The sequence below is a fragment of the Mesocricetus auratus genome, unplaced genomic scaffold (genome assembly GCF_017639785.1).
Source record: "Mesocricetus auratus isolate SY011 unplaced genomic scaffold, BCM_Maur_2.0 Super-Scaffold_15014, whole genome shotgun sequence".
Lineage (NCBI taxonomy): Eukaryota > Metazoa > Chordata > Mammalia > Rodentia > Cricetidae > Mesocricetus > Mesocricetus auratus.
This window is the reverse complement of record NW_024429186.1, coordinates 51484524-51628702: the sequence shown is the minus strand read 5'-3', so window position 1 is coordinate 51628702 and position 144179 is coordinate 51484524. Positions and strand designations below refer to the sequence as shown.

General features: G+C 39.7%; 4 protein-coding genes across 8 annotated transcripts; 3 read left to right on the top strand and 1 right to left on the bottom strand.

Moving 5' to 3' along the window:
• The first annotated feature begins 18431 nt into the window (after positions 1-18431).
• On the top strand, positions 18432-26964 carry CUNH14orf28 (chromosome unknown C14orf28 homolog). Of its 2 annotated transcripts, none has more exons than XM_040743020.1 (5): positions 18432-18706; positions 20649-21173; positions 22930-23019; positions 24116-24250; positions 25113-26964. In XM_040743020.1, the coding sequence occupies exons 2-5, from the start codon at positions 20650-20652 to the stop codon at positions 25294-25296; spliced, it is 933 nt and encodes a 310-aa protein (XP_040598954.1). In that variant the 5' UTR covers positions 18432-18706; position 20649; the 3' UTR covers positions 25297-26964. The 2 variants fall into 2 exon arrangements, with proteins under 2 accessions (XP_040598954.1, XP_040598955.1); XM_040743021.1 differs by lacking the exon at positions 18432-18706 and adding an exon at positions 18811-18993.
• Positions 26965-45456: 18492 nt separating this feature from the next.
• Positions 45457-71320, bottom strand: Klhl28 (kelch like family member 28). The gene is made up of 5 exons (XM_040743019.1): positions 71181-71320; positions 57466-58364; positions 53027-53470; positions 50728-50936; positions 45457-47804 (listed from the first exon to the last, which is right to left on the bottom strand). Exons 2-5 carry the CDS (start codon positions 58362-58364, stop codon positions 47641-47643), a joined length of 1716 nt encoding a protein of 571 aa, XP_040598953.1. The 5' UTR covers positions 71181-71320; the 3' UTR covers positions 45457-47640.
• Positions 71321-71529: 209 nt separating this feature from the next.
• Positions 71530-135800, top strand: Togaram1 (TOG array regulator of axonemal microtubules 1). Of its 4 annotated transcripts, XM_021229211.2 has the most exons (22): positions 71530-73806; positions 87760-87916; positions 89352-89486; positions 90337-90633; positions 92467-92729; positions 93368-93606; positions 95102-95196; positions 98010-98159; positions 99657-99752; positions 102893-103068; positions 104839-104983; positions 113047-113200; positions 114853-114958; positions 115322-115557; positions 119736-119894; positions 121634-121760; positions 124118-124236; positions 126520-126709; positions 128336-128555; positions 131050-131094; positions 133502-133588; positions 134666-135800. In XM_021229211.2, exons 1-22 carry the CDS (start codon positions 71764-71766, stop codon positions 134929-134931), a joined length of 5505 nt encoding a protein of 1834 aa, XP_021084870.1. In that variant the 5' UTR covers positions 71530-71763; the 3' UTR covers positions 134932-135800. The 4 variants fall into 4 exon arrangements, with proteins under 4 accessions (XP_021084870.1, XP_021084871.1, XP_005073555.1 ...); XM_021229212.2 differs by lacking the exon at positions 98010-98159; XM_005073498.4 differs by lacking the exon at positions 131050-131094 and having other exon boundaries at positions 71531-73806.
• On the top strand, positions 105626-107392 carry LOC106021421 (ubiquitin-conjugating enzyme E2 Q2-like). Its single transcript, XM_013115943.2, has one exon. It carries the CDS (start codon positions 105742-105744, stop codon positions 106867-106869), a length of 1128 nt encoding a protein of 375 aa, XP_012971397.2. The 5' UTR covers positions 105626-105741; the 3' UTR covers positions 106870-107392.
• Positions 135801-144179: the final 8379 nt, after the last annotated feature.

The window sequence follows — 144179 nt, the reverse complement described above, 5'->3', positions numbered from 1 at the left end:
ACTAAGAATAAGCCTATGTGTGTGATTTATTTGGGAGCTGGGTCCACCAAAAAGCCAAAACATGTCACAACTGCAACACATCAATCGAAGATGAGAGAGACAGGTAATGTTAGCTGCCCAGTTAGTTCTAGGTGTGCTTATCCATAAAGGTAGCAAGAACAAAAGCAAGACTTAAGCAGCAAGACTATAAAACAGCCTAATCTGGTTTAGGCTGCAACAGCAAAGTATCACAAATGGTGCTTAGAGCCAAAAATCTATCTGTTTCTCATAGTTGTAGATGCAGGAAGGTCAAGATTAAGGCACCAGTATGACCAAGGTCTGGAAAGGTCAGAATCAGAAGCAAGTCTGCTGACCTCTTCCTCATGACTAAGCCATCTGCCCAAGACCAAGTTTCCTAATTCAACCCAATGGTGGTTATTATTTCAGTCTAAGAATTTTGAGGAAAATACAAACAATTCAAAGTACCTACCTGCCAACAAGACACGGTCATAACCCAGTAGAGAATCAATTTTTCATTAATGATTAGGAAACAATAAGAAAGGGACAAATGGTGGGTAAAATACTTACATAGATGCATACTTAAATAAACACACACCAAGACATACACATAGTAGGCAAGTAACAAGTACTAAAAATAACCCAAAATAAATCATTATACCACCAAGGTATTTATGTAGCCATCAGATAGGTGAAACGTAGGTATCTGTTTTAATCACCTCAGGAAACTTTGTTTTCACTGGAAAACTGTCCTCCATCCTATAAAACTGATGGAACTTGTTAGCCACCAAGACTGTTTGATGCCTGAGTAATCCCATGACCATCCTATTCACAACTTCTCAAGGGGTATATACAGAAGGTATGCAGTGCCAGAGTCCATCCATGTTCTCTGATGAAAGAGGCTGAAAAGGCAGAGGTCTGATCTCTTTTCATTTTAAAACATGAACAATAAAATGAGAGTTTACTGCTATCAGGAGCCACCTTACCCCCATAGAAAAGGTTCCATAGAAGTGTTGAGGGAGGAAGAGAGGAGGAAGGAGGGAGGTGGAGGGAGAGGGGGGGCAAGTCCATGCATGATGTCATTCTGGAGAGCTCTTTTGGGCTTCACCCTAATCCTGCCAGTTTTATAAACCAGTAAATCTTGTTTTCCTCATGTTTGGTTGGGTTCTAACTTTTTCTTAGCATCCAGAGTCCTAACACAAGCCTGTTTCTAGGCAACTCTCCCATCAGTGAAATTTAATAGCTACTAAAAAGGGTTTTATGAAAATACAGATTTCTAGGCTCTATGCAACCACAATGCTTCAGAAAGCTCTAGCAGAACTTTCATGTCACAATCCCCTACCTCACCTCCCAAGTTCTGGGATTGCTGGCATGTGCCACCACCTTATCTAGCTTCTGTATCATTTTTGATTACCCCAAGTTATTCTGAAGCCCTGTGAATGTGGTCAACTATGAATTTGACTCATCCCAAATTTCTAATACTGAAATTGAAGGCATGGATCTTTCCATCTAGGATACTGCAAAGGCAACAAATATCCCTCTGTTCATTAACATTAAGCTCTATTTCCTCCAACAGAACAATCAATGAACTGTTTGTAAGTATTTATATAGCATCTGTGTTTTTTGTAATTGATGGCTAGATATCATTGGTTGGAGGAACATTACAATTACAAATATGGCCATAAATATTTGCTTAATGTGCCCTCAATTATCTATCTTAAAATTAAAGAAATGGCATTGAGGCTGGGTTTTGGGTTGGTGAGACCTCTGGCTGAGAGGCTCCCCCAGACACACTGATGAAACAGATTAGTGGTGGGGGTAGAGCACTTCTTATCATCTGCAATGTCACAGTGGACATTCTTTACACTTAGAGACCGTCACTTGACTACTGGCACTTGTCAGCATGGTACATAAAGCTCAGGTTAGGCCCCTTTACTTTCACATCAATAATTTATATGCTGTGCAAGAGAAGAGAATGAAAACAAAATATCTACAGCCTTTAAGACTTGGATTCTTGTTGAATCGTCATATACTTGCTGCTCCATAAATCACTTCCTAAAGGAGACCGTTTTCGGGAATCTATCATGAAGGGAAAGCAAGTGATCAAATGCCATTGCTGGCAATCACTTGGGGTGTAAAATCAGAAGTCAGATTGTCACAGAAGGGCCATGAATTAGGAAAATAACTTCCAGAGCTTGACTAAGATCATTATCTTTCCATTCACCTTTCCTAGAATGAAAAGTTTCAAAATCTGCTCATGCCCTTGAAAAATTATGTCAAGGGCTCTCATCATTAAGGGAGGAATTGATGAGAAATCAGTGGTGTGGTGAATTTTAACATCCTCTTGAGTACAAAGTAAGGAGGATTCATTTCAAGATGAAAAACATGATTGACAACAATTAATTGAATCAGCATCAGCAACTGAGAGGATTTGAATTATTCTCAGCACAAAGAAATGAAGTATGTCTGAGAAGATAGACCAGTCACCCTCGTCTGGCCATTACACATCATCTTCATGTATTGAAATGACACATCATACCCATAAATATGTATAACTGCCATGTGCCAATTAAAAAATAAACGTTATTGAAAGACTAGTAGATCATGAGATCTCTGCCCTCGAGAAGAGATTCAATGCAGCTCCCACAAGAGCAAATGGCCACTTCAAAAGTGAGATGTTACAGTGTGAGCTTAGGTCCACCCCGCATACCCTTGCATTGGCTGCTCTCTCTTTCTCTGTCCTCTGTGTCTCTGTCTTTCCATCTTTCTGTCTCTCTCTGCCTCTCTCTGCCTCTCTCTCTCCCTCTATCCCTCCCTCCCTCCCTCTCTCTCTCTTTCTCTCTCTCTCTCTCTCCCTGTCTCTCTCTGTCTCTCTCTCTCTCTCTCTCTCTCTCTCTCTCTCACACACACACACACAAGCACACAGGCACACAGGCACACAGGCACACAGGCATGCCAGCTTGTCCTTTCATTTTTTGTAACATGAAGGGTGTTTTCCCTCCTTGTATGACTGAAGCTCAGAGAGTCCAGAAGAGGCCCGCAAATCTCCTGGCATTGGGTGTTGCAGATGGTTGTGAAGCACTGTGTGAGTTCTGAGACTTGAACCTGAGTCCTCTGGAAGAGAAACCAGTGCTGTTAATCATTGATCCATCTTTCCAGCCCTGTCCTTTCTTTTTTTTACACTATGTTCTAATAAAGCATGAAGACCTCGCTCTGTTAACCAGGCTGGCCTCGAACACACAGAGATCTGCCTGCCTCTGTCTCTGCCTCTGCCTTCCCAGTGGTTAAAGGCATGGGCCACCAACTCCCAGATAAGTATATATTTTTATATACAAATTTTAAATGATTTTAAAACGTTTATTTAATGTGTGTGTGTGTGTGTGTGTGTGTGTGTGTGTTTTGCTGGCATGTATGTCTCCATGCTGTATGCATGCTTGGTGCCCACAGAGGTCAGAAAAGGGCATCAGGGCCCATGGAATTGGAATTAGTTACAAGTTACCATGCAGGTACTGGGAATCAAATTTGGACCCTCTGAAAGAGCAATCAGTGCTCCTAACCCCTGGGCCATTTCTCTAGACCCTCAATATACATTTTTAAAAAATAGATTCCTGACTGACACATATTTCCTGGAATACTGAACCATCCATTCATTTATTTGCTTTAAAAACAAATAATTAATGATAGACCTGGCAAGAAGAGAATCTTTCCTGATGTTTAGCCATTTTTCTCCTCAAAAAAAGCAAAACAACTCAGAAAGCAATTGTGCACATCATTCAATTATTGTCCATTAAAATATGTGTGAGGCCAAGTAAAATTGTTTGGTCGTCACTGTGTACACAGATGAATGCCCCAGTCAAGAGGTTAATTTGACTAGTTATCTGAAAATCTATTCACAAACAGCATCTTAGTGGGTTCAAAGGGCAATAAATTACTAAAAAAATCAACAACAAATGAACAACAGAAACACTGTCTTTAAATCAAAGCTGTATTTTAGAATTTCACCCAAACTGAATCACCTTGCTATACATGAAGAATATGGCACATTCCTCAGCATCAAGCATAAGACATCAGCCATCAGCCACTCAGTATAAGAACTACTTTTGCCTTCCAGAACCTTCATGCATGGCAAGTTGTTGCTTCAAGCTGGTTGATAGCCTGTCCCTTTAATATAATATTCATGATCTTTCAACTTCCCTTCTTTCCATATCTGCTAGCAGATGCTCAAAAAACAGAGGGGAACAGCTAAACACTGAACTGAACTCGTGGAACCTAGTGACAGAGATAGAGGAGTGATGAGCAAAGGGTTCAAGACCATGATGATGAAACCCACAAAGACAGCTGACCGGATAAGGGGGAGCTCTTGAATCCCAGACTGATGGCTGAGAGGCCAACAGGGGACTGATCCAGACTCCATGAATGTAGTGTCAGTGAGGAGGCCACAGAAATCACTGGAGCCTTGGGTAGTAGATCAGTGTTTACCATGGTTTATGAATGATCTTTGGGAGCCTATTCCAAATAGAGGGATGCTCTCTCAGCCTGAACACATGGGGAAGGGCCTAGGTCCTGCCCTGGATGAAATGACAAACTTTAGAGATCCCCCCAAGGAGGGCCTCACCCTCCCTGGGGAATGATGTGGGATTGGGTGGGGGACTGGGGGCTGGTGGAGGGACAAGGAAGGAGGGGTGGGAGAGGGAGCTGGGATTGACATGTGAAGCATTCATGTTTCTAATTTAAATAAAAACATCACAAAAAATAGAGGGGAATTGTCAACTGCTTCAGCTCCTTAGAAGGAACATTTTTCTTGGAGGTATAAGCAACTTCCCCATCCTGCAGTGAGTAGGTCTAGGGCTCTTCTGTTTCAGATGACCACTCCTGAGAGGGAATCTATTTGATTTCTAGTTTGGGCTAGACTCTGAGCTCATTGTCTTTCATGGTCCTGCCAGGTTTGGGAGTTGGTTAAATAAAGATATAGATGATTCCACCATTGCAAAGCACCTGCTTCTACCAAGCCATCTGGAGCCTTTTCCATTGGGATCAAATACACTGGGAAGAGCAAGGAGGCATAATCTCAGGCCATAGAAATATCTGATCTTACATACCCCAGAGAGCAAAGTACCTCCCCCAAAAGGGATCTTATTAAAAAGACCTGTTATGGAGCATCATCTTGACTCAGGCTGCTGCTGAGGGCCATGTCTGGGTCTGTGGCCCTGTAGCAGCCAGGGTCCAGACTGACATATGTGGCTCAGATTACCACCGAGCACCATGGAGACACCTGGGGTCAAAGTAGCCAACTGAGTCCAGGTTGGTATCCTAAGACCAGGATGCAGCCATGTCTGAGTGACCTGTGCTGCTACTCAATGACATGGCGGCATCTGGACTCAAGTTGTAGCTGAGGGCCATATCTGACGCTCCCGTTGCCTTCGAAGTCCATGCAAACATACTAGATCAAGTGTCAAGTTAGTGTCTCAGGGCCATGACGTCTCTGGAGGCAGTGGTGATATCCAGACCCAGCTGCTCCTAAAGACTATGTTGGGGTCCATGGTCCTATCACGGTTGGGGTCTGACCAGAAGTTTGGGTCCTGCATTGCCGCTACCAGTCATGTAGAGGTTCAGGAGAGGTCTAGGTGGTGTCCAGCCACCATATGACTGCCGCAACCGTTCCCACTTGGGTGGTTTTTCCATCCACCCAGAGTCAGGATGTTATCCCAGCCTATTCTGCTGCCTAGTGTCATGTCTGGGTCCATGGTCCAGGTACAGCTGGGGTCTGTGTTGATGTCTGTGGCCAGTGTTACCTCAGGAGACCTTAGGAAACATTTGAGATGAAATCAGAGGGCTATGCTGAGCCAGTTCCGCCCTTCACTGGCCTGGGAAAGATAGCCTTGACTCTCACAGGCCATTTCAGCAAGAGAGCTGGCCCCTGCACTCAGAAGAGAGGACCCCTACCCCTCACCACAGGCAAGGATGAACCTACCCTGAGTGCATGCATGTAGGGTAGCTGACTCTCCCACTGCACCGGAGTCATGAGCGCCCCCCCGCGGCTCCATCTCACCAGCCTGGCTAACACCCAGGCCCACAACTGGCCTTAGATTGACCATTCCTAATATCTACACCCTCGGGTCCTGCTGGAGCTCATGAAAGAACTGGTACTGCAAAACCATACCCACAAGATCTCCAAGACACAGGATACTCAAGAGCTTCAGTGAAGATCCGGTGAGGATGGTGTACCAAAAACCAGAGGCCTTGAACCAGACCAATGTCTCACTGAAATGAACAGTTGCCAGTCAAGCTGATGGGACAAAGGGGTACACTATATGACACACCGAAGCCTCCAGTACCATCAGGATGGATGGAGAGGTGGTGGAGAGTCAGGAGAGGAGAAGAAGAGATTTTTCTTTTTCTGATGTGGTTTTGCTCTGTTTTGGCTTATTGGGTTTTGTTTCTGTTTTGCTTGTTTGCTTACTTTGTTTTGTTTTCTTTAGAAGGAGGGATAAAGGGGGCATATGGGGAAACAGGAGTTGAACAGAATTGGGGTTCCTGATGTGAAACCCTTAAATATTCAATAAAGAAGTCAAAAACAGACTTGTTACCCACAAATCCAACAGTGGATCCAAACTGTGACTCAGACAGTTTGAAAAGTGTAAAATGTAGTGTGGTTATCTGGGGGGTCCATGTGTGGCCAGTATTTTCAAGGAAAATAAGAGATCCCAGAAGCAGCTTTGGGTATGAATTTCCAGGATACATAGAATCTACCAGAAGGGACTTCTTACGGTTGTTTTGAATGGGTTTGGTGAGCCTTTGAAAGTACAAAGTACCTCTTAGGATCCACTAGGAGCAGAGAGAACTTGTTATGGCCTGGTAGGGAGAAAACAATTATCCTGAGTAGATATGTGTAAGAAGGGACCTTGTCTCTGTCTAGACATGGCCACTCAGCAGAAGTCTGAACTGAGGAGAGTGAAAGTTGAAAAGAATAGCAGGATCAGGGGATGAGGAAAGGATAAAACTCATGAGAATATTGTTGAAGGTCTTTAAGTATAATTCCTACTGGATGATTAACCGGCTTAGGGTTTCCTGCAAGGAAGACGGATCTGCAAGAACTGTTAGTCAAGCTTCTTACCCAATGAACCAAAGCCTCTCATGACATAGGCAAATGGGCAACTTGGCAGTTGAGTTCCAGGCTAGATGTGTGGCTAAGAGACAGGTGAGAGGCCTATTTTAACATTTTGAATTAAAGCAGCAATGGTCCATGTGTATCTAAGTATGTTTCCCATTCCCTCTCTTGGGCTGAATGTCAATAGCTAATGGCGAGCCTGTGTGCCCTTGCAAATAAGCCCACGCTAGCACCCAGACCTGTGCTAGTTGCTTGCTGCACAAAGTCCCTTCCCAGGGCAAAAGGACATAACCAGCAGAATTAGTGAGACATTAAAGTGATGCAGTTCAATTAATCATACCACAAACACTTAGGCCACTAAGTAGGAAGTTTAGAAAAGCTACAGGGTCAAGGGCTAGCTTGAAGTAAGCAAGGCCAGGTTGTTTCACTGATCTATAGATTGTTTTCTGAAAAGCAATTGTAGATTTTCAGTGGGCACACAAGAGTATTCTGTTGTCTCTCAGTTGTGGAGTCCATGGGTCAGATTTAACCTGATTAAGATAAATCCAGCTATCTGTCCCAATGATCTTTACTATCATCAGAATGTCCAAGATGGCAACATAGGGTCCCTTCCATTTAAGAGTAAGTTGCTCTGACATGGAGCCTTCTTTCCAAGTTTTTATTAGTACCCATTCTCTGATCTGGAGCCAGGAAATCCTGGATAGCATCTTCTCTAACTGCCCTCAGAAACTGTTCCAAATTAGTAAAATGCTGCGCCCACTGCACAGCCTGTATCCGAGAATGTGCGGAGGGTGTCGGGATTGATGACACAGAGACTAGTCGGCGATGCAAAGAAAACTTTAAGCAGGCCCCAAGAAGGCTCAAGAAAACTTCCCAAGAAAGGCTTCCTTTAAGAAAAGCTTCTGCTCCCTTCCTTACCCCTGGCTGGTTCTGCTCTGACCCCAGAGGTGGCAGTGGGTGGGTCAGGAAGAGACAGTTAGTCTTTGGAAAAGGTCGAGGTCAGGTCATTCTGGTGGGCGAGCCCTTTTCAGGAACTTATTGCTCCAGTAAACATTTCTTATGGACACCAGATTGTTTTCAGTAAACATGCTTTTAGTAAACTTTTTTTTTTATTTTTTAAGACAGGGTTTCTCTGTATTGTTTTGGAGGCTGTCCTGGAACTCACTCTATAGACCTGGCTGGCCTTGAACTCACAGAGATCCGCCTGCCTCTGCCTCCCGGGTGCTGGGATTAAAGCCATGTGCCACCAACGCCCGGCTAGTAAACATGTTTTTAGTAAACATTGTCTTACAGCTGCCTGCTCCCAGGCTGATGGGGAAGTGGGTCTCTGGCCAAGGTCTGTTGTTCCCATAGTAAAATGTTTTTAGCATCTCTCCAGTCTTCAGTCTGCTATTAAGTCTTTATATAAGCATGGTTGTCCATAAATCATTTTGTGTTCTTGATGTGTCCTGTGCGGACACCAGACCTTGAGCAGAGACCCACTTCCCTATCAGCCTGGGAGTAGGCAGCTGTAAGACAATGTTTACTAAAAACATGTTTACTAAAAACAATACAATGCCTGGGGCAATAAGTTCCTGAAAAGGGCTGGCCCATGGAACCGCCCTGACCTTGACCTTGTCCAAAGACTAACCGCCTCTTCAGACCCACCCACCTCCACCTCTAGTGTCAGGGTATATAATAACCAGCCAGAATAGGAATAAAAGAGAGCCTTCTTGAGGAGCCTTCTGGTCTGTGTTGTCAATCCCCGACACCCTCCGCACATTCTCGGACACAGGCTGCGCAGCGGGCGTGGCAATTGAAGGTCCCACCGAGATGTGAAAGCGAGGTAAGTGGACGGGGTCATCCCTTTTGCCAGCCAGGGACAGATGGAGGAAAATAGGAAAAGAAACGATGGGAAATAGTCCCTGGAAGTTTAAATTACAGTATCCCGTAAAAAAAAGTTACTTAAAGAACAGGGGACTGCAACCATGGAAGGCTTTCTAAAATGGATTGAATGTGCGAGTCCATGGTTCATTACTGGGGGAGGCTTAAATGTCCCAGATTGGGAGGATGTTCGCCATGATTTTCAGAGATCCGGGTGTTGGTGGCACACGCCTTTAATCCCAGCACTCTGTAGGCAGAGATAGGTAGGATGGGGGCCATCCTGGTCTATAGAGCCAGTTCCAGGACAGCCTCCAAAAGGATAGAGAGAAACCCAGTCTCAAAAAAAAAAAGAAAAAAAGGGGGTAAAATAAGAAATAAAATAAAAAATCTCCAGTCTTTCACCTGATCCACTGAGGTCAGGAAAGTAAAGGGGAACTGAGAGATCTAAAAAGTCTGGCCAGTAAGTAAGGCTATGAGGATGTATTAAAAAGGGGTACCAAGATAGGGGTACCAGATTAAATCTCCAGGCCTTCACCTGACAAAGGTCAGGAAAGTAATGGGACCCTGAGAAATTGCCCTCAGTTGGAGGGTGGATTGGATTAAATCTCCAGTAAGAAAGAAAAATTGAGAGGTTGCCCTCACTCAGTTGGAGGGTGGATTACATTAAATCTCCAGGCCTTCACCTGACAAAGGTCAGGAAAGTAAAGGGACACTGAGAGATCGCCCTCAGTTGGAGGGGGGATTGGATTAAATCTCTAGGCCTTAGCCTGACACTAAGGAAGGGAAAGAGGGGAACCCAGAGATTGCCCTCAGTTGGAGGGTGGATTGTGTAAATCTTAAGGCTTTTTGCCTGAGGGAACATCCTGGGTTGAAGGGTGGATTGAAAATGGGTGAATAGCTGGGCGTTGGTGGCACACACACACACACACACACACACACACACACACACACACACACACACACACACACGCCTTTAATCCCAGCACGCCTTTAATCCCAGTACTCAGGAGACACAGGCAGGCAGATCTCTTGAGTTCAAGGCGAGCCTGGTCTGGAGAGCAAGTTCCAGGACAGCCTCCAAACAATACAGAGAAACCCTGTCTCGAAAAAAAAAATGGGTGAATCAAAAAAATTGGTAACAGTAAATGAGGTACTGGTATTAAGTAAAGAAAAAGAAAAAGACAAAGGTATATGGAATGGAAAATTTCCTTTGCATTTAAGTTCTATTCTGTGAGTCATCTCTAAAACTTTTGGCCAAAAGCCGGGCCTCTCCACCTTGCATCTACAGAGTTACAAGGAGTAGATACGGCTGCACCCCAAATGAAGGAATGATGAGGGGCATATAGGACTTTTTAACCTTTTTAGTTCAAGGATTGGCTGGAGTTGTTCTTTTACATAGATTTTAATTAGGGAAGTTTCATTTCAACAGACTAATCATGACCTAGGGAAAAAGGATGACCAAAAGGTGCATTATGTTCTGAATGTATGGTGTGGCCACACCGGTATATATGAAATGTGATTGTGAATGCGTGAGTGATCAAAAGGATACTTAAATCCCTTCAAAAATAGTTAAAAAGCTACCTAAATTGCTTCAGATATAGCCAAAATGAACATCCAGCCAGTCTGCTAATGTTTTAACAGAAAAGTTAAGATGCAAATGAGGCCTTGTCAGCTAGTGAGAGCTCTGCCGGTTAGATTGGGAAAGACTGCTCACAGACTTCAAATAATTTTCAAAAGTTATTTGGGACACAGTATAGTTTATAATCTTTGAGTGATTTTCAGAAGTTTTTGGCAAATACTTAATGGATATGTCCTTTTTAAATGGCATCTACAAATAATCTAGGTAGTGATCCCAATTCACCTAGATAGTTAACCAACGAGGGTAGACAAATCCTTCTAAACTGAACCTGAGACCATGGGAGCCTACCTAAGCCAGTTTGAGTGAGATCTCCTAAATCAGTGTACCTGACCTTTGATGTCATCGAATCTACAGCCCAAGAAAGAAGGAAAACAGTCGGTTCGAGATTTCCAGTTTCTCAACAGGCCTGCTGCATCAACCTCCCGGACCCGTGAGTTTTCATCCCAACGCCAACAGAGAACTGGAAAGACTAACTGTCTGCCCTTGACACACCTTGAAACAACAGAATTCATTTTGCCAGTTTTTCCCTTTGGGGCAAAAAAGGACCCATTTAAAACATTTGGACATTGGTATGGACTGTGATGAGTGGCAAAAGCCTCTTTTCAGTATTTGAACAGGACATGGTCACTTGAAATATCAGACTTGGTGGTTCCTGTTTCTGGAATCGCACTTATGCCAGTGTATTTATCTGGAGAAATGCAACTTGTCCTAATGTGACAAAAAGGAGACCTTTGGCTCAAGTCGCATATTCAGCTGAGGCTAGTGACGTTAAATCAACAAACTGCATCACCACAGGAACAAATTGGTGCTCTGTGGATAGTGCAACAAGCCTCTTGTTCATATTTTTTATAATGCTACTTGTGTAACATCAATGATTGTGCCTAATGTATCTGTGCAAGTGCACTTTCTAAATGCTTTCCTGAGCAGATCTTAGAACGATTGTAAACTTTATCACTGTTTTGACCATCAAATTGTAAATGTAAATCACATGCGGGTTACCCTTGTAACAGAGGAAGGCTGGTAGAATGTTATGTCCCAGATCTGGTGATGGGTACAGTGATGGAGAGGTGCTATGTCAATGGGGGTCCTGGAAATTGTGGCAGTGGCAGTAGGCATTCTGGCTTTATGCCGAGCTCAAACATGCCTTGTTCCAGAGGCAAGAGATCCGTAACCCATTATTGCTTAGCTTAGCCCACGGCAAACCTGATAGCCATGAAGTTTGGTTACAGATGATTTAAGGATGAGGTTCTTCCGTTGATGGGCAACCTGTGGGGAAGACCCCTCCCACCTAAGACAGGGGTTACAAGGTCCCCCAAAGACGGGCAAGGGATGGTGACCCTAATTGACCTAAGCCAGGAGTGCCTCATTAGAAAATAAAAAAGAGGGAATTGTAGGGACACCAGACCTTGAGCAGAGACCCACTTCACAATGTTTACTAAAAACATGTTTACCAAAAACAATACAATGCCCGGGGCAATAAGTTCCTGAAAAGGGCTGGCCCACGGGAACCACCCTGATCTCGACCTTGTCCAAAGACTAACCGCCTCTTCAGACCTCCACCTCTGGTGTCAGGGTATATAATAACCAGCCAGGATAGGAATAAAAGAGAGCCTTCTTGAGGAGCCTTCTGGTCTCTGTATCATCAATCCCGACACCCTCACCACATTCTCGGACACAGGCTGCGCAGCGGGTGCGGCAGTGTCCCACATCCTTAAGGTGATGACACATTTGGTTAGCAATTTTCCAAAGTCTCTTGGCAAAGCTTGGTTGAGCATGCTTTAAGGTTTGGTTAGCTCTTCCTACTTTTCTAGAGGACTGAGACCTCCAGGAAGAATATAAACAATATCTAATGCCTAATGCCTTTGTCCCTCTTTGGGTCATTTGTCAAGTAAAGTAGGAGTCTATTGTCACTTTGAGGCAACTGAGGCAATCCAAAGCCTGGGACAATTTACCTTGGAAAATAGTCTTTGTTAATTCTGTAGCTCTTTCTGTTATGGTGAGGTTGGAAACCTCTATCCACCCGGTGAACACTTTAGACTATGAGATAAACATGAGATCTTGGGGACAAGTGGTGGAAGGTTATGACAAGCCAAGTATTTGTGTGTCAGGTTGAAAGGGTGGTGGGTTGTAACAATTAGTTTTAATTATCAACTTGATCCAACCCAGAGTGGTGGGGGAAGAGATAATCAATAAGGGATTATATAAATCAGATTGGCTTGTTTGCCTTAATTAATATGGCGAAATGGGGCCCCAGGATGGACAGCACCATTCCCTATTTGGGACCCTGCACTGTCTAAAAGTAGATAAAACTTAGTACTAAGCAAGCATGCCTTCACTCCATCACTGCTGACTGTGGATGTGCTGTGACTGCCTGCCACTGGGATTTCCCCACAATGTTGGACTGTAACCAGGAGCTGTGAACTACAACAAACCCTTCCTTCCCTCACTGGCTTTTTGTCAGGATACTTTATCACAGCTACAGAATCAAAACGAGGACAGGGACCAATCACTGTGAGCAGCAATGGCCTCTCAGAACTACACTTGTCAGTAGTTATTCGACATGTTATGGGGGTGGAGTCCACACATCTCTACATAGCAGATGCTGAATAATTCAGAAAGACAAATGGACCCTGACCCAAAATCATCTGCTTGACAAACAGGAATAGCCAAGAGGAAGAATGAAGCTACTTGCTATAACTATATCTTGTTCTGATAGCACTAATTAATCTTCTCCAGTTTAGCAGCAAAAAAAGTATGCACAGTTACATTCATTTCTGGGAGTCATAAATAGACTATGAGAAATCTCAGAATTATATTATGATTACCAAACCTTGGGGAAAAAAACAGGGAAAATATGTTTAAACCTATGTAGGCAACCATACTATGCTGATATTGTTGTTCATAGAAACACAGCCAGAGGAGAGCATTAAGATAGTATTCTTTGGCTCAAAAACAAAATACGAATTTAATCAGTCAGACAAAAAGATGTTGTGATACAGTAAATTCATCTCCATAATAAAGATAAAAAGTGATGAAGCAGTAGTAGCTAGATAGCTCATCTTCCATCTGGATCGTTAGGAGACTTAAAGAGAGATTAAGCATGGGGACAGATGTACATATTCATTGAGAGATGAGAGACACCAAGAGAATGTTTTATGGTGTTACAACATTGAGGGAAGGGATCTAATTATTCTGGTGGTGGGCTGACACTCTGCAAAGTTATTTCCTTGGGATTGGAACATTATCTTGAGTAAGAATTAGCTGAGATTCAGACAGTTTATAAAACTCACTAAGCTCAGGGAACTCTAAAAGCCCCAAGGTTCACAAAGACTTTCCTCAACGTTATAGAAAGCAGTGAACAATCGCTGGGGAGAGGAGACACTGGCCAGCAGAGCTGCCTGCAAAGCTGTGCAGGGAGCTCCAACAGCATAGCTTTTGTGAGTCATCTTCCACAGTGCAGTGAACTTCTCAGCCATGCAGCTGCCTCTATCATCCAGGAGCCTGTAACCTGTCACCCACGCTTCTGAAAGCAATCCCAATAAACTAAGTTACTGAGTTAGGCTTCGGTGGGACTGTGCCTTTGGTCTATGTAGACACCGTATCTTAGGTGGGTAGACATTTGGCTTCCCAGGAAATTATGAAACAAAACATTAAAAGACTAGACACATTTGTGATGTTGTATTCCACCAGTTGGATGGAACCTTCAGACCAACCCAAGGCTCTCAAGTGTTCTGAGATCTGAAATATGTAAAAGCTTTCATCTGGTGGGAGAGTCATAGACCCTGTATTAGCTGCACCATTCAGACTGATATACCACCAGACTAATGAATGCTCTAGTTTGACGCTTGAGGCTGGGGCATTGAAGCTGAATGGCTAATGCTATTTAGTAAAATGATCCTCATGTCAAAAGGGGGTGGCAGGAGTCATGATAATGTAGGCTTTAATTTAATGCAGGCACACTAAGAAGAATTGATGTAGACCATAAATGACTGGTCATTCCACTTTAAAAAGAACTCCAATATGAATTTCTATAGCAAACAAATAATAGCCCCCTGATGTGTTGGCTGTAATCATTACTAATATGCACTATTGTATAACTACTGATGTTTTCTGTTTTGTTTTCATTTCTTTTTTGTTTTGTTTTGTATTATGGGGCTTTTCATGGCCTAGTTGTGCAAGCCCCAAGGATTTAGGAGACTGGGCATGAACACTCACTGTCACTGAAGATCAAATTAGGACAAGGCTTCCAAGTTCATTGTCTCATGCCAACGAAGATGAAAGACACAGACACTCCTGGGAGTAGACAAAGTAGAAGGAATCTTTATTAAGGAGAACTACAGAGAAATGGGAAATGGAGGGAAAGTAAGAAACTAAGAAAAAACTGATAGAGGCTCCCAGAGTAGGATGGTTTTCCACACAGGAAATGCCACCCAACTTCCTTTTCTATGGTTCTTATAATGGGTAAGGTAGAGACTAGATAAAGGCGAAAGTAATTGGTATGAGGCTGGTTAGTTCTCTGGGCTATCATGGGGTTAGCCAGTGGAGGACCCACATGCTCTATATGTGTTCTCCTGGCCCAACAGGAAGGTAGTCGTGTGCTGTTTATGTGCTGCCTATCCAGCTAGGGGAGGCTGAAGCCCCCTCAGCCCACTTCTGACTTGTGCTTTGTTAGCTGCTGTTCTTGTCTGCTAGCTGAAAGTGGCTGGTATTGCCACTGTCAACCTTGTTAGTGTCTCGCTGTTAATTAGACCATGTCCCCCTTGTTTTCATATTTATCTGACCAGTTCACAACTTTAATGTGGCACAGAGTCAACCCTATCACAACCACCAAGATGTCTCTGCAGTTTGGGTTCCTTCGTCTTTAGCTTCTTGTCTGTGAAGTGCTCTGGGGTGACCTCCTCGGTGGAAGCTGCCTGCTAGAAGGTATCCTTATTTACAGTATAGCCTGATGCAATCACCTACACAGAAGCAAGAGTAGATGAGAGGACAATCAATAATATCTTCTGTCTGGTCTTCCTGGGCTTTGGGAGGTGGTGAGGAAACAGACGGGTAAGCAGCCTGCTGACACTAGCCCAGAGCCCTGGTCTCTCTCCTCTTGTCTATCTATCCTAGTTTTCTCATACCCGACTACAAGCCCTCTTATTCACCTGCTTCAGTGCTCCAGATTTTGTTATCTTAACCTTTAATCTCCCTTTGACCCTAAAGTCTATCTTTAGCATTACATTTGTGAGTTGCTTGGAGTTTTAACCAAAGGTCCTTTTCCCTCCATTTATTGACTACTGAGAGCTAGCTCCTGTGCCATTACTATCCCCCAGATTCTGACCTACCTGTAACATGTCACAATTCATATAATTGTCAGGGCCACCCTTGGAAAAAGTCTAAAAGTACCAAATATTGGTGAGCATGTATAGGAAGCAGAACCTTCATGGTGGGAATGTAAAACTACACATCAACTTTGGAAGATAATGTAGCAATTTCTTAAAAAGTTAAACATGCATCTACCGTATGATCCAGCCCTTGCACTTTACATATTTACACAATAGCAAAGGAAATGTGCGTTCATACGCATTTTCTTGCACAGAAATGTTCACAGTAGTTCTCTATAAGGTAGGTTGAAACTAGACAAGGCTCTAACTGTCCATGAACAGAAAAGAAACTGCCTCTCATCAATGCAAAGGGGTACATTTAGCAATAAAATAGGAACTACTGTGCAGACCATAGATGAACACCCAATTACACTGCATGAAAGAAAGAAAACAGAGTACCTATTGTGACTTTATTTATGCAACACTTAAGAAGATGAATGTACACTAACAAAAACAGGACAGCGGTTGCTTGTGTACAGGACAGGAGAGAAGAAACTATAAAGGGGCACAAGGATACCCAAGGGTGATGCACTTGTTCATTTGTGGCTCCACGTGGGTATACATACGTCACAACTTGTCAAACTGTGCACATTAGATATGTTCCATATGTCAGTTATGCCTCAATAATGCCACTCTTGGAAATCCTGAACTTGGTCATCAGATTTTGAGAATGGAAAGGATGAACAGGAATCTGTTTAATGGCCTCAAAGACATTTGGGAACGATGTTAAGCATGTAAGGAGTGCACGCTTGCCTCCCCTCGGCTGGCATTCACATACTGTGATAGCACATCTTGCTGGCTGCTCTCCTCACCTCACCACCCTCTCTGTCGTTCTTTTAAGAAACTACTCATTATATCTTGGGGAGACTGTGAATTCAATATATAGCCCACATTTACAAATATTTTAAAGGAGTGTGCTTCTAGCAAGGTAAGAGCACATGAACTTTTTCAACACAATAATTGAATCTCTCGAAGTATCAGTAATTCTCATCTGCATTAAGAAACTACAAAAGTCAGAAATTAAGAACTGGCTCTGTAGGGATTTACTAGTTATTACTCTTCGGACAGAGCTATCTTTTTCTCCCTCTGCTTAGAGAGACATCTGTTTCTTCTCTTCTCTCATCTGCACTCAAGCTTTTTCCTTAGTCTGCATGCTGCCATTTAGAGGGATTTGCGCCGAAGGTCCTTGAATGGCCTTGCATAAGCATTAATTATATCGTTATGCTCAGTCTGTGAAAACTCTCATCTAATGGACTGGCACTCAGCTCTTCAAATCTGCCACCCTGTATTCCAGATTATTTCAAGATTAAAAAGATACTAATGAAAATTCATAGTTGGTAAATCCACGGACTCTAGAATTAAACATCTCTAACTCGAGCTTCCGTCCCTGTCACTGCTGTGTAGAAACTTATCTCTAATTTTTGAACACTAAAATGGGGCTTAAGCTATTTTAATAGTATTCCCTTCTGTTGTAAAACACAACATTGTGGTCAGGTGGAGGCGCTGCTGGCATTTAAACCCAGCACTCGGGAGGCAAAAGTAGGTGAATCTCTATGAGTTCAAGGCCAGCCTGGTCTACAAAGTTCCAGGACCACCAGGGCTACACAAAGAAACCCTGGGGAGTGGAGGAGCCAAGGGGCTCACAGAGTCTGGACCAACAGCCAGGGAGCCTTCATGAGACTCACATATGCCCTCTACATACGTGTGACCCTTGTGTAGTTTGGTCTATTTGTGGGGCTCCTAGCAGTGGGCGCAGGGGCTGTCCCTAACTCTTTGGCTGGCTCTGGAGAACCTATTCCTCACACTGGGTTGCCTTGCCCTACAATGGGAGGAGCAGAGGAGTGGATGGGGGAGGGGGGAAGGAGGGCAAACTGCGGGTGTGATGTAAAATAAATGAATAAATTTAATTAATAAAAGAAGAAACCCTGTCTTTTAAAAAAAAACAGAAACAGCTAATTGTGGCTAATCTTAAACAGTATTTAAGATTTTTTCATATACATATATTTAAATCAATATCTCGCATAGTTATAATATAGTGAGGGGGGAAAAGGGCCTTCGCTTTGTGGGTTAGGGATCCCAAAGATCTAAAATCAAGACTCGTCCAAAAAAACAAACGGTACCTAAGTCAAAAAAGGTCAAGGTTGCTACAGTCCAGACATCAGTTCCCCAGGGAAAACCCAGCCCATTTCCGGCTGCCCCACCCACCTTGTCACGCTGGACCCCGCCCCTCTCCAAGAGGACCCGCCCTCCTACTCCCAATCCTGGCTCGGATCGGGCGAGTCTGAAGGCTGTATACACACACACATACACACACACGCTCACGAGCACACACGCGCGCACACACGCACACACACACCCGACACGCGCACGCCGGGCGGGGCCTTCGCGCCTGCGCAGCAGCGCGGCCGGCGGCTGGCCTGGCGGGGCCGCGGGGGGAGGGGACGGCCCGCGGAATCCTGCTCCGTAACAAGCGACGCGCCGCGCCCGGCGGTCCCGGCTGCGTGGGCCGCTCGGGTGGGGCTGAGCGCTGCGGCTGCTGCGGTGGCTGCCGCCGCGGCGGGCGCGATGGAGGCCGTGCCGGAGCCCCGCACGCTCGCCGGGGGCGGCCGAGGCAGCCGGAGGGGCTGGTAGATGCGGCGGCGGCCGCGGCGGCGGCGGCGGCCCGGGCTCTCCATGAGCGAGCGGCGGCGGCGACGGGTGCGGCGGCACCGGCGGTCTTCGGTCCCGCGGGAGGTAGGCGCGGAGGAGCCGCCCGCGGCCCCGAGGCTGGGCCGCGGCGGCGGAGGGAGGGTGGGCGTGGCCGCGCGGGCGTGGACCCTCCCCACCCCCGGAGGACTGCAGGTCCTGCCCGCCCCTCCGTAATGCGGTGCTCGGTTCCCGCGACAGGTGATCGAGTCCTCCGGGGAACTCCCTGTGACCCTTGGGCATGACATCGCGAGAAAGGGGTCATGGTGGTGGTGAAATTGAGGTTGGGGAGTTTCCCTGGCTCCGTCCTACTGAAGGAGCTGGGATGGAGGCAGGTAAGAGCCAGAGAGTTCGTCCTCCAGTGACTACGTGCCAGAAAGTCACGGCTATCTCAGTAAAGCTCTTTGCAGCCATCGCTCCTTCTTCTTTTTCTTCTTCTTCTTCTTCTTCTTCTTCTTCTTCTTCTTCTTCTTCTTCTTCTTCTTCTTCTTCTTCTTCTTCTTCTTCTCCTTCTCCTTCTCCTTCTCCTTCTCCTTCTCCTCCTCCTCCTCCTCCTCCTCTTCCTCCTCCTCCTCCTCTTCCTCCTCCTCCTCCTCCTCCTCTTCCTCCTCCTCCTCCTCCTTCTCCTTCTTTTTTCCAATTTTTCCAAGTTTTACTGCAACTTACATTTGGACAACTGACCAGCTTATTGCTGGAATTTTTAGTGTGCTCAAGGTCTTCCAGTGTCCGCCTTTGAAGAGTTAGGTTCATGCCCTATATGTGAGCGTTGCAGATTATAATCATTGCTTTTCAGAGCTGTGATTATTCTTCATTTGATCACATCCAAGACATAATTTGAACAGAAACACTAAGGATTTATTCTTCCCTTTCCAGTATAATATTTAGGAGTCTGAACTCAAGCTCCTAAGCCTTGCTACAAAATTATTTAAAATTCAAGAGAAAAATGAAGATCCTGAAAAGTTTTTCTCGTCTTAAAAATGTTTGAATGACTTGTTGTTGTTGTTGTTGTTGTTTTCATTCTAAATGAAACTGGCCTATTTTTATTAAGAAATGTGTTTCCTTGGCTTCAGATTTGCCACACTCTATTTCAGAGTAATTGATGAGAGCCAGTGTGTTAACAGACTATATATAAACACTCGTATTTCAAACTAAATATAGTACCAAGTAATTTAGAATGCAATATCTTGTCTCAAGTGGAAAAGAGTTTAATGCACAACAGAATTTGCTAGTACCACAGAATGGTTTTGAACTTAATTTTGGACGTAAAATACAGGTTTACAGTTGTGTTTGTGCTGTGTTTAGGATTGTGATATTTGAAAAGAAATTGGTGGCGCTCACCTTTAATCCCAGCATTTGGGAGGCAGAGGGAGGTGGATCTCTGAGTTCAAGACCACCCTGGTCTACACAGCAAGTTCCACGACAGCCAGGGCTACCAGAGAAACACTGTCTCTGAAGAAAAAAAAGAGAGAGTAAGAGACTGACTTTAGCCATTTCTCTCTCTCTCTCTCTCTCTCTCTCTCTCTCTCTCTCTCTCTCTCTCTCTCTCTGTCTTTTATTGCTCAAATATACCCCCTTTTCTTACAAATAAACCTTACTGGCGGGCAGTGGTGGCGCAAGCCTATTAACCCCAGCACTCGGGAGGCAGAGGCAGGCGGATCTCTGTGAGTTCGAGGCCAGGCTGGACCGACAGCCTCAAAAACAATACAGAGAAACCCTGTCTCGTAAAACCAAAAAAAAAAAAAAAAAAAAAAACTTTCCTGTAAAAGTAACGTTAAAAAGCAACATTGTAATTTATAGTTAATTTTTCCAAGTAAAGTGAAGCAACTGTTACAAAACAATTTCAGTAAGAACTGTTTTTTTGGTTTTTCTTCTTTCTTTTCTTTTTTTTTTCTTTTGCATATGTAACACATGTAGGACACAAACACATTTATTTTCATTTATATGTATCATCTTCCATTACATGTTTCATTTTGCACTTTTAAAAATGCAGGATGAAGACACTGTTTGAAGAGATCAAAGCATCAATTAAAAATAACTATAACCAAGATCGATCATTTTGGAGGCCTGTTCTTCCTTGGGGAGGAGTTTTCACTATCAAAGCTGGCCGCAAAGCAGTATCCTGTACACCCCTCTATGTTGAAATCAGACTGAAAAACACCTGCACCATAGATGGATTCTTGATGTTACTATATGTCATTCTTAATGAAAATGAGAATTTCCCCAGGGAACTCTCTCTCCATTTTGGCAGGGAGTTTGTAGACTGTTTTCTTTATTTAATGGACACCTACAGTTTTACAACTGTGAAGCTGCTTTGGATTTGGGACAAGATGGAAAAACAGCAATACAAATCTGAAGTTCATAAAGCTTCACTAATAATTGATTTGTTTGGGAATGAGCATGATAATTTTACAAAAAACCTTGAAAATCTCATGTCTACCATTCAAGAGAGTTACTGTTCTAACTGGCGCTGTCCGACCCGAGTGCAGGAAGATCAGCAGCGCACAATTAGTATAAAGTAAGTTGCTCTCAATTCTATTATGTTCACATTGCTTTTTTAATGATCTTTGCTTAATTGCATGCATCTCTGTACGAAACCACCTGATAACTTCTTAGTAGGAAAGAAAGAAATTATCCAATATGCAAAGTGAATCATTCTTGGTCCTAGTTTACAAAGTTCTTTATGTCAAAGATTGAGCCTCTTAAATGTTTAAACTTTAATGTTTTAGAGTGTTTTATCTTTTGAATGGTCCTCTGTCAAGAAGACATAAACAAGAAAACTAAAAATACTCTTTCGTGGCAAGGCCAGAGAATATTTATAGACAGAAATTCCAAATTTGGCTTCTTGTATCTGGAGAGGATGTGACTGGGAGTCTTTAGCATTTAGTGCAGACGGTGCTGGGGTAGCTGAGTGTTTTTGGCTCTCAGCGAGAACATGGACCTCCATGATGCTGAACGATGGTGGGAAAGCCACACTGAGAAGACCTGGTGGAGGGACGGTAAACATTAGCTGTCTGGGGACTGGTAGGGAAAAGGACTGATAGCACAAGTGAATCCAGACATTTCCAGACGTGAATTTGGCTGTAGTCTGGGAAAACAGCTTCCTAGTTTGGAAATGTACATTGTACATAAGCATATGCTACCTATTTTCCTGTATTACTAATAAGATGGAGTTGATTTGAGACCCATCAGGGGGAGTTTTTTCTGTCATAATGGACTAAAGTGCCTAATAATTTAGGGTTTTTTTTTTGTTGTTGTTGTTGTTTTTTTTTTTTTTTTTTTTTTGCTTTTTACGAGACAGGGTTTCTCTGTATTGTTTTGGAGGCTGTCAGTCCAGCCCGGCCTCGAACTCACAGAGATCCGCCTGCCTCTGCCTCCCGAGTGCTGGGATTAAAGGCGTGCTCCACCACTGCCCGGCAATAATTTAGTTTTTTAAATTAGCATCTTGTCAATCTGTAAATGTTTCACAACTATAATTCTGTGTTGATACTGTTTTGTATTTCTCTGACTTATAATGCCTTTCATCATACTGTAGAACTTTTTAAGCTTATTTTTTGCAATCTTCTATTTAAAGCAGGCTCTGAAGTTTGCAGAGCAAGCGTCTCTAGGAGATGAGGCAATGAAAGCAGGGCACAATTGTTAGTGGGTTTACTCTACTAATCAGCTGTTGTCTGGAGTCTGCATACAACTTTCTGCTCACCAGAACTCAACTGCTGAGGCACATTGTTTTTTAAGTTAAAGAAGCAATAACTGTGTACATCAGGATCAGTTTACAGAAAACTTTATCCATGCAATATTTATTGAGTTCAACTGCTTCTAGAGTGTTTGCCTAACACACAGGCCTGGTCAGGTATACTCTTTTTTTTTTTTTTTTTTTTTTTTTTTTTTTTGGTTTTACGAGACAGGGTTTCTCTGTTTTGTTTTGGAGGCTGTCGATATCCACCTGCCTCTGCCTCCCGAGTGCTGGGATTAAAGGCATGCGCCACCACCGCCTGGCGGGGTATACTCTTACATGACTGTAATGCCAACATGCAGGGAGTTGAAACCAAAAAAAGGACCATTGTGAGTTTGAGGCTAGCTTGGGTTACAGAGTGAATTTCAGCCAGCCTGGGCTAAAAATGAGATCCTGTCTTAAAACAGCCCAAAACACACAGATATCACAGGTTCCATATCATTTGTGCTGTTCATAATAACACTAGCCTCTAAAATTTAGCATTCCAAAAATGTACTGAACTGTTGAAGTCATTCTTACTTGCATTTTGCTGTTATTGTAGTCCTCCCCAAGAAATTCCCCATGGAAACTTGATACGACTGGCTGTGGATGAGTTATTCTGTTCCAAGATTGAACTTTGTGAAGAGCGTGGGTGAGTATAGGATAGATATTTCAAAATATATCTATTGTGTCATAAAGAAATCCAGACTGGTAAGCTCTTGGAAAACAGCAGTTCATAAACATATATGTAGCCTAACAGTTTTTCAATGTTCCTAGTCTAGTTTAGTATGTTACATTTTTGTTATCAGATGTAAATATACAACATGATACTATTGCCCATTGATGAACACAGAGCAAACACCTTTTTTCTTTTTCCTCATTGCTGAGTAGGTACAATAAAACCTTGGTTAACCGGAACCTGACTAATCAGGACTCTCAATTAAATGGACTTTTTTCTGCATTCCTCATTTAGGAGAAAGGTAAATGAAAACTAAAAATATTTAATACAATAAAAAAAGTCAAAAGGGGTATAAATGTTCCAATCATTTAGCAATTTCTATGTCTACATTATTTTGTGCATTAGAAGTTAATATTTGGAAGAATTGTCCTTTAAAACCATAAAAGATCATAAAATAATGAAATAAAAGATACAATGATTATTTTTAAGACCAAAAAAAAAAAGAGAGAGAAAACCTACATACTTTAGTTTAGCAACATGTACTGAAGCATATGATTTTCTGGTTAACTTAGTGTAGTCAGTAGTGTTTGTCAACCAGAAGTCTGCCCTGAGCATTCCGGTTAATCAAGATTTTACTGTAAAGTTGTATTTTGATCCGTATGCTTAATATTTATTAATACGAGAGAGAGAAAGAGAGAGCATTTGCTTCATGTTAATAGAAGATCCTAAACCTAAAAAGGTGGCATTTTCTCCCTCAGTTATTAAAACCATCTTGAAGAGGAAACTGTATGTATAAATAACAGCTATTACAGTGGTTCAACAGATTCATGCTTTTATAACTCTTAATGTAAACAGTCAACTTCTGTAGGAGTTTTTGAAGCATCGCTTCTAGTATAAAGAACAGACTATATAAACCTCCAGGACTAGGAAAATAAGGTAATAAAACAGTCATACCATTACCCATTATAATAGAGTAACTATGCTTACTCAGAAATTAAATACAGTTCAGAAGTGTTAAAGAGCCATTTGTCACATGTATGATAATGTTCCTGACTCATTTTCATTTTAGGTGTGGTGGCTTAAGAGAATTTTCCCAACGAATTTTCTGCCATGGGGCACCCCCTTTTGTTGTGTTAAATATGCAGCATTGGAAACCTGAAGATCTGGCATATGTACCCTATTACTTGGATTTATCTGATCACAAGTAGGTAGTGTTTGTTTTATTTGCTCATTTTATGAAACTAGAAAAAAACTGCCATGATTTTTACTAGCCATTAAGAATATATTGTTTTTGGGGTTTTTTTTTGGTTTTTTTTTTTTTTTTTTTTTTTTTTTGGTTTTTCGAGACAGGGTTTCTCTGTGTAGTTTTGGAGGCTGTCCTGGCACTCGCTCTGTAGACCAGGCTGGCCTCGAACTCACAGAGATCCGACTGCCTCTGCCTCCCGAGTGCTGGGAAAGAATATATTGTTACCTGAACATGGTGTCACACACCTTTAATCCCAGTGCTCTGGACTCAAAGACCTGAGTTTGAGGCTAACCTGTTGTACCTAGGGAGTTCTGGACCAGTCAGAGCTACACAGTGAGACCCTGGTTAAAAAAATAATATGTTGAGAGAAAAATCAAGGCTTTTCTGGATTCTGAGATTTTGAATTCTGGGATCAAAGTCCACTATGAGGAAGCCTGTTACTAGCATCATGCATAATAATTAGACTGCTTTCAAACCTAGTCCTGCCTTTTACAAGCTCTGTGACATCTATCAATTGTCTTATTGATAAAAGCAGAAATGGGGATGGAGAGATGGCTCAGCGGTTAAGAGCACTGACTGTTTCCAAAGGTCCTGAGTTCAATTCCCGGCAACCACATGGTGGCTCACAACCACCTTGAATGAGCTCTGATGCCCTCTGCTGGCATGCAGGTAGAAGATTGTATACCTAATAAATAATTAAAATATTTTTTTTAAAAAGCAGAAATGATAGTGTATATCTAAAAGTCGATGCATTTTTTAGAAGAATGACTTAAGGACTGTTTATCCTAACAATTTTCACACATTGTGCTATAATGTGCAGGTATTTGCTGGAAGGTGCCACTCTGTTTAACAAAGAGGAGCATCATTATTCTGCAGCCTTCCAGATCGATGGACATTGGATGCACTATGATGGCCTCAGAAATGTGAATTTAATTTTGTTAAATAAACCCCCAGAGTTTCTCCTCTTGTCATCATTGGTTTATATTCGAGCAACAGAGAAATAAATATAGACTGATGCTGAATAAAATTGTTCTCCCGCTTGCCCATGCTCCCTAGATGAAGGGCTCTTGTTCTGTATATACTTGGTATCCAAGGAAACAGTTCAACTATACTAGTTTCAGAAATGTATTTTTCATTGTTTTGCCCCAGGTAAATGTTTTATATGGAAGATCTATGCAAAAAAATGTATTTTTAAGTATTTTCTGGGTTATTTTTATATAAGCATATGTTATGTTCAAATAAAATGTATCTCGTGGCCTTTGTAATTTTTATTTATATATACCTCAACAGTTTTTGCAGTTCTATCTTTAAATCTAAGAAAATACTTGTCATTTCAATTCCAAATTTTCCTTTTTAGATACCTGAGTAAATCCTAGGGTAAAAGTCAGTGTTTTGGTTATCTGACTGTATTTCTTTGCCTTACCTCCAAAGTGCACTATTGGATTTAGTAGGATTTGAATGTACGGCTTATGGATGGTTTATTTTACCCATTGCTTAGTTTGTTTTACCCTTTGCCAGTTTCCTTGTAGCAATTTAAAAACTTATATGACAATTTTCTATAGATTAAATCATTTCTTTGTAATAGCAAGTTACTTAATGCATTCCAAACATTAAGTAAACCCTGATTTCAGTCACTGTAAGCATTACAACACATTACATAGCAATCCTAAATATCTTATCATTAAATGTAGCAAAAATTCCCCAGTAAGTTGTTTTGCAGACATGGCAACTATCAGAAATATTAGGCAACTGGATATTTATTAGTGTTGGACTAATAATAGAAATGTGTTTATAATACTTAAGAGGAAAATTGGGTACCTAGTAATATTTTTTTCTAGTTTTTTTATTGTTGCAGAGGAAAAAAATTTTTAAAAACCAGTAACATCTGGCTCTCTGGAAATTGCTCATTGACATCAGGAGGCTTGGGTTTGTAATGCCATGGACACAAAGTCACAGCATTTTACAGTTAGCAGAGCTCCCTGTTTTGTTATAAATAACCCAAAGCTGCTCATCGTTTTGCAGTTTGAAGGGAAAATATTTTCAATGAAGACTACTTGATGAACTATTACTAATTTTAGTATTTACATTACAATAATAGAACATTGTTTATAATTGGGGTTGTGACTGGGTGCCGTATATCTGAAGACTTCACATGACAGAAGAGTTCACTGCCAAATACCAAACTGCTAAGGTTTCATTATAAATCTTACATTGCTGTGGCGCAGTGTTGAGATACCATGCTGTAAGGATGGGACAATGTGGCTGAAATCTTGCTTAACACTGTCTCATTTAAGTAAATATTATTAAAATTATTTTTAATACAAGAATAGGAATGGCATTTTTTAAAACATTACCCAGGGCTTATCTAAATAAATCCCCTAATATGGTAAATGGAATTTGATTTACAGCAAGCTTTTCTAGTAACAGTGTATTGCATGAGTCAAACTATACAAAACATAGATACTAGTGTATACATACATACATGGTATGGTTACGTTATTAGTGACTTTTAAGTGGTTGATGCAGATTCTTCAGGGAATTGCACTTTATTTGGAACATTAGTTTATTGTACAATGACTTACCTACCTCACAGGGTTGTTGTGAGGGTTAAGATGTTACAATTTTTACTACCTTGAACATGCTAATAAAAATATTTCTACCTCTTTTGTGTATAGGCAGTCTTCCAGATTGTCTCTTACAAACTTTTTACAATTAAAAAAAATTATATATGTATTACTATATCACTAAAAAATTAGGAGTAGCTCATATTACTAATGTGTGGTGGGATTTAAATATGGCTTCTAGGCCCTGAGTGGTTGAAGAGCAGGTCACTGGCTTTTAGAAAAGAAATTACCCACAACTGGCAATCAGTGGATAAAATCAAATGAGATCAGCTAGAGTATCTATAGAATGTGACGGTGGGCCGGGCGTTGGTGGCATGTCTTTAATTCCAGCACTCGGGAGGCAGAGACAGGCAGATCTCTGTGAGTTCAAGGCCAGCCTGGTCTACAAAGCAAGTTTCAGGACAGGCTCCAAAGCCACAGAGAAACCCTGTCTCAAAAAACAAAAAACAACAACAACAAAAAAAAAAGAATGTGATGGTAGAGAAGAAGGATATTCTTTTTAAATCAAACACCTTTGAGAAACAACCAGAAGAAAGGGGGTCAGAAGAAAGGGGATATTTTCTTTAATCAAAATGCCACAAACTACCACCTAAAAGGAAAGAAGTAATTTCATATATTTGTCTACATGTGGGTGAGTTACGGTGAGCGGTGTCACCTCCCAACTTCTGCCAATCTTAGATTTTCTTCCTAAAAATGATTTTTATGCATGTGTATTTCTATGTAGTGTGTATACATGTATGTATTAGCTTGACAGAAAAGGTGTGTATGCATACATTCGTGTGTGCATGTGTTTGCATATGTGCACGAATGTTAACTTTGTCCACAACAGAAAAGCTTGTGTATGTGTGTGTGTGCGTGTTTGCATATGTGTGTTAGCTTGTATGCACTGCAGAAAAGGTATTATCCTGGTTAAATAAACAAGTCATTGTGCAGTAGTCGCCCGAGTTCTTGGATTAGACTGAGTGCTTGTTTGTATTATTCAACATGTCTTGCTCAAATTTTCTGTAAATTGAAATTTGGGTGTCAAGTTTTGGTTCTATTTAGGTTTTGTTTTGCTTTGTTGTTTTTGCCAATTCATCCATTTGAGGACGTCTATTGAGAAAGACATGGCGTCAGCTCAAGAAGCACGTACACCTGGCTATCCCACTCCTAGAGATGCCAAGCCTAACTGAGATTGGCCATGCTCTCTTTCAGATCTGTGTAGCTTTAGCAGCTCTTGGTGGTTGCTGCTGGGGTTGAGGATGATTCACCAATCCTGTTGTCCCTTCAGTATTTACTTTCTGGGATTCTGCAAAGGAAGTATTTCAAAGTATTACAGAGCAATCATTTGATTATCCTGATACATTATGTAAAAGAAAGGCAGTGGAAAAGGTTACTCTTTGCTTATTTCTTTTCACCTTAATGGACACATAAAACTTTTTCCATATAACTGTTTATTCATTGGGAATTTCACATCATGTACCCCAATTTCACTAATTTTCCAGTCCCCTGATATCCGCCCTTACAGCATCCCCTCCAAAACAAAATTTTAAAAAAAATCAAACCAAACCAGCCAAACAAACAAAACAACCTCTTTACTCCTAAATCTTTCCCTAATACCTCTTCATTCATCATAGTGGCCCTGGGAGTCACAGTGTGTCACACAGTATACCCTTCTGTTCAATGAGCTTTACTGGCAGATGCTCATTGCAATGAGTCATTGATCTGGTTCAAGGCCCCTGGCTTATGGTACATTATCATCACTAGACTCACCAAAACTCCTCTTGGATATCTGCATGGAGATCCTGTGGGTATTGTTCCATAAGATCAGTCCCCTCACTCACGCCAGCAGGTCCTAGATGGGGTAGATGTTGGGATTGGCCAACCCCAGGTCCAGTTGTGAGCCTGGGTGTAGCTGAGCTACTCAGTCCCAGTTACTGGGGCCACCTATATCAGGTGAGGGGCAGAGACAGCTCTCCTATGCCCATGCCAAGAGGGCCAGTTCTCCCACACCCGTGGTGAGAGGTGGGGTCATCTCTCCTGAGTGGGAAGGGGAAAGTTCGCCCATAAGGCTTAGAGCTAGCTCTCTTGCTGCCATATCCAGTGAGGGGCAGGGCCAGCTATCCCAAGGGTCAGGGAAGGGTGGTACCAGGGGAGCACGGCCCTAAGACACATGTTTCCTCTGGTCTCCTGTGGTAACATGGGCAGCAGACATCAACCCAGACCCCAACTGCAGCAGAACCACAGACCTAGACATGGCCCCCTCGGCAGAAGCTCAAACCTAGATGAGACTATGGCTCTGTGTGGCAGCACGGGCCACTCCTATCAGCATGGCTCCAGCAGCAGCATGGCTCTCAGACACTAACAAGGCCACAGGCTATGGTCCAGAAACGAGCATTCACATAGACTTTGGTGGTAACAGGAGACATGGACATCAACAAAGACCCTGACTGCATCAGGGCCACAGACCTAGCAATGGCCCTCAGCTGCAGCTCTGGCCCAGTTGTCACAATGGCACTGAGTAGAAGCACAGGCCACTCCGATCAGTATGTCTCTGGCAGCAGCATGGCCTTTGGACACCAACAAGGCCCAGCCCCTCGGCTTCCATATGGTCTTTGGTGGCAACATGGACCATGGACGCCAACACAGACCTGGCTTGCAATAGGACCACAAACCCAGACAAGGCTTTCAGCATCAGCCTAGACCTAGGGATCACCATGGCCCCAAGTGGCAGAGCAGGCCACTCAGATCAGTATGGCACAGCTGCAGCATGATTCTTAGATCACAACATGATCTCAGGTGGCAGGCCAGAGCCCAGATATCCACACAGCCTTTGGTGGTAACAGGAGCCTAGGACATCAACTCAGACCTTGGATGAAGTATGCCATGGACCCAGACATGAGACTTAGCTGTAGCTCTGTCCCAGACATCACCATAGCACTGAGTGGCAACTCAGGTCAGTATGACCCCTGTGGAGGTAAGGTGTAAAGGGAGGCTTTTTCCTTGAGAGAAGCCTTCTTGCCAGCCTGGTTCTAGAGCCGCATCAGTCCCAAATAAACACACAGGAGGCTATATTAATTATGAAGATGTTGGCCTTGCTTGTTTCTTACTGGCTAGCTCTGTCTTAAGTAATTACCCCATAATTGTTAATCTAAGTATGTCTCTTACCAGAGAAGTTTCCGGGCTTCCTACCCCATAGCGTTACATCTCGACTCTCTCGTGTTTCTCCTTCCCAGAGTCCTCCTGGACTCCTAGTCCTACCTATCTAGATTCCTATTGGCTCAACAGTGCTTTATTGACATAAGACTTCCCCAACAGTACGGCCCTTAAACATCTACATGACCACAGATGGCAGGCCAGACACTGCGCATCCTTGTGGTTTGGGCAACATGGGCCATGGATGTAAACACAGACCCTGGCCATTGTAGGATAAGGGACCCAGACATGGCCATCTGAAGCAACTCAGAGTCAGACATCATCACAGCCCCAGTGGCAAACAGGCCTGCCACATCAGCCCATTCCTCACCACCGTTACTGTTTTCCCTTTCTCCACAGCACATGAACCACCCTGCTTCTCTTTCTCATTTCTCCACCACATGTTTGCTCATCATAATGGCACCAACCCACTGGGCACCACAAGGTACCTGGTGGGACCATGGATGCCATCCCATCAGTTCAGGTCTTGAAGATCTAGACTGGTGTGTAGTTGGCTGGCACCACATTAAACTTTTTATGCATTTGTTTGCTCATTTGGAGACAGAATCTCATTATGTAGCCCAGGATAGCCCAAAACTTGGCAGCCATCCTGTCTATGCCACTCCAAGTACAGGGGATCTCTTGGTTTTTCTGAATTGTGTAGTATATTACCCATAGTCACCACACTGCACAATAGAGTACCAGAATTCATTTCAACCAGCTAATTATAACTTACTACCCATCAATTGATATTGCCTCATCATATCTTCCCCTTTACCAAAACACTATTATATTATCAACTTCTGTGAGGTCAGTTCTTTTCAAATTCCACATATGAAATCTTACTCGTGTTTGTGTGTCTGGCTTATTCCAGTTGACATACTGACAACCAAACCAATTCATCCTGTTTTAAATTACAAGATTTCATACTTTTTAATAAATGAATGGTATCTTGGTTAGGGTTTCTATTTCTTTGAAGAGACATACACTGACCACAGCACCTTTTTCTTTTTCTTTTTTTTTTTAGAAAATTACATTGTTTAACCTGGTGGTGGTGATGTTCGTCTTTAATTCCGGCACTCGGGAGGCAGAGGCAGGTGAATCTCTGAGTTCAAGACCAGCCTAGTCTACAAGAGCTAATTCCAGGACAGCCTACAAAGCCACAGAGAAACCTTGTCTTGAAAAACCAAAAAATAAAATTACATTTTTATTAATTTTTAATTTATTTTACATACCAACCACAGTTTCCCCTCCCTCCTCTCCTCCCATCCCCTCCCCCATCTCCCTTCTATTCCCCCATCCACTCCTCCTCCATCTCCATTCAGGAAGGGGCAGGCCTCCCATGGGAGTCAACACAGCCTGACCCATCAAATTCAGGCAGGACCAAGCTCCTCCTCACTGCATCGAGGTTGGGTAAGGCAACCCAGCATGGGGATTGGGTTCCCAAAAGCCAGCTCAAGCACAGGGAAAGGTCCACAAATAGACCAAGCTACACAACTGTCACCCACATGCAGAGGACCTAGGTGGGTCCCACGCAGGCTCCCTAATAGTTGGCCCAGAGTCAGGGAGCTCCCACAAGCTCAGGACAACTGTTACCCACAGCAACTCTTTTTTTTTAAAGATTTATTATGTATACAGTATTCTGCCTACACATATGTCAGCTCACCAGAAGAGTGCACCAGGTCTCACTCTAGATGGTTGTGAGCTACCATGCAGTTTCTGGGAATTGAACTCAGGACCTCTGGAAGAGTAAGCAGTGCTCTTAACCTTTGAGCCATCTCTCCAGCCCCAACAAAGCAACTCTTAAAAAGGAAAACATTTAATTGGTGCTGGCTTACAGTTTCAGAGGTTAAGTCAATTATCATCATGGCAGGAAACATAGCAGCATGCAGGGAGACATGGTGCTGGAGAAGGAGCTGAGAGTTCTTATATCTTGATCCACAGGCAATAGAAGGAAAAACTGTATTGGGTATAGCTTGGGCATGTATGAGACCTCATGTGAAAGGAAATGAGTCACACCAAGGATGCCAGGGAAAAGGTAGTTGGATATTTATTCAGATAGAGAGAAGTAACCGGGTCAGTGTTCCATGGTCTCCGAACCTCAGCCAGAATTCAAGAGAAGAGAGCCCACTCCTGTATCCTCTTTTATCCTTGATATCTCCCACATACCTGTGACCATGCCCCAAGGTTGCATGGCCAGTGCTGCAGGTATGTGATCCCTCCTTACAACTTCAAAGCCCACCCCCACAATGACACACTTCCTCCAATGAGGCCACACCTACTCAACAAGGTTATACCTTTTAAAAAGGGGGAAATGTGATGATATTTTGTTTATGATCTAACAAATAAAGCTTGCCTGAATATCACAGTGCAAAGCTAGCCACACTAGTTAGCCATAGAGGCTAGGCAGTGGTGATATACAACTTTAATCCCAGAACTCAGGAGAAAGAGACAGATGGATCTCTGTTAGTTCAAGACCACCCTAGGCTACAGGAAACTGATCCAGTCTAAAACAGAAACAGAGTTCACACCAAGGTGATCCCAGCACTTGGAGTGACACACCTTTAATCCCAACACTCAGGGGACCGAGGCAGACAATCTCTGTTAGCACAAGGCCACCGTGGACTACACGAAACTGATTCAGTCTAAAAGTGAAACAGAGATCACACATAGGTGATCCCAGCACTTGGAGTGGAATGCCTTTAATCGCAGCACTGAGGAAGTGGAGACAGGAGTGATAAGTTGGGCAGAGAGAGAAATATAAGGTGGGAGGAGACGAGAGATACAGTCTAGGCAGAAGGCAATCTGAGGAATAGTGTAGTCTAATCACTAGTAGGTTGTTACCTTACTGGGGAGATCTGAATTTTAAATTTTGTTTGTTGTTTGAATATTTCTATGGACTGTAGTTCTTTGTAAGTACTATTAGTGTCTCTTATTCTTTAAGTATGCATTTTAGCTATTCATGTTTCTAGAGTATGAAAACTATTACAAGTATGTTTAGAATACTATAATTTTGGAAACTCGGAATTCCTGGGAATGTGAGGATAGGATGGGGGAATGCATGTGTGTGTGTATTAGATCATTATCCATGATTCTTCTGATAGACAACTAGGTTGGTTCTACTTCCTTGCTATCATAAATAGAATAACAAATATGGATGTACATATATCTCTATGGTAGAATATGTAGTTCTATGGTTATATAACCAAAAGTGGAGTAGCTAGTTCACAAAATAGTCCTTCTTTTAACTTTTTGAGGAACATCCACATTGGTTAATCACACTGGTTGTATTAATTTGCAATCCCACCGAAGTGAACAAGGGTAATCCTTTCTCAACATCCTCTCCAACATTTGGTGTCAGAGTTCTTGACAGTGGCCTTTCTGACTGGGGTGAGGTGGTATCTCATTATCTCATAGATTTTGCATTTCCTTAATGACTAGGAATATTGAACACCTTTAAAAGTAGTAATTGGCCATTTGTGGTGTTTTCTTTTTTCGAGTTGTCTATATTCAATTTATTATTGACTGGTGGGTTTTCTTTTTGCCCTTGGTGTTTAACTTTTTATTTATTTATTCATTTATTTATTTTTTATTTATTTGGTTTTTCAAGACAGGGTTTCTCTGTATTGCTTTAGAGGCTGTCCCGGAACTCACTCTGTAGACCAGGCTGACCTGGAACTTACAGAGGTCTGCCTGCCTCTGTCTCCTGAGTGCTGGGATTAAAGGTGTGCAGCACCGACACCCGGCATGGCGTTTAACTTTTGCAGTTCTCTATAAATTCTGATATGAATATTTGTCTGAAGTATTATAGCTGATGAAGATTTTTTTTCTTCCTTCTATTGGCTGTGTGTTCTGCTGAGTTTTCTTTGCTGTGTGGCTTCAATCACTTGTGTCTCAGGAATGTGAATGCTCCATTACCTCATTAAATGCTTTTTTCCCCACTTTATATTTAGCCAGATTTGTTGAACTTCTTTGCTCTTAGAAAAAAAATTACATATAAAAATTTGAAAAAATTTAAAATATTGTCAAAGTTACCAAAATGAAAGAACTTTACAAGAGCTTTTCTGAATTAATCTATCCATTTGAATGATTGTTCCATCTTTTCTTTTCTTTTTTTCCTTTTCTTTCCTTTTTCTGAGACAGGATCTCCCCATGAAGCCTATGCAGGGCATGGTGCTTAGTCCTTCCTGGTCTTGAGGTCTGGTTTGGCATGAGAAGGGTTTCCGCATTCCATTGAGTTTATTTCAGATTCTTGCAATTCATCCTATTATTGTTCATCACTCCTCTTTGACATAACTGTCCCAAATGAAAGAACCATCTAGCAAGTTGAAAAAAGAATCCAAGAAGTTCAGAGGAAGTTCTTGGAGCAGGAAATTTTCTGCTCTGTGTGTGAGCACTGGGGGGTGGTCTTGAATACTCTGTTATTTCTGGTAGTGTCGGTGGCCATGTCAGAGGAGCAGCAGGTGGCAATTGAAGTTCAAGGTGTCAGCCCACCAGGAGACAAATTCCTGATGAATGAATCTTGAATAGACAACTCCCCTACCCCACCACCACAGACTCCAGAATTTCTTTTGCTTCTGCTGTGTGTTTACATGTTTGCTACTGCCATCTTACTCTGGTTTCTGGCATGGTGTGAATGGGTGTGGGGAGATCCCCACTGCCTATAATGCAGTGTCTTTATCTCATGGAAACATCCTGCCCTACTGGGCATTTTTACGTGTGATTATGAAGATGATTTTTTCTTAAGCTGAACTGTTTAGTTGATAATAATAATGTTAGTTTAAATAGAGTTTTGATGATAAAAAATACAAACAAGGAAGTGTCACACAGCTAAAACACATGAGTTTCTGTTGGGAGCCATAGAGACTATGGCTTAGGTAAATGATTAACAAAAACAATTGAGTCCTAGTAGTGAGTCAGAAGCCAGCTTGGTTCACATAATGAGCTCCACAACAGCCAGAGCTATGTAGAAAGACCCTGTCTCATAAAACAAAATAGTACCCCCCAAAAAGGAATCTTAATTTCAATATTTTAAGATGTCCTCCTTTCTAAGATGTCCTAATATACTTGGCTTCATGTACAATACACTTTAAATACTTTAGGCTATATCTGTTAAGTTCCAAAATTAAGTCTGAATTTCCCCAACATATGAAGTCACAGAAAACTGACTCAACACACAGAGGGTCTCACAGGTTCAATGCAGATAGAGTCACAGCACTAACAGGGGGAAGTGGACATAAGCTTCCATCCCTAACCAAGAAGCAACCTTCCATCAATATCCACTACAAAGGAAATTCTAATTTTCTCCAGTGGACCCACTGGGTATATTAACCACACTTAAGAGTAAGACCCGATCTCCAGGATCTCCTGGACTGGGAACTGCAGCAAGCTCAACTTCCCCCGGAGGGGAGGACCTGAGGACCAAGCGACCAGAAGCCTGCTGAGAGAGCCTGCCTATTCCTGCGCCCCACTCAGGCAGAGGGCAGAGGGCAGAGGGCAGAGCTCCCACCCACCAGGAGTGCCGGAGACCCATCTGCACTGACCACAAAACCCGTCAATGAATTGGACCTGCTTGCACCCACAGGAAGAGAACCTTGGACTCATACTCACCAGGAAAGGAAGAGACCCCACTGTACCCACTGAAAGAAGAGATGGGAAGATGACAATACAAGAACAAATCCAGCAACAGAAAAAAAAACAATATGACACCATCAGAGTCTAGGGACTCTACACCGTCAAGATCTGAACATCACAACACAAATGAAACAGAAGAGAATGACCTTAAAAGCAACTTCATGAAGAAGAAATGAGAAAGTCTTTTAAAGAAATGGAAGAAAAGGCAAACCAAAAAATTACAAGAAACAATTCAAACAGTGCAAGGTTTGAAAGTTGAAATAGAGACAATAAAAAAAAAGTCTGAAGGAATGCTGGAATTAGAAAAGGTGAGTAAACCATCTGAAACTACAGATGCAAGCATAACCAACAGAATACAGGAGTTAGAAGAGAGAATCTGAGGCATTGAAGATTCACTAGGAGAAATAGATTCATCGACCAAAGAAAATCTCAAGTCCAACAAATCCCTAACACAAAATATCCAGGAAATATGGGACATTGTGAAAAGACCAAATCTAAGAATAATAGGTATAGAAGAAGGTGAAGGAAACCACCTCAAAGGTGCAGAAAACATATTCAACAAAATCATAGAAGAAAACTTTCCCAACCTAAAGACATGCCAATGAAAGTACAAGAAACCTACAGAACACCAAATAGAGTAGACCACAAAAGAAAGTCCCCTTGCCACATAATAGTAAAAACCCCAAACATACAGAATAAAAAAAAAACCTGGATATTGGCATGTAGAAGACTACAGATAGATCCATGTCTATAGCCATGCACAAAACTTAAGTCCAAATGGATCAAAGACCTCAGAATAAATCCAGCAACACTGAACCTCTTAGAAGAGAACTTGGGAGGCACCCTTGAACAAATTAGTATAGGAGACCCATTCCTGAACATAACACCATTAGCACAGACACTGAGATCGGCAATTAATAAATGAGACCTCCTGAAACTGAGAAGCTTCTGTAAGGCAAAGGACACAGTCAGCAAGACAAAAAGGCAGCCCACAGAATGGGAAAAGATATTCACTAACCCCACATCTGACAGAGGGCTTTTCCACTATGCTCATAGCAGCATTATTTGTAACAGCCCAAACCTGGATGCAACCTAGATGTCCCTCAACTGAAGAGTGGATAGAGAACATGTGGTACATTTACACAATGCAGTACTACTCAGCGGAAAAAACAATGGAATCTTGAAATTTGCCGGCAAATGGATGGCACTAGAAGAAACCATCCTGAGTGAGGTAACCCAGTCACAAAAAGACAAGCATGGTATGTACTCACTCATATATGGATTTTAGGCATGAAACAGGGGAGTGTCAGCCTACAATCCCACTGCCAGTGAGTCTGGGAAACAGGGAGGACCCTAAGAGAGATATGCATGGTAACCCAGAGAAGGGGAACAGGACAGAATCTTCTGAGGGGACTGGGAGTAAGGGGGGGAGTGTAGGAGGAAGCCTGTATGCCGCCATTAACCATGTGACTTACTAGAGTCGCATACAGATGAGGTAATAAAAGAGCGGTTTACCACACCGCTAACCACACCCACTTTAGGCATGACTAAAGATGTGTATGTACGTAGGCGGTGAACTACATCACTAGCCAGGCCCACTTTTGGGCATGGCTAGGGTAGGAACTGTAGACAACGCATTCCTAGAAATGATGCTTTTACCAGGAATGCATCAAACAGAAGGTCTCAGCCTCCTGGTCTCTGCAGGAGGTGTGGAAAGGGCAAACATTGGACTGACAAATGCTGGTCCACAAGAGATAGACAAGCAGGCGGATCTCTGTGAGTTCGAGGCCGGGCTGGACTGATAGCCTCCAAAACAATACAGAGAAACCCTGTCTCGTAAAAACCAAAACAAAAAAAAAAAAAAAAGGAAGTCCAATGACTTCCCCTTCTCCGTTTGGGCCGGGCGTTGGTGGCGCACGCCTTTAATCACAGCACTCGGGAGGCAGAGGCAGGTGGATCTCTGTGAGTTCGAGGCTAGCCTGGTCTACAAAGCAAGTTCCAGGACAGCTTCCAAGACAATACAGAGAAACCCTGTCTCGAAAAACCAAAAAAAAAAAAAAAAAAAAAAAAAAAAAGAGAGAGATAGACAAGGTAGACCTTTAAAGCCAGGAAACGGGGATCGGGGCCTCAAGCAGGCCCCAGAAAGAAAAATTATCCTGTCATTCCCAGTGACAGTGGAGGACAGCCTCTCCCAGGACAATTAGAAGATCCACTACCCATTGTAAATAATGTCTCCAGTAAATATAATATAAAACATGTAACTGGTATACCTTACAATCCCATAGGACAAGCAGTGATTGAAAGATCTAACCAAACCTTAAAAGCGATGCTTCATAAACAGCCAGGGAGAACAAAGACACATAAACACAGGTTACATAATGCTTTACTAACATTGAATTTTCTTAATGCTGATGAAAAAGGACAAACTGCAGCAGAAAGACACTGGACTACAGAGAAGACTTCTGAACTGAACGAACCGGTGTATTTTAAGGATGTTATGACCTCAGTCTGGAAACCAGGATATGTGTTACGTTGGGGAAGGGGTTTGGGTTCCATCAAAATTAATTAAGATTCGATCAAAACAGAAGACATCTCAGGAGGAGGAAGATAACAGCTCATCTACAAATTCATATTCTACCATGAGTAAAGTGACCCCCTAAAAGGAAAGAGAAGTGTTTTGGTTTTTTGTCTTCACAGGTAAACTCAGCAAAGAATACTGGACATATAGATTCCTGAAGAAGAATGAATAGCTACCCTGAGGACCATCAAACAAACAGTAACTCACTGTGTGGTATCAAAGTCTAAATCTCTCTATATTGTTTTTCATAGTACCCTTTTATCTTTGTTTCTTCATATACTTCAGTTCCCATTCATTTAACTGAAGCTGGCTTTGGAGTTGGATTGGCTCTCCTACTCTAAATTCAAACATATTATTTAAATAAAATTCAGAATTTCTATATTATATCAAAGAGCCATTGATATAAGACAGAAGAAAATAAAATTAGAGACTGTTATCTGTGGATTTCTTTTTCTGAAAAGTCTAATTTCCTTCATGTTTACCATCTTCCCTATTGTCACCTATTCCAGTATGCATACATATAAAAGTTAAAATATTTCTTTGTTAACATTAATGTTTTAGTTTTCCACAGAAGGGATTTCATGACAGCAATCTTCAACTGCTTCAGAAAGAGAATGAGGATCCACTTCCTTGACTTCACCTGATTCGACTGGAGGCATCTGAACTGCCCCAAATCATCGACTCCACCTGACAAGCACTATCCTGAAACTGGCTTGAAACTATATCACTATACACAACCCTGGACCAAGGAACTGAAACAGCACATCGTCTACAATCTGGACAGAGAGCTTCAATCAACACCAGAACCCCAGTCAGGAACTTCAATCAAGCATCTCCTGCCATAGAGACTGTCTGATCTACTGAGATTTTGTTACACTAACATTTTTCTTCTCACAGGTCCCCATGAGATTATCATTGTTCCATCTCAGCAGGAAGTAGTTTTGAGAATTCCACACCCCCTCTCCCTACTATTGATACTATAGGATAGTTTACACCTGTTAGTGTTACTTTTCAATTATTTTAGAGTTGGGATTGGAAGGAGGTGTTCAGATTTGAGTGTTTCTTTCAGATAAGTTTAGGTTTAGATGGGATAGATGTTTGATACATTTTGTTCATTGACACTAGTTGTCCTTTTTAGACTAAAAGGGGAATTGTAGGAGGAAGCCTGTATGCCACCATTAACCATGTGACTTACCAGAGGCACATACAGATGAGGTAATAAAAGAGCGGTTTACCACACTGCTAACCACACCCATTTTAGGCATGACTAAAGACGTACATGGACGGACGTAAAGACGTATAAGTACGTAGGTGGTGAACTACGTCACTAGCCAGGCCCACTTTTGGGCATGGCTAGGGGCCGTTACGGGGGAAGGCATAAAAGACCAAAGAACGGGCTGGGCGTTGGTGGCGCACGCCTTTAATCCCAGCACTCGGGAGGCAGAGGCAGGCGGATCTCTGTGAGTTTGAGGCCAGGCTGGACCGACAGCCTCAAAAACAGAGAAACCCTGTCTCGTAAAACAAAACAAAACAAAACAAAAAAAACCCTGAAGAACGGAAGTCTTGGTCTCTTTTCAGGATTTCGGCTTCCAGTTCGGCAGCGGAAAACTACTGGGCTCATCTGGGTTACTTGTTTGGTATCTTGTGAGTAATTTCTACAATACTTAGTCTTACTTTCAGTAAGTGTGCCGTTTATCGTTACAGCGTCATTTGGAGCATCAGGGGAGGGATAAGGAAGCTGGGTAAAAGGGGGTGAAGAGGAGAGGAGAGGAGGACATTGGGCAGCAGGCAACTTGAGTCGGGGAAAGAATAGAGGAGAGAGGAATGAGAGAAACCATAATAGAAGGAGCCATTATATAGGTTTGAAGAGAGATCTGGCATTAGTAAGATGTCCAGAGGCCTACAAGGATGGCACTAGCTGCCAATCTAACCAATTAATGGAGAGGCTACCTTAAATGATCTTCCCTGATAATGTGATTGACGACTTCTTTGTGTGCCATCCTAGAGCTTCTTCCACTAGCTGAAGAAAGCAGAGGCAGACACCCACAGCTAAATACTGAACTGAACTGCTGGAACCCAGTTGCAGAGAGGGAGGAGTGATGGGCAAAGGGGTTATGACTTGATGGGTGAAACCCACAGAAACAGCTGACCCGAACAAGGGGGAGCTCATAGATCCCAGATTGATGACTGAGAGGCCAGCATGGGACTGATCCAGACCCCTGAATGTGGGTGTCAGTGAGAAGGCCTCAGCATTTGGGGCCTTGGGCAATAGATCAGCATTTAGCCCTCTCATTCAGATTGACTTTGGGAGCCCATTTCACATGGAGGGATGCTGTCTCCACCAGAACACATGGGGGAGGGCCTAGGCCCTGCCCCGCATCATATGACAGACTTTGGATATCCCCCATGAAGGGCCTCACCCTCCTTGGAGAGTGGTGTGGAGTGGGGGTTGGGGGAGGGTTGAAGGGGAGGCAGGAGAGGAAGAGAGGACAGAGAGCTGGGATTGACATGTGAAGCAAACTTGTTTCTAATTTAAATAAAAATTGAGGAAAAAAGATTAAAAAAAAGAGTAAGACCCATGCCCAGTAGTAGATGGCCAACACAAGACTGAACTCAATGGTACTTTTGTAGTCCTTTTTATCTCAAATTGTTTTGGACTTTGTTCTTTTATTGGTGTTTTGCTTTTACATTCTAGTTTCTATTTTTGTGATTTTTTTGTTTTGTTTGCTTTTTATTTTTCAAAGAAAGAACATGGCTTAGTAGATAGGATCTGTGAGGAGTTGGGGGAAAAAAAAGCATCATTAGAAAAAAAATTAATAAATTTTTTTCAGACAAAAAAATCAGGCATAAGAAGTGTCTTTTGCAAGGAAACATGACACTAGAGATCACAATGTTAAGCAAACTAAGTCAGACTCAGAAAGGAAACTATCACGTTTTCTCTCATATGTAGAATTTGGATTTTTTTTAAAGGCATAAAATAACTGTATTTGTGAAAGGGAACCAGCTGGAGGCGGGGGGGGCACAAAAATGTTAACATGCATATGATCAGGGTCCATGGTGCCTATGTATGAAATGCCAGTGCCATTATGAAAAACATTATGGTTTATAATCAATATGTGCAACAAAAAATGGCACCTGTCTCAATTGCTTATGTATAGCTTCTACTATAGGTTTGCTGGTTCCTTGATGCTGATTATAAAGCATGGGTTCCTTTGGGATACTGCCATGTCTGCTTAAAGTAGATCGCTCTCATAGGAGAGACATTGAGGTTAGTAACTCAACTCTGTGCTGCCTGTTTGTTTAGTAAATGTCTGAATAGTTGGCAGAATTTGTCCTATGTCATGCCTTTATCATAACCTGGTAATGAGACTGTAAAACAGTGGTTGCCATGCAACCACCTCAGCTAACTCCTTATAGTAGGCTGGTCTCAAAACTATCTTAGTCTACAGATGCTAAGGTTACCAGGTCTGGGGTTGTGGGGTAGTGATCTAGGGTACCACCAAGTTTGTTTTGTGGGATTGACAAAGAATGGTACACCCTGGAAAAACCAACACAGAGAAAGTTAAAGGTCCAGATTCAAGAGAGAGGACAGCAGTCGATGCTGGGTGGAAAGTGAAAGTGACAGGCAAGAGTGAACACCAGTCACCAAGGAGGCAGCAGCATGAGACAGGGGGAAAGGAAGGAGGGGAAGTGGGTGAGAGTAGGGCAGAGGGAGGGAGGGAGAGAGGCAAAGAGGGGAGGGGAATAAAAACTACAGCCGTTGTTAGAACTGCTCCCAGGGTGCTTGCTGTGGGCTCTGGACCCTGGGCCCTCCCTTTCCTGGTTCATTGCTGGAGTATCCTCCCTTAGGCAGGCTCTTTTCTCCTCCAGTGGATTTTTCTTCTAAATGCCCTTAGGAGTTGACAATAGTCCAACCCTGGAGCAAGCAGCAGGTCCTCTTAAAGGGGCTGCTCCATCTCTGCTTTCCAGATCTGACTAATCAGTTCACCTGACCCTCCTTCACTTGTACTGTGAAACTGCTCCACCTTATCTTTTGTGGTGTCTGTCTGTTTGTCCGTCTGTCCATCCATCCATCCATGCAAAAGAACTGACGTGACTTAAGAGTTGAACACAACAAAGATTAGTTCAGGTCACAATAATTATTACATGATACAAATTTACATTTTTCAGTTTTATTTTAAACACTTCACATTAAATGAAATATAACTATATCCATTACAGAGCATTACCACAATAATATGCACAAAGAACTCTTAAAATAAAAAAGGATACAATCTTCAACAGGTTAAATGCCAATTTACTATGTAAACAAACAAACAAAAAAACCCTGATGCTAAAGAGTATCTATTTAGAGGTAAAATACAGATACAAAAACATTTAAACATGAACCTTACTGACAACCAACCACATTCTTTGCAACAGAGGACACCCACTGGTTCTTCTCATGTACAATGCTTCAGAATCCTGTTAAACTCACAGCCATCTCTGGTTCATGACACGGCACAATTCATAAGGCAAAGATATAGGCATTATCATCCAGTTCTTTAATTTCACATGTATATTAAGGCAAACTTGGAACTTTTTGCTTGGTATTTTAAAATAAGTGGGACTTTACACATGATAACTTGACAAAATTAAAGGTAGAAGACATGTGGATATGTAATCGGAAAGACATGGGTGAAAATTTTTCTCTCTGCAGAGATGTAAACTGGATTTTTATTTGACCATATTCACACTAGTTAGATTTGTAAACTTTTTGTATTTAAAATATATTAAAATTATTTTCCAAATGTGAATATCAACACTGAATTCAATACACTGGAAGTGAAGAGCCAATAAATGCCCAGCTACAGAATCATTATCTAATTAAATTTTGCCTGATTAAAGTGCTGTACACAGTGGGAAAGAAAGGTTAAGTAGCAGAACAGGATGTTAACTTCACATGTCACTTTCTGAATAGAAAGTTTAGAGAGGTTAGCATAAATTTATTGAACTTTAAGCAGTAACTTTATTGTAGAATCTGATTTTCCTAAAAATGAGCACTTTGGTGACAATACCAGGAATCCAACGCTACAACTGAAAACAAAATAAAAAGCAAACAACAGAATCCAGCATGATATATACATGTATTTTCCTCAATGTTAGCCAGAGCTATGATGTTCTAGAAAATGTGTTTGTGTGTGTTCTTTCTTAGTTTTGTTTTTCCTTTAGGAAATATACTATCCAAATCTAAGAAACATGGAATTTTTTAAAAAAGTGATTTTTTTATGTGTGTGGGGGAATGGGGGGCAGGGATACCTAGAGAGGCCAGAAAAAGGCATCAGATTCCCTGGAGCTGGAGCTGTGGAACAGTTGTATGCCTCTCTGAGAGCTGGAAACCAATCTCCAGTCCTCTGTAAGAGCAGCAATTAATCTTAACTGATGAGCCATCTCTCCAGACTCCACATGGATTCTATAAAAACTACAATTTTGACAAATCTTGCTTGTGTCATTAAAACCTAACTAGACACAAGTATTTGTTTATATATAAACTAAGCTTCAAGTCACTTCCTATGACTTTGGGAATAAGGAATTAGGCTATATATTTTCATAATCATTAAAGGAGTAAATGAACTCCATTATTGTTTACTCTTTTGATCGAAGAATATATCCTACTTACATTTCAGTAGATGCCACCACAACATCTAATATGATGTCTCACATATATGTCAAACTATTCAAACCTTTCAAAACCAAATTCCATTTTCCTATCATTTGATACTGCATCCTATAATTTGATATTTATTCATATTTAAAACACTATTAGCAATAACATGAAATTTACAAATATCCTTTGGGTTTACCTCTTAAAAAATCAATTAAATTCTACTACTACATACAATAAATATTAAATAGCCAAACATTGCCTATACATTCTTTCACATAATTATAGAAGGCAAGTGACATTACCAGTACAATTGATTAGATTTCTATTTACCTGTCACTCTTTTCCAAAATATTTCTGGGCAGTCTTAAATTGCTTTCAAGTTCTTGATTGAATACACACACACACACACACACACACACACACACACACACACGTGTGATATATATATATACACATATATATATCCAATATATATAATCCAATATATATTGAATGTATATATGTATGTCTATGTATAAACATAAACCCAGGGATCTTTACTCTAACATTTTACCCTTTTTTGCATAGGAAACATGGAGTTTTACATTCACAACTTACCAGCCCAGTATTAATGTGAAACTGCTCAAATTTGAACAGAAATCTCTTTTGTAAACTTACCAGGTGTCAGGACACATAGTAGCTCTGGTTACTATGAACAATACAACAGGATTCCTAAAATACAGTGCATTTCTAAATTTTGATGGCTAATTTTTTTCTGCTTTGTATGTTTTTGTAACTTTGTTTACAGGATCATGATCCTACTGTTGCCCAAAATGTTTCACATTTAGTTTTTCAACAAAAATTAAAATAAAAAAAATAGTACATATTTTGGATCTAACTTAGCAAATGGCTATGTGTTTTATATGAATTGCATACTGGGGACAATATATGAGTAAATCACTGTTGAAATAGAATGATTAAAAAAAGACATGTTTGGCCGGGTGTTGGTGGCACACGCCTTTAATCCCAGCACTCGGGAGGCAGAGGCAGGCGGATCTCTGTGAGTTCGAGGTCAGCCTTGTCTACAGAGTGAGTTCCAGGACAGCCTCCAAAACAATACAGAGAAACCCTGTCTCGAAAAACCAAAAAAAAAAAAAAAAAGACATGTTTGAGCCAGGAGGTGGTGGCGCACACCTTTAATCCCAGCACTCGGGAGGCAGAGGCAGGCGGATCTCTGTGAGTTTGAGGCCAGGCTGGACCGACAGCCTCCAAAACAATACAGAGAAACCTTGCCTTGAAAAACCAAAAAAAAAAAAAAAAAAAAAAAGACGTGTTTACATGGGGGAGGGTCTAGGCCCTGCCTGGGATGAAATGACAGACTCTGGAGATCCCCCATGGAGGGCTTCACTCTACCTGGGGAGCGAAGTGGGGATTGGGTGGGGGGTTCAGGGAGCTGGAGGGAAGTGGGGAGGAGGAAGAGGGGAGGGAGAGGGATCTGGGATTGACATGTGAAACAAGCTTGTTTCTAATTTAGGTGAAAAAAAAAAAGAAAAGATGTGTTTATATTAAAATAACTTTCTAGTCTTTCAAATCCACTTCACTTCTGTGAGGAAGAGATTAAAAGCAGCATAACAGAATACATTTAACAATTTGATGGATATAAACAAAAACAGCTAAGCTGGGGTCTTAAAAGTGAGTATGTGCAGGAATCTACTTTAAAATGCTTTTCTTTAAATAAGGTTTAGGCCAAACACAATAGTGCACCTTATTACTATTCAACAAATTTATTCAAATCAATGAAAAAGTTATTGCTACATGTCACTATGATATTCAAATAAGCGACACAGAAAATACGTAGTTGCTTTTAATAGCTCCTGTTGAGTTCTAGGTTAAAAGACACTAAAAATTACCTGCAAGGTTTTATAATCTGTGCAAATATTTGTAGAGCATGGTGTTACTTTATGACTAAAGTTGATTTTACACAGTTTCATAGTATATCCTCAAATCTACAATGGGTAGTTTATGGAAGAACAAGGAAAACTACAAATTGCTCAGCTATCGTTTTTGAGCAATAACATATATGCGAACAGGTGAAGCTAGGCTTTAAAATTACAAATGGCTTCTTAATGATAGAGTAGTATGGCACTTAAGAATGCAGGATGAGTTCTTTTCTTAGGGAAAAATATTCACTGGTCTTACAGAAGTTATAAAGAGGAAGAAAGAGTAGGTAGGTAAAAAAATAAAAAAGAAATAAAAGAAATGAAAAAATTACTAAATATGAAAATGCAAGTACCAACATAGTAATAAAATGGAAGTTAATATGTTTAAGACTAACAGATATTTATTAAACCATGTTAAAATAAGTTAACTATTTTTTAAAAATAAGCTGTCAGTGGCTGTAACAAACAGTATTGTTTTGAAAGATAGTTTCTTTAATCAAAGCAGAACCAAATTTAGAACCATTTATTCAAGTAAACATCGAGATCCAGTTTTCTTCCATAAGTTAAAATACTCAGTTACCTAAAAAATGAACAAAGTAACGCACACCTGCCTAGCATGTTGTGTTTGGTGCATGTGTTTCTGTGCTGAAGGACATGTAATTTCTAGAACAAGAAGAAAATAATAACAATAAAAAAAGCATCACTCTTTAAGTCACCATTCAAAAACCATGGGAAGTATAACTCAAGCTTTTTGGATGATTCTGGATGTTAATATTAATGTAATCACTAACATTTTCCATAAGCACAAATGAAATCAAGCCAGTAAAAATGAAAGATTATCATAGTACATCATGCATCTCACATTGAACACCCAAATAACATTGGTTATAGCTTTGTTATACATCCTACAGTTAGCACCATTTTAATATTTGAACACTGAAAACAAAATTAAGACCTTAAAAAAATAAACTTAAGAATATATGAAAACAACAATATGCATCAAGGGTGGTACCAAACACCTTTCAAATATATTTACATTAACCATCAGAAGCCTGCTGTGTAACACTAAAGAAAATCTGAAACTGACACAATTAGTTTTCTATCCATGCTTACCAAAGCACAGATGAGGTCATCCAGCCCATGTAGAAAAAGCATAAACAAATGTCATGTCTTAAAACAGAGCCCCAAATAGGATAATAAAAGCCATTGTTTTGCAACCTCATCACACTAGTAGCCCTAAAATCATTTAGCAGAAAGAGCCCTCAGGTGACTGACATGTTATTTACAATCCTTGAACTACCCAAAGTAAAAGCAGCCCTTTAAAAAAAAAAAAAAAACATGAAGCATATGAATTTGCAACCAGCAATCCCTATCCACATTCTGTCCAGTCATTCGATGCACTCTAGATTGGAAGCTTCTCTCATCCTACTAAACCATGATACAGATCAAGAAAGAAAAGCTTAAATTATTGAAAACAAAATTTAAAAGCAGCAAGGTTTTCTCTACATTTAGGAATATAAAAACTAGTCTATCCCAGTCTTACAGGAGAAAAGTGCACAATTTAATTGGTTAGTTCTTTCCTTTTTTTCCCCTATTATTGATTCACTGTATAATCAAGAGCAATTCTAACTGTTTGTCAGTTTAGAGTACCCAACGAGACTTTGAGTCTTCATGCCACTTCAAGTTAACAAAGCAGTGCAGCTTTCTGGTTCAGGACACTGGGCATTCCTTCCTGTGGCCCACCATGTGTGATTTCCACACGTTCACACTTCTCAAAGTGCAGTCAATCCAAAATTGCAGCGACAGTATATCATGCCAGCTGAGTCCAGCCATGTATCTGTGATAGGGTCATATTTCTGTACTGTGTTCAAATAGGAAGACCCTGAGTGACCACCGACTACATAAAGGTAGTTATCAACTACTGCAGCACCAACTCCTAAGACAGGTGGGGAGAAGAGAACAAACAGGTTAATTGTGAAGTAGACTATGTCTCACTGGGAATAAAATAATTTATATTTTAGTGCATTTTCAAAATTCATTTCAGCGACCTACTATAATTGTATAAGCAATACAGCAATATAGGCTTACAAGAGAAAACAAAATAAAGCAAAAACCTCTTAGCAAAGCAGTCAGTTGCTGTCACCTCTGTTCTTTATTCTACTCTCCCTCCCTCCCTACTACAGGAAAGTACTTTCAAAACATGCTTTTAGTTTTGACACACAGTAATTGGACTTGCTCACAGGGTACAATGTGATGTTTCAATGCATGCATAGAAAGTACAATGACCAGATCAAGGTAACTGGAATACTTTTTGTTTTGTTTTGTTTTGAGACAGGGTTTCTTTGCGTAGTTCTGGCTGTCCTGGAACTCACACTATAGTCCAGGTTGGCCTCAAACTCACAGAGATCTGCCTGCCTCTGTCTCCCAAGTCCTGGCATGCATTCTTAAAGTACTAGGAAGAAAGCAGTATACTTATAAAGTATATTTGCATGTCTTTCTATAAATTTGATCAGGTTTTCAAATACACCGTACTATGTAACTTATGTCTTAAAAATCCTCCTAGATATTACCACCTGTAGTTCAAAAACAGTAAGTCTATCTACATTTAAAACATTTTTATTGTTTTTTATGGGCTTCCCTATTGAGTGTGCCTAGTATGGTTAAATGGTTCATTGCATTTTTGTGTTTTTAATTTTTCTTGAGTTCTTATGATTCTGGAGCTTTTTTAATCATACAAATAAGAAAACTCGCCCGGTGGTGGTGGCACATGGCTTTAATCTCAGCACTTGGTATAAGTACAGGTGAGACCAGATATTCATACCAAAAACAAAAACAAAACCTACCAGTAACGACCAAACTTATATGACTAGGCCCCATAAACTACATGAACAATGAAAACAATATGTCTCTATAAATAAGCACCCCTAATTGTAAAGCTCCTTGAAAAAAGAAACTTGGTGCACAACACAAGGTTTTCAAAGCAGAAATAATTAATATGTTTAAGGAACCTAAAGAGGATACAGAAAGAACAAAATCATAGTGAAGCATAGAAAATACCTCCAGTAAAATAAAATCACAGAAGAAATTTCCCCCAACTTATGAAATGCCTATCCAGGTATAAGAGGTCTGTGGAATTCCAAGAAGACAAGAGCAGAAAATAAGTTCTCCAGGACATATGATAGATGGTCCTAGAAGGAATATTTCAATCTGAGGACAGGGTAAGCACACTCAAGAGAACAAATAGGGAACAAATAACACCAGGACATGAAGTCAAGAGATACCAGAAAGCACTGCAAAACTACCAAAATGACAGGAATTAATACACACCTTTTAATAATAACTCTAAATATTAATGGTTTTGATTTCCAAATAAAACATATGGTTTGGCAAAAACAACAACAAAAAAATACATGTAGGTCAACAGGATAGAAATAAATTCCCACAGCTATAGCCACCATAACAAAGGAGCCAAAAACACACACTAGAAAAAAGATAGTTTCTTTAACAAAAGGTGCTGGGACAATTAGAAATCTGCATTAAGAGGAATAAGGGGCTGGAGAGATGGCTCAGTGGTTAAGAGCACTTGCTCTTCCAGAGGTCCTGAGTTCAATTCCCAGCACCCACATGGCAGCTCACAGCTGTCTATAACTTCTGTTCTAGGGAAGCCTATGTACAAGTCAGTTAAAGATGATTTTTTTTGTTTTATGCTTGAACATATGTCTTATGTGTCTTGTAGTATTTTAGGTTTATTTATTTATGTCTATAACCAGGATTTTCAGGGGATCTTCCTCAATTAAACCTGATCATCTTTAACTGAAAAAAAAAAAGAATACTAGATGCCAGTTTCTCACCCTGTACAAAAAAAAAATCCATCCAAAATAGACCAAAAACCTTAATGTATGATCTGAAATTTTGAAGCTGCAAGAGGAAAATGAACAGAAAATGGCTTAAGACAAAGACAACAACTCTCTAACCAGGACTGCAGCAGCTCAGCAAACAGTAAATGACAATAAGGAACTATTATTCAGAATATATAAATGACTCCACATAACTCAGTTAATAAATGAGTAGACAAACTAGAGAACTCTCGAAAGTACAAATTCTAAGCACATGAAAAATTGTTCAGCAGGCCTCAGTTGTCAAAGTACTGCGATCACAAGTGTCTTGAGACCCCACCTTACCCCAGGGAGAATGGCTGCTGTTCAAGGGAGCAGCATGTGCTGGAGAGGACACGTGGAAAAGGAACTGATAGACCACTGGTAAAAGTGTAAATCATCCCATCCGTGACTGAGATCTGTATGCAATTCCCCACCATACCCCAAACAGAACTACTACAGCATCCAATCAGCATGTAGGAAAGAGACTTGTAAACTCAAGCTTACTGTGGGAGGCAGACCAGTCAGGAGACATGGCAGGAAGAGTACAGGCCCGTATGTGGCACAGCAACATGAAATTAAAAGTGACCCTCCCTCAAGGTAGCAGAGAACCAACTCCTGTAAAACTTTTCTTTGACCTCTACAAACATGCATCACACTGTGTACCTACTGCTCTCTTGCGCTCTCTCTCTCTCTCTCTCTCTCTCTCTCTCTCTCTCTCTCTCTCTCTCACACACACACACACACACACACACACAATTACATAATTTTTTTCTGGTAAAATTATATCCTTATTATAAGGTTCAAGATGATAGTATTATAAGAATATCACTATATAAAACATAGCCCTATATGCTGAGTTTAATTAGTTAACCGCTCAAGATGTAGTTCAATTCTAGAATATTTACATGCACAAGCCTAGTACATTTCAATCCCCAGTACCACAAAACAAACAAACAAACAAAAGGAATAAATAAATATTACCTGTCCTGGGCTCTTTCATTGGTCTACACACTGTCCACTGGTTTTGATGAGGGTCATATCTTTCAATGCTTGACAAATGTGAGACACCATTATGCCCACCTACTACAAAAATAAAACCTAGCATAACTCCGACACCAAAGTGAATCCTTTTATCAGCCATGGATGCAACCATCTCCCAGGAATCCTTACTTGGATCATAACGCTCCACACTGCAAGTATTTACATGAGGAAGAATTAATTCATAGGTTATTTTGTTATTCTTTCTGCCAAAGCAAAACTGAAACTAAGTAAATAGACAGATAAAATCACAATAATTTGTCCCAAATGTTGAAGCATCTGTTTTCAGGTATAAAAGTTTACTTTGTGGACAGGAAGCAACAATAGCTGATGCTATTCTTTTATACAGTGAGATAAGATATCCATGAGGGACTGATGGAAGGATCAATTTCATGGATGCTTCCATCCCTCACACAACGTGATGGTACAGTATATGTAAGCACAAAACTTTTTCATTCGATTGCTCACAATGAGTGAAATGCCACTCCAAGAGATACAATCCTTTAGAACATCAGTTTTTAACAAATGTTTAGAACTATGATTCACAATACATACAATCACTAACCTGTAAACTTTACTTCTTCTTACCTATATTAATTCCTTTATTCTAAGAATAAACTACAGAATACAGAAATGTCTCATTCTCACTCTAGTAGTGTGATAACATGTCTAGTATGACCATAGAATCTAAATGATTTTAATTTTAAAAACTGCTCCTTTAAAATTGCTCATACATAAATATGGGTGTCACTATACCATAAAAAAGAGAGAAGAACTTGAGAAGTGGCTCTTTTCTTTCATCCTGGTGCCCAAAGACTGAACTCAGTTTGCCAGGCTAGTATAGCAAGCACATTTACTCACTGAGCAAACTTAATGATCTAAGACTTTCATTTTATGATGTCTTATAATGTACTGGAGTACATGAGTTGCACTTCTACTTTATTCTATTAAGTAATGTAAGAAAAGATCATACACACACATAGATATGTACATAGCTGCATCTTATAAAATCTAAATTTGTCTCATTTGTCCTAGGTTTCTGAGCCATAAAATATAGTTTACTATATTAGTTGAACATAAAATTTAATAGGAGAGATTTGAATCTCAGTGATAAAAAACAATTATACTTAGGACAATATAAATTCCCAAATGCCTGTAAATATCACTTAAGCATATTAAAAAACCCATTTATACACACAAATTATTTACATTTCAAAACTGACTGTAAATTGTGCTTCTGTAAAAACCTCAAGCATAAGTGATGGGGGAAGTTCTTCTGTTTATATGTTTGTCTGACTGGTTGATAAATAAAGCACTATTGGCCAATAGGGAAGTAAGATCGGTAGGAGTAGGAGTTGAGGAGGATTCTGGGAGATGCAGTCAAGAGTAGAGAGTCGAGAGTCGCCATGGGATCCCGGAAAGAGAGCCGCATGAGGCTGCATCCTTTGTAAGTAAGATAAGACCTTATAAAAATATATATTAGTAAGTATGGGTTAATAATTAAGGGTTAATAATTAAGTCAGAACTAGCCATTAAGAAACCATAGCAAACATCCAACAGCTTCATAATTAATATAGTGTTTTGGTGTTCATTTGGGACTGGCACGGTTCTGGGACCAGGCTGGCGGGAAAAACGCATGTTACATATGGCACCAGGAACATGGGTACTAAGAACTTCCACTGAAAACTTGACAAAAACTTAAAAGAGATTTTAGAAACAAAACAACAGAGACAAAGCAGAGACTTGCATGGCCAGTGCTGGCAGTAAACTTATGCCAAATGATAGCAGTTTAAACAGCGGCCGCTTTGATTTTAGCAATGTTGTTTAGCAGATAACAGACACGAGGCCAGAAAAACATGTAAATTTATAGTAAATTCAGATTCGGATAAAGTAAAACCTCTAAAAGATTTATAGTATGTTAAAAAATATATGTAGGCTTGGAAGAGAAAAAGAAACAGGATGATGGGAAATGTCAGGATTCTGGGAAATGTAGTCGCCATGGGATCCCGGGAAGAGAGCTGCAAGAGCCTGTGTCCTTGTTAAGACCTCATAAAAATATATATTAGTAATTATGGGTTAATAATTAAGTCAGAGCTAGTCATTAAGAAACCATAGCAAATGGCCAACAGCTTCATAATTAATATAGTGTCGCGTGTATGGTGGCAGAGACAGTGGCGGAATGCAGACAACTGGCAAAAAAGAATACATTACACATGAGCAATTCAATTATCACGTTAAGTACCTGTTCATGTGAGCAGGGCCATACCCTCCAATGGCATAAATCATTCCATCCAGAACAGCTGCAGCAAAACAACTTCTTGTGGTGGTCATTGGGGCCACAGGTTGCCACTGTCTGATTTTGGGGATATATTTCTCTACAGATTGCAAGTAAGATTGTCCATCATATCCACCTAAAGCATAAAGTTCTCCCGCAAGCACTACCACTCCAAGAGTACTTCGGCTCTCGTTCATTCTCTCTAGAGAAGTCCATGTATTTGTATCAGGATTCCAGCATTCCACTGAATTTTCATGTTTTCTGACAGTGACACCAGGGCGTACGCTAGTTTCAATACCACCTATAACATAGACTTTTTGGTCTAAAACACAGATTCCAAATTCATAACGAGGAATATTTAGGGGCGCCAGACCAATCCAAGAGTCATTCTGAGGAAAGTACATCTCCACACTAATGAATAAGCAGAAAAATAATAGATTAAAAAACTCAAATGGACCATTAACAAGAATGTTTATTTGCATTAGTAATCAAGGTCATGCAAATCAAAACTACAATAAATCATGATGTACCTTCCAGATTGCCAAAAGTACAGTCAGAAAATAACCACTGGCAAGAGTGCTGTGCAAACATGAACACACTATGGCTAAGAATGTAAACTGGTACAAACTATTCTGGAAAACAATTTTATCTAACAAATTTGAAAATACAGTCCTTCACTTAGAATTTAATGTGTCTTCTCTATTGAGTATCGACTATAGCTAACTTTGTAGTAGGCAACATATCCAGAAATGCTCCATGGAGCACAACACAATAATTCATCAAAAAGAAAATGCTAAATAAGGTGTAGTATACATTTGTCCTGTGACTTAGAAACCATAGCAGGCAGGATTTAGGCCCATAGACCTGAGGAAGCCTTAACTCTATATATGGTTTTGTTGGGTTCAGTTCACCCAATACCTACCTCATAGTACATGGAGTCTTAATTAATGCCTATAGTTCTCACGTCTTCATGTTGCTCAGCACTTAGTAGCAGGCCTATGCCCAAAACTGCTCTGCCCACCTAGACCTGTGGCCCTGGAGTAAGAAGAACATCCACAAAGACTATCAAATGTTGTCAGCCTCTCTCCCTTTCCTAATGGCAGTTTCTGGCTTCCTTATATCTATGCTGGTCTCATTAGTTTGTGGAATTCCCACAGTTGCTTTGGTTTACTCTTAAGCAAACCTTTTCAACCCCTGACATACAAAGGCTGTAAATTTCTCAACTTTTCCACTCTAACTTTCATTAAATTATAAATTCTATCTTGAGGTCATTTCTTTCATATCTTAAGTATATTTACAGAAAAACAGTCACACAGAAAAACTGCTGCTTAGAAATTCTTTTGCCAGGTAACCTAGCTTACTGCTCATGTGCCGTATTATTTGCATTATTTGCAAACTTTTAACAAGTTCTTTGCAATTGTATAACAAGGGTGACATTTCCTGCAAGTTCCAAGTCCATGTCCTTCATATCTGTCTAAGGCTACATCACAACAGCCCTTTACCCCCCATACTTCTTCCAATAAGCCAGCCATGTACTGTCACAGGTAATATCTAAGAAGATTCAGACTGCTTCCTCTTCTTGAATCTAGAACTGTACTTAATGTCTATTCATGAAAACCTGGAAAAATTGAACATGTACCCATTATCCTGCTTCCACATTTCCAAGTATTTGTTACAGCAACAGTTCCGTTTCCTTGTACCAATTTTTCTGTCAGTTAGTTTTCTGCCATAACAGTTTATTTGGCTCATGGTACTTAATGCTGGGAGGTACTCACGGTACCTAATGCAGGTCCAAGATCAAGGGTCTGTCTCTGACAAGGGTATTTTACTACATCGTAATGTAGAAAAAGCTACTGGCAAGACATGAAAGAGGGACCAAAGGAGTTAAACTCCTCTCTTGTAGAACCAATTCACTTCCATGATAATGGTCTTAGATGCCCAGGCTCTAACTACTTCTTGATGGTTCCATCTTTCAGTAAATGTTGCATGGAGGATTTAGTTTCAACATAGACATTTTGGGAACACATTCAAACTGTAACAGAGTACATGTGCTGAAATAAGCTGGCATGAAAGGACTGGGTCAGACATGCTTAGTCTTTGGCCTGCTCTCCTTTATTTCGGCATTTTCTTTCAAATATCCTCAGATGTTTCTATTCAAGGACAAAATATAACAAAATCACAGCTTTCCAACTATCTGCTGCTGTCTTCACTTTTACCTTTTTCATTCATTCTCAATGTGGTATAATTTATCTACAACATTCCTACAATTTGGTGACATGAAAGTCATTAATGGTCTTGGATACTACCACATATAACAGCTACTATCTTTATCTTTCTGGACCTTTCCTTCACACTTTAATTTGCTGAACACATTCCTTCCTCCTCGAAAAGCTTAAATTCTTGGGGTCCAAGACAATATTTAACTCTGGGTTTTCTATCTCTAAAATGTTTCTGGGTTGACATTCATAAATAAATCATTTTTCCTTTCTATATGTCCTTACGGGGCAAAAAAAAAACCAAACAAACGGGGGGGGGGAACATGTATGCTGGTAACAAAGTTCATCAAAGACTTCATAGTTTCATTTTACTTTTAAATTATGCTGTGAGACCACTGATACATGCAATCACATCCAATAAGCAGAAAGACACTTTTTACTTGGATATTTAATAGGTATTTAATCTCCATATGTCTGAAACTTGAACACACTATTTCCTTAATAGTGTGTTCTTGGTAGTAACCCTCCAATCCATTATTAATTACAAAATCTCATCTATATCTGCTTTCTTCCTCTCCTACAGCATCCTTCTTCTCTATCCATCTAAAATCCAAATCCCATCAGTTTACTCTCGCAAAATATTTCTTAAACTCCCCCTATTCTCTTGCCCATTCTTTTTTTTTTTTTTTTGGTTTTTCGAGACAGGGTTTCTCTGTATTGTTTTCGAGGCTGTCGGTCCAGCCTGGCCTCGAACTCACAGAGATCCGCCTGCCTCTGCCTCCCGAGTGCTGGGATTAAAGGCGTGCACCACCACCGCCTGGCTTGCCCATTCTTTTTTTGTTGTTGTTGTTAAGATATTTATTTTTGTATTATGTGTATACTTGCATGCCTGGTGCCTACAGGAGCCAGAAGGTGTCTAGAAGAGGGTATCAGATCTCCTGGAGCTGGAGTTACAGACAGTTGAGTGTCAAAGGGTGACGGGCTCTGCAACAGCAGTCGATGTGTTAAACCACTAGGCTTTATCTCTGGCTCCCCTTGCCTGTACTTCTACAACAGCACCTCATCTACCCACTCAGAGGCTAATCCTGGTTCTTCTGTGTTCCTCTAAAATGCAGCCACAACGATCTGACATGGAAGTCTGATGATTATGCTATCCTTTAAAATACTCTTTTGTAACATATATAAGCATTGTTTCCCTGGCATACAGCAATACCAGATATTGATCACATTGACAACTGTTTCACTAGTCAATCAGAACTTTTTATTTTTTACTATCAAATAGTTTTTATTTTTATTTATGACCTACACTACACATTTCCTCATCTTCCCCTTCTCTGCTTGACTCTTGTTTTCCGTTTAAAACTTAGCTTAGACACTAACTTCCAAACAAAATCTTCACTAAGTTGTTCAAATGGAATCAATACTTCTCCTTAATCACTATACAGAATTATCTTTATCACTGTATTAACATACTATATAAAATATTTTACCCTTTACTAAATTATGAATTTATTGAAGGCCCTTTAATACAGCACTCTTTGACAGTTGTTAATGAAAATAATACTTTCAGTTTTACTATGATAGACTCAATAAGGAAAAGACTACTAGATACGAATATAAGGGCATTTTTCTGATTTTCAATGACAAGTTCATTGTTTTTAATATTTGAGAAGCCAAGAGGCAATTACACAATATTTTTTCAATATATATTCACATTTGGAATTTTGTCATGATGTCAGTTATTCAGTTCATGTCAATATTCCATTCTTTTAAGCCTGAGTCAAACAATCAACATGTATGATTACCGCAGATAATACTCTACTTGTAGCCCAATCTTCATAACAGTATTTCTAGGTTATAAAGGGAATGGATAGTGAAACTTTTCATTAGAATATATGAAATGCCATTGATGATATATCAAGTTTCCTCTAACTAGAGAAAGAAAAAAGTTTACCAGAGTTTTGGAAATGAGCCGGGCGTTGGTGGCATATGCCTTTAAGCCCAGCACTTGGGAGGCAGAGGCAGGCGGATCTTTGTGAGATCGAGGCCAGCCTGGTCTACAAAGTGAATTCCAGGACAGACTCAAGAGCCATACAGAGAAACCCTGTCTTGAAAAACAAAAAAACAAAACAAAAAACCAAAAACACAGTATCTGTTAGCATTACTCCTTTAAAAAACAAAAACATTTACCTATCCAAACAGGCAAAGAGTCCAGATTTTCCTCCTACTGCACACAATACTTTAGGAGCACAGCGAGGTCGCGTCATCAAGACTGTCTGATGAGAGAGTCTATGTTCAGGCATGAAGTGGTACTTTAGCGCTTCATTCAAGAGATGTTTACAAGTACGATCATCACGGATAAGATGATTTGCTTCATACAGCCTAGTAAGGAACTTAACACTCAGCAATGGTAATCGCACACTATTCAGCAGCTGTGCTAAGTATTTCTGGCGTTCTTGTACATCATACTTGATCCAGGACTCTAAGGCATAAAAAACTGTCTCTTCAGTAGCTACATTCAAGCAGTCATTGGAGACAATTTCATCCAAATCAGCGTGCGTAAGCTCAAAAAACTCTTCTGTCTGGCAAACAGATTCAAAATTCTGGCATATGTATTTAGTAGCTGCCAAATAAAGGTCATGACAACCATACGTCTCTGCAAAACGGGAAATTCCAATACAGTTACCAGGGTCAAGCTGGCTTTCAAGAAATGCACAACATTCTTTCAGGACAAGTTTTATCTGGAGTAGGTTTGCTGCTGGCAGGAGAGATTCAACTGTATCCTGAGAAATGAAAACGGTCCCCGTATAGGCATACTCCACAATGGCCTGCAGTGCAGCTTCATCAATGCACTGAAACTCAACCTCACTGTTCTCTTTCTCAGAAAGGTTGCCAGTGAACATAGCTTTAAAGTATGGGCTGATGCTGGCAAGTACCACTTTGTGAGCATGAATTTTAACATCACCTACTCGAAGAACGATGTCACAGAGTTCGTGATGCTGACGAAGGAGATTCAAGCCCTGCAGAAGTTGTTCTGAATGTAAGTGGGTTAAGTTAGCAAGCATGTAGGTTGGGGATGTGTGGTCCATCTACAGAAAATAAAAGACACGGACAGTTATTTCAAAATAGTCATACCAGTGTGAGTTTGTGTCCCAAGAGTCCAAGACAGACTTTTTTCTTCACCACTTTGCTGGGTTTAAACAATGAACACTAAAACAGGAGGCTTATAGAGATAGAAGGAATTTAGCTATCATTTAATGCAACTCCTTAGTTATAGATATTAGGAAGTAGAGAACTAAAAGACATAAGGACTTTCAGATGCAAACTAAGTATTTCATTGATTATTTTCATTAAAGACTCCGCACTACAATAAAATACAAATATATGGAGAAAAAGTTGCTTGCAGCCAAATTAGTTTTGAAACACTAGCTATTTGCTATTTTCTCAATAATAACATCAATAATACCATTTGACAGCAACTTTACAAAGCATAAAGTTCCATATAGGGATTTATAGCACAGATAGCTCCATCTTATTAAATTGCCTCTTCCTACGGCCTCCATGCTCACTAATTCATATTCTTTGCCGCAGTAGTCTTTCACTCCCATAATGCTCATGTGATCATTAGTATTATAGCTCTCCACATCTCCACATAATGTACTATCTCCCAAATATTTTCATAGTCAGTGCTAACTATTGTCTATAATCTTCCTTTTTTCATGCTCCTTTCCTCAATACACATCTTCAAAAGTCTAGGTTAATATTAAATTTCTCTAAAAGTCTATTCCTTTACAAGCAATTGACTTAATTATATATGTGCAGACAAACTTGTAACCACCCCCCACCATTTGTCTGATTTAACAAGGAGAATCGTTTTCAGACTGGACAGTGGACAATGAACAGTGAACAATGCCAATGGAAACAAGAAAGGTAGAAAAGGAAGAGCTATACACATTATAAGAACATATTTCTCCCAGACTAAACAATCACATTCCAAGATAGTTACAAAGACCTACAAATGAGATTCTGAACTAAGAATAGACACAGGGTTGGGCACTAATCTTAGAAGCAAGACTAAATTTTATAAACAGTCTGAGAAGACTCATCTTAACTCCAGATACCTGTCTAAAATTAGCAATGATGTGATTTATGGTTACCTTAAATGGATTAAGTCTATTCTAAATTAGCTACCAATGATAAGGCACATTAAAGACATTGTTTCCTCTCACCATGAGCTTAGAATTTTCCATCAAAAAAGTGTTTGTTTAGAAGCTAATAAAGAATCCTATAATACCTCTCAAGGTTTTTGAAAACAAATCTAAAATTAAAATTTAGCCCATTGGACTTTGACTGCCACCCCTCCTTGATGGAGGGCCTCACTATCCTTGGGGAGCTGGAGGGAGGAATCTAGTGGTGTACTGTAGAATCATGACCATACTCTGGCTCTGCCCTTTCCCTTTACAGTGACCATAAAGTGACTATGAAGGGCAGCAAAAACAATGGACAACAAATTAAGTATCCTAAAAGACCTGACATTTAACATAATTTTAATAGGGATAAAATATAAATATTGCAAAAACACTGGCACAAGCATAAAGAAGAGAGAGAACTGCCTTCCAGGCCCCAACCTCCAGTGATCCCAGCTTCAGGTGAGCTTGGGTCTCCGGGGGAACACTCTCCATCCTGCGACCAACACCTATCCCCTCGATCTTCCCATCTTCCGGGGCCACTCCTGGCATCCAGAAGACCCGCCCACACAGGAAAGACTTCAGCCCTTTCAGGCCCCAACCTCCAGCGATCCCACTTTAAGGTGAGCTTGGGTCTTGGGGGGGGCACTCCCCATCCCACACCCAACACCCATCCCCTCGATTTTCCGGGGACCCACTCCTGGCATCCAGAAGACCCGCCTACACAGGAAAGACTTCAGCCCTTCCAGGCCCAAACCTCCCGCGACCCCAGCTTCAGCTTAAGCTTCAGTGTCGGCGTCCCCAGCTTCAGATTCAGGAAGGAAGGAGACCAGTGGAGACGGAAAGACCCCACCAGCACCCACTGGAAGAAGAGATGGGAAGAAGACAGAATAAGAGCTCACTCAGCAATAGAAAGACCAACATGACCCCACCAGAATCTAGGGAACCAACGCCAGCAAGACCTGAAAAGCACTACATAGACGAAGAAGAGGAGACAGACCTTAAAAATTATTTCATGAAGATGATGGAGACCCTCAAAGAAGAAACGAGGAAATCCCTTAAAGAAATAGAAGAAAAAAACAAATAAAATCCATGAAATGGGGTAAAAAACTCAAGAAATAAATCTCTCAAAGAATCTAAAGAGTACCAAGAAAAAACAACCAAACAAATGAAGGAAACAACTCAAACAGTTGAAGGATTGAAACCTGAAATAGAAACAATAAAGAAAACACAGAACGAGGGGATACTGGAAATAGAAAACCTAGGTAAACGATCAGGAACTACAGATGCAAGTATCACCAATAGAATATAAGAGATAGAAGAGAGAATCTCGGGTGTTGAAGACTCATTAGAGGATATACAGTTGTCAACCAAAGAAAATCTCAAAACCAACAAATCCCTAACACAAAATATCCAGGATATATGGGACACCATGAAGAAGACAAACCTGAGAATAATAGGTAAGAAGACGAAGAAATACAGCTCAAAGGTACAGAAAACATATTCAACAAAATCATAGAAGAAAACTTCCCTAACCTAAAGAAGGATATGCCTATGAAAATACAAGAATCTTACAGAACACCAAATAGGCTGGACCAGAAAAAGAGGTCACCTTGCCATATAATAATCAAAACATCAAACCTACAGAATGAAGAGAAAATATTAAGAGCGGCTAAGGAAAAAGGCCAAGTAACATATAAAGGCAAACCTATCCAAATTACACCTGACTTCTCAATGGAAATAATGAAAGCCAGAAGATCCTGGACAGATGTCCTACAAACGCTAAGGGAACAAGGATGCCAGCCCAGACTACTATATCCAGCAAATCTTTCAATTACCATAGATGGAGAAAACAAAATATTCCATGACAAAGCCAGATTTAAACAATACGTATCCATGAATCCAGCTCTATGAAAGTGCTAGAAGGAAAACCTAGACCCAACGAAGATAACTACATTCACAAAGACACAGGCAATAGATAATCCCACTTTACCAAACACCAAAAGAAAAAGGGAGGAGAATCTACACAAAATTACTCCACTACCAATAAATCAAGCAAAAACAAGAATCATCAATCAATGGTCATTAATATCCCTCAATGTCAACGGTCTCAACTTGCCTATCAAAAGACACAGACTAGCACAATGGATACAAAGACAGAACCCATCCTTCTGCTGCATACAAGAAACACAACATCAAAGACAGACATTATCTCAGAGTAAAAGATTTTCCAATCAAACGGACCCAAGAAACAAGCGGATATAGCAATCCTAATATCTAACAAACTAGACTTCAAATTAAAATCAATCAAAAGAGATGAAGGACATTTCATATTCATCAAAGGAAAAGTCCATCAAGATGAAGTCTCAATTTTGAACATCTATGCTCCAAATACAAAGGCACCTACATTCGTGAAAGAAACATTACTAAAGCTCAAATTGCACATAAAATCTCACACACTAATAGTAGGAGACTTCAACACTCCGCTCTCACGTCTAGACAGGACCTCCAGACAGAAACTTAACAAAGAAACAAAAGAAATAATAGAAGTTATGACCCAACTGGGTTTAACAGACATCTATAGAACATTCCATCCAAACATAAAGGGATATACCTTCTTCTCAGTGCCACATGGAACCTTCTCTAAAACTGACCACATAATAGGAAACATAGCAAATCTCCACAGATACAAAAATTTGGAATAATACAGAGAAACCCTGTCTCGAAAAAGCAAAAAAAAAAAAAAAATTGGAATAACCCCCCTGTATCCTCTCAGACCACCATGCATTAAAATTAGAATTCAACAATAACACAAATCGCAGAAACCCTACAAACTCATGGAAATTGAACAATGCACAATTGCACCATCCCTGGGTAAAGGGAGAAATAAAAAAAAAAAGAAATTAAAGACTTCCTGGAATTCAATGACAACGAAGACACAACATACCCAAACTTATGGGACATTCTGAAAGCAGTGCTGAGATGAAAGTTCATAGCACTAAGTGCCCACATGAAGAAACTGGAGAACAGTCACACTAGAGAATTAATAGCACAGCTGAATGTTCTAGAAAAAAAAAGAAGCAAACTCACCCAGGAGGAGCAGATGCCAGGAAATAATCAAATTGAGGGCTAAAATCAATCAAGTAGAAACCAGGAAAATATTGAGAAGAATCAATGAAACAAAGAGTTGGTTCTTTAAGAAAATCAACAAAATAGACAAACCTCTGTCCAAACTAACCAAAAGACAGAGAGAGAGCATGCTAATTAACAAAATCAGAAATGAAAAAGGGGACAGTGGATACTGAGGAAATCTAGAGAATCATCAGGGCATACTTTGAAAACCTGTACTCCACAAAATTCAAAAATTTAAAGGAAATGGACAATTTCCTGGTTAGATATCAGTTGCCAAAACTAAATCAAGAACAGATAAACAATCTAAACAGACCTATAACCCTTAATGAAATAGAAGCAGTCATCAAAAGTCTCCCAACCAAAAAAAAGCCCAGGCCCAGATGGCTTCAGTGCAGAATTCTACCAGAAATTCAAAGAAGAGCTAATTCCAATACTCCTCAAAGTATTCCACAGAATAGAAGCACCGAAGACAATTTATGCTGGAGAGGATGTGTAGAGCGTGGAACACTCCTCCACTGCTAGTGGGAGCGCCAACTCGTACAGTCACTTTGGAAATCAGTATGGAGATTCCTCAGGAAAATGGGAATCAATCTACCACAAGACCCAGCAATTCCACTCTTAGGCATATATCCAAAAGAGGCAAATTCATACAACAAGGGCAGAGAAAGAGGAGCGATGAGCAAATTGGCAAAGAATGGGCTGGCAAAACCAGCAGAGACAGCTGATCTGAACAGGGGAGAGCTCTTGGACCCCAGACCGACAGCTGGGAGGCCAGCATGGGACTGATCCAGACCCCCTGAATGTGAGAGTCAGTGAGGAGGCCTGGGCAACCTATGGAGACCTGGGCAGTGGATCAGTGTTTATCCCTGGCATACAAACAGACATCGTGTGTCCATAACACAAAGAGGGATGCTCTCTCAGCCTGGACTCTTAGCAGAGTGCCTGGACCCTGCCCTGAATGAAATGACAGACTCTAGATATCCCCTATGTGGAAGGAAATGGAGATAGGTTGGGGGGGCTGGAGGGAATGGTGGGGGGGGTGCGGGAGGAGAGGAGGGAGAGGGAACTGGGATTGACATGTAAAACAAGATATTTAAAATTAGAATAATAAAATAAAAAGCAAAAAAAAAAAGAAGAGAGAGAACTAATGTGAGGGATGTTTTAACAGTTTTGGATTTTAGTTTCAGCACCACTTTAATACCCTAATCTGATGTGGGTTTAAGCTTTATTAATAGAACAATAATGCAGGGCATATCAGAAAGAGACTTTCACTTTGTTCTGGAAATGTCAGTTCACATCAGGTGCACAGTCTTCAGGCATTATCCTAAAGGGAGTTGAAACAAACCATAGTACCCTCTGAAGAGAAGAATTCAGATCACGTTGAACGAGTAATAGAACTGAGTGTACTCAGTCTAGAGAAAAGGAAAACCGAAGGGTATGTGGCAAGCCAAGGGATAAAAGCTGCTCAATTATAGTAAGGGTTGCTTTGAGGATTAGATGAACTTATACATATGAAATGCTTACACTGGTGTTGATCAGTAAGGTCTTGACAATTTCATTAATTTTATATTCATGATCTTTTAGTTGTTTACCTGAGTGGTATTTAGCCCTCTTTGTTGTACTACCTCTTAGTATTAGATAAGAAATTCAGTTTAGGGTATGCTGTACATGTGTTATAAAAGTATAACACAATATAATTTGTAAATAATACATGTACACATGATACATAAGCGCACATGTGATACATATTACACGGATCTAGATGGGTACAATATAATTTTAAGAGATGTAGCTCTAGAATCAGACTGCTCAGGTTATAATATTGTCTAAACTGTTTAATAGCTCTATGACCCTGTGAAGGTCATCTGAAAGTCTCAGTTTTCTCATGTGCATAGCACAGCAGAACAGTATTAAAAAGGGAGAAATGTCTTTCTGTTGCTGACATGTAAGTACCCAATAATGATTAGATGTTAACTATTATCAGTATCAATATTAGCCTTAAGAAGACTTGAGTTTTCCCACCTACAAAGTGAGTCTTCTGTGTTTACCAAGAATGGAAGGAAGCTAGCTTACTATCAATTGAACAAATACAAATAAGGCAAGGCCAGTGCTCGACTAGTCTATCAGTAAGATACAGTGAGCCCCGATATGATTTGAATAATGTATTAGATTTAGGCAGTTTACTTCTTAGACAACAGAAAAAAATGGCTCTATAGTAAATGGCCTAGTCCTCAACCCACACATAGAAAATGACAGTGCCACTGGCTGCCTGACTTCCAACTAGTTCTTAAGGATCCAAGCTTATACTCTGTGAAGCTAAGCAGTTTTAAATTCTGTGGCTCAATTCTAAAAGGGTGTGGGGTAACCCCTCACCCTTGGACATCATCATAACTTGGAACATGGGAGAAATGTCATGACACGCTTACAGGATAGATGGAAAGGTTAGTGAGATGCCCCACACCAGCTCCTAAGAGCCCTCTTTTTCTCCAGTGTTCCTAGAGAATCACAAGGCACACCAAGATTCTGATATGCTTCCGCCTTGCTGTATGGGTGCTAGGGCAAACCTGCTTCTATACACTTCTTCATCTAATCTTAACTAATGTGTGAACCATTCATTTCAAGTGGTGGTTTATTCCACACCAGACTAATAATCAAAACTTAAAAATAGATGAAGAAAGGTTTCTGGTAAAGGGCACTTGTGCACGCTCTTTCCATCATATTGGCCAGCAGGTGGAAACGCTTTGCTGGTCATGCCTCATGGCTGAGTTTGAGTTGCTCCCCTGAACTCACAGTGAATGACATGTTTGTTATCTCTCTCTCACACACAAACAATAAATGAAATTTAAAATTTTTAAACTAAAAACAAGCATTGAGATTAAATACACATAAACCATATTTTAATGCTCAACTAAAATAATTATAAATAAAACTTTAAAAGGGGAATGTAAATTATAGGAACTTAAAATTAATGACACCATATTCCATTACTAAAAATCTTTTTTTTTGGTTTTACGAGATAGGGTTTCTCTGTATTGTTTTGGAGGCTGTTGGTCCAGCCTGGCCTCGAACTCACAGAGATCCGCCTGCCTCTGCCTCCCGAGTGCTGGGATTAAAGGCGTGTGCCACCACCACCCAGCTCATTACTAGAAATCTTAATTTGACCTCTTTCCTTTCTCAGGAAATATGTCTTAAAAATTTACAGAAGTTATTCAAATATGATGTTTGTACCAAAAGTTATCAGTATCACTTAGGGACCTGCTAGAAGGGGATATTCCTGTACCCTTCATGGATAGAGAGTGAGGAAACACAGAGATGAGGGGAGGCCAGACAGCCTGCTTTCAGCTTTCCTGCTAATTCCCACACTTGCGGACATTGAGAATCAGGTCAACCATTTCTAGCCTAAATACTGCAAATTTTACTTGTAACTTATTCAATATTCGTAACTTTTACTGTATTTAGTTCTCAGTTATTATCCATAAATGTCTAAAAATCAAAGAAACAATAATTTCTGACCGTCAAACTCCATGCTATCAAATAATTTTACTATGTTTCATTTATCTCAATAACAACCTTTGTAGAGAAGGAAGGGCAAGACCATTGAAAACAGGAAAGTAGAGTGAACAAAATATGAGCTAGAGCCACAGGTCTGAGTTAAGCCCACATCTGGCTACCTAACAGCTCTATGACTTTGGGCATATGTTAATTGAATATATAAATACATAAAATATGTGATATGTGAGCTGAGACTGGTGGTTCATGTCTGCAATCCAAGCACCGAAGCGGCTGAGGCAGGAAGATTTATGATGAGGGCCAGACCAGCCTGAGATACAAGGTGAGATCCTGTCTTAAACAAACAAACAAATCTAAAAAAAAAAAGTCTACAAAGGACAAATGATAAATAAACACATTTGTATTAATTTTTGTTAATACTTAAGAGTACTATATATCTATGAACTGAATTAGTCAATATTGAGCAAACAGTATTAATGCCAAAGTTTCAACAAGGCAACAGCATTGTAGTTCATTTCTAATGATATTCATGCTGTGCTATTATTGGTAATACGTTAAAACCAAGATAATAAAGATCAGGCTGCGAGTTTAGTACCTATCTACTTAATTGACATCTAAGCTACAAAGAAGTGGTGTTGAAATCAGCGGGGAGGCCATTAGTTGCCATCACATAAATATAGATCACAGCCATAGCAAGTAAATAGAGAAGAAATGAGAGCTGTTTTTTAAAAAAATATATATATATATATACACATATATATGTGGTTTAACAAATCAATTTTTATCATAACTGCTGTCATTAAATTCTTTTCCCATTGCTCAGCTTTCCTTACCGTAGAATTCAACCTATATAATATGTGTGTGTGTGTGTGTGTGTATCTACAGAATAAAGTGACAATATTGCATTTTCTCTGAAAACTATATGCATTGTATCTAGAAAAACAAAAGTAAAATTAGCTGCCTGTCACTAATAAAAATCCTTGTGTTTTGGGTTTGGAAATATGTATCAGAAATATATATATAGAGAGAGACCCTGTCTCCAAACAAGAACAAAAGCTTATAATTCCTTAACGTTATTAAAGATCTGACATAAATAATGAAAAGATTCAGAACAGAAGCAGAAAAAGGAGATTAAAAACATATAATCAAACAATACATAAAAATATAAAGATTAATTATGGAAAAAAGTTAATTTTATCCTACAGTTTTAGCACCCTTTTCCCTTTTCACCAAACTTCTAAAAGCTCTAAGCAACAGCAAAACTGACTAATTTGAGTTTTACTTTCTTCTGATCCTTAAACTATATCTAATACAGATGAAGAATATAGAATCTCTGTTATGAAGATTAGATAAGTTAATATTTACTAAGTAGTTAGCACAGTATTTGGCACATAACACACAATAAATGAGCTAAAATTGTTGGTTCCACTGTACTTAGTAATGACAACTTCTTAGATTATACACACTTTTATAGTTTACCGAATTTATTTTCATTTCTAATATTTCAGGGATCCCTATAAAATTTGGGTAAGAACATACAAAGACATAAAGTGATTTGTTTTGGAATAGAATACCTGTTTAATTATGTAAAGATGTGTTGCATTTGTTTGTGTTCCAGAATAACTGTTTAACTATATAAAGATGTGTTGCATTTGTTTTACCTTGCCTGCCTGAGGCACCTGACTAGTCTAACAGAAAGCTGAAAGGCCAATGGCTAGCAGTAGAGAAATTGGCAGGGGACTGGAGGACAGAGGAAAAATAAGTAGAAGGAGGAATCGAGGCTGGAGAGAGGATGAGGGAGAAGGAGAGGGAGACACCCAGGGGCAGTCAGTCAAGCAGCCACCAGACAAATATGGAGGAAGTAGAAAAGAAGGACATACAGGATGAAAGGTAAAAGCAAAGCCCCTAAGCAAACTATAGATGAAAAAAGAAAAAAAAAGGTTAAATTATGCTATAAGAGCTAGTGAGATGAGCATAAGATCAAACCGAGCATTCATAACTACTACTACTAAGTCTCTGTGTCATGATTTGGGGGCTGGTGGACCCAGAAAGTCTGTTACAGTGATTCATCCAACAAATTCATTATCTCTGACTCTGGAAATAAGACATTATCTAGAGCAGCGTGTCTACCCTTCTTAAGCACAGCTGAAAGAAAGAAGGTAGGTAGCACATGCCTTCCTGTAATCTGCTACCTTGATTTAAATTATTTTGAAAGCATTGAAATTTTGCTTTAAATTTGCAATTTTCAGCATAGCCCTAACTACTTCCTTTCAATTTCCTGAGGCTTATTTTACAATGTAACAGAAAGTGTATTCATATCCTATAATCTTACTAAAACACTGTTCTTTAGCACATGATTTTTAATCCCAGCACTTGGGAGACAGAGGCAGGTTGATCTCTGAGTTCAAGGCCAGCTTGGTCTACAAAGTGGGTTCCTGGATAACTAAGGCTATACAGAGAAAATCAAGTCTTGAAAATCCAAAGGGGAGAAAAAAAACAGGTCCTTTATCTAACCTATTATTACATATGAATGCTTTTCTAGTAAATACAGAAAGCACTCCTAAACACTTAAGTACTTTTAATAGATATAAATAAAATATATATTAAACAAATAAGATTTATATTCTATAAGATCATCATAAAAGATAGTAAGATATGCAACAGTGAAGTCTCATTTCCTAAATATCCACAATCAAACTAATGTATTTTCCAAATCTTCAAGGAGTCATAATGTAATAGATATAAAATAATTACAATCTGTAACAAACATTGAGCCACAGGGACCTGAGAGAAAGAAGGACTCATCTTGCTTTGCTCTTTTCAAAGGAAAATGGCAGGGCAACTGCTTAATTTATGAGTAGTGTTCTTTATAGACCACTTTTAAATTTCTGTCGTAACTAATAATGAAATATCAGTCAAAACTTTCTAAGTTCCTTTTCTTTGATACTGATTTCCACACAACCTTAGTCTGGTTAGTAACTTGGCTTCCTAAATTCTTAGATACATGAAGAGTATGCTGGATTTTTCAATCTGAAAATTCTGATAGCCAGAAAGAATAACCTTCTGTGCCAACATAAACTAGCATTCTAATGTATACATTCTAATGCATCCATCATTCTCCTGTTTCCTTTCACGTGGACTGGGTTCCTGAAGACTGAGCACATATGAATACAAGTATATATTTAAGCTTTTTAGGTTGGAAATAGGAATCTGGCAAGCCCCACCTCACCCTACCCCATCCCACCCCACCCCGTGCTTTTTTCCACAGTACCATGAATGTCATCCAGAACCTTGCATATGCTAGGCAAGTGCTCTACCAAGACCCAGACATTTGGCAGTCACTCTTTCTCAATGACAGATGTGACAATCATCTCTTGATTTTCAGTCCTGTCCTTATTCTGCCTCTAAATTTTTTTTTCGAGACAGGGTTTCTCTGTATTGTTTTGGAGGATGTCCTGGAACTCACTCGGTAGACCAGGCTGGCCTCGAACTCAGAGATCTAAAAATAGAAAACAGGTGGGGACAGCAGTGATTTTGTTGTTGCTTTTCTACCAAGCTTAGGTAGATCCACTTACATATCAAAAAGATCAATGAAAGCCATCATGTAGCTCAGTGGTGGAGCATTTCCCTATCATAAGCAAAGTCCTGGGTTCAATGTCCAGCACAGTGAAACAAGACAAAACAGCAACTGCAAATCACAAACCACAAACCAAAAGCTAGTGAGAAAACTACCTAGGCTTTCAACAAAGCATAGGCAACATGGTCTTACAGTCATGTAGTCGTTGTGTGACTACATAACTATGCTTAAAAAAAAGAAAAAGTCTATGATATTTAAATTGTGCTGTAATAAAAATTAATAGAGAAATTTTCAACTTGCATCACCAGGACTATCAGTTATTGTCATAAAGCACTTTGGCACATGTGACTCAATTATTCCAAAATTTCAAAAAGTAATATAGCTAGCTGGGTATGGTGGCACACGGCTTTAATCTCAGCACTTGAGAGGCCGAGGCAGGCGAATGTCTATGACTTCAAGGCTAATCTGGTCTACAAAGCAAAGCAAGTTCCAGGATAGGCACCAAATCTACAGAGAAACCCTGTTTCGGGGAGAAAAAAAAAAAAAAAGAACAAATAAACAGAGAGTTCAAGGTCAGCTTGGATTACACATAGCAATTGTATGTTTCAAATACAGAAACAAAAGTTGCTCTTTCATACCCAAAGCGTATGGCCTTAGTGGAGATACTCTTACTTTTACTTATAGTTTCATTTGCAAAGAGAAAACACCCATCAGCTATCAAATTCTCAGTTCGTTTAAAATGTCTATCAACCCGAAATCCTCTGGGCAGAATTCTCTTAGGACTGTGATACCAAGAACTTGCACCACAACTGAAATTGTCTAGCGATCTCCGTCTCCAGGAGACCGAGAGACTGCAGAGACGCTCGAGGATCCTACTGGGAGATTGGAGAAGTGCAGGTGGGCGAAAGGGGTGAGTCCCACAGAGTGGAGGAGCTACCTTAGAAAGATCTTAAGCACCACGTCTAATGCAAAAATGGTTAGCTAAATAGGGGAAAGGCAGATTCTGCACATCTTTAAGAAAATTTAGTGGTGCGGACAATGAAAAGTGACAGAAGCCTTTTACAATGCACAACCTGCAGGCGGAAAGGGAAAGGAAGCGTGGAAGAGGAAGGCGGGACAAGGAAGGTTCCCAAAGACCTGGAATAATGCAAAAAGAAGAAGAGGAGGAGGAGGAAGAAGAGAAAGAGGAGGAAGAGGAAAAGAAAGAAAGAAAGAAAGAAAGAAAGAAAGAAAGAAAGAAAGAAAGAAGAAGGATAATCAGTCTATAATAGTGACCTTGGTTGGGTTCTCCAGTACGGATGGGCAGTCTGCTGGAAGAAAGAATCTCACTCAGGATGGTAAAGAGTAGAACGTTTGCAAGGGTAACCAGCCCTGCAGAATATGTCTGCCTCTGTGCCTGCTCCGGCACAGACCTTTACCTCTTTACTCTGTCTCATGCGGCACACGGGCAACACTCGGCCAAAGCCTGCACCGCGGGAAAACAGCAAAACGGAAAATACCTGAGTCCCAGGAATCAGACTCGCAGTGACAGGAGGAGGAGCCAAGGAAAACTGGAACCGGGCTACAAGATGCTCAGTTGCGCTGGTCAAACCTTAACTCTTACGGGTGGGGCGGGAAACTTCCGCCCCGTACAGGGAAGCGTCACTTCCGTTTCAGGGTTTGACTCCCCCCCTCCCACCGCTCTGGCTACCTGCCAACATTCCGACTTCCTCTTCCCAGGAGTCTTCAGCGTAGGCGAAACTCCTTACGTGGACTACACGACCCAGCATGCACCTCGGGAGACCGACTTCCGGGTCAAGAGGGCCGAGCAGGGTGCATCACCATGGAAGCGCTCGGTTTGGTCACGTGGTGGCCCTGGTTACGCCGGGTGGCGACTGTGGGGTCCCGGGCTCGGGCGGGGGCCATTTTGGCGGAGGCTGGCTCCGGGGAATCGAAGGCCGGAGCGGCCTGGCAGCTGACGGGAGCCGTTCCTTCCCATCCCCCGCACCTCGGGCCTCGGAGGGGAGCCGGAAGGCTGGGCTTCCTCCAGCCCTCCCCAGACGGCGATGGTTCCCTCCAGCCACTGCCACCTGACGACCCTCCATGGCGGCCGCGCCTTCCGAGCTGCTCCTGCTGCCTCCCCTGGCCACCCTTGGTTCCTGTCGCCTCCCGAGCCGCGGTCGTCCTTCCGCCCCAGGGACTGATGGTCGTCGGGCTGGGGCCACCATGAGAGGCGAGAAAAACTACTACTGCCGTGGGGCGGCGGGGGACCACGGTTCCTGCCCCTCGACGCCGTCGCCTCTGACCTCGACCCTCCTGCTGCCGGCCGAGACCGTGTCCGGCAGCTGGTCGGGGCCCGGGAGTGGGCTGTCGGGAGGAGACGAGGAGGAGACCCGGCTCCTTCAACTCCTGCGCACCGCGCCGGATCCTTCCGAGGCGTTCCAGGCTTTGCAGGCTGCCTTGCCGCGCCGGGGCGGCCGGCTTGGCTTCCCCCGCCGCAAGGAAGCCTTGTATCGGGCGCTGGGCCGAGTGCTTGTGGAGGGCGGCAGTGATGAGAAGAGACTCTGCCTGCAGCTCCTCTCGGACGTCCTTCGGGGCCAGGGGGAGGCAGGTCAGCTGGAAGAGGCCTTCAGTTTAGCGCTTCTGCCCCAGCTCGTTGTCTCGTTACGAGAGGATAACCCAGCCCTACGGAAAGATGCGCTGCAGATCCTGCACGTGTGTCTGAGGCGTAGTTCTGGCCAGGTCCTGAGAACGCTGATACAAGGCCTGGAAAGCCCAGATGCCCGGCTTAGAGCCTCCACCGCGCTGCTGCTCCCTATCTTGCTTACTCCTGAGGATTTGTTGCTGGGCTTGGATCTCACGGAACTAATAATATCTCTGGCCCGAAAACTCGGCGATCAAGAGATGGAAGAAGAATCTGAGACCGCATTCTCGACACTTCAACAAATTGGAGAACGACTTGGTCAAGAGCGGTTTCAGTCCTACATCTCTCGTCTGCCCTCTGCTCTGAGGAGGCACTACAATCGCCGCCTGGAGTCCCAGTTTGGAAGTCAGGTTCCTTATTATTTGGAGCTAGAAACTTCTGGGTTTTCTGAAGATCCTTCCCCTTGTGTAGTGACTCTTTCCAATAGCAATCTTAAATTTGGGATTATTCCTCAGGAGCTGCATGCAAGACTGCTAGATCAGGAAGACTACAAGAACAGGACTCAGGCTGTTGAGGAACTAAAGCTGTTGCTGGGAAAATTTAACCCAAGCTCTACTCCTCATTCTAGTCTCGTTGGTTTCATTAGCTTACTGTATAATCTGTTAGACGATTCCAATTTCAAAGTGGTCCATGGCACACTTCAAGTTCTGCATTTACTGGTCGTTGGCCTGGGAGAGCAGGTACACCAGTTTTTGGGACCAGTTATAGCGGCTTCTGTGAAAGTGCTAGCAGACAACAAGTTGGTGATCAAGCAGGAATACATGAAAATCTTCCTAAAGCTAATGAAAGAAGTAGGTCCTCAGCAGGTGCTTTCTTTGCTCCTGGAGAATCTCAAACATAAGCATTCCAGAGTCAGAGAGGAAGTAGTGAACATTTGCATCTGTTCCCTCCTAACCTACCCCAGTGAGGATTTTGACTTGCCCAAACTGTCTTTTGATCTTGCTCCAGCTCTTGTAGATAGCAAACGCAGGGTCCGCCAGGCAGCTCTAGAAGCCTTTGCTGTTTTGGCATCGTCAATGGGCTCAGGTAAAACCAATGTCCTTTTTAAAGCTGTAGATGCTGTTGAATTGCAAGATAATGGAGATGGAGTGATGAATGCTGTGCAGGCCAGATTGGCCAGAAAAACTCTTCCACGGCTGACAGAGCAGGGGTTTGTGGAGTATGCAATACTCATGCCATCTTCTGCCCAGGGTAGGTCGAGCCATTTGGCACATGGAGCAGATACAGACTGGCTTATGTCTGGTAACAGAACTCAGAGTGCACACTGTTACTGTGGTGACCACACAAGGGACAGCTTGCAACTGTATGGATCCTACAGTCCAACGATCTGTACCCGAAGGGTATTAAGTGCTGGGAAGGGGAAAAACAAATTGCCATGGGAAAATGAGCAGCCTGGAGAAAATCAGACCTCCAATTCCAAGGACACTAAAGATACGGAGCAGGTATGCTTAACTTTCTTGAGTTGAAAATGAAAAAATTTACAACAAAAAATTTTGAATTAAGTGCTGATTTGGACATCCATTGTAGTGGTACAGGTAATGTAAGTTCATTTAATAGGGTTCCTTCTTGATTAAATTTGAGGATCAATGTGATAACGAACAATAAATGGGTTTCAATTATGGCTTAATTGTTTTCATCATGTCACTCTTCTCAATCATACAACAACACACCTAATACCTAGTAAGTACCAGATAAAGAATTAATTCCAGTTCCAAGCGGTTTCTGGAGAAAGTTACAAACTGGCAGTTAACGTGTTAAGTGCTAGAATAGAAATACAGGGTGCTGTGTAATACCAAAGGTAGGAAAAATAATTCCACAAGAACAAAGCAAAAAAGCCTTCAGAGTTCTGATCTTTCAACTGGGATTCCTGTCCCCCAAAAGCTTTTATTTTAAAATGTATGAATCTACATGTGCTTGATCTGTATTTGCCTGGTAACATCTTGCAGTATTTGCCCCAAATTTTATGAACCATTTGATAGTAAATAGACATATTTTGGATTTCACTCCTTAATATTTTGACATTCATCTTCTAAAATAAGTTATTTTCTAACTATTACTGTGCTTTAGAATACTAATAGTAATTGAATAGTATATAGCTTTTATTTAAATTTCTCCATTTGTTCCCAAACAGTATTTTATGTTTTTTTATTTTACTTTCATCATCCAAGATCCAGTCATGGCTGTTGTATCTGTGTGTCTTTTTATCTAGTATTATGTCCCTACCTTTTTGTGGGTTTTGTATGTTTTTTTCATGGCAGGCGCCTTTTCCTCCTGAAGGCTGGGGTAATTCTTTTGTACAGTATCCACTATTGTGAGTTTGTCTGATTGTTTCTGTATGATTAGACTGAAGATAAAAGTTCTTCAGTAGTCACACCTGAGTAACACTGCATTTATCGTTAGATTTAAACTGACAACAAGATCCATTATAAAGATCCATCTTTACTATAGATGTTACATTGAGATCATACAAATACCTCAGTAGCTTTTACTCATTGTTTTTGACATTCAGTGAATACTTTTACTTGTATTAGTTATTATATTGGGGGCTCTAAAGAATGTGATTAAAGCAAAAACCATTTCTTCTATATTTGTTCCTAAAATTATTTTCTGTGTGTAATTATTATAGCTATAATTTTTGCTCCTTAAACTCGAGTTTGTTCTTTTTTTAAGATTTATTTCTATTTATATGTGTCTATGGGTATGGGGTGTGTGTGTGTGTGTGTGTGTGTGTGTGTGTGTGTGTGTGTGTGTGTGTGCGCGCGCACACGCACGCTAACCTGTGGAAACCAGAAGAGGCTGTCAGATTTGGTGGAGCTACAGGAATTTTAGGATTCTGCGACTTGGCCCAGTGTAGATGCTAGGGATCAAACTTTGCCCCTGTAAGAGCGAGGAGCAAGAGCCCTGAACTGCTGAGCCTTTTCTCGATACCCAAATTAGGTTTTAAATTTATTTATAATTCAAGTTTTTATTAAAAATAGATTTTTTTCATGCAATATATTTTAAACATGGTTTCTTCTCTCCCAACTCTTCCCAGATCCTCCCCAACTCCTCACCCACCCAGATCTACAGTCTTTCTCTAATTAGGAAATAAACAGACAACTAAAAAACAACAACAATCCAGAATAGGACAAAATAAACAGGAAAAAAAGAGAGCCAATGGAAAAGCACAAACACTCAAACACATAGAAATCCCATAAAAACATAAATAAGCATTCTGCAAGGTTTAAAAAAAATGCCCAGACAAAGCATTATGGGACAAAAATTCTCCCAAAATACCATTTAGTTCATTTAATATTGCCATCATATTGAGTTTTGGTGCTAAATTACCCATGTTTGACCAATGGCTGGCTCCTGTCATTTTCCTTGTTTCACACCGGGATCAGCTGTTTTTCCCCATAGGATCCTAATATTGGCAATATAATAGAGTAATATTTCAAAACCAAATTCTGCATATGTTTTCTCTCATTGGTAATTCCTTCCATTGCAGATCGGCCTTTTCTGTGGACAAGAACCAAGATCTTTTTTAAAAAAATAAGTTCCTCTGAGTTATCCAACTGAATTGTGAATTGGACAGTCCAGGTTCTTTGCCATTTTCTCTTATTCCATATTTGGTCTCCCTTCTTTTGTAACAAAAGCCTAGCTTCCAACATCACTGTAAATAAAGTTCAAGAATTTTTTTGTAGTTCTTTCCGTTTTTATTTTTGGAGTTTTTTGTCTTGTTTTGTTTTTCTCCCCTGAAACAGGAGCTCACTACAAGCTCTGGCTGTCCTGGAACTCGCTATGTAGACTAGGCTGGCCTTGAACTCACAAAGGTCCCCCTCCTAAGTTCTGTCATTAAAGGTGTGCCATTATGCCCAGCTCCATAGTTTTGTTTTACTGTTATTTTTGTTTTGTTTTTTTTTATTCCTTTCTGTTTTTTCAAGACCAGGCTTCTCTGGTACTTGCTCTGTAGACCAGACTGACCTTGAACTCACAGAGATCCTCCTGCCTCTGCCTCCCAAGTGCTGGGATTAAACACGTTTAGTCTTTGTGTAGTAGTACTGAAGCAGATGGAAGTGACTCCTAGGTATTCTTATTTGTCTCTTTTATTTCTTCCCATTCCAAAGGGTTGTATTAATTATTTCAAGCAGGGCTTGAACCTAGGGCCTTGACATACTAGGTAAGATGTTTAAGTACTTGCCATACTCGTCTGAGATGTTTAGTGGTTAAGATTCTGTTCTGGCGGGGCATGGTGGCACATGTTTGTAATGCTAGCACCTGGGAGAGGGAGGCAGGTGGTTGAGGTGTTAGAGGACATCTTTGGCTACTTAGTGAGTTGGAGACCAACCAGAGCTGCATGATACCCCATATCAAAATAATAATCGAAATAATAATATTCTGGTGCTGACCATAACAACAGGAATCAGCATTTCAGAAATTCCAGTTTGGACTAATTTATAATGAAAGCTTCTGTGGTCAAACTGAAATTTACCATAGAAATCAAGTTGTAAATATGTACTCAGAGAAATGTTCATAGAAATGCACTCTGAGTTATCTAAAATGAAGGCATGAACTAAATAGATGAACATTTGGAAATGTGCAGCTTTAATAAAGTGTATATGTGTATTATTCTTGTTACTGTTTGTTTTATAGAGCAGATTTGGGATGATAGCTGCACTAGCTGAAAAATGCAGGCGACTTGTGAATTCCCTGCCCACACACTTAAATGGCCTGCTCGGGCCCTTCCAGCACATCATTGATAGCATGCCTCGATGGTAGAGTCAGTGAAAACACAGAAGAAGAACCAAGAAATTCATCTTTTATGTTGGGCTTCACTCCCGCTTTGATGATACATGGGGTGTGGCATGGGGCCTGCCATTGTGGTCACATAAAGAATAGCTTACCTGCCATACATGACCTCTGGGTTATGAATGCTTACCCCTCCTCCCCTCTCCATCCCTTGGCGAACACATCCCTTATTTCCACACTTTTGTCTTTTTCTGAGTTTTGTGAAGTTGCAATCAAACAGCATCTGCCAGCCTTCTAGAATGAGGCTTCCTGCCTTCTAAGTAAGGTTATAGAAAATTGACATAATTTCTTCTGCAACTGTTGAATAGTTCACATTAATGAGCACAACTGAGCGTGGTGCTTTCTGTTCTGGAAGGTGATTCTTTATTCAATGAATCTAGAGGCAGACCTGGTCAAATTATCTGTTTCATCCTAATATTGATGTGGTTTATGTGCTTTTCTTCCATTTCTGCTGTTGGAGGTGTGTTTTCTGTTCTTAGCCTAGCTAAAAGCTTATCAGTTTCATTGATCTTTTCAAGAAGCCAGACTTTGGTTTTGCAAAATGTTTCTCTTGATTTCCCTTTTTTTTTATTGATTCCTATGCTAATTTTTATTACCTTTTTTTCTCTGCTTGCTTTTAATTTAACTTGTTCTTTTTCTTGTTTACATTTCATTTACTTATTGGAAGAAAGTGGAGAACATTTGTGCCATAACACTGGTAGGGAAGTCATAGGACAACTTGAGGGAGCTGGTTCTCTCCTTGAGCCATGTGGGTTTAGGGATTGAACTCTGCCCATCAGGGTTGGCTGCAGTAACTTTACCCATCTTGCTGGCCCAACAACTTTGATTTTTCATATTGAAAACAATTTTGTTATTCCAGGAACATCTTTATATCTTTATCTAATCTGAAGTTTGTTTTAATTTCACTTAATATTGTTTCTTTGACTATGTGTAACTTACAAGTTTTTTTTTTTTTTCATTTCCAATTACTGGGTTTTTTGGTTTTTTTTTTTTAGTGTTGTCTCTGTATTGCTGATTTCTAGCTTAATGTCTTCACAGTTTGAGAACAGGTACTGTATTGTCATATTGTTTTAAATTTCTTAGTGTGTTTTATGACCTAGAATATGTTGTCTTTTTGTTTGTGTGTTTATGCATCAAAGTGTGCTTCCTCGAGTATGAGTTTGTGGAGGCCAGAGATTGACACTGAGTAACTTCCTCTATAGATGTCTACCTTCTGTACTGCAATAAGGTTTCTTATTGAACCTGGAGCGCAAGGATTCTTCAGCAAGCCCCAGTGATCTCCTTGTTTCTGCCCCACCCACTTCTCACAAGGGTTTCAGACACTGGGCCCAGCAGATCTGAACTCTGGTCCTCGTTGCTTATACAGCATGTGTCTGCCCTTCTTCTAGCTATCTCCATAGCTCAGAATGTTCTTATGTTGAGGAATGTCCTGTGTGAGCTTGAAAAGAATACCTAATCTGTTGCTAGATGACATTTTCTATACCTGTTATTATATCCAGTTCATTCATGTTGTTGAGTTCAGCCTTTCTGTTTTTCTCTATATGGATCTGTCAATTTCTGATACAGGGGTGAGGAAGTCTCCAGCTGTAATAGTGGATTCATTTATTTCCCTTTGCAGTTCTGCTTGTATTTCCATCTCATAACTTGACACTATGTTGTTATTGAAGATGATTTTATTTTCTAGGATTATTGATTCCTTTATCTTGTGGTACTCCTTTTATGGCTAATAATTTTTTCTCTGGAGTTCACCCTGTCTGAAATTAAAACAATCATGTCTGATTTCCTTTTTTAAAATTTTTAATTGTTTTAAAAGATTTTATTTATTATATATACAGTGTTCTACTTGGAAGTTTGCCTGCAGGCCAGAAGAGGGCACAAGATTTTATTTTAGATTTTTGTGAGCCACCATGTGGTTGCTGGGAATTGAACTCATGACCTCTGGAAGAACAGTCAGTAAGTGTTCTTAACCTCTGATCCATCTCTCCAGCCTCTTTAATTTTTAATTTTATTTGTATGAGTATTTTGCCTTTATGTATGTCTGTGTATCACATGCATACAGCACTCCTGGGGGCGGGAAGAGAATGTTTTTGGATCCTCTGAGCCTGGAGTTAAAACAGCGTGAACTTCCATGGAGATGCTGGGAATCTGACCCCTGTCCTCTGGAGGAGCAGCCAGTCAGTGCTCTAAACTGTTGAGCCATCTCTCCAGCCCCATGGCTGCTTTCTTTTCATTCATGTTAGTATGATATGTTTTTATCCTTTTACTTAATGTGATCCATTAGTATATTTAAAGTTGCTTTCTTGTATAAACTACATAGTTGGGTTTTTGTTTTACTCAGTTTTTAAAAGTTTTTCTTTTCTGTGAGTGTGGTATACATATGTGCTAAATGCTGTGTGTGTGTATGCAGGAGGTATCTGCTATTCTACTTTATCACTCCGCCTCCTTCCCTTAAGACAGGGTCTCTCACTGAACCTGGAGCTAGGCTGAGAGCCAGCAATCTTCAGAGTTTCTCTTGTCTCTGTCCCCAGCAGCACTGGGGATACCAGAGTATGTTTAATTAAACTCTGCTTCTTTTTTTTTTTTTTTAATGTGTGTTCTGGAAATTTGAACTCAGGACTTCCTGCTTGTACATAAATGCTCTTAACTGCTGAGCCATATCCATAGCCCATCTTGTGTTTTAATTGATATAGATTCAACTATTAACACTTAATATGATAGATTAGTATGTAACATGATTTATTTGTTTTTTATCTTTTTTATTCATGTCTTTAATCTTTTTTGTCTTTGGTAGATTTAGTTGAGAATTTTTATGATTCTGTTTTCTTTTTCATAGCATATCAATTGCTCTTCTATTTTTCTCTTTATTTTGTAATTGCCTTAGAGTTTGCAATATGCATTTACATATATACAGACATGATAAATAGAAACATCAATACTATTGTTTTGAGTTCTTAGAGCAATCAAGAAAAAGGAAAATAGGAGCTGAAGATATGGTTCAATGCTTAAGAGCACTAGCTGCTCTTTCAGAAGACCTGGGTTCAATTCCCAGCACCCACATAGTGGCTCATAACCATCCATAATGCCCTCTTTTGGCCTCTCTGGGCACCAGACACATACATGGTGAATAAATAGATATACATGCAGACAAAATACACACACATAAAATAAAAAGTTTTTAAAAAGAATAAGATAAAATTTTATTATATCTCATTTATTGTTTCTCTAGAGCACTTCATGTGTGTGTCTCTTTCTCTTTCTCCCCCCCGTGTGTGTGTGTGTGTGTGTGTGTGTGTGTGTGTGTGTGTGTGTGTGTGTGTTTATCAAGGACTTTGACCTATTTAATTTTCATTTTATATGGACAACTCTTAACATTTGTTATAAGGCAGGGTTTTACTGAAAATTTACTGCAATTTCTGTTTGTCTATGGATTTCTTTTTGACCTTCATTTTTGTGGGTAATTTCAGAGGTCTAGGTTGATGGTGTTTGGTTTTTCCTTTCTTTATTTTGGCATTTTATTTCACTTCCTTTCTTTTCTCTTCCATGATTTCTGAGGAGTCACATGTGATTTTTTACCTTTGTAATGGTAGCTTAAGTCTCCAGCTCTCCAAGGCTCTGTCCAGAGTTTGAGGAAGTTCACAACAAAGCGAAACTGAGCTTAAGGCCTTTTTATCTGAGGGGTAAAGACTGACGTACACGATCTGAGAACCATTTTGTTTTATTTTTTCAGTTTTAATTCTCTTGTCCTAATGGTCTATAATTCTCTAGTTCTAATTCTTTAGTTCCAGTTTTGTAGTTCTAAATCTTTGGTCCCAATTCTCTCTTTCAAATCTCCTTTGTGACCTTGTTCATTATCTTAAATAAATTTTTTACAGGAGTCTTGAAGCAATGATAAAAAAAAAACCACAGGAGTTATATTTCATGATCAAATGCGTAGGTGAGGACATGGTGCTTGGAACCTTCCTGGGCAGTGGCATTGAAAATGCCCCAACCCCTAAAATATATTTATTCTCTTATCTTGTTTGTAAACCAAGAACACAAAAAGGGTGGGGGGAACCTTGTAACTTTCACTGCAAGACCAGACCACCCTTTGTAGTCCTGGCTAATTGTGAAACTTCACCTTCAGTAGCTGGATATGAGACTTAATTTTCTTTGGAGTTGATTAATTGGTTAGTTGTTATTTGGTACCTAAATAATAAACAGTTAGTTGAAGCTTGAGCTTTACATCATAAACTGAGGTTAGACGTTTGTGTAGAGTGTTAATTGCTAAAAGTTTAGTAGGGAATGATGCCAGTCTTGTTATCAGCTGGACCTGGTGGGGGAAGCTGACAATTCAGGTCACTTTTGTCTCTGAAGGACTTTGTTTCAACAACCCAGACATTTTGTAATTCCGTTCTTGAGTGTAATCTGTAAAAGTCCAGGTAGTGATTTATCCACAGAGACTGTATCTGGTCAGTATGCCCTGTCAGCTTAGCTAATCATTAGGACTTGGTGATACCTGTACTCTGGATTCGGAGATTCACCCATGCCATTAGCCTTCTGAGCCATTTGTATATTTCCCTTCAGTTGGATCACTTGGGTTCTGGTAGAACTTCAGCAGATCAGGCTTTACTTCAAAGGAAAAGCTGCTTCTCAGGGCAGGCGTTGGTAAGCATAGAAAAACTCTGTGTATTTCACAGTAATTGCTAACATTTTCTCTTTCCTTGCAGAAACATTTAACTTTTTCCTTCACTGCTCAATGTGAAGTCATGATAGAGTTCCTGGAGGTAGACTCAGAGAAGAGTGGGGACTCACTCCCTCGTGACTTACTCCTGTCCCTAGAGCTTTAGCTTTCCCTGGGCTGCTGTTGAGTCTCTAGCAATTTGTTAATTAACAGTTCTTTTCCTGTCCTACCTATGTATACCTCAGAAATTTCTGCTTAGAAGGTCCACCTGTCGGTCGTAAATCTGAATCTGCCTATTTGTTGCAATTTGGCTTTTAATGAATATCTCTGGTGGATTAAGCTTACATATTTTGAATGGTGTTAGAATTTCTCATTTTCTTGCACACAGTATAAATTAGACTTCTTCCCTCTGTGTGTCTGGGCACCTGCATGTGCATGCATGCCCATGCTTTTGTTGTTATGTGTCTGTTTGTAGTACTGGAGATTGTATGTGGAGTCTCACACATGGTAGGCAAATGTTCTACTGTGTTCTGTTTCCTTGATGCTATCATTTTTTCACTTTTAATAATGTATTTACAAAGTTTAAAGTCAACCACAATTACTTTGTTATTTTAGTAAGTCTTTTTGTTTAAATAAATGGATACAGTTTTGCTTCAAATTTGTAATAGAATTAGTTAAAGTTGTAAGCCTCAAGTCATTCATGAAAGTAAAAGTTGGAATAAATTTCCAAAACCCATTAACTCATTATAAATGTAACAGCAGGAGCTGGGGAGATGGCTGAGAGGTTAAGAGTACTGGCTGCTATTCTAGAGGACCTAGATTCAATTCCCAATACCCATGTGGCTGCCCACAATATAACTCTAGTTCCAGGGGATCTGAAGCCCTCCTCTGGTTTCCACTACACACGTGCGTGGTGCACAGACATGTATGCAGGCAAGAATATCCATATACATTAAAAAAAAAAAGCCAGACAGTGATGGTGCATGCCTCTAATCCCAGTACTTGGGAAGCAGAGGCAGGCAGATCTCTGTGAGTTCAAGGCTAGCCTGATCTACAGAGTGAGTTCCAGAACAGCCAGGGCTACACAGAGAGACCCGTCTTGAAATGCCAAAACCAGCCAACCAAATAAATGTGGTGCCTCTGTGTGTGTGTGTGTGTGTGTATCCTGAATAAATGCTCTTTATATGTAGTCATTAATTTGATGAGTGTTTATTAACTTTTTCGTATGCCAATCATTAATGATGTGATAAGACACCATAATCAAAATATTGTAATTATAATTTAATTTATAAAAAAACTTTAAAAGACCAGTTAGATGCTCATTGGAGTGCCTTAGTATAAGCTGGTTTTTGTTCGTATTGTTTTTTTTTAAATGAAGAAAGTCATGTGGTGAGAATGTCACTGAAACAGAGCTGGTGGGTTCTGTATCAAGAGGCATACAGAGTAACACGGAATGCTTTAGACTGTATTAGTTACTTTTCTGCTGCTGCAATAAAACACCAGGACCAATGATAACAGTTTATTTAGGTTTACAGATGCAGAATCATGAAGGCAGGCTTCCAGAGCAGAAAACTAAAAGATCACATCCTTAATCATAAACTATAAAGCAGAGAACACAAATTGTAATGAAGTCTTAAGACCTGTCCCCTTAAAGCATATTTCTTCCAGCAAGGCCATACCTCCTAAGCCTCCCCAAACACTGCCACCAACTGGAACTCATTCAAACTACTACAAGATCAAATCTTGCTGGAGAGTTGTAGAAATAGTAATCGATGAAATGAGTAAGAAGAGCAAACGTGTACCTCAAAGCTAAATGAGAAACAAAGCAAGGTTCTAGAGCAAAATGGCACGACAGTTTTAAGGAATGTGCCACAGTCTGAAGCAGGTGACAATTGAAGAATGGGTTTCTTTTTACATATTGCTCCCTACTCCTTGTATTCTTGAAGTCCATTTAATTTTATCTTTCTTTAATATCTCTTACTCCTTTTTGGTTTTTTGAGACAGGGTTTCTCTGTAACAGCTATGACTGTCTTAGAACTCGCTTTGTAGAGCCAACTGGCTGAACTCACAGAGATCTGCCTGCCTCTGCCTCCCAAGTGCTGGGACTAAAGATGTGTACCATCACTGCCCAGCGCTTAGTCTGAAAATTTTGGAAATAGGAACAAAAAGAAAAATGTTAAATTTTCCATAATTCCACTATTGAAAGAGATTTACATATACTCAATATTTTGTTTTGTTGTTAGTGGTGTCTTTTTGTTTGCTTGCTTGCTTGCTTGTTTTCTTTTGTTTTTTGAGACAGGGTTTCTCTGTGTAACAGTCCTGGCTGTCCTGGAACTCACTTTGTAAACCAGGATGACCTTGAATTCACAGAGATCCACCTTTCCCTCCCAAGTGCCGGGATCAAAGTCATGTGCCACCATTGCCCTGAGATTTTTTTTTTACCATTTTAATTTATGTATGAAGGTACAGGTCTTATTTCCATAAATCAAAGTATCCCCCTTTGAATGTTTATTTTGTGTGTGTTTTGCCTGTACATGTGCATGTGTGGTTCCTCTGCAGAGATAAGCAGAGGGTACTGGGACTGGACTTAAAGATAGTTTTGAGCTGCCATATGTGTGCTGGGAACCATATTCAGGTCCTCTGGAACAGCAGCAAGTACATTTAACCACTGAGACACCTCCAGTCCCCAAACCTTTCATGTACTTTATTATGAACATTTTTTCCTTTTAACAACTGATAATATGTAATAGGAGTTTAATGACTATGGTAGTAATACAATGTCATAGTCTGTTTAACTGATCTTTTCCCAGAAATTAGACTTTAAAATTTTATTTTTTATTTCCAGAATTCAGTGAGTTGCTTTTTTTTGTTTTTAGTTTCTTAGTGAATATATTTGTGCCTTAACATATAGTCTTATCATCACTTTCTTGTTATATTCTGACTTGACGTTATAATTGTGTAGTTACCAGGTGGTTTTATCAAAATAGAAAATTTAGATACGTAAAGGTCATTTTGACATGGAAGAGAGCCTTTTGTACAATATAGGAAGTAGAGTATTTTTAAAGATAAAAGTGTGGGAAACATAGGCCGTTCACCTTGAGTGTCTGTCTTTCTGGTCGTGTTCCAAGACAAGTGGGAGTTTGAAGACTACTCTTTGCAGCTTTACTCTCAGTGCTAGTTCTTCTGATATTTAACATAAGTGAGTCATGATGTCTTTCTCCTTGGTAATGGCATGACAGGATGATGGTTGGAACTGTTTTTATTTTGCTTTTTAAATACTATTTCATTTTGATCTTGTTTATTTTTCAAATATTATATTTATTAGTTTTTGCATGTGTGACAGTGTGTCACAGTGAGCATGTGGTGGTCACAGGACAACTTGTAGAGTTGGGTTTCTGCTTCCTCCATGTGAGGGTCAAACTCAGGTCATCAAAATTGGCAGCAAGATTCTTTGCCCACTGAGCCATTTCTCCAGCTATGGTTTTGGTTTTATAACAGTACTAACCACAGTGGCACAGCTCTTGCCACTGTTTGTGACAGTGAAGGAAAACACCCACCCCCACCAAACAACATAGTACAGAACATAGTAGAATGAGCTCATTAGCGCTTACTTTTGAGTAAGGAAGCCCTGATATAAAGAGACTGTGTGCAGAATCAACTCTAAATTCAGCAGATACACTCTGTGCTTAGTACTATAGTTTCTAAATGTGAAAGATAAAGAAAATTCAGACCCTGCATTCACATGTGATATATATATTTGTTACATCTTATTGGTTGTATCTATTACTTCTCTCTTGCTTCTCTATAACAATATTTTGTGTGTGTGTTAAAAGTGGAAAGAAAAAGATGAGCTTTAGTTAGATCTTGTCCAAAAACATAGATTATGAAATCGGCCAAGTGACTCAGCAGGTAGAGGCTCTTGCCACTAAGCCTAATGACCTGAGTTTGATATCCAGGACCCATATGATGCTAGGGGAGTACTGACTGCATTCTTGTGTGAATAGGACAAACTCATTGACATGTATGGTGGCACATGCCTGTAATTCCTGCAGTTGGCATGCTCAAGTGGGATTGTAATTTACAAGCCAGCCTGGGCTAAAGGTCAGATTTGAGGTCAGCCTCTATAAATCAGTCAAGTCAATCAATAAACAACAGACTTAGTAGCTGTTGGTAGAGTGTCTGCCTAGAATGATGAGACTGAGTTCAGTCTCCGGTGCTTCAAAAATTGGGTCTGGTGGCTCATACTTGTAATCTCAGCATTTGAGAGTCAGAGGCAGAAAAATCAAGAATTTAGGTCATCTTTGACTACATAGTGAATTTGAGCCCAGCATGGGCTACAAGACCTTGTCTCAGATCCTCCAAAACAAGCAACTTTGGTATTGGAGCTTGTCAAAATCATGAAAGTTATCAGTATAAATGTTAGATGATCACCAAGAAGTAGCTTTCTTTTTAAAATTCTAGAATTCTCTGAATATGAAAATTTTTACTTTTAATACTTGTAAAAAACATGAAAATTATGATATGGGAAATACAGAACTGCATGTTTCTCTGATGTGGAAGCTTACAAATAAGTCAAACTGATTGTAGAAGAATTATTAGACTTTGGAAAGCTAATGGGGGAGCATGGGCTAAAAATTGAAATTAATCCCAGCACTCGGGAGGCAGAGGCCAACGGATCTCTGTGAGTTCGAGGCCAGGCTGGACCAACAGCCTCCAAAACAATACAGAGAAACCCTGTCTCATGAAACCAAAAAAAAGAAATTGAAATTAATGCAAAATGAATCTTTACTGGTTACCTACTCTTGATGGGGGATGCCCTTCTGTATATATGTTTCTCTTATTGGTTGATGAATAAAACACTATAAGGCGGAACTAGGAGACAAGAAGAATTCTGGGAAAGGTAGGCAGAGAGATACTGCAAAGAGATGCCATGTAGCTGAGGAAGGGGTAACAAGTTTGGCTGAGGAAGGAGTAATAGGTCAGTACCCTCTGGTAAGATAAGACCACGTGGAAATACTTAGATTAATAGAAATGGGTTAATAATTAAGACAGAGCTAGCCAATAAGAAGCCCTAGCTATTGGTCAACAGTTCCATAATGAATATAGCGTCTCTATGTGTTTATTTGGGGATGAAGTGGCAGTGAGACCTGGTGAGACAAGCAATTCCAGCAGCATACTCTTTCCTGTTAATGCATCTTTTTTAAAGTATTCAATTGGAAGTTCACTGTAATGTAATTTGATCCTTTTGCTGCTACCGTATGATCAATTGTAGAAATTGTAATACTGAATTTTGGACAACTTTTATCACTTATAAATCATATCATTTTGTAAGAAAGTACCTGGAAACTACCAAGGGTGTGTGTGTGTGTGTGTGTGTGTGTGTGTGTGTGTGTGTGTGTGTGTGTGTGTGTGTGTAAAACATACTTTGGTGCTTTGTTTGTTGCTAGTCAGACTTCTCACATGTGTGTAAGCACATGGCTTATCACTGAATACACCTCTAGCCCCTACTTCAGTGGTTGTAACTGGAGGAGTGGTAACATATATTTGGGCTGCAGAATATTAGTGATAAGTTTGCCATGGTGAGAAGAGTAGGATGTTTATTCGATCAGTGATCTTCAGTTGCTTGTTGACTGGTGCTGAAAGATGGCATGGAGTAAAGAGTATGCTGATGAGCATTTTCCTCGTGTTTTTCTTTCAGCCTTTGCCATTATTATTTTGTTTGCTTTCTAATTGTCAGATACGCATTATAGAAAGGTAAAGAACAGAGTAAAAGAAAAGTAGCATTTCTACTTTTGAAGAAAAGCATAGTATGTCATATTGAATAAGTGTATTGCTTACTCAGGAATATTTTTCTCTTATCTGAGTCTTGTAATTGGATCTAAGTTGTTCTCTCATATTTATTAACAAAGAGACTTAGCAAAAATTTGCTAACTCACTCTCTTCTCAGTTTTCAGCTAATGACCTCATCCCATCTCCAAAACTAAAGCCCTCTCAAGGAATGCCAGTCAATGATGACTTGTGTTTTAGCAAAAAAAGATCATCAAGAAACTCATTTCAGAGTAGTTGGGATTTTAACTCAGATTCAATTCCTACATGTGGTGCTGGTAAGTAAATGTTTGGGATAACAGGTGTGTTGAACTAAGTTAAAGATTCTCTAAACTTCATTATCCATTTGAGGGCTTATAAAAAGTATGTAAAATCCAACAGGCAGGTCTTGTTTAATGAATGCTTATTGAAGATTGGATAAAGAGCGGGTACTTTGACATAATTGTGTCCTGAGATCATAGGTCTCGTGGCAGACTGATAGTAATGTAGGGCCATGGTCACTTAATAAGCATCTAATGTTTCCTGAGCTTCTCTGTATGTCAGATGCTTTTCTTAGTGCTGGGGGTGTGGCTTTCAAGAAAGGCAGAACAAGGCCAAAAGTTGTATTCTATGCTGGATGTGGTGATGCATACCTTTAGTGCCTGTACTAGTGGGGAGAAACCAACAGATTTGAGTTCCAGACCTAGTCTACAGAGAGTTTCCTAGCCAGCTATGACTACATAATGAGACCGTGTCTCAAAAACAAAGCAAACAGAAAAGCCTAGTTGAGCAGAGGAGCTCAACTAGATGGTGATGTGGACAAGGAATAGGAATATTTTAAACTATACGATTAAAGGCAGCTATATTCAGGAGGGGATGTTTGAAGCAAACCAGGAGATGTGAGGAGAGAAGAGCAAGTGATTTCAGAGCAGAGTAACTAAGCTAGTTGGATGGAGGACTTGTTTCACTAAGGTGCAGAGACTAGAATGATAGGAATGAAATGAAAGGAGTGCAGAGCTGGAAGTTCCAGACATCCGTCATGAAGGTCCTCAGTTACAAGACTCTTACACTACTAGCCTTCATTCTGAGGAGAGTTTTACCACTTGCCTTATACTTTCCAAGCTCATTCTGATGTTATAGTTAAAACGGGAAAGGAGGATAAAGGGAGAAAGAGGGAGAACTGATTGAGTTCCTTGTCATAATCCTGGCTAAGGTTTATAGAGGCTTTAACCAACCTAGCCATGAATGTAGTAAGAAGTGATTGGGTTCTGATTACATACCATAGGTAAAATTGACATGATTTGCTGGTAGATTCCTTACAGAGAGTGAGAAGTTAAAAAAATCTAAGAACTTCTGCCAGAAAAGATGTTTAAATGTGTAATTGTCATAGAAAGTAGGTATTCATCCAGGCATGGTGGTGAATGCCTTCAGTCCCAGCACTGGGGACACAGAAAAACTCACTGTGTAGACCAGGCTGGCCATGAACTCGCAGATACTCCTGCCTCTACTTATGTCTCTGAATGTTCTTTGAGCTGTGTCAAGGCAGAATTCCTAGTATTTCCCAGTGTGTGCATGCGTGAGGTCCCGTAAGTGAGGCAAGCAGGCAAAGGACATTGTTACTGGAAATTCTGATTAGTCATAAAGTCCAGAATATAATTATACCAACATTTATGAAATATGTTTATGAAATAACATCTACTTTTATTTTGCTTCCCCCTGTGCCTCCCTTCAAAGGTAATACTGCAACTCATCCGACAAATGTTTCTGGGAAATGTGGCCAGCTTGGACTGTCACAGATAGGTACTAAGACAGGCAGTGTGGGTTCTGACTTACAGTTCCTGGGGACAACCAATGGCCATCAAGATAAAGGTATTTATAAATATGTAAGATTTCAGATAATAGCTCACATGCTACTTTGTGTGATCATAAGGAAAACTTGTTACAATTAAATGCTAGTATTTTTCAGAATTGTTATTCTAAAATGTTAGACCTTTTAATTTTGATTTAAATATGACTAAAGTTTATAAACTTCTGATGAAGGCTAACATGAATTGAAAATAACATTAAACAAGTTCTATGTGCATGCAGTTATTTACATTTTTAAAGCTAAGTAGGGTGTATTATGTTAGGAACTGTAACTTCCTGACAGTTGATGATTTTTCCCTCTGAAAAGCAGGAGTGTGTGTGTGTGTGTGTGTTGGAGGTTTATGGGGTAGCAATGTAGCTCCATTGTAGAGAATTTGCTTAGCATGTGAAAGACTCTGTGGTAAATACTAAATGTCTCACACTTTTAAAAAGTCATCATTGAAAAGTTACCAAAAGTAAGTTGAGAGAAGATAAAGCATGGGAAAGGTACAGTAGACAAATGCTCAAAGAATAAGTATGTTGGTAATTAAATATTTCCACCAAAATTATGAGAATGGCTCACTAAAAATACTTTTAATGTATATTCTTGAAATAAATGCATATAATGCTTACATAAATACAATTTTATAAAATTACAAGAAGAAAATACATTTACAAGTATGATAGAAATTTTCAGTAAGATAAGAAAGCTTGGGATTCAAAGATGTGAAGTGTTAGTGCCCAAAATTGGTTCTGGGCCTGATATCATATAAAAACAAATATATGGGGGGATCTGAATGTGAAAAAGGGAAAAGTCTTTGAACTCTGACCGGTGTGTACATATAAATAACATATTCTCTTTGTTTTGTTACAGTATATACTAGCCTAAATTTTGGCAGTAAGACACAGCAAACATTTGGTAGTCAAACAGAACGAACGTCTTCATACTCTGGTTCAACTACAAGCCCAGGACCCTTTATCCTTCCATCCTATCCTCTCTCATCTCCTCGAACTAGTCCAAAGCACACATCTTCTCTTTCTGTATCTCCAAAGAAATCTCAAGATAATTCTACTAGTTTCTCAAATTCTTGGCCACTTAAAAGCTTTGAAGGACTATCAAAACCAAGTCCACAGAAAAAACTTGTCAACCAGAAATCATCTGACCCTACAGGTAAGAACGACAGTAAAGATTAATTCTTTTGGAGGGAGGCTCTCTCAGCCTGGACACATAGGGAAGGGCCTAGGCGCTGCCCCGGATGATATGACGACTTTGGAGATCCCCCACGGGGGGCCTCACTTTCTCTGGGGAGCAGAGTGGGGGATGGGGTTGTGGTTTGGGGGTTTTTTGGGGGTGAGGGAGGAGGGAGAGGGAGCTGGGATTGACATGTGAAGCAAGCTTGTTTCTAAGTTAAAAAAAAGTAAAAAAAGATTAATGCTTTGTTTATGTTTGAATATGTACTTTGTAGTTAATATATTATCACATTGTTAGATTTTAAAACTTGGCTAATTATATTTTTTTCTGACCTACAAATATTTAGGAAAGTATTTAACAATATATTTAATAGACAAAATAAATAATTGAAATTTATTTGAAATGGCCTTTTCTTTCCTTACATTGCTACTTTAAGATGCTTTTTCAAGATTAGGAAAGTGATCATGCTTAATAGTAGAAAGGAACACGTTTAAGGGCCTTCATATTTTACTATAATACCTATTCGTGTATTTGACATTCATTAAATATTTATTATTTGCTAAAATTATTGTAAAACATTTTCTCTTGTTATTAACTAAAGTATTATCTCTTAATAATAAGCTACTCCCATATCGTGATATTAGCATATAAATTCATTCAGAAATCCAACTTCCAAGTAAAGTGTATAAAAAGGCATCCCTTACATCCTCCATGTTTTCCTATCCTCAGCCTCAAAGACAGGATGTTCTGCTTTAGAGATACCCACACAACCAGAGTTCAGTTTATATCCGTAAGCTCAATGCTTTCATCCTCAGCCTGTTACACCACAACTTTCTCCTCACACAGATCCTCCATATCCTTTTTTTCCTATAAGATCAAATATCATATTGATAACCAAGACTTTGGTCTGTGGGTGTGATATAGTGATAGAGCTCTTGCTCGTAGTATATGTGAAGTGTTGATTTTGATCCCAGAATCTCAAGTGAGAGAGAGTGTGTGGTTGTGTGTGTGTGTGTGTGTGTGTGTGTGTGTGTGTGTGTGTGGTTGTGTGTGAGTGTGTGTGAGTGTGTGTATGTGTTTGCGCGTATGTGTGCCTTGTTCTGCCGATGAACCAGTGCTACTTCACATGTACCAGTCATTGAAGTATTGCTTGGATAATTAAGTCAAACCAAAAGAGTAGACTTTCTGACTTATTTTGAACTTTTAACATTAACAAGCATTAGTCATGATAACTGATAATGTAGCTTAGCATATAGTATTTTAATGTAATATGCAGGGGTTTCGTATGCTTAATTTTGTTGTATTTATTAGGGAACACTGGTGCTTTTATTTCATCTTATTTTACATAATAGTCTGTTTCTAATATAGTATAATAGTAGCACTTTCTCATTGGGGCCGCCAACCTCTAAATAACAACATAGAGGCTTATTATTATGAAAGCTTGACCTTTAGCTTAGGTTTGTCTCAACTAGCTCTTATAACTTAAATTAGCCCATTTATATTAATCTACGGTCTGCCATGTGGCGTTGCCTCTCTCCCGTCTTTCCCTCCTACTTCCATGTCTGGCTGGTGACTCCATCTTTCTTCTTCCTAGAGTTCTCTCTTTGCCCAGAAGTCCCAATATACCTTCCTCCTAGCTATTGGCTGTTCAGCCTTTTACTATACCAATCACAGCAGAACATCTTCACACAGTGTGCAAGTATTTCACAACAGATAATGTACTTTTTAACTTTAAGATACTACATCCTAAATACTTATGACTCAAACTTACTCTGAAAATAAGAGAATATAAAATACGTGTTTTTCACACAGGAGAAAATTCTCAAGAAAAGACTACGCCAATTCCACTTACACCTGCCTTGGTGAGATCACCTTCTTCCCGAAGAGGCCTAAATGGGACAAAGCCTGTCCCTCCCATACCTAGGGGAATAAGCCTTTTGCCTGATAAAACTGACTTAAGCACAGTGGGACACAAAAAGAAACAGCCTGATGATATTTGGAGAAGTGAAAAAGATAGTCTTACAATTGATCTTTCAGAATTGAATTTCAGGGATAAAGATTTGGACCAAGAAGAGGTGAGAACTCACATCATTTTTAATTATTAAAAAAACCTTTAATATCATGTAATATATTGCTGCATAAGGAAAACAATGGTGCTTTTATGCCATAACAGTTTTTCTTACATATAAAAATAATTCATTTTGGGGGCTGGCAATGTAACTCACTTGCAGCTCAGTTTAGAAGTTGCATGACTTTTTAGAGATTCATTGCTTTGACGTGTTGCCCTTGAAGGTTTTATGTACATTTCATATTCTATAAAATGGTTTACTCTCATTTCATCTCCAGAATGTAAGGAGCTATAGTAGCTGATTAGTTTCTGTCACTTATAATCTGTAATTTTTACTTTCAGAGTCACTGATTCAGTATTAATTGAACTCACACAATATATTCAGTCATTTTTGCCATTTACCAAAATTTTGTAGTTAGTAATAGGGGGGAGTTGTCTTCATAACAGCTCATAACCTAGTAGGTTGTTTATTAACCCTAGCAATGGAATCTAGTTTTTATTCTGTGCATATATTAACATCCATTTTGTTTGTACTAGATGGAGGCGTGGCTAGCTTGGCAAAGTTAATGGAGTTCAAATATCTAAGGATACCTCATATATAAATAAGAATTTAATCTCACAAGCTGTTGTCTTTCTTTTTCTTAGATGCAGAGCTCTCTTAGGTCCCTTCGGAATAGTGCAGCTAAGAAAAGAGCTAAGCTGAGTGGCAGCAGCAGCACCTCTGATATTGACAGTCCTGACTCAGCCATGAAGCTTGAGCTGACCTTGGACTCCCCGTCCCGATCTTCCTCTCCCAACATCAGCTCTTACAGTGAAAGTGGAGTGTACAGCCAAGAATCGTTGACCTCTTCTCTTTCTACAACTCCCCAGGGGAAGAGAATAATGTACTTTACTTCCTGACATGTTAATATTCACTTATAACTGTGATTTAGACCTTTAACACTGTATCTGTAGGAGACTTAAAGCCATTTAATTTTTAGTTCTTAAAGTGTTTAAATACGCTGGGTGGTGGTGGTGCACGCCTTTAATCCCAGCACTCGGGAGGCAGAGGCAGGTGGATCTCTGAATTCGAGGCCTGGCTGGACCAACAGCCTCCAAAACAATACAGAGAAACCCTGTCTCGTAAAACCAAAAAAAAAAAAAAAAAAAAAAAAAAAAAGTGTTTAAATACACCAGGCGTGGTGGCACATGCTTTAATCCTAGCACTGGGAAGTCAGAGGCAGGCAGATCTCTGAGTTTAAGTATAGCTTGGTCTATATAGCAAACTGTAGGCTAGCTAGACCTATATAGTAAAACCCTGTTTGAAAATAAAAAGTTTAAATACCTTGAAGATACAGTGTAGAAGTTTACACATACTACCTTCCTTGTTTACCTTTAGTGAAATAAGGATAGAAAGGGCGTGTGACTCCATCTATAACTTAGAACTCCTAATTATTATGGGTCTGGTATCAAATATACCCCAGTTGTTTTCCTAAAATTTATTTCAATACTCTTCGTCCTTTAGCTCTTTTCTGGATCATTTGCTTTTTTGCCAATTATGCTTTGTTTTTGTTTTATTTTAATTTTAATTCATAGAGCATCACTCTGGTTTATGAGTAAGCTCTTCCCAGCTATTGCCCCACTATTTCTTACATCTTATTTCCATAATCTTCTAAAGCTTGGGACTCCATACATGTAGCTCATGTAGCCTATACAGTGAGAAGTTGTCCTGCCTACAGAATAGTGCTGAGATTCAAGCCCTGGCTATCTCATACCACCTTTCCCGAAAGCCTCTGCTCTGAAAGTGTGACCCCCACCCTGGACTCTGGGCATCTCGTGGAATTTAAAGTATTCACCCTTTATTTGGCACTGAATGTCCATAGTAAAATTGCCGTGGTATGGGTAGAGAGATGTATATTTAAATAATTGCTAAATAGCTTCTCTGAATGGTGATATAATTTTATGCTCCTATTGTTTTTTGGGGGGGCTTTATTTGGATCTTGTTAATATACAGATATCGGAAGTAAATTTTTAAAATTCTAAATTATTTTCAATTTAATAAACCTCTCACAAATAGGGGTAAAGACTTGAGTCTAATTAAAGGCCAGGCATGGTGGTAATCAAATTTAATTCCCGTCACTTGGGAGGCAGAGGCAAACGGATCTCTGCGAGTCTTTACAGTAAGTTCTAATACAGCCATGATTACATGATGAGACAGTCTCAGAATACAAATAAAACAACCCCCACAAGAAGCAACAAAATATTTTTAGCCACAGTTTTTTGTTCTTCATGCTCATCTAGAATCCTAATATGTTAATGAAAAGAATGTGCAGTAAGTGATAAAAAGTGGTACACAGATCTGAATTACAAATGTTTATTGAAATTACTTTGTTTCATTAGGTCAGACATATTTCCAACATTTGGATCAAAACCTTGCTCAACAAGACTGCCTTCTGCAAAGATCTCCCATGCTGCTGAACAGAGTCCCAGTACAGGTATCTTGTTTTTGTAAATGTGCTTTATAAAGTCTATGACTGATTTGTATAAAAAAAAATAAGAAATGAGTTTTAGATTTAGTTTTTGTTCTCACCTATTTACAACTAATCATAACTCATTAGAAAGCCATTCTAATGAGAGTAAATAAGGCTCTAGTTTTAAAAGAAATGTTCACCTTACTCAGTCATTGATTTCCCTATGCCAGGTTCCTCCACAAAGTATTTTTATTCAGCTGGACGGTAGTGAAGCACACCTTTAATCCCAGCACTTGGGAGGTTGAAGCTGGCAGATCTCTGTGAGTTCCAGGCCAGCATAATCTACAAAGTGAATTCCAGGACAGCCAGAGCTACACAGAGAAATCCTGTCTCAGAAAACCAGGGAAAAAAGATATTTTTATTTAATTGAAATGCAGTGGAACCCGACTGTCACCGTTTTGAGACCTCGTTTAGTAATTCTATATACAACATAGTTTGAGAACATTGGTTATCACAGAAGACAAGTAAAAAAATATGTTCGTCTAGGTACTGCTACCTGATGCCAGTTAACTGTTATTTGTTTACATGCACATGAACAAAGTTAAACACAGAAATTGTGTAAAAATTATAAAGACAGCATGCCTTTACCACAGATGTTTCCAGTGGATGCTTCCTCATTTATTTTTACAACTATTACTGCAAATAGCACTAAATTTTCTAAATGATTTTCCTGTACCGTTAGTGTCAAATATTAATAGAAACATTTCCAAATAAATCCAGTATCTTCCACCAGTATCCAATATCTGGATTAACTGTTCAAACTAAGAATTTTAGGAAATATTAGTTCCTTCTGGAAGTCCATTCATTTAAAATGAAGTTTTAGTTTTTTGTTTTTGTTTTTGAGAGGTCTCGTGTAGCCAGGTAGTCTTGACTTGCTGTGTAAGTGAGGTTGGCCTTGAACATCTGATCCTCCTGCCGTTACCTCACAAATGCTGGTATTCCTGGCATATCCCGCTATACCAGTTCTATGTGGTACTGAAGGTCTAACCTAGGGCCATGTATGTGTGGACTTTGCTGGAACCTTTTGTCTACTCTTTTCCTAGCCCAGCTTCCAACAGCTAATGCTTTTTCAACTATTTTATTTTCATTACAGTATTGCACTATCATTTATTTATTTATTTATTTCTATTTTATATGCATTTGTGTTTTGGCTGCATGTATGTCTGTATAAGGGTGTTGGATGCCCTGCAACTGTAGTTACAGACAATTGTGAGCTGCCATGTGGGTGCAGGGCATTGAATCTGGGTCCTTTGGAAGAGCACCTAGTGTTCTTAACTGCTGAGCCATCTCTCCAGTCCCAAGTATTGAATTATTTAAAGATGAAGTATATTATTATTGCTTGCTGGTTTATAATGTAGCTGTGAATAAAAATACGTTGAATAGCCGGGCGTTGGTGGCGCACGCCTTTAATCCCAACACTCGCGAGGCAGAGGCAGGCGGATCTCTGTGAGTTCGAGGCCAGCCTGGTCTACAAAGTGAGTTCCAGTCTCGAAAAACCAAAAAAAAAAAAAAAAAAATACGTTGAATAGGAATTTTTAGTCAACATTATGTAGTTCCAGTAGTGGTATAAAGTATTAGTATAGTATGGACAATTTCAATATTCAAATGTAGACTAAATTCTTTGTTACTTATTAAAGGGATGTGCACAATAAGTATTAAATTTTATTCTTTAGTAGAGATATAATACTGTTTGAGTATTTGTAGTATGCTAGGCAGTATACTAAATTCTTTATGTGTATTTGCTCGCTCTCTCTCACATGTCTGTACGCTCTCTTGCTTGCTTCCTTTATTTTTGCAGGTGTAGGAGATGTAAATTAAGAAAGGCCTCACCGTGTAGAACAGGCTGACCTTGAACTTATCATATAGCCTGCGCTAACCTCAAACTCAGGGTTCTCCTCCTGCCTCAGCTTCCAAGGCACTAGGATTTTTCCCCCCATTGGTGTTCTGCCTGCATGTATATCTATGTGAGGCTGTCAGATCTTGGGAGTTATAGACAGCTGTGAGCTGCCATGTGGGTGCTGGGAATTGAGCCTGGGTTCTCTGGAAGAGCAGTCAGTGCTCTTAACTGCTGAGCATCTCTCCAGCCCCACTCTAGGACTTTTTAAGCACACTGCTAGCTCTCTATTTCCTGCATTTTGCTCATATGACAGTTCTGGGAAAGTTTCTACTACTCTTCCCATTTTACACACATTAAAGGTCTTACCAGGATCCTTCAGCAGTTAAGTAACAGGGTAAAAACCTACAGTCTGCTGAGCATGATTCCAGATAGAGTTCTTAATCGTGTGAAGTGTACTGCCTCATTAGCCAAACCTGTGTACCCATTACATGGGAGCAGAAGAGAAAGTGTGGAGAACGTAGATCCCCTTAATCCACTGTATTCACATTGGAATTTTTTTTTGTGAGAAGTTAAGGATGTTATTTGTTAATCAGTTAAGTTCTTGATTTTTTTTATAGCCCCATTTGTCCTTGAACTTTTTATGTAGACTTATAATCCTCCCATCTCTAGTTCTTGGATGCTAGGATTACAGGTATCCGCCACCACATCAACTTCAACATGCAATTATTTGGTTGACTCTTTCAAAATTGCATTTTTTTATTTAATTGAATGTTACATAGTTTAAAATATGGCAAACTTTAAAAATTGCTGACATAATTTTTAGTATTATGTTACTGCTCTTTTCGAAAGGGTAGTTAGCAAAATAGTTTTAGAGGAGATATATGCACCTATTGTAAATATTACCTAAGTTATTCAAATAAATATGTATTTTATTTTGTAGGGATTACAACATCCAGTGTAAGCATAATTGGTCAACGTATGAACTATGGGTTTGGATGTGGTGATTTTGAAGATAATAGGTCACATGACATTTCACCTAGTGCTTTAAAAATGCAAAATAAGGAACACCCAAGACATAAGCATACAAAAGGTTTGTAAATTTCATGACAAATTAATTTTTAATATTCAATATATCTAAATCAGAATCTTATCTAAGCATACCAAGAAAAAAAACTAAGAATTCTTAACTTTAAGGTTTTTAACTTACCATTCTACTGATAGGTTATTTCTGAAAAAACTTTTTAGGATTTATGGTCTATGCTCTTGTCTAAAGGAGCCAATGCAAAGGACTAAACATTAGCTAAAGCTAGGAATCCCTGGGCTTTACCTCAGGAACATGCACAGGTGCATACATGCAAACAGATTTTCTGTAAGACATCTCATCACTCACATAGTGACAACAGTCATGTGAATAAATTGATTATGTAGGTGTTAGCCATGGAGCCAAGATGTGGCAAGAGGAATGTACCTTCTTTATGCTAGGACTCTGGTTATCACTAGCTCTTGTTAACTGTGATATTTTCAAACTGCAGTAGACTTCAGGTGAGTGCTTTGTCCATTTCCCAGGTTACTCCATGGTAGCTGCCTTTAAAGCAATTTCCTTAGTCAGCACAGTAGTTCCTACTTGTCGTCTCAGCCCTTGGGAGCTTGTGGCTGCAGGATTACCCTGAGTTTAAGGCCAGCCTGGAGAATGTTATGGATTCCAATAAGTAAAGAACTGCTTTTTTTTACATGTGGCAGCTGTGAACCTGCTAAGATCATTTAAGCTGGGCATGGGGGGCACACTACAGTCTCAGCACTCAGGAGGCAGAGGCAGAGGCAGGACACTTGGACACTTGAGGCTACTTGGGCTACATAGCAAGGCCCTGCTTTAAAAAAAAATGAGAAAAAGTTGAAAAAGGTGTGTGGGGGAGGCAGACTGACAACTTCTGTGCTTCATTCATTACTTGTGATCATCTTAAATCATGGATGGGGAGGCAGTTGAGTGCTAGGAGGTGTGCATATTTGTGTATGGAAGTAACCCACCAGCCTAGGAAAGTGCACTTTGCCTTGAGAGTGACCTCGTCTGTTTGGGGACATGAAATTTTTTTCCTCCACTTTCACTGCTTAGCTTTTTTTTTTCTTTATTTAATTTGCATTGGTATAGAAGGTGTCTCATTCCTCTGAAACTAGAATTACAGACAGCTGTGAGCTGCCATGTGGGTGCTGGGAATTGAGCCTGTGTCCTCTGGAAGAGCAGCCAGTGCTCTTAACCTCTGAGCATCTCTCCAGCCCCCACTGCTTAGCTTTCTGATGAGCATTTTATGACTATGTGATTGTGTGTTTCTCTCATCTCCAACCCTGGCCTGTGTAAACGCCATAAGGGAAAGAAGGTTTCTATTTTTGTTGTTGATCTCTGTAGTAGCTAGAGTATAATGGGTATTCTGATTTTAAATATTCATTGAATTAATTGATTTATATTTATTGTAAGTAAAATTTCAGTTTTAAAAGACTATATAATATTCTAAAATATACTATGAGTATTTTTAAATTTGCCTTTTTGCCTTTCTTTGTTTCTTTTTTTTCCATTCCTTTTTCTTTGTTTTAGGATTTACAAGGTCATCAAACTTACAGCAGATTTCCAGTTTTGACTTCACATCTACAAATACCTTATCAGAAGATTCAGTAGTAATTGTTGGAAAAGGTATTCCAAAGTTGTCTAGCTTTTAAATTTATGCATTCATTACACATAAGCAACACTTGTCAAAATTAAACTGAAATAATTAAAAATGAGTACTTAATTTCATATTTCTGCCCTTTAATGAAACTTTGGAACATTCATGTTAATAACTTTCAAAAAGTAGTTAGATAATTCTAAAACAGTTTAAGGATAACTATGATAATTTTATTATAGTTAAAGTCAAATAGCAGGTTTTATCAGTGTCATAATTAATAGAACTTTATGAGGGATTTAGTATTTCCAATGAAAATTCAGAGTGAATCCTTCTTATATAGTTCAGAGATGCAAGGGGACCTTGAAGACATGTAGTTTCAATCTTTGAATATTATTTTCTTTTTCTTAAAATACTGTTGTAGTTACTTTTGTCATGACTGTAACCAAATACCTTACAAAAAGCGACTTGTGGAATGAAGAGTTGAATTTGGCCCCTGATCTATGAGAATATAGTGCATGGTGGTGGGAAAGTCGTAATGGTGACAGTGTGAGCTAGCTGCTCACGGTGCATCCGCAGTAAGGAGAACAGAAAGATAAGTGCTCATGCCCAGCTCACTTTCTGCTTTCGAGTCAGTATAGGACCTCAGCCCCCTCCCCTGTAGGATGCACCCTCCCTCGGTTAAACTTCTCTGGAAATGCCCTCAACAAACCCAGAGGTGTTGTTTCCAAGATGATTCCAGTTTCAGTCAAGTAGGTTTACTATCACAGGTCCACTCTTTGTCAGCCTGACATTCAGACACATCACTTTAAATCATAACATTCCAAACCTTTGACTTGATATGTTCATGATCATCTCATAATACAAAATGTATTTATCCCAACTTCCCAAATTCCAGTAGTCCCACCAAAAAAAGTCCAGAGTCTCTTCTGGGATTAAAGGCAGTCTGTTAGCATGAACCCCAGTAAAATAAAATAAAATTTCAAATAAGATTAAAAACCAGATTGCATACTTCGGAATACAATGGCACAAAGTAAATGTTCCCTTTTCAAAAGGGAGGAACGAAGCCAAGGAAAGATGGGACCAAAGCAAGACAATAACCCAGCAGAACTGCCACCAAACCATGCAGCTTTGTGTCTGGCCCTGTGGCTTGTGATCACAGCATCTAGTCCACTGGCTTTGCGTAGCCCTATCTTTCCAACTCTGCCACCTGCAACACATGGCCTCTTCCTGGGCCAGTTGCACTCTGCACACAATTTTCCTAAAAATAGATCCCATGGTCCTGGGCTCTTTAACATTCTGGAGCCTTCATTACAAGTTAATCTTCACATTCATAGCTTGTCCCATGGTATCCATTTCTGTGATAAAACTGGCTTGGGAGAAGAAAGGGTTTGTGTGACTTACAGGTTACAGTCCATCATGAAAAGAATCCAAGGCAGGAACTCAAGGAGGAACCTAGAGGCAGAAACGGAAGCAGAGACCATGGAAGATACCGTTTCACCATGGTAGGGAGGCATGACAGCAAGTGGCAGGCATGGTGGTGGGAGCAGGAAGCAGAGACGGCAAAGCTATGAATACTCTAAACTAGCCCTCCAGTGGCACTTCTCCAACAAGGCCATGTCTCCAAAAACCCCCCAAGTAGTGTTACCCAGTAGGAAGGGACCAAGTGTTCAAATGCCTGACACTATGGGGAACATGGTTTTTTTCAGTAGCCTCTCAAGGACCCCCTTTCATGGAACCTATTCTTATGGACACCATAAGTTTCTGGAATGTAGATGCAAGTTTCCCTGGCCCTTTCCCTCTTACCTTTTGCCTGCATGCAGAATTACCATGTGGATTACCATGCTGCCAAATTCTGCTGCCTGCGTGGGTTGGGATAACTGGGTGTGTGCAGGCAGGAAGCAGGGTGAAGTGAGGGCTGGTGCTCCAAAGTTTATTTTCCTAGCTGAAAACTAAATGTAAGATACACAGCAAGGAAGGCACCTTTTCATTTATTTATGTTTTTTCTTCTCATATATTACTTGCTGACCACAGTTTCCCCTTCTTTCTCTCCTCGTAGCCTCCCTCCCCCCACTTCCTGTTTCTGCCCAATCCACTCCTGTTTTCCCTTCAGAAAAGGGCACGCTTCCCACAAACATGGCATATCAAGTTAGGAATGCATCTTTTTGTTCCATATTCTTATATACCCCCAACCAAAAAGGTGAAAATGACAAAAGACTTCTTTACCACGATACAAGGAACAAACAGACTTTCTACCTTAATTCTTCAAACGTTTAGTAAACTAAATCTCTGACCTTGATGGTTAAGAGTAACCACACCGTAGACCAAGTCTTTTCTTATTTAGATAATTCATACATGCGTTAGACCTTTAGGTCTTTGACTTCGGTGTTGAAATAGTAAAGGTAGTTTTGAACTCTCTGGACCTTAAGTCAAGATGAAGTGAAGCCATTTTTATGGACCCCTGACAGTGTTCTATTGCTATGAAGAGACCGTACCAAGGCAACTCTTACACAGGAAAACATTTCATTGATACTGGCTCACAGTTTCAGAGGTTTAGTCCATTATCATCATGGTGGGGCATGGCAGCGTGCAGGCAGACATGGTGCTGAAGAAAGAGCTGAGAGTTCTCCATCCTGATTTGCTAACAGGAGGAAGATAGAGATTCTGGGCTTGACAGGGACTTTTTAAACCTTACATCCCTCCCCCAGTGACACATTCAAATGGCAATACTCTCTGGTGACTAGGCATTAAAATTTATAAGCCAATGGGGGCCATTCTCATTCAAACGACCACATCTTATATCCATGGGCATATTTTTACTTGTCCAGCTTTCCATATAAATGTCTCTACCTCAGGATTTCTGCTTTCCTTTCTTCCTTGTGTATCTAGGCAAATTACAGTTCAAAGTTGTGATCTTGGAAATCATCTTTAATAGCTAGCTCACATCAGTCTTATGAATCTTCCCTTGAACTTCACTGAAAACTGCAATTTTGACTTATAGCTTCATGAATGGCTATCTTCTTGCATGGATAGGATATTTGTTTATACATTTCATGATTATTTAACTTGTGTTTCACAGCATATTGTTTGCTCTTAAATGAAAAAACTTAAAATTTGTTATCTGGAGTGCCATTGTAGAAACAATAACTGCTCGATGCTTGTTTGATTGCAGGTGTATTTGGAAATCCAAATTCAGCACCAGCAACTTGCAACCAACCAGTGATATCCTCTGTGGAACATGAGGATACATTTCCAGTAAAACCAAGCATTGAACCACCATCAGGAATTTATGGGAGAGCAGTCCAGCAAAATACTCCATCATATCTTGATGTTGAAAATGACAAAGATGTAAGGTTCTCTACTAATCTTTGGCTATGTCGTTATTTTCTTTATATGAGATGTGGGATAGCACACATCTTTTTTTTTTTTTTTTTTTTTTTTTTTTGGGGACAGGGCTTCTCTGTGGCTTTGGAGGCTATCCTGGAACTAGCTCTTGTAGACCAGGCTGGTCTGGAACTCACAGAGATCCACCTGCTTCTGCCTCCCGAGTACCAGGATTAAAGGCGTGTGCCGCCACTGCCCGGCAGCAAACGTCTTTTAACTAACAACTTTAGTTTTATTTTGTATATGTCTCTGTATGCATACACATGCTGGTGTGGAGTCAGAACATAACTTTGTGTGTTGCTCCCAACTTCCACCTTATTTAAAGAGCATCTCTGTCACTCCACTGTGACTAGGTTTTGCACAAGCTTCTGGGAATTTCACTGTTTCTATTTCCCATCAGAGAATTGGAGTTACAGAAGTATAGTACAATATCTGACTTTACTTGTGTTGTAAGGTTTTGAGTTCAGCAAGCTTGAGCAGCAAACTTGAACAACTCTCTCTCTCTCTCTCTCTCTCTCTCTCTCCTTCTCTATTTTAATCTCAAGACAGTTTCTCTGTGTAACAGCTCCGACTGTCTTAGAACTCGCTTTGTGTACCAGGCTGGCCGAACTCACAGAGATCTGCCTAGCTCAGCCTCCCAAGTGCTGGCATTAAAAGCTTTGCACTACCACCACTTGAACAGCAAACTTAAATAACGCACTCTTTATCCACAGAGCTGTCTCCCCACTTGATTAAAATTTTCTGTAATTGAAATTTCTGAATTTAATCACTTAGATTGTTGATAAGCAGTATACAAATATAGTATATATTATATAACATATTACATAATATATTTTATGCTGTACCTGTGGTATATATACATATATATTTTATATTTTATGATTGTGAGTGTATATATTCAAACAGACTGATGCTCTTTTTTTAATTTGAAATTAAATTTAGTGTACAATAAAGTAACAGAAAAAGAAATTAAAAGCAGGCAGAGAAAAACCTTCCAGGAGTCGCAGAAATAAAAGGAAGCCTGCCTGATGCTCTTAAGCACAAATTTCATTGGATATTAGCACTACATAATTCTTTCAGATTTCAGGAGTTGTAAAATAAGGACTAAAAAACATGCATTTGGTTCAGGATCAAATATTTATGCCTGTGGTTCTAGCACTTTAGGAGGAAGAGGCAGGAGAATCAACTTGATGACTACATTGAAAGGACATGTATATGAGACCCTGTCTCAAAACAAAAAATATCATCTGTCCTATGTAGACATTTAATATGCTTATGTATCTCCCTCTCCACACACACTTTTCTAAAACAAAGATATTCTAAATGTCAGACTTCCTCAATGCCTCTAGATATATAGGTGGACTTTTTTGTCCCACCAGCTAGTTCCAAATCACCACTCAGAGACTTATTATTAATTACAAATGCTTGGTTGACAGCTCAGGCGTGTTACTAGCTAACTCTTATATTTTAAGTTAACCCATATTTCTTAGCTAACCTCTGCCACATGGTAGTACCTTCTTTCAACATGACATGTTCAGCTTGCTTCTTTGTGACTTTTGTTCTCGTGTCTCCTCAGATTCCACCCTTCCTCCTCTTCTTCCCAGCATTCTCTCTGTCCTGAAAACCCTGCCTAGCTATCAGCAAGTCAGCTTTTTATTAACATGAGAGCAACACATTTTCACAGTTTACAGATGGATTATTCCACAGCACAAATATTTCAACTTTTTCATGCAGACTAAAGTTTCTATGGCAAAGTCTACTTATGACAAGATGAGACAGAAGAGGAAAGAAGAAAAAGAGCTTTTTGATGGTGAAAGGAAAGAGCAGAATCCCTGGGAACGAATAAAACATTCAGGGACTGAGAAAATGACATCTGAAAGTAAGTAATTTTGTGAATGCCAGTTAAAATAATGTCCAGTACAGTCATAACAGAGATCAGTGGAGTCAGTAGATGGGCCCATTTCTTAAGTTTTGGTTCTGCATTTGATTAACCTTAAGAACTGGGAACAGGCTTCAGTTTTTTACATATGTAAGTATCCAGGTTGTTTTCATATCCAGATTGACTCAACAGTCCCTTCCATCCTCACTGAAAATATTCCTCCTTCTCTAGGAAGTGCTATTCCCTTGTTATAGTTGAGACAATTAAACTAGTGGAGTTAGTTTGTGTTAGATCTTGATCAAAGGGGTCACTCTTTAAGGCTGATGAGCTGGCTCAGAGGGTAAAGGCACTTGCCAAACCTGATGACCTACGTTTGATTCCCAGAAATCACATGATGAAAGATAAGAACTAACTCTCAGAAGCAATCCTCTGCCCGCCCCCCCCGTGCACCATGGCATGTATATACACAACAAATGTAATTTAAAAAATTAAGTCGGGGTGGAGTCGGTTACAAAGGCAGCAGCCAGCCCGGCTCCCGCACGCTCGCTCGCCCGCCCGCCCGCCCGCCAGCCCGTCCTCAGAGGCCTCGCGCTCCTCGCCATTTTTCCAGCCGCGCTCGGACGCGGGCCGCGGCGGCGGGGAGAGGCGGAGCCGCGAGAGCGCGGCCCGGGCCGGCCCCGCGGGGCGGTCGCGGCCGTGACGGCGGCTCCCGGCCCCGGCTCCCTTTCCTCACCCCTCCCGCCGGAGATGAAGGGAAGATGTCCGTGTCAGGGCTCAAGGCCGAGCTGAAGTTCCTGGCTTCCATCTTCGACAAGAACCACGAGCGATTCCGCATCGTCAGCTGGAAGCTGGACGAGCTGCACTGCCAGTTCCTGGTGCCGCCGCCGCCGGGCAGCCCGCACTCGCCGCTGCCGCCGCTCACACCCCACTGCAACATCACGGAATCTTACCCATCTTCTTCACCAATATGGTTTGTGGACTCTGATGACCCAAATCTAACATCAGTTCTGGAACGACTAGAGGATACTAAGAACAACAATTTGCTTCGTCAGCAATTGAAGTGGTTGATATGTGAACTCTGCAGATTATATAACCTTCCTAAGCACCTGGATGTTGAGATGCTAGATCAACCACTACCCACGGGTCAGAATGGGACAACTGAAGAGGTGACTTCAGAAGAGGAAGAGGAGGAAGAGATGGCTGAAGATATTGAAGATTTGGATCACTATGAGATGAAGGAAGAAGAACCTATTAATGGGAAAAAGTCAGAGGACAAAGGAATTGAAAAAGAAAATTTGGCAATATTGGAGAAAATTAGGAAGACTCAAAGGCAAGACCATTTAAATGGTGCAGTGTCCGGGTCAGTGCAAGCATCAGATAGACTCATGAAGGAGCTCAGGGATGTCTACAGATCACAGAGCTACAAGGCAGGGATTTATTCAGTGGAACTAATAAATGACAGCTTATATGACTGGCATGTCAAACTACACAAGGTTGACTCTGATAGTCCTTTGCACAGTGATCTTCAGATCTTAAAAGAAAAAGAAGGCATAGAATATATTTTACTTAACTTCTCTTTTAAGGATAATTTTCCATTTGATCCTCCATTTGTTCGAGTGGTGTTACCTGTTCTCTCAGGAGGGTATGTGTTGGGCGGAGGAGCATTATGTATGGAACTTCTTACAAAACAGGGCTGGAGCAGCGCCTACTCTATAGAATCGGTCATTATGCAGATCAATGCCACCTTGGTGAAAGGCAAGGCGCGAGTGCAGTTTGGAGCAAATAAGAATCAGTATAATCTAGCACGGGCCCAACAGTCCTATAATTCCATTGTACAGATACATGAAAAAAATGGCTGGTACACACCTCCAAAAGAAGATGGCTAACTATGCTGACATATGTCTGGACCAATGTTGCTTTAAAGAAAATTGTTCCAACGTGCAGACATAAGCTTTTGAGTGCCCGTATAACAGCAGTACCGAAGACATTAGCTAATAGATCATTTAGTGGATAATCTGTCAACTGACATCCAGATACAGCCTTTTCATTTTGCTCACTTTAGGTATCTTGGACTGAACAGTGGGGCCCTTACTGTATTTTTCCTGATAAGTATACACAGTAGCCACTCCCTACCACCTCTTTCTTGAAAAGTGAAATCTTTTAAGCAAGCAGGGAAGTCAGCATCAGTTTGCTGCAGCTGTGAATTTACAGTAACCTTCCTATATTGAGCCTATGGGGTATGAAGATTTGCAAAATCCTGTTCATTTAGAGCCAATAAAAGTTTTAACTGATGGTCAATACTGGTTTAGGAATTTTAGGTCTTCTAAACCATAGCATTTTCAGGTCTGAAATCTTTTTATTGCCAAAATTATGACAGGAAACCTCTTCATTAAATTGTTAACTTTTTCATGGTTGTGTGAAGGTTTGAACTGTTTCTGGAAGTATGATCTTTGTTGTATTGTATCATATTAGGTAAAGCAAAGTGAGCCAGCCATTTATCTGCAGTAATTTCCACTGGGGTGGCAGAGTCCTGCTGGGCTGAACCTGCCTCCTGCTGGTTCAACATTTCTTGGGAAGAGCCACAGTATAGAGCCTGAAGGTCTAAAGTATGAGGTCATTTTACCTTTCCACTTATTAACGGGGTGTTGCAATTATTGATAAACTAATACACTTGTGAAGTGATTGGCACAAAGACAGACTCCTTGAGAAAAAGTATAAAAGATACCTAAATTGGAGATCCTGAAATTTTTTGCTGTAGTCATACAGTGGCTTTTACATCAAAAGACCAGTAGGAATTCAGCATATGTTAATTCTTTTATAAAATGTGACACAAATCAATGTTCTTTCCATTTTATTGCCTTACCTAAATCAGCCCTCTTTGGATGATAATAGTTTCTTAATCCTAACTTTGATTTAAATATAAACTCAAGCTATTAAGCACTTTTAAAAAAGAAACCCAGAAGCACATTTTCCTGCACAAACCAGTACAAAGTTTGTTTTCTCTTTTTTTGTTTTGGTTTTGGTTTTCAAGACAGGGTTTCTCTGTGTAACAGCTCTGGCTGTCCTGGAATGTGCTTTGTAGACCAGTCTAGCCTCAAACTCACAGAGGAGTGCTGGGATTAAAGACATGTGCCACCACCACCCAGGTCAAAAGGTGTATTTTATACATTTGATTTGAGCTTTTTTTTTTTTAAACTTTGTAAACCACATTCAGGAAACTTGACTTGTGCATTTTGTGTTTGTTTTTCATGTCTCCTGATTCTGTTCTGTTGGTTAAGAGGACAGGTTAAGATTCCTGGTATTCCCTTTAAATAAGTGATTGCCAGTGCTCAGATAACAAGTGACAAGGCAGAATTCTTCAAAGTATCAGAAAGTTCCTTAAGCCTAAGGCAAAATCATGAATACATTATTGAATTCTTTAATATCCTAATGGCTAGCAGATTGACAGCTGCACATTTGGCATGCTTTGTTTTTTGGATTTTATTTTTCATTGCAGATTTATTTGGCAATGTACAGTAAATTTTGTAAACTTGCATCAAGTTTATGAATAAAGAACCATTTAAAAATCAAAAAAAAAATTAAGTCACTATTGATCAACTATTCATTTGTCCTTGAGTGCTACTATGTTTACACTTAGGCAAGAGTAGGTGCCATGATTTCTGGGGTATGGCATTGGAGTATATGTGTGTCTCCATGTTCAGGTGTATGCACTTGCGTGTTTGTATTTGTGTACTTATGTATGGGTTTGTGGAGGATATAGGTTGGCATCTAAGTCATTTTCTACCTTGTTTTTTGAGTTGAAGTCTTCACTGAACTTGGAGCTTATAAAATCAGCTTCATTATCTGGCCACAAGCTGCAGGGATTCTTCTCTCTGCCTCCTCAGTGCTGAGATTAGAGGCCTGTGCTGCCAGACCTGTCTTTTTACATGGACCCTAGGAATAGAAACCAGGTCCTAATGCTTATGTGTCAAGTACTTTACTGACAGCCGTCTCCTGGGACGTCTTTAAGACCACAAAATAATCTTGGCTATAGTACAAACTAGGAAAAAAAAAAGAATGGGTTAAATTGAAAAAATTTTTGTGACTTTTAGTAAACATTAAGTACTACTTCTTCATTACTATTGTTAAACTAGAGTTAAATTATCATTCTTAAATTTATGTTGAGTTCAAAGTACATATCAACAAGAAATAGAAGAAAATTGTGTATAATTGTAATCTTGCACAAATTTTTCTAAAAATAAAAATAATATGGTGTACACTATACAGGAAGTACAGAACTCTTCTTGAAATCCTGTGTACATGGAGCTAATCAGATGGGAGGTTGATTTGTAGATTTGCTACCTTAACATGGCCTTACAACCTGTTAAATGTAGGCATTTTGTGAAATTTTTTTGCCATTTTTTTTTTACACATTTTTCCCTCCTCTCTCCCTTCCCCCTCTCCCCATTCCCCACACTCCCAACTTACTCAGGAGATCTTGTCTTTTTTTCCCCTTCCTAGATGGATCCATGTATGTCCCTCTTAGGGTCCTCTTTGTTACCTAGGTTCTCTGACGTTGTAGTCTGGTTGTCCTTTGGTTTATTTCTAATATCCCCTTGGTATTTATGAAATTTAACCTATTCATAGTCTCAAATAATTTTACTATGTTTTAATCTAATGAAAGCTAGGAAGAAGAAGCTGGAGAGATGGCTTAATGTTTAAAAACGCTGGCTAGGTGACCTGGTTCATTCCCAGTATTCACACAGCAGCTCACAACTGTCTATGACTCCAGTCCCAAAGGATCTGATGGACTTTTCTGGCTTCTGCAAGCACCACATACACACACACACACACACACACACACACACACACACACACACACACACACTACTCATACACATAAAGTTAAATAAAATAAAATTTAAAAAGAAAAATCCACTAAGTCAGTGTTAAGAGTAGTAGTAAGGTACAAACAGTAAAGAATTCCCAATTGTTCTGATGTTGACTGGTTTTGTCTATAATGTGGCCTTTACATTAGATTTCTGAAGCATATGACTGCTTTCTTAAATTGATTCATATATTACCTAAACATATGACCATACATAGGAAATAGTGTTGTAGACCAACCAGAATTTAAATATTTACTTGTGTTTATAGTTATAAGCATATCAGTGCTAACATTTTCTAACAACAAAGTTCTAGTTAGATATATCTCTATTTAAGAAGATTCCGTGGGGCTGGAGAGATGGCCCAACATTTAAGAGTATTTGAATTTGGGTCTCAGCAACCGTATCAGATGGCTCACAGCCATTTTATAACCCTAGGGCCATGGGAGTCAGAAGCCTTTGGCCTCTAAGAGCACTTACACTCACATGCCCATACCTCCACCCACACATAAATACAAACTACTTTTTTTTAATTAAAAAAATCAGCAGTTTCCAGTTCACTAGATTAATGTTACCCAAAGTATGGTCCATGGTTTAGGTAAATTTTACATTATTTTGAGACAGCATCTTGCTCTGTGGCAGTCCTGACTCAGCTTCCCAAGTTCTGCAGTTACAGGCTTAAACCACCATAACCAACCAAATAAACTGTTATTCATCTGTCTGACCTAATATCTTAGTTAAGGTTACCATTGCTGTGATGAAACACCATGACCAAAAGCAACTTGGAAAGGGTTTATTTGGCTTATGCTTCCACGTTACTATTCATAATTGAAGGAAGTCAGGGCAGGAACCTGGAGACAGGAGCTGATGCAGAGGCCATGAAGGGGTCCTGCTTATCCTTGGCTTGTTCAGCCTGCTTTCTTATGGAAGCCAGAACCACCAGCCCATGGGGTGGCTCCACCCACAAGGAGCTGAGCCCGCCCACATCAGTCACTAATTAAGAAAATGTCCCACAGATGTGCCCACAGCCCAATCTTATAGAGATATTTTCCCTTCCTCCTCTCTGATGGTTCTAGTTTGTATCAAGTTAACATAAAACTATCTAGGGCACCACTACCCCTAGTATGCCCCCCTCACAATTTCATATCCTTTTCTTTTCAGTCCATAGAGTCCTATTAGTACTACCATATATGCATGGTGTTGGGGCTATCCACTGAAGCATAGCTGGTAGTGTTTTTAAGATAAGTTTTATGTAGCATAGCATAGGCTTGCCCTAAACGCACTGTGTAACCTCAGATGACTCCTAATCATTTTGTCTCTACCTCCTCCCAAGTGCTGAGATTCTAAACATGTGCTACCCTGGCCCTTATATACAGTTCTTTTGGGGTTGTAAGATTTCAGTGTGTGTGTGTGTGTGTGTGTGTGTGCATGATACCTGATGGAAAGTAGATCTGAACCAGGAAAGCTAATTGAAGTGGATTTATTTATTCTTTGTTTGGCACATAATCCTTGATTGTCAGTTACGGCTTCCTAGCACCCACGTTGAGTGGCTCACAACCACCTGTAACTCCAGTTCCAGGGGATCTGACACCCTCTTCTGGCCTCTGCAGATACCCACACTTACTCATGTGTAATATACACAGTAGATAATCTAAATGTAAAGAAAAAAGAATTTTTTAAACATTCATCAAAGTCTATAATAAAGAACTCAATCAAGTATTGCTAATACATTGTTGCCTTTGGGTTTTCAATTTTTGAAGCATTTGTATGTGTAATTAATGTACAGCATCAAATGAAAGTTCTTATATTTGTGATTATCATGGTTAATAATCTTTTATGATAATCATTTTCTAGCACCTAATAATATCTTTTTTGAAATTATTACATGAAAGAGAACCACTGGATTTTTGTTCACTTACAAAAAGCCCGTTCTCTGTGGTCTTTTCCTTTCTAATACTTCGTCATAGTCTTCTCTTGCTCATGCTGAAAGATGATGCCTCTCCACTGCTTGGACAGTGCTTTGTATCTGGAAAATGTCTGGGAGATCCCTGACTGTGGAAGAAGTACCATTCATATTGCTACACATGGGTTTACAGTTAGAGTGTGGATAGGAGGAGAATTGAGGGTGGAGGGATTGTGTTACAAGAATACATTATATACATGTAAGAAATTGTCAAAAAGTACTATGTCAATAGAAAAGCTCTCTTGATATATTGATATAATTCTCCCTAGATAAACTCTTTTTTTTTTTTTTTTTGAGACAGGGTTTCTCTGTGTAGTTTGATGATCCTGAAACTCACTCTGTAGACTAGGCTGGCCTTGAACTCAAGACATCCACCTGCCTCTACCTCCCTAGTGCTGGGATTAAAGAAAGGCATGAGCCATCACTACCTGGCATGCATTGTCATTTTAAAATTAATAACTGTATAGTAAAACAAGTATATATCTTTTTTTTTTAATTAGACTGTATGGGTTTTCTTTCATTCATTTTTTTTTTAGCTACCTCACCCCAAGTCAGACAGCTTTTATGTTATTAGTATGCATCCATCAAAGTGGCAAACTCCCAAAAGAAAAACCTAAGACCAAAATATCTCCTCCAACAGGAGATGACATCTATGCTGGGAAGGGGACAGAAACTGGAATGGACCCTCTGAAGAAGGCTGCTCACAGTCACTACTCACAGTGTGGTGGCATCAGGGCCCTTGAAGAGAATGTGGGGAATTAGAGACTCCCATCTGTGAAGGGCTTTAATGAACTCCACTGTTTAGAGTAAATAATGGATAAAGCAGAATTGGTTGTGGGATAGGTCCTTAAAAAACCAAACCCAAACCACAACAGAAACCATAGATCTGGTTATGGCTCATGGATTTATTAATAATTTTGGATGTATATCCTCCATATGTTGCTAATGCTACAACTCAGTTGCTCTGTATCAGTCTTAGTTGTTGGAATCATCAGTCTTGCTTACCCAGAGATGCCAGCTGGTGTATTGCAGCGTTTTCTTGTAAATTGGGTCTGTATTTTATATGACCATTCTTTTATATGAAAAATTAATACAAAAGATACAGTTTTAAATAGATGTGATTTGGAATTATTGCAAGCTTTTGTTTTAACAATAAACCAATGCTACTAATATTGAATGCATTTATGTCTTTTATATAAAGGTTCTTTCTTGCTTTATTTAATGTTTTGTTTTAGGTGAAGCATCTCCTGGAGTCATTTCACAATATAAAGAAAGAATGTCTTCTGTCACTCATAGTCCAGAGATAATGGATTCATTGGAATTACGCCCATTTTCCAAACCAGAAATAGCCCTGACAGAAGCCTTAAGGCTTTTAGCTGATGAGGACTGGTAAGTTAATACCCTTCTTAATACTAGCCATAGTATCACTTAGGCATCTGAGTCTTCTGAACTTATTAATGTAGCTATCTCTGGCCCAGATGCATTAACAGTTATGTTTTAACTTATATACCATAAGGACATAGTTAGCTTCATTGTGAGCTATATAAAACCTTTGACATCATACTGTATCTCATAATTCATTTGAAATGTAATGCATAACAAGCAATTTTAGAAACAACTACAGTAATGGAATCATTAAAAAATCCCAAATGCTGGGGGCTGGAGAGATGGCTCAGAGGTTAAGAGCACTGACTGCTCTTCCAGAGGTCCTGAGTTCAATTCCCAGCAACCACATGGTTGCTGACAACCATCTACAACTCAATCTGGTGTATATGTATTAAATAAATAAAATCTAAAAAAAAAAAAATCCCAAATGCTATGACTACTTGGCAGTTTTTCAGCTGGAGTGTCTACTCTATTCCCATAGAATCTCCTGTGGTACTTACTGTTCTAAACCTCAACATCACTTTTGCCTGTGCTAGAGTATGCTTATTAGCATCAGACTGTGCCATTGAGTTTGGTTGGTCAGTGATAACGCACAACCTTAACAAGTACCAGGCCATTGGCTTAATCCCCACTAGCCCCACATCCTGCCCCCAGCCAATAAGTGTGCTATAACATATATCTCCAATTAAAAAAATTCTCTATAAGCTGTGTGCATTTCCCCATTTTTACCTCTCTCCCCCTCTTAAACTGAACATTCTCAAAAAAAAGAGACTCACTGACTCCTACAGTTTTACCTCATGTTCACTCTTAACCTTCTGTAATTGACTTTCAATTAGGAATCACTTCACTAAAACTACACAGACACTGTTTTGCTAAGTCTACACTGTTCATTCTTGGTGTCTTCGTCTTGGAAAACTTTTTTCAGTTTTCCTTAGAAAAAGCAGTCTCCTTCTGGTTCTTTTATTCTATTTTCCTTAAGGGGTACTGTAGAATTCAATCCTCTGGTGTTCTCTAAGCTACTTTCATTCTGTTCTTCAGAGACAGTCTTTCCTTAGCAATACTTACAAGATGAAAACCATTAAATCCAGTGTTACAACTAAATATCCAATGACTTCCCCCTCTTTTGTTAGTATCTGCCCTTCATCTGACCCTGTAAGTCAGAAATAACTGCTGGCAGTTTTCTCTGCCTTGAGTTACTTCCTCACTAATGAGCTAACAAGTAGTTTTTTTTTTTCCTTTCTTTTTTTTTTCTCTTTGTATCTTTTATTTGTCTTCTACTCTCCAGAAAGAAGATGGTGCTTTTATTGAAATAACTTCACTTGACTGTTATAGTGTTTTTTGATATTAAAAGTTCCTTACGCTGGGTAGTGGTGGTGCATGCCTTTGATCCCAGCATGCAGGAGGCAGAGGCAGGAGGATCTCTGAGTTTGAGGCCTGGTCTATAAAGCGAGTTCCAGGACGGCCAGGACTACACAGAGAAACTCTGTCTCGGAACGCCTCCCCGCCCCAAAAAAAAGTTCCTACATGGATTTTTGAGATTGCTAAATAATAAGGAAGAAAATAGTTTCCTCATTGCCCCCTCTCAAAAGACATTTGAGATTCTATTCTAACTAAATCCTGCTTCAAAGATGATTGTATTATTTGTCTGTCCATAGGGAGAAGAAGATGGAAGGACTAAATTTTATCCGATGCTTAGCTGCTTTTCACTCGGACCTGTTAAATACAAAGTTACATGAGACAAACTTTGCAGTAGTTCAAGAGGTAATGTCAGATACATTGAGGGTTGTTTAATTAATTAGGAATTAACATACACAGTTGATTTTCACACTTTTAGATGACTCTGTAGAGCATTCTGAATTTTTAATATTTAAAAAGTTATTTGATGTTGATTTGGGGGATGTATCACAACACATAATCATGGCCAGGTTAGTGGCACATGCATTTAGTCCTGGCACTGGGGAGGCAAAGCAGGAGGATTTCTGTGACTTTAAGGTCAGCCTAGTCTGCAGAGTTCATGTAACCAGATAATGTTACTTTAATATTAAAACTCATTCCAGAGTGATGTTGCTCTGTTTCTAACAGCATGTGGTAGGGATCAGTTCATGTCTCAAAATTGTCTTTTAGGTAAAAAATTTACGGTCTGGCGTGTCCCGTGCTGCTGTGGTGTGTTTAAGTGATCTTTTCACATACCTGAAAAGGGGCATGGATCAAGAACTAGACACTGCAGTAAGAGCTTTGCTGCACAAAGCTGGAGAACCTAACACATTCATAAGGGAAGATGTCGACAAGGCTCTGAAAGCTATGGTTAATAATGTAACTCCTGCACGTGCAGTCATTTCTCTTATCAATGGAGGACAAAGGTAATGTTCAGCATAACCTTGAATACCTTAAACTGAAAATTAAATTGTGCTTCTGTATATAGTGAGGATAAAGGCAAAGTATGCATAATTTCTCCATGATAAAAATTATAAATTAAGCATTAAAAGAACCATATTATTGTTTTTCTAATAATATCACATATGGCCAGGCGATTGTGACACATGCCTTTAATCCCAGCACTCGGGAGGCAGATGCAGGTGAATCTCTGTGAGTTCAAAGCCAGCCTGCTCTATAGAGTGAGTTCTATGACAGCCAAGGTTGCACAGAGAAAACCTGTCTCAGAAAACAAAACAACAAAAAAAATCACGTGTTCAAAATCTGGAACTAAATAAGTTTAACTATTGTCAGGAATGTTTTTACTTCTGGGTGCATTGGAACTTTAGGGTAAGATGACAGGCTAGAAGCTGCCTCTGAGCCTGGTATGGAAATGGAATTCTCAACACAACTTCAAATAGACATGATCGAGAAAAGCCTCTCCATGATGGATCATAGTCAAGATGTAGAAAGTTGTGATGAACCCCATTATTATATATAATTAATAAATGTTAATAAAAACATTGTCCAAAATGCAAAGCACATAAATTATATTAATGAAAGCTTTGAGGAGGGGGCTGGCAAAAGGGCTAAGTTATTAAAACCCCCTGCCACCATGCCTGATGACCTTTGATTCTCAGGACCTTCTTGGTACAAGATGTGAGCAGTTCCCACAGTGGTCTGCAGACCTCCACACTCCACACAGCTTAATGCCCACATACATGCTCAGAAACACATACACACTCTAAATAAATGATTTAAACAGCAACAACAAAATAAACCCATGAGGGGAAAAACACCAGCTTACCTACAAAAACAGGCACATCAGAATAACATAAGCTCAGGACTGGAGCGATTGCTCAGAGGTTAAGAGAACTGGCTGCTCTTCCAGAGGTCCTGAGTTCAATTCCCAGCAACCACATGGTGGCTCACAACCATCTTTGATGAGATCTGGCGCCCTCTTCTGGCTTGCAGGGATACATGCAGGCAGAACGCTGTATACATAATAATAAATAAATCTTTTTAAAAATTATCAAAAAGAATAACATCAACTCTCATCAGCAACACTCCAAGCCTAGAAAGTGTGGAATGATATATTTTAAGCTATAGAAGTAAGTAACTGCCAACCACAATTGTTATATATGACAAAGCTATCTTTTAAACCTGATGGAGAAACATAATGCACGAAATAAGGCAATTCATGATAACTGAATTAGCACTGAGAAAAATACTTCAAGGAATACTCTACACTAACTCATTCATGTGAGTACTGGAAAGAATTGATTTCATGCAAGGAGTTGGTGGTACATGCCTTTAATCCCAGTACTGGGGAAGCAGATGCAGGTGGATCTCTGTGAGTTCGAGGTCAGCCTGGACTTCAAAGCAAGTTCCAGGACAGCAGAGCTGTTACACAGAGAAACTCTGTCTCAAAACAACAACAAAACCAAAGCATGAATTTTTTCAGGACTTCAAGTTTTATTAGGAATGTAGGCATGTCAGGGGAATCCAGTTCAGAGTTGCACAGGGCAGAATCTAACACTGCTGAGGCCCCCAGCAGGCCAACTGGGCAACAAAACCCTCTTTCGAAGGAAATGCTGCCACATTAGCCTAGGTGAGACTTGTGACTGCTTTTGGTCAAATGATTTTTGTCCAAAAGAAGAGCGCTCCATCACTGGTGAATCTGAATTCCACATAAGACTGCATCTGAGAAGGGGACAAGGTGATGCAGACGGCACACCACCAGACAGTTCGCAGGTGACAGCAGGACCCTACGTTAGGAACAAGAAGTCGACAGGGACAACAGATGGATACTGGCTGAAATACATAATGTCTAGAAAGCATCTGTCATAAGATGTGTGGCCCTGTGCTTGCAATTTGAGTCTGGTTCCCAGCAGGTCCTGATCAATCCTGGTATCCCTTCCTATGGCCCTTGAAGAGTCAGTTTAGTTCTGTTCTGACTTCCTTTAGAGCAGAAATGCCAGTGTCCAACACCAGGTCCTGGGTCATAATGGCTGAGAGGAATGTCATGACAACCCTGTGACGCCTGCAACTCTTAGTCCAGATGTTCTTCTGGGGCAGTCACTTCTCTGACCACTACCACTTACCCTGGATGGGCTCCCACCTTTCCACAGCCTCAGGTGCATAGCATCTTTCCCATGAGGCAAGCCTTAGATACTGCCCTGAACCTGCCTCACTTCTTCCTTTTCTGCAAAAGGAAGCTCTCTTGGAAGAGTCGCAGAATTCAACCACTCAAGCCTGTCATTCACGGGCAGTGCCTGCTGCTTTGGGGACAGAAACCAACATCTGAGCACCTATCTTCAGGCTGATTGGTCCTGGGGACATTATCCGAAGGCCAATATCTAAGGCTTTGCACGAATACATTTTATGAGAGGAGTTGATGAACCCAAGAAACCATGCCATGCCTGGCACAATAAGCGATGGAGCCCCTAATGTGATTAGGGAGGAAGAAGAGAACTAATATTCTAACCAAACAGAACCAGTTAACAAAAACCACTGCAAGTTGACAATCTTTCCGTAATACCCTTAAATATAAATAGGTTCAACTCACCATTTAACAGATGCAGGTCACACTAAGTGTGTTGCTGTACACTTTTAACCCAAATACATGAGTAGCACAGGCAGGCAGGTGTCTGAGTTAAAATCAGCCTGGTCTACCTAACAAGGTACTGGCTCATTGGAACTATATAGTGAACACCTGCCTCAAAATAAATAAATAGAAATAAAAGATACAGACCAGCTGACAAGATTAAAAACCAAATCTATCTGTTTATAGGAAGCGTACCTCACTAGGAAAGATACCAACTGAGAGGCAAAACATGGATGTCAACATTTTAAGCAAATGGAAGCGAGAGGAAACAAGCTAGTGGAGCTTGTTTTGATACCTGATAGAGTTCAAAACAAAAGTAGTCAGAGAGATAATGATTAATACATATTAGCAAAGGGAACAATTTTTCATGACCTAATAATTGCAAATGCACTTAATGTTGAGACTCCCAACTTCAGAAATAAAACACACACACACAAAAGAAAGGCCAGAAAGGTCTCCATTCAGTACTAGTGTGTGACTTCATTGTCCTATTCAAGTCTTTTGATAGGTCAGCCAAACTACAATTCAACAAATAAACCTCAGCATAAGGTGAAGTAGCTCAGTAGGTAAAGGTGCCTGCTACAAGCCTGACTACTTGAGTTCTGTAGCTGTGTCCCATGGTGGAAGAAGAGAACCAACTCCTGAATGTTGTCTTCTGCCCTCCACGTATGCACCTTGACGTGTGTGACACACACACACACACACACACACACACACACCAGAGCAATTGGGTTTAATAACTATAAAATATTCCATCTCACAAGCCCATAGAACCTTCTCTAAAATTGATCATGATATAGTCTATAAAGCAAGTCTTTTTTTTAAGCAATAAGTTATTTACTTTTATTTTGTGTTCATTGATGTTTTCCCTGCATGTATGTCTGTGTGAGGGTGGTAGATCCTGGAGTTACAGACAGTTGTGAACTGCCATGTGGGTGCTGGGAATTGAACTCAGGTCCTCTGGAACAGCGGTCAGTGCTCTTAACCGATGAACCATGTCTCCAGCCCTCAAAAGCAAGTCTTAATACACAAAAAATAATCGACATATTTGATATATCTTCTTGGAGAGAGATAACTAATGTGAATCATTTGTCAGTTCAGCCTCCCAGTGTGATTGATAAGAAGTTAATTTTTCCTTTTTATTCTTTGTGTCTTTCAAATCATGCATCTGGATTCCACTCATTTTCCTGTCCCTTCATATCCACCCTCTGCCCTTACAACTCCCCCCCCATGAGAAGTTGTTGATTTTTTTTTTTTTTTTTTTTTTTTTTTTGGTTTGGCGAGACAGGGTTTCTCTGTATTGTTTTGGAGGTTGTCCTGGAACTCACTTTGTAGACCAGGCTGGCCTCGAACTCACAGAGATTCGCCTGCCTCTGCCTCCCGAGTGCTGTGATTAAAGGCGTGTACCACCAACGCCCGGCGAGAAGTTGTTGAATTTTTAACAAATTGTTAAACTATGACTGTTAGAAAATAGTTCGTGCCTCAACTTAGATTTATTTGGTTATGTTTTCTTCGTAGCCATTTGCACATTGCAGTAAGAAGATGTACAGCACAACACTTGGCAGATGTAGTAGAATTTATGGAACCAGAGCGTATTTTATCTGGAACAAAGGATATGGCTGAACGTATATTGCCTGCTGCTGCTAAGTTTGCTCAAGATAGCTCACAAGAAACCAGGTGAATAATTGGTAATGTTTCCTGAGGGGTTTTTGTTTGTTTTCATAAAAAATTTACATTTATTCATTTTGCGTATGTGGTACATGGGGGTGCCATGGTGTATATGTGAAGGTCAGAGAACAGTTTGAAGTAGTCAAGTCTCTCCTTCTACCATGTGGGTTCTGGGGATTGAAATCAAGTCATCAGTCTTGGAAGCTGGTGCATTTACCCCCTGAATCATCTTGCTGGCCCCTAAATTTTACAATAATGCCTTAAAGGGGGGGAAAAAAGAATTTAAAAAAAAATAAATATTTTTCTAAATGGAGAGATGGGTTATTGGACTGATACCAAGGATAATCTTACTTTCCAATTTGTAAATGATACCAAGCAAGTATATCATGAATTCTCCAAATGTACAGGTGTGGCACTTCATAATCCTTAGTAGAAAGTTGTTAAGTGACACAAGACTGTAATGGGCAGAAGAATGGCAGAACTTCATTGTGGGCAAAAGTCAAGTAATATATTGGGGGGAAATTTATATTTTTAAAGCAATTATATAAAAACGAAGGAAAGAGTTCACATGTAGAATGCAAGAATATGCTTAACAATATTATCACACCCCCATGGAGGGCCTCACCCTCCCTGGGGGAATGAGGGGATAACGGGGGGGGGCTGGGGGGGAGGGCACGGGAGGAGGGGAGGGAAAGGGAGAGGGACCTGGAACTGACTTGTGAAGCAACCTTGTTTCTTATCTAAATTTAAACTGGAAAATAAATAAAAAAAAACAATATTATCAACAGAAAATAATGTATTTATACTTAGAATATTTCATGAATTTCTGGTGACTGTTACTTGAACCAGTTTAGGAAGGTTAATAACATTCAACAAAGGAAGGCAAGATAATATTTGTAGCATGATACCTATGATGGTAGCAGAAATGCTTTATTTAGTCAGAAGCCTAGATCAAATTCCTTGCCTACATCACTGTTGCCCTTCAGTAAGTTATTTAGTCTTCATTGATCAGTTTTTATAAATTTAGGAAGATTGGACATGGTAACCAATAGTATCTTGAAAAAAATCTAAAATTTTCTGGGAGAAATATGTAGTTTCTGGGTGTGGTGGCACACACCTTTAATCACAGCACTCAGGAGGCAGAGGCAGGAGGATCTCTGAATCAGCCTGGTCTACAGAGTGTTTTCCAGGACAACTGGGACTACACAGAGAAACCCTATTTTGAAAACAAACAAGCAAGCAAAAACATTTAGAAATATTCAGGAGAGCCAGGCATAGTAGTACATATCTGTAATCCTAAAACTCAGGAAACTGAAGCAGGCAGATTGATCTCAAGCTTCAGGTTAGCCTGACATGCTCAGGAAGACCCACCTCAAACAAATCAAGAATTCAAGAGGATTAAATCCTTGACAAGTTAGAGGGAGAAATAAAGATTATTAGTGGTTAGGAGGTGTGTGTCTGTGTTTTACGAGCGCCACCCTTTTTTTCTTTTGTGTGTTTCCTTTTTGTGCTGGAGTCTAACCTAGAACCTAATATACTCTAGAAAAGTGCTGTACCGCAGAGCTATGTATACCCCAACCAGCATGATATTTATAGCATGATACCTATGGTGGTGGCAGAAATGTTTTATTAGTTCATGTTGTTAATTATTTATAGTTCAGAGCATGCAAAATGCTTACAGTTAATGTCTGTGTTTCACTATTTGTTAATATATGTCAAAGTACTAATTATTTCTCACAAATCCATAGGTATTATGGTCGTAAGATGCTTTTCCTCATGATGGATCATCCCAACTTTGAAAAAATGCTTGAAAAGTATATCCCGTCTAAAGATTTGCCATATATTAAGGAATCTGTTAAAAATTTACGGCAAAAGGTATGTGAATTAAGTTTGTTGTGTATTTTAAAAAGCAAAACTTATAAGCCAGACACTCACAGCACTTGGAAGATGGAGGCAGGAGGGTCAAAGGAGGTCAGGATATCCTCAGCTATATATTGAGTGTTGATCTAGCCTTGGCAACATAGTACCCAGTCTCAAAAAAGCAGATCCACTCTCCAAATAAAGATAGATAGATAGATAGATAGATAGATAGATAGATAGATAGATTAAGAACTAACTAAATAAAAGTAAGTACAAAGTGTATTTTTTCATAAAGGTAAAGAATATAAACAATTGTTTTTTTAGATTATTTCTATGCTACCTGCAATTCTAAGTAAGTAGTACATACATCTAAGTAGAAGTATGTACTATCGGGCCTAAAGAGTAAATGTTTATTGCTTATTAAGATTTAAATTATGGGGTAGGAGAGATGGCTCAGTGGTTAATACCACAAATACTCTTCCAGAGGACCCAGGTTCAAGTCCCAGCACCTGCATGGAGACTCACGGCTCTCTGTGACTTGAGTTCCAATGGATCTAGTATCTTCTGAACTCAGGGTCACAGGCACACATGTGGTGCGCAGGCTTGTCGGCAGACAAAACACAGAAGATAGTGATAAAATAATTTTTTAAATGAACCTTAAAAAGAAAACCTTAGTGATGGTAAGACATTGAAGAAAACATTAAATATGGTAGGCTGTTGTTTGGCCTGTTACAATTTTAAGACTTGCACTGCAATTCTGAAACTTTACAACTATATAATATTTAATACAGCATTTCATATCTATAACTAGAATTTTAATTTTTATAAAATGAGGGGAGTAGTAGTAAAATGTGAGAAAACATTTTAATATGTTTAATGTAATATACAATTTTTATAGTTTTATTTATTTGTTTATTGAAACAAGCTTTTTTAATTTTTACATACCACTCTCAGTTCCCCCTTCCTCCCCCCTCCCACTCCCTTCAGCTTCCCCCCCCTTCCCCCCTCATGTAATGTACAATTTTTATATTGTAACTTCATGTCATTTTTTTAATGGCATGCATTAAGGAGGTCTCATTTATAAATGATTGTTACAAAGATACATAGTAACAGGCATTTTAGAGCAATTTTTCTGTCCATTAATATTGACTATTTCATAGACATTCTTACTCATATAGAACTTACTAAAATAGTCATATAAACAGCTGACTGAGATGAAACTGATTGTATTTGTGAATCATTTCCAGTACAATAAATAGAAAAATGTTTTAATTTTGTGTGTGTGTATGTGTGTACACCTATGTAATGATAAGAATGTATGTGGGTTAGAGGACAACTTGTGGGAGTCTGTTTTCTCTTCCTAAAATTTGGATCCTAGGAATCTAGCCTACACTCTCAGGCTTGGCAGCAGCTGCCTTTACCCACTGAAACAGAGCCTAAAATAGTTCTAAGCAAATGTTTATTCTCTCTCTTGATGTCATATAGAAAATCACTATTTATGGATTATGTTTGTTTTCTGTATAAATTGTAAGCCTTGAGAAAAGTACTTTAAGGTTTGGAAACATGGTTCAATGGTTAAATGGTAATTAATACTGCTCTTGCAGAGGATTTGAGTTCATCAACCATAATGACACCTCACAGCTCCCTGTAGCTCCAGCTTCAGGAGATCTAAGGCCCTCCTCTGGCTTCCATAGGCACTCTACTCAATGTACACATTCATATATACATACACAGAACCAAAAGTAAAATACAATCTTTTTTGTTTTTCATTTTAAAAAGTAGGACAGGGTTTGGTGGTACACGCTTTTTTTCATCCTAGCGGTTGGCAAGCAGAGGCAGGTGGAATTCTGTGGATTTGTCTAGCCTGTTCTGTGTAGTAAGTTCCAGACCAGACAGTTCCATGATAAGACCCTGTTTAAGATAATACTAAAGAGTAGTATATAATTTATAGCATGTTAACATACATACATTTATTTTATAGTGCTGACCTCAAAATCTGTTAGTTTACCATTACTCTGCAGATTTTTTTATGCATCTAGTACCTTTCAAAGCCTATATTATTAACCACTTAACATTTCACAGGTTTGTCATTTGTGTTTGTTTGTAGTTGTGAGTATGTCATCATGAGCATGTGGAGGTCAGAGAACAACTTTGTAGTATTGGTTCTCCCCATTCAATTCCAGTTTTGTGTGGGTTTCAGTAATTGAATCTAGGTATCAGGCATACATTGCAAGTGCTTTCACCCACTGAGCCATCTCTACAGGCTCCATAAAACACACACTGTGTTTTACCACGCTACTTTGAAAAGCCATTGTGTAAGTTATTGTACTGCTAGTTTAAATGTCTCCTGTTGACTTTGTGTTTACGTACAGGGTTTGGGAGAGATACCACTAGACACGCCATCAGCAAAAGGAAGGAGATCTCATACCGGCAGTGTTGGACACACAAGATCATCATCTGTTTCTCGAGATGCTTTCAGTTCAACGGAAAGGTAATGTATTCTGATAGTCCTCACTATTTGAGAAATGATCCTCACTGTCTCAACTGCACATTCTCATGACCTAGTTCAGTAGTGTTTGTCAGACTGATGAGTCTTAAAAATTTCGAAAGGACATGAAAAATTTGAGATGCCTAGCTTTAATTGGGCAGTTCTATATTCTTGAAAACAACATGCACCTTAGTGAAACTGCAGTGTTACTGAACTTACCAGTATTAGGACTTTTATGGAACCCAGGACCACCTGCCCAAGGATGGCACCACCCAAAATGGGTTGGATCCTCCCACATCACTAAGAATAAGAAGATGCCCTCCAGGCTTGCCTATAGCACAGTCTTGTGGAGACATTATCTGAGACTCCCTCTTTTCCAGTAACTCTAGCCATGTCAAGTTTACATAAAACTGGCCAGCAAAATAGGTATCTTTTATGTTTTTATATGCATGTCTATGTATTTTAGTATAAATTTAATACCAAATTCAAGTCCAGCGTTGGTACATGTGCAGGCCTGGGGCTGGGGGTGTCACTGGTAGGGTACCTTCCTAACTTGCATGAAGCCCTGGGTCTGACTCCCAACATTTCATAAACTGACAGTCCTTATACATGTCTGTCTCCCGACACTTAGAAGACTGAAAGTTATCCTTGTTTATATAGCAATTTTGAGGTTAACATGAGCTCATTTGTAACACAAATAATAAAAACCAGAGGCAGATATTGGGGTTCAAGCTGAAGATCAGAAAAGCAAAGCAGCCAGTGACTAGAGGATTCTTATCCTCTACCAAGGCTCAGACTGAAGGGGTGATTGTGTCCTCAGAGTGACTGCAGACTGCAATGCTCTCCACCAAACCGCAGACTGCACCTAGACTGCACTGAGCTCCTACCTTACATTCCTCTCTAGTGCTCGATTAAATTCGTGCCATCCCAAGTGCTGGGAACAAAGGTGTGAGCTCTGTTTGTCTTTTATACTGAGTCACTCTCATGTAGCCCAGGGTGGCCTTGAACTCAGAAAGATCCATCTACCTCTGTCTCCTGAGTGCTGGTATTAAAGGTGTGGGCACCACTGCCTGTCCTCTATTACTAACTAGTGGTTTAGGTGCGTGGCTAACTAGTGGCTTAGCTTTGTTAGATTACAAACAACGTATCACTGCACTCATTAAATGTGCTTTGTGAAATTTTTGCTGGGTATGATGACTCAGGCTTGGAATACAGCACCTGGGTGACTGAGGCATAAGAGTTTCTATGAGACCAGCTTTGACTGCATACCAAATTCCAAGCCAGAATGAGCTACAGAATGACATTCTTTCTCAGAAAACAAAATAACAACAAAATGCTTTTGTTGGTATGTTGGTAATAGTCCTATAATCCTACCTACTATTGAGACTGAGGCAAGACAATAATGAGCTCAGTGACCAGCCCTGGACATCATAATGAGATCATGTCCCAAACAAAAATGTGGAACTGAGTTTCAGTTCCCAGCAGAGATGACACTACTAGAAGCTCACTGGCCAGCTAGCCTGGCATATGCAGTGATAAATAACAAGGGACCTTGTCTCAAACTAGGTGGACAGTGACCACTGACTTCTAAAGTTGTTCTCTGACTTCTAATCTCAGCACTAGGAAGGCAGAGGCCGGTGGACAACCTCTGTGAGTAGTCTGACAGCCAGGACTATTTAGAGAGACCCTGTCACGAAAGAATAAATGAAACAAACAAACAAAAAGAACCCAAATAAACAAAATGAATAAGATCAACAAAATAAATACATTGATTGGGGGAAAATGCTGTTTTCAACTTGCCTGCAAAGTTAACCCTTTACTGGTATTAGAAAGTAGAATTTGAAGAGCAGTGTACTGTTCTCTAATTTGTAAGACTGTTTATTGTACAGTAATTGAACATGTAAAATGACTTACATAGAAGACTGCTTTCCTTCAAGGAGTCTGAAATGTTGTCACATCCTAGGCAGACACAATGAAAATCCAGGGAAGAGTCTTTGTCTTTAATAAGCTTCCTTGTTAGACAGCATCTCATATTGGATGTGCTACTGGGAAAGGTCCCTTAAAAGCTTGCATCTAGCCAGACATGGTGGCACACACCTTTAATCCCTGCACCTAGAGGCAGAGGCAGGTGGATTTCTGTGAATATGAGGCCAGCCTGGTCTATAGAGCTAGTTCCAAGACAACCAGGACTGTTATACAGAGAAACCCTGCCTTGGGTTGAATTTATAGCAAGAATTTTTTATTTTAGGCTTTGTAGGGAAGTAAAAATGAAATCTTTCATTTTAGGGAAGTAACTGAAGTTCGAGAAGTCCCCAGAAAACCAGTTCTTCGGAATTCCTTAGAAAGTGCTGAGTACATTAAAGACATAACAAGTTTATTAAATGCAAAAGACTTTCGTGATCGTATTAATGGGATTAAACAACTTTTATCAGATACTGAAAACAATCAAGAGCTTGTGGTTGGCAACATTGTGAAGGTAAGAAACTCAAAATTAATTTTATTAAGCATTGTGTGTCTGTGTATATGTGTGTGTGTCTGTCTGTCTGCCTGTATGTCTGTGTGTGTGTGTCTGTCTGTCTGCCTGTGTGTCTGTGTGTGTATGTGCGAGTGTGAGCCCTACTGCATTTCTAGAATTCAGAAGACAAATTTGGGGAGGTAGTTCACTCCTTTCACCCATGAGACTCAAGGATCATTAAATTCAGGTCTCCTTGGCCTCTCAAGATTAATCTAAATGAAAAAAGAAAAAAATAATTTAGCAAATTACCCCAAACCATGGAGCTTTATTTATGTTATTTAAAAGTGTTAGCGATGAGTTTAATGGGGCTGGAGAGATGGCTCAGAGGTTCAGAGCACTGACTGCTCTTCCAGGGGTCCTGAGTTTGATTCCCAGCAAACACATGGTGGCTCACAACCATCTACAACTCAATCCAGTGTCCTCTTCTGGCATATAGGCAGAACACTGTATATGTAATAATAAATGAATCTTAAAAAAAGATAAGTTTAATAATGGGAATGGATTACATAAGATTTGCTATGTTAAAAACATTCTAGGAAACTAAAATGTAACAGGAAAAAAAAGAGAGAATGGTCATGTAGGGGCTGGAGGGATAGCCCTGCAGTTCAGTCAGAGTGCTTGTTCTTCCAGACCATCTGAGTTGGGCTTCCAGCATCCACTTCTGGCCCCTCATAGCAGCCTGTAACTCCAACATCTCTGGCCCTGATGTACTGCATGCCCACACCCAGACGCACACACTTACACACAGGTTTTTGTTTTGGGGGGTTTTGTTTTTGTTTTTTGGCCCACTTATGGCCCTTTTTTTAAGATTTATTTTATTTACTATGTAAACAATATTCCATCCGTATGTTTGCCTGCATGTCAGAAGAGGGCATCAGATCTTGGTGGGTGGTTGTGAGCTACCATGTGGTTGCTGGGAATTGAACTCAGGACCTCTGGAAGAGCAGTCAATGCACCTCTGATTCTTACTGTAGTTTAAGGGAAGGAAGTGACATTACAGCTAATTGTCCTACCAAATTTAAACCAAAATTATGTCAAATATCTACAGTAAAATTTCCCTGTCTTCTGTTCTGAAAAAAGAGATTATAGAAACTTTCCCCAAGTTCTTAGCATCAAATTAGGCTGACCTGCATCTTTTAGCTAGCAGCACATTAATCATGTTTGCAGTGAGTAAACCTTCTGTCAAGCCACATTCATAACCTTCATTTATTAAAATATCTTTGGGCATGAATTTTTACTACCTATAAACATTTAAACTTGACAAATCTAAAGTTTCTATTATCTGAGTTAGGTTTAATAGGGTGTGTGTAATGGCCAGATGTGGTGGTGCATGCCTTTAATCCCAGCATTTGGAAGGCAGAGGTTGTGGGGGGGTCTCTGTGACTTTGAGACCAGCCTGTTCTGCAGAGCGAGTTCCAGGATAACCAAGACTTTTACATAGAGAAACCCTGTCTCAAAGAACAAACAAACAAATAGGGTGTGTGTGTGTAAGGCGAGTATGTAGGAGAAATAAGAAGTGGCAATCAAGGATAATTTAATAAATATAAGCATTGTTTTGCTTTAAATAATTCACCAACTTATTTTCAGATCTTTGATGCCTTTAAGTCTCGACTTCATGATTCTAATAGCAAAGTGAATCTGGTGGCTCTTGAAACAATGCATAAAATGATTCCTTTACTTCGAGACAATTTGTCTCCTATAATCAACATGCTAATTCCCGCAATTGTGGATAACAATCTGAACTCCAAGAATCCAGGCATCTATGCTGCTGCCACAAATGTTGTTAATGCACTGAGTCAGCATGTAGGTAAGGAATCTCAACTGGTATTCAAATTTTATTTTACTTTCATGCTTTCTTAGCCTATGTATTTTTTATATGTTAAAATAAGTAATATTTTTAACTAACTAGTATATCCTAAAGTTTTTTTCATAAATTATTTTAGTGATGAAATACTTAAATTGACTGTCTTTTTTTCATTGAGTTCTAAATGTTTTACCTTATGAAATTAACTAATCCTTTTGGGACGTAACATGGAAATATATTCAGGACATTAGAACTTCATAAACCTTTAAGAATCATTCTAAATGCATGAACTATGCATGTCAATAAACTCGAATAAGGGGGTGGAAAGATTGTGAGAGTCAGAGGACCAGGATGTCTGCTATGAAATAGTGTCTTCTACATAGGACAGGGAGTTGCATCAATATTAACAATATGGGTATATAAAGAAGACTGGAACAATGTTATTACCATTTGACATGCCAACATAGATAGGGGAAATCTCACAAGGCCCCACCCTTACATGAAGAGTCATGGGCAATTATTGACTGCTGTGAGAGAGAGAATCAATCTTCTCCATGGACAAGCCCCTGATAGGTTATACCTAAATGTCAGGTCAAACATATGAGTATCCCTACATGAACTCTGCTGATTGTGTTTATATATACATAAAATTGGTCATGAAGTTGAGAGGGAGTAGAAGAGGTATAAGGAGCTAGAGTGGGGAGATTGTGTGATAGAATTGATGTGAATATTGTACTCATACATGAAGTCCTCAAAAAAACTACTAAAAACTTTAAATTGTGGTGATGAGATATCTCAACAAGTAAAGGTGTTTTTTTTTATTTTTTATTTTTTTGATAAAAACTTCACTATAATATTTATTGTATAATGAAGAAAAACAACACATTCAGGGAAAATTGAGATTAACTTATTTTTCTTAAAAGGTTCATCTCAAGGATGGCAACAAAGTCCAGCTTGTGCCGCCAAACAGTTTTACATGATCAAACAGTGTACAGCTTCTTTGTGTGAACTGTTGACTACAAACATTTACCAAATACATAAATCTCTTTTTAAAAAGCCATTTTTAAATATAGCAAAGCAGTGTCTTCTTGCACAGCAAAGTGAAGAAAGTTTCTACAGAGAAATAAAAGTTTTATATTTGTAGAGTCTTTTTCACATCCTAATCATCTAGCTTTTTATGATCCAATGCCAGGAGTTTTCAGATTCCGTATTTACTATGTATTTCTTGTGCGCATGATGGTTAATACAGAAATGATGTTAATACATTATCAGGCATCTTTATAGTTGAAAGGAAATGGTGAAACATGTACTGTTCTTTTAGAACAAACCCCTGATGTACTTATAACACAATGGATGTAAGCAGGGCTCAAAGGGTGGAGTTTTGACTGGGACCACCTGTGTCCACACAATGGTGACGTTTGCTCTCAGTGTCAGCCTACGTAGAGTTCCAAGGGGGTACAACTGGCGGGCACTTCCTATGTCCAGTGTAACTTAGTTAGCTTTTGTTTTGTTTCTGTTTTTAATAATAAAATATGTGATCTGAAGGAAAATTCTCCGGTGATAGTGTCTTATACAAAACACACGAGTCTCAAAGGGTAAGAGAGTCAGTTTTAAAGCAATACCATCAGGTCCGTGTCCTCCCGACTCTAGGCTGGCTTCCACTGAGAGCTGTGGATGTGGATGTGTTCACACATGAGTGTCTGGGTGAAGGATGTCAAGCCCACATGCTCCAAATCACATTGGACATATGGGGAAAGATTAACAGTCAGATATTCAGTTCCTGAAAACGGAATACATTGTGACTTGTAATTTAAATACAAACTCCGAGCCTTGTGTAGTATCACTTTAGAAAACAGTAGTTGTACTTATTATAAACCTGCATAGAAAGAAAGACTATTGAGATACAGTCAGAAAAGCCATCTCATAAGGCACACAAGAAAATAGACAGTAAATGTGACTGTGTTAACTCCTATTCCAATATACAGCAGAAGTTCATGAACATGCATATGCATAAATAATAATGAAAGGGCCACTTAACACTTCCAAAGCTATAATGGTTTACAAAGTGGTTTAAGTGTTATCTTGGAAATTCAGTGTTGGGAGACTGTCTTGCTTTAATTAGGTATGACCTTATGAAGAATGTGCCTTTAAGTCGTCGAAGAAGTAAAGGTGTTTTTTACCAGGTGTGACAATGTGAGTTCTATCCCTGGGACCTACACGATGGAAGGAAAAACCCCCTCTAGCCTTTACAGAAGTCCCTGGCTGGCCTGGAAATTGCTATGTAGACCAGGCTGACCTCAAATACAGAGATCTGACTGTCTCTGCCTCCCCAGTGCCAGAATTAAAGGTGTGCGCCACCATATCTGGCTAGATGCAAGCTTTTAAGGGACCTTTCCCAATAGCACTGCACAGAACACATCCAATGTGAGATGCTGTCTAACAAGGAAGCTTATTAAAGACAAAAACTCTTCCCTGGATTCTCATTGTGTCTGCCTAGGATGTGACAACATTTCAGACTCCTTGAAGGAAAGCAGTCTTCTACGTAAGTCATTTTACATGTTCAGACAATTTTTGCTTATGACTGGGATTTAATACAAAGATAGATATCGGACAAAATCTTCGGGGTGAAAGGTCCAAGTGTAAAGGAATCAGATGAAAGCAAAGCCCTTTTTTAGATGTCTCATTATGTAATGTGCACACACAAAATTAATTCTTTTAATTTGCAAAAGATTATATTAGGCAGATAATGAGAAAAGATAAATCCCGAGACAGAAACCTTAGCAAACTACATAGTAGGCAAAAAGCTCATATCTAGATTATCTAAAGAACTCTCAAAACTCAACCTTGAACAAAAAAGTCCAAGTAGAAAACAAGAAAAAGACGGAAGCATTTCGCTAAGGACTACATATACATGAAAAATGTGCCCACAAAAGATACTCAGCATTACTTTTCCTTAGTGAAATGCAAAGGCAAATTAAAACACTAATCACTATATGAGTATTAGAACAGCTAAACTTTTCATTTGAGAGTGTGACTGAGGCTGGAAAGATGACTTACCAGGTAAAAAAGCTTGTCACCTGATGATTCTCAGGATCCATGAGGTGGAAGGAGAAAACTGACTTCTACAATACTTTATCTGTGGTACACATGTGCCCATACACTTACATGCACATAAAGGAAGAAACTAGAAGGAACCCAATGCTCTTGGTGTACAGAAGCAATATATCTTGAGAGTATTTTTGATTGTTTGCTTGGGTTTTTGAGGCAAGGTTTCTCTGTGTAGCCTTGACTGTCCTGTTCTGTAGATCAGGCTGACCTTTAACTAACAGAGATTTGCCTGCTTCATCCTCCAGAGTGCTTGGATTAAAGGAGTGGGCCACCACCACTGCTGTTGAGTACATTTCTAATGAGAGTATCAATAGCATAGCCACTCTTTAAAAGCAAAATATAAACTTGTGTAAAACATTACTTAGACCATATCTAAATCATAGCATATCCATAGAATACTTTTTAGCAGTAGAAAGAAGCAGACTTGATACTTGGGTTGATTTGTATGGATCACAGAGGCATGATGCTATTTAAAACTAAACTGATGTCATGCTCTGTTCTGTTTGATATATTCATTCATATTTTCAAAAGGACAAAATAGGGCTGGAGAGATGGTTCAGTGGTTAAGAGCACTAGTTGCTCTTCCAGAGGTTCTGAGTTCAATTCCCAGCAACCACATGGTGGCTCACAACCATCTGTAATGAGATCTGGTGCCCATTTCTCACATGCAGATAGAGCACTCATATACATAAAATAAATAAATAAATCTTTAAAAAAAAAAGGGGAGGGCAAAATCACTTAGGTGATGAACATTCTAGTTGTTGCCTACATTTATGGGTGATAGGGAAGCAAGTACTGGTGTCCCTTTTGTTGAAGGCAATTCCTCAGTCCATGACACAAATTGGAGGTTTTAGAAACTTATGAAGGCAGAAACCAGTTATAACAAATGGTTAGATCATAGCAGACACATCCTCGAAGGGAATGTTAGGACCCCAGCCTCTCCTCTCTTCCCTTCCTGGAGGTGACCTGTTTACACCACTGTAAGCCTCCTTCATGATGTCCTGTGCTTCCATAGGCCCAAAGTGAGAACTAAGTGAGCATGGACTCAACTGAAAGCATGAGCCCAAAGCAACCTTTTCTCCCTTTAATCCCATTCTCTCTTGTGTTTTATCGATACAAAAGGGGAGTGGTTAGCAAGATGTTTATAGTGAAGGAGCTCTGTATCTTATCTGTTGCATGAATCAGAGTACATGAAGAAATGGAATAGAGCTGTGTATATTCATCCCTTATTTTGTTTTTTAAGACAGGGTTTTTCTGTGTAGCTCTGGCTAAATCAGAACTCACTCTGTAGACCAGACTGGCCTCAAACTCAGAGATCCGCCTGCCTGCCTGCTTCCTGAGTGCTGGGATTAGTGTGCACCACTACTGTCTAGCTTGCTATTTTCCTACAGTTATGTAAAATGTAGCCTTTCAGTGTAGAAGGCTTGTCAGTACTATCTTTACAACTTCCTGGAAGGAAAATAGGGAAGGGGTAAATTATATAATTATAATAAAAAATTTTTTTCTAAAAATCAAATGTAAAACATCACTTTCTCCATAAAGAACATTTTTGTTGTTGTTTTATGATGAAGCCACCATCAATTGAAAATAAGATGCCCAGGAGATCATCAGCACATTTCCTTCTGTGCCCGGTGATAATTTCTTTAATGCTTTATGGATATTTTTATTTTATCTTTACCATAAGAGTGTTACTCTTACAGTTATAGAAAACTATAAGTAGGAATTAAGTATGTGGACCTCTTAAGTTAGTACATCTACACTGTAGAAATTATTTTTCCCTATTAATGCTGTTTAATCAAAATTGACAGCTCATTCTTAGGCATGTCTCCTTTCTATTTCAGATAATTACTTACTTCTGCAACCATTTTGCACAAAAGCTCAGTTTCTAAATGGTAAAGCAAAACAAGATATGACAGAAAAACTTGCTGGTAAGTAGTTTTAAGTACTAACTTCTAAAGTAATATACTTTTATTATGAATTTTTATAGGCATATATTCATTGTAACTAATGTAGAGTTTATGGACAGACATTTTCATACAAGTATATTATATACATATGTTACTTCCCCGTCCTCCCCCAGCTCCTTTCCATTCAGTCTCTCAGGCCAGGCTTTTTCTACTTTCATGTCCTATATGCATAAGTAATTGTGGGTATCTACATGAAATTTATGACCCACAAGTGAGGGAAAACTGCAGCATTTAGCTTTCTGAGTCTTATTTATTTTGCTTAAGATGATGATCACCTGTTATGTCCATTTTCCCAAAAGTGATATTAAGGATAAACTGATGGGTATCCTTAATATTGAATGTCAATTCAGTATCATCGTTGTACAGAATAGAAATAAATTGCATTAGTAGTCTACAAAAGACCCTTTTAAGGTATGTTCTCCAAAATATTTTTTTAAATAATTCTAGGACTGAGAGTGTCGTTTTGTAATAGATTTCTGGCTTAGCACTCTGAAACACCTTGGCTTGATGCCCGGTGCTGTGGATTATTTAAAGAGAAGAGGGTGAAAAAATTAAATGAATGAATAAATAGATAGGTAGGTAGGTAGGTAAGTAGGTAGGTAGATAGATAAATGAGAAGAGGGAAGAGGAAGATAGAGAATTATGTCCTTTGTTAAATGGGCATTAGAGTCAGTGTGGATACTCATGGAAGATTGATAGTTCAATGTTTTGTTTAATGAAAGATCCATGAATTGAGCTTTATAAATTGTACTTAACTACATTTGGAAAATATTGAGATTTACTATAGGTTTGATGCTTCTAGTTAGTCTTTTTTTATTTTTTTTTTCCTGAACTAGTTGTCATATATATATATATGGCACTCTGAGATCCCAATATTTGTAAGTTTTGCCTAGTTTTTTGTTTTTGGTGTTGTTTAAGACCTAACTTTTTAGGACAGATAGCGCAGGGCAGAAGCCCATATTTGGGGTATTTGTTACTTAACAGACTTTTAATTTACTTTGGGGAAGCTCTGACTGTTGCCTATATTTTGTGTTACAGATATTGTCATGGAACTTTATCAAAGGAAGCCGCATGCCACGGAACAGAAAGTGCTGGTGGTTTTATGGCACCTCTTAGGGAATATGACACATAGTGGCTCCCTGCCTGGAGCTAGTGGAAATATACGAACAGCCACAGCTAAATTGTCAAAAGCACTTTTTGCACAGATGGGTCAGAATTTATTAAACCAGGCTGCATCTCAACCACCACATATCAAAAGAAGTTTAGAAGAATTGCTCGATATGACAGTTTTAAATGAATTATGAGTTTTTGATGAAATAGTTATGATGAACAATTTACATAATGACAACTGAAATCTTTTTAAAGCTATATTTTGCATTTTGAGTGCCTGCATTTCATGTCCAGTAAATTAAGTCAGTGGCTATGTTTATTTGCAGCCTACTTGTGAGTACAGATCTGTCCTTCTAGCCATCACATGAAAACCTGAAATAATTAGTATAAACTATAAGTCACGAAATCCGTGACACTTGGGATGAACTAAATTTTAAATGTTTTTGAGACAAATCCTGCTCATTTGCACTATTCTATAGAAACTGCAATTTGTTGCCCCATATGTACAATTAGATTTGTAATTAAAAATATACTTTTTATTATGTAATCATGTTCTGCTATGTCTCATTACTCTGCCTTGTTTTATGAATTGGAAGAAAAAGTCACTTAACTATGTTATCACAAAATAAGTTTTGTGTGCTATTTGTGAATAACATGTTTCTGAATCAGTCTGCTAATATGATTATGCAGTATTAGCTTGCTATTGCTGCTGTGTTACTATGGTATATTTGCTAAATTTTGGGTTTAATCATCTGCACAATTGTGAAATTTAACAAGTTATAATAAAGCATGATGACCAAAGCTTAGAAAACATTAAACATTGAATGCACGTTTAAGAAACGTGTTGAATGTAACTTTCTTATTATTGTGTGCAAACACTAATTTTTTAAATTTCTGTATGTCTGTCCATTTATAAAGGTGTTATTTTGCTGCCCAGTTGTGTAATTCTCAAAAATAGTGCCAGGTCTTCTATAGTTTTTTTCAGAATTCTTGGGCTTATGAGTACTGTATGCATCTTAAAGAAGAAAAGGAATGTTATAAAATAAAAGGATTTATTTCTGTAGATGTGTGACAGATGTCCTATTTTTCTAGCTCATATATGTTAAAATGAAACCAATGTTTTAGTGCTACATTCTTTCATTTCATCAACCCTATCCATGTTGACCTTAGAGTAGACCCAAGTTGTCATTCTCAACTTACAGGAAATTAGCTACATGACATGTGAGTCTCTTCTCCTTCCCTTATTTCTGAGAGCTAGGCTGGATGCATTTTAGGGGGTTCTCTGGGAAGAAGCCAGGGTCTTCTGTACTCACAGATGGTAAGTGTGCACTCCACAGCCCTCTCCTCCACTCTGCAGCTGCTGTTGCCAGTTCTGAAATGGTGCTGTTTGTGTGTATTTAACTTTGGGGGGAAAAACAGAATGAATTTTGAAACTATCTGAAGGTAAGTGAAAGGGCACTGAAGACTTACCATTACTTTATAATTCCATATCTTGTATTTTCTTATAAAACTGTAGGCCTGGGGCTGGAGAGATGGCTCAGAGGTTAAGAGCACTGACTGCTCTTCCAGAGGTCCTGAGTTCAATTCCCAGCAACCACATGGTGGCTCACAACCATCTACAATTCAATCTGGTGCCCTCTTCTGGTATGTAGACAAAGCACTGTATATGTAATAAATAAATAAATCTTAAAAAAAAAAAACTATAGGCCTATACTTTAAGTTTGTTAATTACAGACTTTTTCTGAGTAGGCTCAGAAAATAAATATTTTTTATATATATGAATGTAATTTATTTGTAATGAAACAAAGACATGTATTTACACAATGGTAATAATCTCATTTTTCTTTTTTTTTATTCTAATTTTAAATAGCTTTTTTTACATGTCAATCCCAGTTCCCTCTTCCTCCCCTCCTCCCGCACTCCCCTTGCCCCCCTCCCTCCCACCCTATTGCCAAATCCTTCCACATAGGGGATATCAGAGTCTGTCATTTTACTCTTGGTAGGGTCCAGGCACTCCCCTAAGAGTCCAGGCTGAGAGAGCATCTCTCTTTGTGCTATAGGCACACGAAGACAGTTTGTATACCAGGGATAGACACTGATCCACAGCTCAGGGCCCCATAGGTTGCCCAGGCCTTACATTTGGGGGGTCCAGATCAGTCACATGCTGGCCTCCCCACTGTCGGTCTGGGGTCCAAGAGCTCTCCCCTGTTCAGATCAGCTGTCTCTGCTAGTTTTGTCAGCCCATTCTTTGCCAATTTGCTCATCACTCCTCTCTCTCTGTCACTGGGTTCCTTGGGTTCAGTTCAGTGATTAATTGTGTGTTTGCCTCTGCTTCCATCAGTCACAGGATGAAGGCTCCCCAATGGTTATAGACATCAAGTTCATTATCAGGGATGGGCATTCGAGGTGGTCCCTCCACTATTGCTTAGCTTGCCAATTGGTGTTATCCCTTTAGATCACTCGAGGTCACTCTGGTGCCTGATCTGTCTTCGAACCTATGATTCCCTCTTCCCCCTATTCTACCCCCACCCCCTCAACTTCCTGTTCCCCCATGACCAACTCCCTTCCTCTTCACCCCCTCTCTTCTTCCCAGGTCCCACTTCCCCCCACCCCTCGCCGTGTTCCCCATCCATTCAGAGGATCTTGTCTCCATCCTCTTCTCTTGGGTACTATGCATATATGCATATCTTTTAGGTTCTTTCCTGGTTCCCAGACTCTCTATCTGTGGAAGTGTAGACTGGCACTATCCTGATCCATGTCTAAAATCCATATATGAGTGAGTACATACCATGTTTGTCTTTTTGCGACTGGGTTACCTCACTCAGGATGGTTTCTTCCAGTGCTATCCATTTCCCTGCGAATTTCAAGATTCCATTGTTTTTTTCTGCTGAGTAATACTCCATTGTGTAAATGTACCACATTTTCTCTATCCACTGTTCAGTTGAGGGGCATCTAGGTTGCTTCCAGGTTCTGGCTATTACAAACAATGCTGCTAAAAAGACACAGACTAGTAGAATGGATACGAAGACAGAACCCTTCCTTCTGCTGCATACAAGAAACACATCTCAACATCAAAGACAGACGTTATCTCAGAGTAAAGGGCTGGGAAAAGATCTTCCAATCAAACGGCCCCAAGAAACAAGCGGGCGTAGCAATCCTAATATCTAACAAATTAGACTTCAAATTAAAATCAATCAAAAGAGATGAAGAAGGGCACTTCATATTCATTAAAGGAAAAATACATCAAGACGAAGTCTCAATTTTAAACATCTACGCCCCAAATACAAAGGCACCTACATTCGTGAAAGAAACATTACTAAAGCTCAAAATGCACATAAAATCTCACACACTAATAGTAGGAGACTTCAACACTCCGCTCTCACCGCTAGACAGGACCTCCAGACAGAAACTTAACAAAGAAACAAAAGAATTAATAGAAGTTATGGCCCAACTGGGTTTAACAGACATCTATAGAACATTCCACCCAAATACAAAGGGATATACCTTCTTCCCGGCACCACATGGAACCTTCTCTAAAATTGACCACATAATAGGAAACATAGCAAATCTCCACAGATACAAAAAAATTGGAATAACCCCCTGCATCTTATCAGACCACCATGCATTAACATTAGAATTCAACAATAACACAAATCGCAGAAACCCTATAAACTCATGGAGATTGAACAATGCACAATTGCACCATCCCTGGGTAAAGGAACAAATAAAAAAAGAAATTAAGGACTTCCTCAATTTCAATGAGAATGAAGACACAACATACACAAACTTATGGGACACTTTGAAAGCAGTGCTGAGAGGAAAGTTTATAGCACTAAGTGCCCACATGAAAAAACTGGAGAACAGTCATACTACAGATTTAATAGCACAGCTGAATGTTCTAGAACAAAAAGAAGCAAACTCCCCCAGGAGGAGCAGATGCCAGGAAATAATCAAATTGAGGGTTGAAATCAACCAAGTAGAAACCAGGAAAACACTGAGAAGAATCAATGAAACAAAGAGTTGGTTCTTTGAGAAAATCAACGAAATAGACAAACCTCTGTCCAAACTAACCAAAAGACAGAGAGAGAGCATGCTAATTAACAAAATCAGGGATGAAAAAGGGTCATGACAACGGACTCTGAGGAAATCAAGAGAATCATCAGGGCATACTTTGAAAATCTGTACTCCACAAAATTTGGAAATTTAAAGGAAATGGACAATTTCCTGGATAGATATCACTTGCCAAAACTAAATCAAGAACAGATAAACAATCTAAACAGACCTGTAACCCCTAATGAAATAGAAGCAGTCATCAAATCCCTCATGAACATTGATGCAAAAATACTCAATAAAATACTCGCAAACCAGATTCAAGAACACATCAGAAAAGTCATCCACCATGATCAAGTTGGCTTCATTCCAGGAATGCAGGGATGGTTCAACATTAGAAAATCTATCAATGTAATCCACCATATTAACAATCTGCGAAAGAAAAACCACATGATCATCTCACTAGATGCTGAAAAAGCCTTTGACAAAATCCAGCACCCCTTCATGATAAAGGTCCTAGAGAGATCAGGGATAACAGGAACGTACCTGAATATAATAAAAGCAATATACAGTATACCAACAGCTAACATCAAACTAAATGGAGAGAAACTCAAAGCAATTCCTCTAAAATCAGGAACAAGACAAGGCTGTCCACTCTCTCCATATCTCTTCAATATTGTACTTGAAGTTCTAGCCACAGCAATAAGACAACAAAAGGAGATAAAGGGGATACAAATAGGAAAAGAAGAAGTCAAACTTTCACTATTTGCAGATGATATGATAGTTTACATAAGTGACCCAAAAAACTCCGCAAGGTTATTCCTAGAGCTGATAAACACCTTCAGCAATGTGGCAGGATACAAGGTAAACTCAAAAAAATCAGTGGCCCTATTATATACAGATGATGAAGTGACTGAGAAAGAAATCAGAGAAACATCACCTTTTACAATAGCCAAAAACAGCATCAAATATCTGGGGATAATGTTAACCAAGGAAGTGAAAGACCTGTATATCAAGAACTTTGTGTCTTTAAAGAAAGAAATCAAAGAAGATACCAGAAAATGGAAAGATCTCCCATGCTCTTGGATTGGTAGGATCAACATAATAAAAATGGCAATCTTGCCAAAAGCAGTCTATAGATTCAATGCAATCTCTATCAAAATTCCATCACAATTCTTCAAGGACCTGGAAAGAACATTAATCAACTTTATATGGAAAAACAAAAGGCCCAGGATAGCCAAAACATCCCTATACAATAAAGGAACTTCAGGAGGCATCACCATACCTGACTTCAAGCTCTATTATAGAGCTATAGTCCTGAAAACAGCTTGGTATTGGCACAAAAATAGGCAGGTAGACCAATGGAACCGAATCGAAAGCCCTAATTTTAACCCACACACCTATGAGCACTTGATTTTTGACAAAGAAGCTAAAACTGTACAATGGAAAAAAGAAAGCATCTTCAACAAATGGTGCTGGCATAACTGGGTACTGGTATGCAGAAGACTGCAGATAGATCCATGTTTATCGCCTTGTACAAAACTTAAGTCCAAATGGATCAAAGATCTCAACATAAATCCAGCCACACTGAAACTTTTAGAAGAGAAAGTGGGAGATACTCTTCAACGAGTTGGTACAGGAGACCACTTCCTAAACATAACACCAGTGGCACAGGCACTGAGATCGACAATTAACAAATGGGACCTTCTGAAACTAAAAAGCTTCTGTAAGGCAAAAGACACAGTCAAAAAGACAAAAAGGCAGGCCACAGAATGGGAAAAGATATTCACTAACCCTACATCTGACAGAGGGCTAATCTCCAAAATTTACAAAGAACTCAAGAAACAAGTCTCCAAAACACCAAAGGATCCACTTGAAAGGTGGGGTACAGAGCTAAATAGAGAATTCTCAGTAGAGGAGGCTAAAATGGCCAAGAGACACTTAAAAAAGTGCTCAACATCCTTAGCCATCATGGAAATGCAAATCAAAACAACTCTGAGATACCATCTTACTCCTGTCAGAATGGCTAGAATCAAAAACACGGAAGACAATTTATGCTGGAGAGGATGTGGAGAGAGAGGAACACTCCTCCACTGCTGGTGGGAGAGCCGACTCATACAGCCTCTTTGGAAATCAGTATGGAGATTCCTCAGGAAAATGGGAATTAATCTACCACTAGACCCAGCAATTCCACTCTTAGGCATTTATCCAAATGAGGCAGGTTCATACAACAAGGGCATCAGAAAATAAATATTTTTAAGGAACTCTGAAGATAAAACTTCTGGATTCAAATTACACCTTTGTATTAATTCTGTAACCAAGATTATATTCAAATAATTGTAAATTACATAAGCAAAGAGGTATGCGGTGATATTTATGATTTAATAAAGCCTCTGGATATCAAAACACACAGCTACTTGCAGCCATAGAGGCAGGCAGTGGTGGCAGACACCTTTAATCCCAGGACTCGGGAGACAGAGACAGATTGATCTCTGTTAGTTCAAGTCCACACCGAGGTGCACAAAATTGATGCAGTCTAAAAGAGTAACAGTTGACACAAAGGTGACCTCAACACTTGGGATCACACGCCTTTAATCCCAGCAGTAGGGAAGTGGAGACTGGAGTGGTATGGCTGGAGAGAGGAATAGAAGGCAGGAGGAGACAGGAGCTCAGGGGATTGCAGTCTGAGGGTTGGTGCAGAGTAGTGCAGTCTGCATTGTACTCTGAGGATTTGTGTAGCCAGGATCCCCTATTTCAGTCAGAGGTAGAAGAGGTAAGAGCTAATGGCTGGCTGCTTTGCTTTCTTGGGTCTTCAGCTTGAACCCCAACATCTGGCTCTAGATTTATATTATTCATGTTACAGGGCTATATATTGCATATATTTATATATGGGGTACAACCTGATGCTTTCCTATAAATACATTATAGGGTAATAACACATGTAATGCTTTTTTCCTGTGTGTGGTGAGAACACTTAAAGCCTCTTAAACTATTTGCAAGGTACATTATTATTAATGAAAATCATTATGATATACAACAGGTACACAGAACATATTTCCACTTCCTTGAGTTCAACCATTTTAGGCTACACATTAGATGATTTTATTTTTTTAAGATTATTTATTTATTATGTGTACAGTGTTCTTTCTGGTTGCATACCAGAAGAGGGCACCAGGTTTCATTATAGATGGTTGTGAGCCACCTCGTAGGTGCTGGGAGTTGAACCCAGGTCCTCTGGAAGAATAACCAGTGCTCTTAACCTCTGAGCCATCTCTCCAACCCACAATTGATCATTTTAGATCACAAATTAGATTATGTGTACATCTGTGCCTGGTTTACTTCACTTAGCATAATATTCTCCATTTATACCCAAACTGCTTCAAATGATAGGGTTTCATTTTATGTGTATAACATATTTTCTCGATCCACAGAAGGATGCTTAAATGGATGTCTTAGTCAAAATTACTATGTCTGTGATGAAACACCATGCCAAAAAACAAGTTGGTGAAGAAAGGGTTTATTTGGCTTACATTTCCAGGACAGGGACTCAAGCAGAGCTGGAGACAGGAACTGATACAGAGGTCATGGAGGAGTGCTGCTTACTAGATTGCTCAACTTGCTTTTTTTTTATTTTAAATTTTGTATTCATTTTACATACTAACCACAGTTTCCCCTCCCTTCCCTCTTCCTGCTCCCCCCACCTCCTCCCACTCCATCCCTTTATACACTCAGAGAGGGTAAGGTCTCCCATGGGGAGTCAACAAAGCCTGATGTATTAAGTTGAGGCAGGACCAGGCCCCTCCCACCTGCATCGAAACTGAGCAAGGTATTCCACCATAGAGAATGGGCTTCAAAAAGCTAGTTCATGCACCAGGGATAAATCCTGGTCCCACTGCCAGGGGCCACACAAGCAGACCAACCCACACAACTGTCACCCACATTCAGAGAGCCTAGTTAAGGTCTATGCAGGCTTCCCAGCTGCCCAGAGTCCTGAGATCCCACTAGCTTGGGTCAGCTGTCTCTGTGGGTTTCCCCATCATGATTTGAACCTCCCGACCTTGCTCATATAATTCCTCCTCCCTCTCTTTAACTGGACTCCAGGAGCTTGGCCTAGTACTTGGCTATGGATCTCTGTATCTGCTTCCATCAGTTGTTGGGCGAACTCAACCTGCTTCCTTATAGAACTCAGGACCACCAGCCCAAAAGGGTTGGGGGTTGGGTCCTTTCACATCAATCACTAATTTAAAAAAATGCCCTACTGGCTTGTGTACAACCCGGTCTTATGGAGGCATTTTCTCAGTTGAGGTTCCCTCCTCTCAAATGACTTTAGCTTGTGTCAAGTTGACAAAAAACTGTTCAACACAATGGATTTCACATTTCTGCTGTGAATAATTCTGTAATGAATGTGGACATAAACACCTTTTGTTGTAACAATTTCATTTTCCTTTGCTGTATACCAAGAAGCCATAAGTATATTTTGAGAGTATCATATACTAGCTATATTTTTGATTTTTGAAAATTTCAATTTGTTTTGTCATTTTGTATGCATGTATCCTTTTTTTCCCCCTCCACATCCCTTGTCTTTGTAGGAAAGAATGCTAGCAGGATTAGCATGACAACTCATTGTAGCTTTGTTGGTTGTTTACTTGTTTGATTTTGAGATAGGATCTAGCCTTGAAACCATGACCCTTTTGCCAATTCCCACCCCCCCCACCCCGTGTTGAAATGACAAGTATGAGCCTTTAAAACCAGCATTCAGGAGACAGAGGCAAGCAGATCTCTGTGAGTTCGAGGCCAGCCTGGTCTACAAAACTACACAGAGAAACCCTGTCTCAAAGAAAAAAAAATCATAAATATATAAATAAAACAAATATGAGCCTCTTCACCTGATTCTCTGTATGTTTATAATGTATTTCTTTAATGAATAGTGATGTTGGACATTTTCTTCACATGCTGTTGGCCAATCCTTGTTCGTGTGTGTGTGTGTGTGTGTGTGTGTGTTGTATATGTACATACAAGCACACAAGCTACATGTGTGTAGAGGTCGGTTGGAGGACAACTTGCAGGAGCCAGTATTCTCCTTCCACTATAGGAGCTCTGGGAATTGAACTCAGATTGTCAGGATTAATGGCAAGCATCTTACTTCTGACCCATCTAGCCCTCCCATTTATGTTCTTTGCTGTTTGAGTCATGTGCACATTAAAAAAAAGGAGGGGTTCTTGCTTTTCTTGCTAGTTGTGTGAATTCCCTTTTAAAGTTGGAAGTTAATCCTTTGAAAGCATTATGGTTTGAAAATATTCATTTCATTTCAAGTGTTGTCTCTTTATACTGTTGATTATTTCCTTTTCTGTGTATTATGTATTATTTACTAAAGAGTGCCTGAAAATTCAGA

Coding starts and splice junctions, on each gene's coding strand:
- CUNH14orf28 (XM_040743020.1), top strand. CDS start 20,650: ATGAAGACACTGTTTGAAGAGATCAAAGCATCAATTAAAAATAACTAT. Junction 23,020..24,115: donor GAACTTTGTGAAGAGCGTGG/GTGAGTATAGGA, acceptor TTTTCATTTTAG/GTGTGGTGGCTTAAGAGAAT. Junction 24,251..25,112: donor TTGGATTTATCTGATCACAA/GTAGGTAGTGTT, acceptor TATAATGTGCAG/GTATTTGCTGGAAGGTGCCA.
- Klhl28 (XM_040743019.1), bottom strand. CDS start 58,364: ATGGACCACACATCCCCAACCTACATGCTTGCTAACTTAACCCACTTA. Junction 53,471..57,465: donor CTCTTTGCCTGTTTGGATAG/GTAAATGTTTTT, acceptor CTTATTCATTAG/TGTGGAGATGTACTTTCCTC. Junction 50,937..53,026: donor GGCCCTGCTCACATGAACAG/GTACTTAACGTG, acceptor AAATACTTGCAG/TGTGGAGCGTTATGATCCAA.
- Togaram1 (XM_021229211.2), top strand. CDS start 71,764: ATGGCGGCCGCGCCTTCCGAGCTGCTCCTGCTGCCTCCCCTGGCCACC. Junction 95,197..98,009: donor TGAACAGAGTCCCAGTACAG/GTATCTTGTTTT, acceptor TTTATTTTGTAG/GGATTACAACATCCAGTGTA. Junction 104,984..113,046: donor TGAGAAAATGACATCTGAAA/GTAAGTAATTTT, acceptor GTTTTGTTTTAG/GTGAAGCATCTCCTGGAGTC.
- LOC106021421 (XM_013115943.2), top strand. CDS start 105,742: ATGTCCGTGTCAGGGCTCAAGGCCGAGCTGAAGTTCCTGGCTTCCATC.